Genomic DNA, 140,066 nt, shown 5'->3' on the forward strand with positions numbered 1-140,066 from the left:
GGGGGTGGTGTCTGGTGGGCGCGCCCTCCTGGCGTGTCCTCCCGGGGCCTCTGCTCCATGTTCGGAGTGTGAGAGCGGTCGCCCTGGCGTGTCCTCCTCACAGGGCTCCAGACCGCAAGCTCCACCCCGACCTCACCTGCCCCAGGTGCCTCCTTAAAGGCCCACCTCCACCGACATCGCGCTGCGTGCAGGGGGGACACGGTCTGTTCCGCAGCAGGGCCCCAGGCTCCTCTGGGCCGGGTGAGAAAGCAAGGTGTCTAGTTGAGCTGGTGGTGGGTGGGGGGGGGTGGGGGCAAGACCAGGCAGCTCTGTGCACATGGCGCTCACATCAGCCCAACAGACCTGCAGGCTGGGGCCCTCTCCCCAGGTGCCCTCTCCCCCCTTCACCCGGCCTTCCCCCCCTTCACCCGGCCTTCCCCCTCCCTCCCCACAGCTGAGCTCCCCTCCCTCCCCACACCTGAGCTCCCCTCCCCTCCCTCCTGAGGCCCCTGGTCAGGGAGAGAAGTGTCTGAAGCTCCCAGAGAAAGTAACCTTTGAGGTCCTGCTGCCTTAGCGGTTCTCAACCTTCCTGATGCCGTGACCCTTTAGTACAGTCCCTCATGCTGTGGGGACCCCCAATGTCATTGTTACAAATTGAACATCATTAAAGCATAGTGGCTAATCACAAAAACAATATGTAATTATATATGTGTTTTCCGATGGTCTGAGGCGACCCCTGTGAAAGGGCCGTTCGACCCCCAGGTTGAGAACCGCTGCCTTCGACCTTAGTTCTGCCGTCAGAGACGGGCAGCTGCCTGGGCATAGAGCTGCAGGCGGGAGGGCTCCCATCACAGCCATGGGCGTCGGGGGAGGGACGGGCATGATGGAGCCCGGCGGGGGCGCAGGGCGGGGCGCGTGGGGAGCGAGCCCAGAGCTGAGGAGGGTCCCTGCCGCCCCAGGAGGAGGGCAGCGCTGGGCACCGTCCTCTCTCTCCTCCCCGCTTTGTCTTTTTTAAAGATTTTGACTGTGACACAAAACACGGAAAACTCCCTGTCGCGGCCGTTTTTAACTGTGATTCCGGAGCATGAAGTAAACTGACTGCGGAGCGGGCAGGGCGGCCGGTGCCGTGGGGCCGGCATGTTCTGGGAGCCCCGGGTGGTCGGCCGCGCCCTGGCCCCGGCTGCTGCAGGGGACCCCGCTCTCGGGGAGGCCGTCTCGCTGGCTGTAAACAGGCCCCTGGACTCCTGGTTGGGCTCTGACCTCTCCCCCCGAGGCCTTTCTCCCTGTAAAGTCGGCTTTGAACTCGGACACGGTCCATCTGGTCGAAGCAGAAAGGACGCGTCCGCCGTGCACATGGGGAGGGAGCCGCCGGCCGGCAGCCGCGTCCGAAACGGAATCACCCGGCGCCGCCACTTAGCGGTGAGGCCGGGCACACAGGCTGCTCTGTGAACCGCGCCCCGACTCCAAGTGAAGCGCCCCTTTGTTCCCGGAACAGCCGGGGGCATCGCCTCTTGGGGGAACCCAGCCAGCAGCTCCCGGGAGGCTGTGAGTCACTGCGGGGACCACAAGGAGGGTCTGTGAGCGAACCTGGAGGCCGTCCTGCTCCGTGTGGGAGCCGCACGCGGGAGAATGGGGCCCTGTGAGCCCACGCGGGCGGCGCTTGCCCGCGGGCACCAGTCTCCCGGTGCCACTCGCAATTCACGGCTGCTCCTCAAGGCTCTGCAGGGGGTCAGCCCAGATCCGTGCACCCCACACCCCGGGCCAGGGGCTGGTTGCAGACTCAGTAACTTTCAGCTGCTGACGTGGTCGCACGTGAAATCGCCCCAGTGCGCCCGGGAGCTCACCCTCCTCGCCCTCCGTCCCTCTCCAGGGCGGTCCCTCCCGGGCGCCCGTGACAGGGCTCTGCGCCCTCCTTACTCCAGGGCCCAGTACCCAGCGGGTGGACGCAGAAGGGGCTGCCAGCCTGGCTCTCTTGTCTTGGGCACAGCTCTGTCTGCCCCAGGCCGGGCACCGAAGGGCAGGGGCCTGGGAGGGCAGCACCTCATGGCTCGGTGATGCCAGCAGAGGAGAGGCACCTTTCCCCGACCTCCCTCCGTGGCCCCGACCAGGTGGTGGCACTCGGTTGCTCCTCGTGCGGAGAGGCGGTGGGCTGGGCAGAGGGCCAGCTGGTGCCCTGAGTGGCCTGCAGAGAGGGGTTTTGTGGGTGAGAGTGTTAGGCCCCAGGCAAGAGCAGGAGCCCCCAGGACTGGTATCCCCCAGGCCCAAGGCGTCTGGAAGCTTCCTAGTGAAATGCACTCAGGACAGGGGTCCCACTGGCTTCCTGCCTGGGCCAAGCTCCTGTCCATGGTGAGTCAGCCACATGCCTGCTCTCCTGGCCCCCCTCCCTCTCCCCCTCCCTCCTCCCCTCCTCCCTCCTCCCCTCCTCCCTTCTCCCCCTGTCCCTGCCCCTCCTCCTCCCCTCCCCTTCTCCCCTCCCCCTCCTCCCCTGCCTTCCCTCTCCTCCTGCCCCTCCTGCCCTCCTCCCCCTGTCTCTCCCCCCTGTGCAGGCCAGAGGCTGCCCACGCCCTCCCGCGCTCACATCTGGCCGGGGGCCTGGCCGCTGCGCCTGGCAGACCACCAGACGTCTATGCACACGCTCAGACCCTGGTGGGGAGTCACATTCCAGGCTCCCCGGGAAGAAGAAATCTTCTCCGTAATAAAAATACAAATGGCTTTTTGGCTTGCGGAGCTTCATTAGATATTTATCAGACATGGGAAGGCTTGGCCTGCGCAGCCTGCTGTGCCCGCGCTCCTCGCCGCCAGTCCCGGCCGCAGGCCTCACCCTCTCTCCCGCGTGGGCCAGCGCTTCCCTAGAACACACGCGTGCCCACCCGGGGCTGCAGGCCTGGCGTGCGGGGCCAGCACGGGGGCAACACCCGTGCACAGGAGCCAAGGAGGCTCCCTGTGGCTGGAAGGTACACGGACGCCCTCACGCCCCGCGCTGCGGGCGGCAGAGGGTTCTCTCTGGCCCTTTTCTGAGCGTTTGCTCTGCAGGCTCACCCCACTGGCTGCTGCTCACATCTGGCCGAGCGACTCAGGTTCCGGAGCGGGCCGGGGCTGAGGGAGCTGCGTCCAGGAGCCCTCCCCGGACCCCGGGGACAGGGCCAGTGTTTGGGGGGATCCCGTCTCCCAGGTCCTCTGCCGTCTGACAGCCAAGTGCCCTGGAGCCTCCAGAGGACGAGCAGGCAGGCGCGGAGAGGGCAGGGGGGAGGGAAGCGCTAACCCCAGAGGAGGGAGGTGTGAGGGGAGCCCTGAGGGAGACAGGGACCAGGAACAGAGGGTCCCCTTCCCGTGACCCTGTGCTGGGCCAGGCCAGGCTGGGCGTCCCCGGGGCTGGCGCAGGCGGGCGCTCCCTTTTCTGTGGATCACGCTGGGCTCACCGGCTCCTGGTCTGCGCAGGCTGGCACGGGGGGTGGGGGTGGGGGGGGGGTAGATTCAGGGCCCGAGGGGGCCGTGGTGCAGACAGACGTTGGCACACAGGACACGGGCAGCAAGTTCCCTGCAGCGTGGATGCCAGGCGTGGGTGTGCAGCCCAGTCGGTGACCGGAGAGGATCAGGGAAACGGTGGGGGAGGGAGGCTGGTTCTGGACATGGTGACCTGGGTGTGGGGGTCCCAGTGCTGAGTTGGATCTAGAGCGTGGGGCCAGCGGCAGAGCTGACGAAGGGCTATTCCCAACGCCTGGGGCTCCTGACCTGACCCCGGGCCCACAGGGTCGGGAGGGGCCGGGGCAGAGGCCTGGTGGGGTCTCCCCGGCCCAGGTTTCCCGGAGCAACCCCGTCCCAGCCCCCGGCCGCTGCTCTCTCGTGGCCCCGGCACCTGCTGTCCTCGCGGTCCTAGTTCCTTGTCTGCTGCCACAGGCGCCGAGCGCTCCTGGCTTCAGCGGGCACTTCCTGGGCCGACGCCCTGCGTCTCTCTCTCTGCACGTTTTTGCACGGGTCTGTCCTCTGGTGAAAGTCTGCTCATGTCTTTCGTCCAGTTTTTAGTTGGATTTTTTAAGTGGAGTTTTTGGAGAGAGAGGAAGGGAGAGGGAGAGAGAGAGAGAAACATCAGTGATGAGAGAGAATCATGGATCGGCCGTCTCCTGCACGCCCCATCCTGGGGATCCAGCCCACAACCCGGGCATGTGCCCTGACTGGGAATTGAACCGTGACCTCCTGGTTCATAGGTCGACGCTCAGCCACTGGCCACGCTGGCCGGGCTAATTAGAGTTTTGAACGTGAGTGTTAAGATTTCTTTGTATATTCTAGTGGCCAGCCTTTCCTGCTGTCAGAGACGTAATTTGTGAGGATTCTGGGAGCTCTGGTTACCTTCATTTTACTCCACGATGACTTGCCACCAGTACAACATCCTATTCACTATTCATTTTTAAAAATGCTCTTACTGAATAAAGTCCTGGCGATGCACGGAGATGAATGAGTGTCTGTGTGGGCCTCACACCCGCGGCATGTGGCGAGCAGAACCACCCCCCATGGAGCGTTTACGTGGAAAAGGCTCAGCTGGAGGTGGGCCCGCTCTCGGACAGCCACTCCATGGGGTGGGGGTAGGTGTGGGGCCGACCTTGCCCGGCCTCGCACAGTGGCCAGAAGCCCACAGCCTGCAGGGGGGTTGGAATGATGATGCATTAAATCACCAGGGGCCCGGTGCACGGATTCGTGCCCATGGAAAGGAAATTATGTGAAGAAATACTTTAATATCACTCTTCGCCCTTTCTCTATAATAGAGGTGTCACCCAAATTCACGATCGACAATGACAGATTGAAATACACGTGTGATTGGTGCCAGCGAGAGCTTTGTATGTATCGCGCACGCGCGAGTCAACGTAGCCTTTTATAGACACAGAATAAACTTGCTTAATTAGACCTGCTTTCTGATGTAGATAAACTTTTTCCAGTCCAGTGAGGCACCTCAACTTCCCTTCCAGGTAATTGTCAGCAACACAGCAGTAAATACCAACACGAAGCAGATTATTATTGTAGGTCACGTGGGGAGAACCAAGGGTGAGATATTTAATGGCAGCAGCGTTTGACTATGTTCTGTGCAGCGTCGGCTGCGATTGGGTGGCTGTCGCTCTGGGGTGGTGGGGGGGCCTGTGTCCCACTTGGGGGAAGCCGAGTGTTGCTTTGTGGGTGCCAGGTCCGCGGTGCTGTTTCTGTGCACGTCATGGCAGCTCCTGTGTTGAGTGTCTGCCCCCTGGTGGTCAGTGTGCATCATATCGGCCAGTCGGACGGTTGGACACTTAGCATATTAGCCTTTTATATATATAGATGAGCATAGAAACACAGTCAAAGGTGTAATAAAACAAACCGACATCCAGATGAGGAGATGCAGGCCCGGCCCGGGCCCACCTCCCGCCCTGCTCCCCCCGAGAGAAGGTGTCCGACGTCTTGGGTTAGCCCTCCTTGTGCTCCTCGTGCCCAGAGACTGTGCAGCCTGCCTTCCTGGCCTTCGTTTTTATTTATTCTTTAAAAATGCACTTTGTTGATGGCCCTCATTGTTATACGCGTAAAAGGATGAATGTTAGTGCTTTATCATCACGCACCGACTCACTGCTCCTCGCGGCCAGTGCGGGGAGGGCTGCGGGCAGGCTGCTTTCCCGTAGACCGTGGACTAGTGACTGCCGCGCTAGCTCCCCGTCTGGCCAGGCCTCCCCGGGTGCCCCCCAGAGTTCCGGGCCCTCCTCGGGGCCACACGGAGGAAAAGCAAAGGATGCGGAGGACTCACAGAGCACGCTGTCCGTGCCCACGCCAGGGCCCTGCTCTCTCCCTGAAGGTGGGGTCTCCCTGCAACGAGGACCCGGTGTCTCTTGTTGCCGAGTCGGGTGCTGCTGCTGAGCTCCCCTGGGAGCCCCGCCCGCTCCGGTGCTGCCCACGTCTTGCCCCTCACCAGCTGTGACGGACGGTGGCTCCCACGGTCCCTGGGCCAGGCCGTGCTGCTGTGTTTGGGTCAAACACCTTCTCGATGTGGCTGGGAAGCCTCTTCTAGGTGAGATGGCCACGTAAGCCGTGGGCTCCGAGGAAAGCCGATGGCCCGCCACTGAGGGCTTCACCCATCAGCTCAGACGCTGAGAGAAAAACCACCGAGGTCCCCGAGGACCAGGGATGCTTCTCCCAATGGTCTTTGGACTCGACTTCAGCATCCGCTGCTCCCGGGCCGTCAGCCCGCCGGCCGCCCTGCGGCTCCAGATGGCTGACCCACAGGCTGTGAGCCAGTTAAATCTCCTCATTCTCGCTCTCTCTCTCATCCTTGCTCTCTCCCTCATTCTTGCTCTCTCCGTCTCTGGAGGACCTAGTACAGGGACCCTATCGCTGCCACGAAACACAGCATCTTTTCTGACGTCCGCGGCACCCCACTGGGTCTGACCTCACACGTCACCGTGTTCACCGATTTCCTTGCATAAAACCCTGGTCGTCCACGGCTTCTCTTGGGCCCACGTTCAGTTCACAGTCACCGAGCCGTTCCTGCTGTGACGCCTCTGCTGTCCGTCATCCTCAGCCCCTGGTCCTTCAGGAGTTCGTTCAAGCCCCGCCTCCTCTGCGGTCACGTCTAGCCTAGAGCCCTGCCCACTGCTGGTGACCCGTGACCACTCCCAGAGGAACCGCGCGGGGACCGGGCACGTGCCAGTGCCGGGACCCTGAGACGCGGCCATGGGGCCTCTCGGTGCCGGAGGAGGCTGTGGGGTGGGCTCAGGACTCACCGTCCGTCACGCGCGCACAGAGCAGCAGGGAGCGGGAGAGAGGGAGGTGCTCCGAGGGCGGGCGCCCGGTCCCGCGTGAGAAGCCCGCTCTGTCCGGCTCGGGAACCGGAATAGCAGGCATGTTAGTCAGAGATCCCCAGAGCCAGATTCGGGGGCAGCCGGCCAGGCCCCGAGGTTGACGAGCGCCTAGACAACCGCAAACAAACAGAGCGCGGTCCCCCACCTGGTGGGACGGGCCCTTTCCCTGACCGGACGCCCAAAGACAGCCCAAGCCTGCAGGGGACGCAGGTGGACCCACAGGAGAGATGGCCTTGGACTTGGGTGCAGACAGGACGTCGAGGGCCAGAAACCCAGGGCCCGGAGGGAAATTTAAATTCCACAGGAGCACCACACTGCCAGTGAGACGAGGTTTGTGACTTATCTCAGCCGTAAATCGCTGCGCCCGCAGCTGCCTTCCCTGGCCGCGCGGTGCCTCCAGCGCCTGGGCCCGAATCAGCAAACGGGCGGGCGCGGCACCGGGACCCCCGGACCTGCGTCCCTTGCCGGCCAGGCCTCTGGACACAGGGAGGTCGTGCCACAGCCTGGACTTTGGGGGGGCGCAGACTGCGCCCGTTCTCTCTCCCGGCCCTCAGGCGCTGAGCGTGTGTTAGCGACAGGAGCAGATGGTCCACAGAAAGCCCATCCTTCGAGGATGTGAGGAGCAGCTCAGCGGCTGCACGAGGGACGGACGCTCTGGGAAGAAGGGCCGGACTTCCTGCCGGAGGCTTCTCAAGCAGCGAGCCACGTGGACATGGGACCGATGGCCACATGGGACCGTGCGGCTCCCAGAACCGGCTGGACCGCGGGCCTCAGGAAGGAGCAAGGCTGGTGGGTGACGTGGCCCAAATCCCGCCACCACAAGGCGGTCCCCACAGATGGGAAAGCCGGTCGGCGGGGCCAGGTCCAGGCCAATGGTGTTTATGTCACTGCTTCCATGACCGCAGGGCCTGCGGGTCTGAGGGACGGGGCCGGGGACGGGGGTGATGTCCGTGCAGCCTGCAGCTTGGGACAAGGAGGGGTGGGAGGGGGCCACTGGGTGCCATCCTGGCAGGCATGTGGGCACGGGACACGGGTGCTGAGGGTAGAGAAAGGTTTCTTTATTGGGGTGCCTTCTCACACTGCTTTCGGTCGGCGTAACACAAATCTGTGGTCCCCGTGCCACTGAGGGCTCCTGGAACGCCATACTTCCGTTGCCTTTTAACCTTTCCCCCCTAAAGGCGGGAAGGGCCTCCTAGCCCATGGCATCAAGGTCATCTGAGGTCGGAAGAACTCGGCTGCTGCCTGCCCTGCGGGCTCTGGGCCCCTCCACGGGCACACCTGGGCCCAGGCCTTTCCGCGCCCTCACCTGCCGCCAGGGTCTTGGGTGCGATGGGCTTGCAGTACTGCGTTTAGCTCTGTGACTGGTACATGCCCCGTGAGGTGGATGCATGAGTGGGAAGGCGCACTGGCTGCTGGATGTTCTCAGACGGAGGCTGTCAGTGCTCCTGTGCCGTCTCCGGCTGCCGCATGTGCCTTGGCTCTGGCCCAGGACGCACCCTGGCAATGGCCGGCGTCTCCCGTCACCTCGCAGCTCCAGGCGCAATGTTCTCGCTGTGAAAGCAGCAATTCTGCACTTGGCTTTGCGAGCAGAACTCTGTTTGGAAACATTAAACCTGAGCTTGGAGAGCACAGTGGGAACGGAGCCTGACCCATGAGTCAAAAACAAGTGCTGTTTTTTACTTGTTTGTCAATGGGTCTCAAACAAGATGGGAAACGGGGCCAGTGCCGGTGTCTGCGCCCACTCACAGCTGCCGGCCGGCGGGAGGAGGGAGCCGCCCTGGGTGAGCCGCGTCAGGACTCCGCTCCACGCCTGCCGGGTGGCCTGGCAGGTCCGGGAGTGCCGGGGCCGCACCATGGTCACCTGTGAGGCAAGCTCCCCGCCAGGCTAATTAGATAAAACACCCAGCATGTCGCTCTTGACTGAAAAGGTCCAGAAAGAGCCCGAAGGGAGTTGCCATGACACTTGCGTAGGCGTCTGGAGGAGAAGGGGCCGGAGGCTCCAGGAACCACCAGGAATGGGCAGTCCTCTCGTTCAGAGGGAAAGCCCGGAGTAATTCCGCGAGCGGAGATGAGCGTGACCGCCAGACGAGAGGACAATTACCCCGAACTGACCCGAGGGCCATGGGAGGTTCCTCCTGCCAGGGGTCAGCAGAGGCCAGGAGACAGGAGAAACGGGGACGTGGCCGGGGGCGGGGGCCGTCCTGGCTGCGCAGCGGCCAGTGCTGCTGCCGGTCACTCGGGTGCCCCTCCGGGTGGTGACCGGGCTGCGCACTGAGTACCGAGGCAGCAGGGACCGGGCCGAAGGTCTCCGACTTTGCACAATGGGGGCGGGGAGGAGCCCACACAAAGCTTTCTGGCCGATCACAAGTTACCCAGAAATAAGAATTAAGATCCTGCCCACCCCGGAAAAACCTCCTTTCGCAGTGTCAGCCTTCTCACCTAAAGAATGGAGTCGGGGCCTGCCGGGGAGGGAGGCCTCCGAGGAAGGCAAGGATGGCCCGAGTCCCGGGGGACGTTTTCTCCTGCTCTTCCTTATGGCAACTCTCACGGGTGACACAACTGAAATCCCGGGTCCGCAGCCAGGATTTAGGATGGGCCCTTATCACGCTAATTAAAACACACCCTGCGTTTCCAGGGAACTTTCTCTGCTGTCGTCTGTCCTAGAGGGACTGGTAGGAAAACAGGAACCGGCTTTTCCCTGCCTTGATTTTGAACCAAGTAAAGGTACTTGTGTATCCTTCCCTGGCATCCACGCCAGTGTGAACTCTCCTGTCACACAGCCGGGCCGGCGTGGCTCAGGGGTTGAGCAGTGACCTAGGAACCAGGAGGTCAGGGTTTGATTCCAAGGCAGGACAGAGCCTGGTTGGGGGCTCCATCCCCAGTGGGGGGCGTGCAGGAGGCAGCTATTCAATGATTCTCTCTCATCATTGATGCTTCTCTCTTTCTCTCCCTTCCTTTCTCTGAAAATAGTAAAAATATTAAAAAAAGAATGTTAGACAGACATATTGATTTCTTTTTTTTTAATATATTCTATTGATTTTTTACAGAGAGGAAGGGAGAGGGATAGAGAGTTAGAAATTTCGATGAGAGAGAAACATCGCTCAGCTGCCTCCTGCACACCTCCCACAGGGGATGTGCCCGCAACCAAGGTACATGCCCGTCACCGGAATCGAACCTGGGATCCTTCAGTCCCCAGGCCGACGCTCTATCCACTGAGCCAAACCGGTTAGGACAGACATACCGATTTCTTAGTGTTTTTAGTAAATGTATCGATTTTCCCCATGAAAATGGGACTTGGGGATGTCCCCACACTCTGCTTCTAGCAACCAGGATGCCCCCCCCCCGCCCCCCCGCCCCCAGGGGCCCAGGAAGGAAGCTGGGATCCCAGCATCTGCAGTTGGTGTGTGAACATTGTTTGAGATTCTGAATAAAAGGCCCGAGGGCCTAGCGGTCGCCTCCTGGCCCCGGCCCAAGCCTCCAGAGGAAGGTGGGCCGTGGCCAGTGCTGCACGCTGGGCATCGGCCCCGCCCCGCTGCCTGTGGGATCCGTCTGCCCACCTGCCGCGGGTGCCGTGCGGCCTCACCTGTGAAGTGGGGATAATTAACGATTCCTCGTCCTCCGCGGGGAAGCCGATGGGAACCAAGGAGCCTGATTTCAACCCTGTGAGCTCCAGAGCCACGCGCAGACCTGCGGGCACGCTCCGGCCTGGGCCGAGGGGAGCAGAAGCCCAGGGCTCAGCAGCCGCGGCTGCGTCCGGAGCTGTGCTGGCTCTGGAGGGCCGTGCTCTGCGTTGAAGGATCTGAGAGTTTGCGGTATTTACTGCTTCATTTCTACCTTAATTTTTACGGAGCTTCCTGAGGGCACTGCTTGGCCACTTAATCACTCGCAGCTGCTCCGCTCACCACTCACCTGCTTCTCGGACCCTCGAGCCCTCCTGGGAGTTTTATTATCATTTCCTCCCGCGCCCTCGGGCCAGGAGGAATGAATGTGTTTAGACTTTAAAGCGCTTAATAGATTCTCTGGGCCCAGGAATTTGAGTAGCCCCTCCCCGGACAGGCCCGTCTTCCCCATCCGTGTCCATCACGTTGCTTGTGGAAGCGGGGCGCCTCCCCCTCCCAGGGGGGCCCCCGGCCGGGAACCCTCCGCCTTTGTCTCAGGGTGGGCCCCGGCTTTGCCGGCACGGCCCCTCCCCCACCCGGGCTACAGCTTCGGATTAAACATCCGATTAAAGCCCAGATTTGGATGTTCTAGGTTTTGTCCCCCACATCCCCCCCCCCGCCCCCCCAGTCAATCGGTGCATTGTTCTTGCAAATCCTCGCTCCTGGTTGTCGGTGGAGCCAGGACTGGGCTTCTTCCTGTGCAGTCGCAGCCGGGGCTAAACTATTCCAGCAATGCCGTCTGCAATGGATCCCATCCAGCGTCTGCGTGCGCACAGTTCTCCCGGATTCCACCGTCTCCACGCGGAGCCTGCGGCCTGCGCAGCCCCGTGGCCCCTGAAACACCCACCGCGTGACAGGGTGGCTCCACCCAGGCACTGCCCAGCCCCACCTGCGGGCCACCCACCGCGGCCTGCGGCTCAGGACCCGGCCGCCCGCGGGGATGAACCTGCGCGAAGGCCATTTCTGGACGCTGTGGTGTCGCTGGCTGCCCCTGCCTGAGAGCCAGCAAGTTTGCGTGGCGACCTCTGGGCTGCACCAGGTGCAGTGAGAGTCCAGAGGTGGCAGAGGCGGGGTGGGGGGAGTAGGGGGAGTGGGGTGGGGGTGGGGAGGGGAAGGGAGGGGAGGGTGGCTGGGCTGACCTGGGTTTCTGGTTAATGCAGGTGGGAGACCCAGGCCGCAGGGGTGGGCCTGCAGGGACCAGGTCCAGGGAAGGAAGGAGGGTGCAGTGCACCTTGTGGTTGGGCCAGGGAGCGCTCCCAGACGTGCACGCGTGGTGTGTGCATGTGTGTGTAATGCGTGTGCGCACACATGTGTGCATCCATGCGTGTGCGTGTGCACCGCGCCGGGAAGGAGGCGCGCACACAGCACCCGGGGGGTGGCCCCTGCGCCCCAGCGGCATCTGAGCAGAGCCGCGCGCTGCGGGCGCAGGAGGTGGGGCTCTGGGCTGGAGGGGCGGGCGGGGAGGGGAGGGAGGAGGGAGGAGGCAGGAGGCGCTGCAGTTATTTGACAGGAGCCAGGGCAGCCCTAAAGGACGCAGGACCTCTCGGTGCCGGGAGGGCAGCTGGTGAGCCGGGCCGCCCGGAGCGGAGGGGAGACCGCCCGCAGCCCAGCGCCAGGCTCGGGTCGCCGCCGCCGCGTGTCGCCGCTCCGGCCGCCCGCGCGCACCATGCTGCGGCCCCGGCTCTGCTGGCTGCCGCTGCTGCTCGCGGGGCTGCTGCCGCCGGCGCCCGCGCAGAAGTTCTCGGCGCTCACGGTGAGTCCCGGTCCCCGGAGCAGAGCAGGTGACCCCGGAGGCGGGGGGCCTCCTCCTGCCGGCGGGCTGGGCAGGTGGGACTTGGGCTGGCGGGTGCGCGAGGTGCGTTCAGGGAGGGACTGCCGCTGGCTGCCAAGGGCACCCTGGGGGCGGAAGGGGCGGGGGAGGGGGCGAGCTCCCCGCTTAGGGGTGTGCAGGGTCCCGCGCGCCCGGCACAAGGTCTGGGATCGCCAGCGCCGCCCCGCGGACTGTTCGAGGCGGACCCACCTGGGACCGGGTGCCCACTGGCCCCTGGAGCGCGCCTGTCCGCGGGCTCTGTGCATGGGCGCTGAGCTGGTTGGAGGGGCTGCGAGCCTTGGGCCCTCCTTGTTGCCCCCAAGGTTGGGGGGGCGCTTTCTGGAGACCCTCCTGTGTGGAGTTAGGAGAGCAGATGGCATGACAAATAGGGATCATTCGTCACTGGTGTAAAGGGACAGAAGGGGGAGGGAGGAGTCCCTGCGCCCCTGGGGCCACTTCGCCCCACGGTCCTCCCCCCCCCACCCCCAGGCTGTGCGAGCCGCGGGCGCGCGCCCCAGCGCTTGGGTCACTGCGGTTGACCACGGCGTGTTTTTCTTTCTTAGCTGCAACTTCTAGGCCAAGGCCCTGGTCGACCCGCGCGGTGCCAAGCGCGGAGCTGTGTCCAGGGGCTGCGCCAAGCCACGGCCGCTGGCCCTGCTGAGCCTGCAGCCCCCAGCTCCGCAGACCTCGCGGCTGGCAGGGGCTGCGAGCCCATAATTAATGCAATCTGCAGCCGCGAATACACGCCGCTTACATGTGTGCTGGAACAAGTGCTTGAGAAAACACGAAGGCAGGGAGCGCACCTCTGGTGGAGAGGGTGTACGTGGCCGGGATGTGCCCTCCGGCGTTCCCTGCATCAGAAATAGAGGCTGTGGTCCGCTCTGCTTTTCAGCAAAGGCGAGGCGCTCCTGCGAGCGTTCCGGGCAGCGGGAAGGCGTCAGCCGCTCCTGGTTCATACCTAAGATTCTTCTGGAGCCGCCTGGTCCCTGCCTGGTGTCTCCAGGGACTTGTCGACTGGAGGCTGTTCCGGAGGCTCGAAGGTTTTCACACACCCAGCCTTCCCTGCAGACGCGTATCTCCCCAGAGGGGCCCACCCACCACCAGGCACTGCCTGTGTTCATGGGTATACACATGTGTACATACGTGTACGCAAGATGCGCGCACACACATGAAAACAGACCCCCCCCCCATGGTGCATCCGAGGGTGAGACCAGCGCTCCACGAGACCCACGGTTCCGGCAGGGCCACAGCTGAGGGCGACCCGCCGTGGCCGCGGAGCTGGGTGTGCGCGAGGCAGCCTGTCGCGGGCCCGCCGTGCTGGGGGGCCCGGCCGGGTGGTCCCGGAGGAGCAGCAGGACCCGTGCGGTTAGTTATTGGAACAATTTAAATCTCCGCAGATTTTCTTTTCTTCTCTCCCTCCCCTCTCCCGACTTAACCGTTTCCTCGCAGCCTCTGGTGCCTCGCCTGCGTCCGCGGCTCTCAGGGCCTCTGGCTGCAGCCACGCCAGCCACACGTGGGCTCCCGTTGCCAAGCCGACCTGGCGGGGTCCCGGGGCCTCCCTCACGGCACGGCCCAGAGGACATGTGGCTTTAACACCACAACTGGCCAGGGAAAGCTGTGCTGCTCTTGCACCAGGAGAGGAGTTTAAAGCCGTAAACTATTTGGCAGACGTTCCCCGCGCCCCCCCACCCCCCACCCCCCCGCGCCCGCCCCAGGACACCAGGAAGCCAGCGATGGGCTGGCGGAACGGGAGGTGCTGGTGTCTCTGTAGATGGCTTCCTGGGGTGCGGGGATCTCTTTGTTCCCGGAGGAAGGCCCTCGCGCGGCCCTCACGTCTGGTCCTGCATAAATCAGAGGCCCGTCGGCTGCCCGAGGCTCCAGGAGGGGTGGCTGGGGTCCTCTCTCCGCTCCCCTTATCTGAAGGGGACGCAGCAGCTCTGTCTGCTCAGCGCGCGTGAGGAGTAGAGATAAGGGCCCTGGTGTGCGTGGTACATGGTCCTTCTCCAGTTGACACGCATCCGACGGCCCCCAGCCCTCTGAGGTGTCCTCCCCTCGCCCGCCGCCGGGTCGCGTGGGCCGGGAAGCAGCCGGGGCCTCCCCGCCGCACGTCCCCTGCGCCCGCGCTCTGCTCCCCTGGGTGGCCCGTCGGGTGTCCGCCGTGGGGCTGGACGGCCCTCGCGTGCTCTGCCCCCGTTCGCCCGCTTCTCGCCTGGACACAGGCGCCTGCACGCGTGGCGTTTGCAAGTTCCTGGGCCTGGCGTCTCAGGACACGCCTTCTCCCTGCTGCCCACTCGTGGGGGCAGGTGTGGCCAGAGGACCATTGGGCTTTGTGCTCAAGACCAAGAGGATCTGCTTTGCTGGAGAACGGCCTTTTCTCATTCATTCTCCCTTTTGTGTGCTTCCTGACGACGTTCCGGGGCCTGGCCCGCGTCCTGCCTCACCGACCTTGGCCTTGCCGCCCGCCAGCAGGTGGTGTGACGGAGTCCAGTCCGCCCTGACATGGGCCCCGCCGCCTCCCCGCCCTGAAGGGGCCCCCGGCCAGGCTTCTCCGCTTCCCAGGGGAGGGCTGACGCTTCTCTTTAAATTTCTGTGCACGGCCGAGACCGGGAACACTTCCCAGTGCAAAGCATTGGCTGGGCAGACAGGCACAGCTCTACACGGTCCCAGGTGCAGGCCTATGAGTTGCCTAATGCCCTGCCGCTGGGCTCACACCTGAGTGAGTGTGTCCTATCACTAGGCTCACACCTGAGTGAGTGAGTGTGTCCTGTCGCTGGGCTCATACCTGAGTGAGTGTGTGTGTGTCCTGCCGCTAGGCTCACACCTGAGTGAGTGAGTGTGTCCTGTCGCTGGGCTCACACCTGAGTGAGTGAGTGTGTCCTGTCACTAGGCTCACACCTGAGTGAGTGAGTGTGTCCTGTTGCTGGGCTCACACCTGAGTGAGTGTGTCCTATCACTAGGCTCACACCTGAGTGAGTGTGTCCTGTCGCTAGGCTCACACCTGAGTGAGTGTGTCCTGTCGCTGGGCTCACACCTGAGTGAGTGTGTGTGTGTGTGTGTCCTGCCGCTGGGCCCACACCTGAGTGAGTGTGTCCTGTCGCTGGGCCCACACCTGAGTGAGTGTGTCCTGTTGCTGGGCTCACACCTGAGTGAGTGTGTCCTATCACTAGGCTCACACCTGAGTGAGTGTGTCCTGTCGCTGGGCTCACACCTGAGTGTGCCCCGTGGGGCAGTGCCCAGAGGTGCTGGAGGGACCATGGCCGCGTGTGGAGCTGACCCTGCCTCTGTGCCCCACGTGAAGGCAGCGTTGGGGGAGCCCCCGGCTTTGCTCACAGCCCGTGAAGGCGGGCGCCCGGAGGGTTCCTGTGGGGACTGACGGGGCTCTGTCTGCTCATTGGCCCCCGCGCCCCCCAGACAGCGAGGCACGCGCTCTGGTGTGTCCACGTTCAAGGGAAGGGGAGCCGAGCCCCAGAGACCCCGCAGGAGCCCCGGCAGCAAGGTGGCCTGGTGCTTCCAGACCCCGGAAGCCGCTCTCCTTCCTGGGGGGGGGGGGGCCTGGCTCCACTCTCCTGTCACCTTTAGACTAGAACTGGGCACCCCTTTTCCATTCGGGACCCGTTGACCGGTCGCCTTCCCACGTGGTCACTCGGATGGGGAGGGCTCAGGACTGGCTGGTCTGGGGCGCGTGTGACAGGGGAGCAGCGCCCCCCCCCCCCCCCCCGTGTATTTGCCCTGAAAGAGCGGGAAGGAGGCGGGAAACAGCCCTGGCTCAGTTACAAGTTTCAGACACGTCCCTGTCGGCGTGTCCGTGAGAAGACCTCCCGTGGACGTGCCGAGGACCAGCCCGAACCACTCTCGCTCCGCCATCCTGGTGGGTGCTGCTCCCGCTCAGCGTGGATCCCTCAGGAGCGACTGCGGCTTCTCCTCTCCCCTGTGCACGCTGGGGGGGCGTGGACGCCCCGGGAAGGCGGCTTCGTTCCCAGCGCGAGACGGCCGGCCAGAGGGGCTACGGAGCAGGAACCTGCATCAATCAGGTTCCCCTTCCTGGCGGCTCGGGACCCCGACGTCTGGGCGGCCACTTTCCTTGTGACTTGAAGTCAAGACCGTCAATAAAACCTGAAGCCACTCCGGCCTGAACGAGGCTGCAGTCACGGCCGGATGGGCCCAAGGGTGCAGGGGCTGGGGCCATGGGGTCGGAGGGATCCTGTGCCCTTGCGAGCTTCCCTGGGGCTGCTGTGAAGATGGGGTGGGACTGTGTGGGCCAGGGCACATCTGTGTATTTTTGGATTGAAAGGTGCCCTGTCCACACATACAGGACAGACGTGGATGTGGTTTCCAGGAGACGCTTGGAAGTAGGAAGGAATCAAGAGCAGGTTTTCTGCGTTCATGCAGGGGTGGGGCCTTGCCCTGCCAAGGGCCAGTGGATATCGATACCATCATTCGAGGGCCACACGAAAGGGTCAGCTTAATGACCAGCCTGCTCTACCTGGTCACTCACCCCTAATGCCTGGGCAGGGCCAGGCCCCAGGCTTCCGCGGGCCTTCTGCAGCTCACGGGCCGGACGTCCCCCACCCCGGGAATGTAAGAAATTAGAACTGTCACCCGGATGCTTCCCCGAGCGACGGTGTGGGTTACAGGACAAGACTTCGTGGTGGACAGGCGTACGTCTTTGGAGGCTGAACAGCAACCCATTGCACATTTTACCTGAAGCCCCCGGAGGAAAGATGTCAGGAAAGGAAGTTTAGTTTTACCCGGAGAAGGATTATTCTGAAAGCGAAAATAGCAGACATTCTCGTGTGATTTTGTAGCCCCAGGTTGGAGCTCCAAGAGCCAAGGTTTGTAATAAACCACAAACGAATAAAAGCAAAACGTCAGCTCGCATTTATTCTGTCCGGATGAAAAAAGAGGAATTGTACGTGGAAACTCAGATGCTGGAAGCTCTGGCCAAATTTAGTTAGAACCCTCCACGCTGAGACCAGGATCACAGTCAGGTTCCGTGGCCTGGGACATCATGCAGCCGCCGCCCATAAAGCTGGGAGGAGGGGCGACTGAGGGAGCGGCCCTTCCTCCCTCCGGGGTGGGTCTCCCTTCGTTAGTTTGGTCTTTCCCGGCGTCTCTTTCTGTCCTCTCTCCCACTTCTCCCGAATCGCATTCCTTCCGCGCTCCCGTGGTCCCCATGTGCTGACGCAGGGGTTCGCGACCTTCTCGCCCTTTAAATACAGTTCCTCATGTTGTGGTGACCCCCAACCATAAAATTATTTTCGCTGCTACTTCATCACTGTCATGTTGCTACTGTGATGAATCGTCATGGAAATCTCTGATATGCTGGATGGTCTTAGGCGACCCCTGTGAAAGGGTCGTTCGACCGCCAAAGGGGTCGCGACCCACAGGTTGAGAACCGCTGTGCTGACGGGTTCTGCATTGGCACCGGCGGTGGCCGTTCCAGAAGAGGTCTTTCAGTTTCTGTTCCTCCTCTGCTGCTTCCCCCCCCCCCCCCCACCTCCCACCCCGAGCGCCTTCGCCCGCCCCTCCGCCAGCTGCGCCCTGGTGGCCTGCGTTGCGGTGGGTGGGCCACACCGTCATTCGATCCCAGCGTCAGGTTACCGACCCCGTCCATTAGCCAGCCGTGCCCAGGGCAGATTTTATTCTGGGGGGACGAGCAAGCCAACTCGGAACGTTTGAGGTTGCTGGCAAGGAGTCCGCCAATCGTCATGATGCTTCGGAGAGCGTGAAGGGCTGCGGGTGAACATGAGCCGCGGTGGGTGTGATCGCGGGCCGAGCGTGGTGGGCATCGTCGCGGGGCCCGCTCCTCTCTGGGTACCACAAGTTCGCTGAGTTTGGTGGCTTCTTAAAGAGCAAGCTCATCAGTTTGTTGGGGGGACAGAAGCAGTAGTCTGTAGGTTGACCTTGTCTGAGTTGGGTGTTTATTTATTTTTTAAATATATTTTTGTTGATTTCAGAGAGGAGGGGAGAGAGAGAGAGAGAGAGAGAGAGAGAGAGAGAGAGAGAGAGAGACATCAATGATGAGAGAAAATCATGGATCGGCTGCCTCCTGCACGCCCCCCACTAGGGATCAAGCCTACAACCCGGGCCTGTGCCCTGACCGGGAAAGGCACCGTGACCTCCTGGTTCACAGGTCGACGCTCAGCCCTGAGCCAGGCGGCCGGGCCGTACCCGCTTCTCTAGCTCGTCCTCAGCCGCGAGCGTGCACTCGCCTTTCTTCACCGCGCTCGTCCGGTTTTCTGGTCGCTAACCTCCGCGGGGGCAGGCTCACGCACCGAATCCGCCCTGTGCTTTTATAAATGGAGGAAAGCGCGCAGATCAGAAGGGATCCACGGAGCCTGGGGGCCGCCCTGGTCGAGGCACAGTCACCCTCCCGCACGGCAGAGGCCGAACCGAAAGAAAGCGGCTTCCTGAGGTGCCGCCGGCCCTGGATGAGAACCACACCAGGTGCATGAGTCACAGGCCGCCGTCCGTGCCACGAGGAAGTGAACAAACCAGCACGTGTAAGATCAATCTCAAAACAGTAGCTTTTTGCCGAAACCGGTTTGGCTCGGTGGATAGAGCGTCGGCCTGCGGACTGGGGGGTCCCGGGTTCGATTCCGGTCAGGGGCATGTACCTGGGTTGCGGGCACATCCCCGGTGGGGGATGTGCAGGAGGCGGCTGATCGATGTTTCTCTCTCATCGATGTTTCTAACTCTCTCTATCTCTCTCCCTTCCTCTCTGTGAAAAATCAATAAAATATATTTAAAAAAAACAAAAAAACAAACAAACAAACAAAAAACAGTGGCTTTTCCGGAAAAGCAGCTCTTCTCCTGCGTGCTGAGGGCTGGCAGGGCCCGGGCTGTCGGATGGAGGCGATCGGAGGGCCGCCCGCAGCCGGTGCTGGGCTCAGGGTTCCGGCCGCGCTCCCTGCCCCTGGCGCCCTTTCTCGGAAACCCCGTGAACTCCAGGGCAGCCAGGTCACACGCTGAGCTTCCCCATCACACGTTCCTCCCCAAGAGCAGCCCCTTCATGTTAGTCGATTGTGGGAGGGACTGCCCTGCCTTCACGGCGAGGACCCTGTCCAGCCCCATCTCCTCCTCTCAGGGCTCAGCCCTGGGCGCGGCCCCAGCTTCCCTCCAGACACGAGCGTCCTCCTCGTGTCTGGAGGGAAGAGGTGCTCCTCTTCAGGTGCCCACTAGACACCGAGGAACAGCTAGTCCTTGACTTGTGGGCAGCCGAGTAGGAGCCTCGGCCTGATGGGAGCCGCCTCGCCCGGGGGACTCTGGCCAAGAGCCTCCTTCCTCTCGGACACTCCCCACCAGTGCTGCTGGGTCAGGGCAGCCCTCAGTCCTGGCCTCGGGCACCGGCATGCGGCTGCCCCACGGCCCTGAGAGCTTCCTAAGCCGAGATCCGGGCGAGCCAGGCCAGATCCGGGCGAGCCAGGCCCCCGGGCAACTGCTGCCTGAGGTCTGAGCCCAGCAGGGACGTGGGGTGCTGTTTCCAACCCCTTCACCCCGGGTGGGGCACCCCTTGAGGTGCGAACATCCTCATCTTCTGCGACTGGGCGGCCATAACACCCCTGAGGCCAGCCAGCTCCTCTCCCAGGAGAGGACACTCGGGTGAATCCACTCACTGCCCGACTGACCCTCCTGCCCCCACCTCCCCAGTCAGCAGCTTGGAAACCATCAATAAAATGCTGCATTGGGTCCGGCCAGCCTGGCTCAGGGGCTGAGCGTCCACCTGTGAACTAGGAGGTCCTGGGTTCGATTCCTGGTCAGGGCACAGGCCCGGGTTGCGGGCTCCATCCCCGGTGTGGGGCATGCAGGAGGCAGCCGGTTCATGATTCTCTCTCATCACTGATGTTTTTCTCTCTCTCCCTCTCCCTCTCCCTTCCTCTGAAATCAATAAAATTATATTTAAAAAATAGACATAAATAAAATAAATGCTGCATTCAACTCCCAAGTACATGTTACTGTGAATCGTGGTTTAAAGGCTTTCCGCCAACCCAGTGATAGACACTTGGTGGTCCGGCCCCCTCCCGCCCTAGGGCGCAGGCCCTGCCGGGACACACACCTCCTCCCGAGGACAGGGCGGCTGTGGCTGGGACGGGCTCGCCCTCGGCTCCTCTCCCAAGCGGCGCGCCTGCGCCCTGTGCTCCCACGATGGTATCTCCCCTGCCCTCGCACCTGCCGGCGGCGGGTGGTGTCGTGGGCGGGTGTGGCTGGGGTTGCGGAGGCACCTGGGGGTAAGGAAGGTGAGCAAGGCTCCAACCTGAACCTACACGCCTGAGCCGTGCCGCTGCCCCGGGTCCCGACGTGCTCGTGCGATCAGCCTTCATTCTTATAAGATTGATCTCGTCGGGGTTGCCAGGGACAGAGCCTCCCATTCAGAGATAGAATCTGGGTGGGGCCGCGGGTCCCGCTCTGCTCTCCTGGCGGCTCTCCCACCTGGCTGTCCCTGAGCACAGGTGCGGAGGCCTAGCCAGGGGGGCGAGGGGGCGCCCCTTCCTGGGTGGGGACTGCGGGAGACCACCGGAGGGCGCCCGAGAGCGGCCGGTCCCTCCTTGGGGGACAGGGGCTCCAGGGAGGGGTTCAGGGTCAGGGCCCCAAGCCAGGCTCCCGCCGCCTCGGAGACAAAAAGGGCCCCGCCTGTGCCACTCAGCGTGGGTTCGGGCACCATACGGACCCGGCTTTAAAGACGTGACTCTGGCGCCGAGATGCTAAATCGGGGAAGGGAAACCGGGGACCCTCCGCTCCCAGTGCCTCGATGTGGAAGCCCGGGGTGCAAGGGCCATCAGGGCTGGGGCTCAGCCGGGGAGAGAGCTGGGACCTGTGGAGTGACCACGGCCAGCGGCTCTGCGGGAGGCGTGGCTTCCTGTGTGTCTGCGGAAGGCACCGTATTCCAGCCACTGCAGACGGAGGCTGCCAACACGGCACGTCACGAGGCGTTTCACGGACGGAACGCGGCAGCCCCGGCAGCGCTGGTGTCAGCACAGCCCCTCTTTCTGAGCCGTTCCCACATCCTCACCCCCCAGCACGGGAGGGGCCGGGGGGGGGGGTCACGGCCGGCTCCCGGGAAGTAGGTAAACAAAGTCACATCCTTCCCTCGGGCATCTGCACTGCTCACAGGGGCCAGGGGACACCAGGGGAGGGACATGGGATCTCTGGGTGCTGGGGCAGCTGGGGGGGTTCCACCAGAGAGCATCTGGGGAGGGAGGAGTCTCCTGAGGGTGCTGGCGGGTGTGGGGGTGAAGGGCTAAGGGCAGGTAGGCGGGCATCCAGGGGGTCCTCCCAGGTGTCAGAGCAGGGGACAGGCTCCTGGTGCAGCTGTGATGTGGGGGTACAGACAGGCTCCTGGTGCAGCTGTGATGTGGGGGTACAGACAGGCTCCTGGTACAGCTGTGATGTGGGGGTGCAGACAGGCTCCTGGTGCAGCTGTGATGTGGGGGTACAGACAGGCTCCTGGTGCAGCCGTGATGTGGGGGTGCAGACAGGCCCTGGTGCAGCTGTGATGTGGGGGTGCAGACAGGCTCCTGGTGCAGCTGTATGTGGGGGTACAGACAGGCTCTTGGTGCAGCTGTGATGTGGGGGTGCAGACAGGCTCCTGGTGCAGCTGTATGTGGGGGTACAGACAGGCTCCTGGTGCAGCCGTGATGTGGGAGTTCAGACAGGCCTGGTGCAGCCATGATGTGGGGGTGCAGACAGGCCTGGTGCAACCATGATGTGGGGGTGCAGACAGGCTCCTGGTGCAGCTGTATGTGGGGGTGCAGACAGGCCTGGTGCAGCCATGATGTGGGGGTGCAGACAGGCCCCAGTGCAGCCGTGATGGGGGCGTGCAGACAGGCCACTAGTGTAGGGACAGAGGGGCTGCTTTCCCTGGACCCGTGTGGGCTGCAGATGTTGGGCCTCGTCTGTGAGTGTCTTTGAAATCAGAGCATTAAATGCAAACCTGGCAACAGACTCACGTCCTCCGTGACGCCTGCTGTTTCTCTGAGAGTCAGGGCGGCGGAGCACAGGGGCGGCCAGACGGTCGCGCGGCAGCTGCGGTGGCGGCTGAGCCGGGGGTTTGCCCTCGTGGGCGGCTGGCCTGGCCCCCTCCTGGTCTCCGCCTGGGAGTGTCTGCGTCCCACCCCGAACACTCACTCCCTGCGACGGCTGCCGCCCGGCATCGCACGGAGCTACCGGGCAGAAGCAGGTGAAATTGTGCCAGTTTCCTGGTCCCAGGGGTCGGCCCTCGGACTTGGTGTCCCGGCCGGAGGGTGAGTGGCTAGTTGTGGGGTCAAAGGGTCCCTGGAGACAGCGTCTGCAAAACCCCCACCCCCCGGGACGACGCGGGAACAGGATGCGGCGGGCAGCTGGGAGGAGGCTCCTGTGGTGGCCGCACCGGAAGCGAGGTGGTGCTCGGGGACCCCAGCCAGTGCCTCGCGTCCCCCTCTGCGGGCTGAGCTGCGGGGTGCAGGGCCCTCCCAGCGGGGAGCACAGCCCGCGGGCGTGTCTGCTGGGACCCAGTCCAGCGCGGGGATGCGAATGCGGCCGCGTGGGCCACGCTGGGGGGTGTGGGGCCTGGGGCTGGATTCTGAGCGCTGAGTCACTGGACCCTTGGACAGCTGGTCCCACACGCGTCCCTCCTGCATGCGGTGGCCGGAGCCGCCCAGCTCGTCACCGGGTGAAGCTGGCTCGTGCTCCACGTGAGCCCAGGAGGCGCGGGGGCAGCACGGAGGGGCCCCGGCAGTGGCTGTGGCCGGTCCAGGGCCAGTCCTCCCCACCAGCAGCCTGTCTGCGCCCCCACATCACAGCTGTACCAGGAGCCTGTCTGCGCCCCCACATCACAGCTGCACCAGGAGCCTGTCTGCGCCCCCACATCACGGCTGCACCAGGAGCCTGTCTGCACCCCCACATCACAGCTGCACCAGGAGCCTGTCTGCGCCCCCACATCACGGCTGCACCAGGAGCCTGTCTGCACCCCCACATCACGGCTGCACCAGGAGCCTGTCTGCACCCCCACATCACAGCTGCACCAGGAGCCTGTCTGCGCCCCCACATCACGGCTGCACCAGGAGCCTGTCTGCGCCCCCACATCACAGCTGCACCAGGAGCCTGTCTGCGCCCCCACATCACGGCTGCACCAGACCTCTTGGCAGCGGCTGTGGCCGGCCCAGGGCCAGTGCTCCCTGATGCTGGACCTCCTTGGCAGTGGGCCCGTGTGGACAGGGCAGGTTGGGGTCCCTCCCACACCCATGCCCTTGGGCTGCGGCCTGGCTCCCTGCCAGCGCTGCTCCAGTTCACGGGGACTTTGGGAGGCAGGTCCCCTGGTCCCTGCACCAGGGAGCGCCCAGCTTTCAAAGGCTCCCAGCAGGGGGCGTGGGGGAGGGGGACATGGAGGGAGGGACCCGGATGTGGGGGAAGGCTCCTTGGGTTTCAGGAGGGAGCCTTAGGATTTGGGGCGCTGCTACTGTCCACGGGGCGGGGGCGGGGGGAGGGTGTCTTCCGTCCAGGCAGGTGAGCCGCGTGGGGAGGCAGCTGCTCTCGGTGGGTGGGCCAGGGAGGGAGAGGGTGGGGGCTCGCGCCCACGTGGGGGAGGCCCGGCCTGGGCTGTGTGTGAGGCGGGGAGCAGGCCTGACCGTCCTATTTCTGCTGGTGAGACGCACAGGGAAGGAAAAATAAAGCCAGGGCAGCAGGAACCCCGGCAGGGCCAGGGGCAGTGCGCACACGGGGGAAACACTGTTCCCCGGCCTCACGCCGGTCTGCTCATCCCTGCGGGCAGCGCGGAGCCCAGCAGGGCCCGGCCCGGGTCCTCCGTCCTCCCGAGACCGGCACCCATGTCACTCCCGCTGCCGTCCGGCCTGGCGGGCCCTGCCTCTGGCTCCCACAGGTGTCCAGGGCGATGTGTAAACACGAGCGAAAGCCCAGGGCAGCCTCGGGGTGCAGTCCCCCCTCTTCGCTCAGGAATCCCGGCTGCAGAGCACCCGGCGCCCCTGGCCCCTGCGCAGCCACCGTCCGGGGCGGGTCCCGGAGCCGAGGGCGGGCGGCTGACGGTGGTGACAGGTGGCGCTCGCGTGGCGCTCGCTGAGCCGTAATGACTTAATCCGTGTTCTGCCTCTGGGCCGCCTGGTAATTACAGTGACCTGAGCGTCACGGCTACACACGCGCGTGCCAGCTTCTAACCACACGCACGTGGCGGAGGTCCTCGGGGCCGGCGGAGGGGCGACGACAGGCCTCAGCCGCCGGCCCCAGCGGTGGGGGGGGGGGGGGGGGGGAGGGGAGCCTCCCCGCGGCTCCTGCACCCGCCGGGGCCGGACTGTCAGGGTGAGGGTCTGAGGCCGCCCAGGCCCCGTGCAAAGGGCCCTTAGCTGTTTGGGCAGCAGAGACCTGAGGGTCGGGTGTGCAGGGCAGCTCCTCTGGGCAGCAGCTTGGCTCTGTTTATTTTTTATTTTAAAAAATATATTTTTATTGATTTTTTTAGAGCGAGGAAGGGGGAGAGAGAGAGGTAGAAACATTTGTGATGAGAGAGAATCACTGATCGACCGGCTGCCTCCTGCACGCCCCCCACTGGGGATGGAACCCACAACTGGGCCTGTGCCCTGACCGACTCGAACCCTGACCTCCTGGTTCATAGGTCGCCGCTCAACCACTGAGCCACGCGGGCCGGGCTCAGCTCCGTTTAAAGTCAGCGCGGGTTTGCAAATGAGGAACTCAACCGCGACTCGAGCCTCAGGGACCCCGATGTCGAGCCAGAGGCCCCTGGATTCGCGGGCTGGGATTCCTCAGGGACAGGAAGGGCAGCCCGGGACAGCCTGGACCGGAACCACCGGCTGCATCTGGAGGGAATGTTCTGGAAACAGATACGATCTTCCAGTTAGTCACCCCTGGGAGGCGGCACTGTGAGCTCACCTCCGAGGAAGGAACACGGGACGCGCCGCCGCGGGCGTCCCAGGCGGGCGGAGGGCTGTGTTTCGTGGGGGAGGCCTGGTGTGCGGGGCCCGGGTCAGGGCGGGGATGTTGGCTGATGTTTCTCCCTCGTCTCGTCTCTGAATCACATCCGCCCAGGGGCTGGCGTTTCCGTCATCTTGACTCACCCACGCTCCTCTCGCTGAAAACTTGAATGGTTTAAATACATTTTGATTTATTGTCAATAAGGTGAAGTTCACTTTGATTGACTGATACTCCAGATTTCTCAGACTTACATGCACCCTCGCATGAAGGTTAACGTGTGAGGACGTGTGCCCCTGGGAGTCGAGGGGTTTGCAGGGCTGCAGGGCCTCTCAGTCCATGGGAAGCCCGAGCCGGGCAGCGGGCAGCGGGCAGCGGGCGCACAACCCACGTGGCCACCAGCCTCCTGCCACCCTCCTCTGCTCACTCCATGTTTAAAGGGCATTTAAAAAATATTCCTATATAATAAAGGGCAATATGCAAATCGACCGAACGGCGGAACAACCAATCGCTATGACGCGCACTGACCGCCAGGGGGCAGACGCTCAGTGCAGGAGCTGCCCCCTGGTGGTCAGTGCGCTCCCATAGGGAGAGCGTCGCTCAGCCACAAGCCCGGCTGATGGCTGGCAAGTACAGCGGGGCCCTCCGCAGCAGTGATAAGGCTGTCAGACTGCGGTTTAGGCCTGCTCCCCAGGCGGGCCTAAGCCATCAGTCGGACATCCCCCGAGGGCTCCCAGACTGCTAAAGGGTGCACTGGGGATCGAGCCCACAACCCGGGCATGTGCCCTGACTGGGCAGCAAATTGTGACCTCCTGGTTCACGAGTCAATGCTCAATCAGTGAGCCACACTGGCCGGGATTAAAGGGCATTTAATGCCCGGTTTCAACAAAACGATTTCCGCATCCAACCCTCTGTGATGTCTCACATTTATTATTTTGGCTGGAACATGTTAGTAGACACCAGCATCCCTTTTAAAATTAAAGATGCAAAATATGGTGAGTGTCGCTGTGGGCGTCCGTGGCTCAGACGCTGCTGATTGAGAACCATGGCGGTGGGAGCCCTGCGGGGAGTCGGCAGGAGACCCCGGGGCCCTGGCTGCTGACTCCGCCAGGCGGGGGGCCCTGGGGTCAGGCCTGGGTTGCTCAGGCTGTGTCCCTGGATTTCCCATCTCCTCCTCTGGTGACTGCTCGGGGCCGCCCCGTAGCGTCCCTTCCGCAGTGATGAGCTGTCATTGCCTCGCGGCCCAGATCCGCCGAGGCTGCGGTCCAGCGCCATTCCCGGCGAATTATTTCCGCCGTGGAGGGCGAGACGGGAAGGAGCAGGACCCTGTGGGATCATTAGCAAGTGATGGGCTCGGCAGGAATCCCTGTCATGAGTGTTCCACTCGTTTCCCGTGTCCCTCACACGCCCTCTGCACGCGGTGCAGGAAGCGGGAGCCACATGCGTCAGTCGTGATGCTCCCACTCCTCCGGCCACGCCTTTAGGTGTTTAGTACCGAGCTTGTGGGCCGTGACGCCCAGAGCCCCTGAGGGCTGTGCCGGCGACGTCACCCGCCCTCCCAGGAGCAGGCGTCTGGGGCAGTCGTGTGCTAAAGAGGAACGAGAGCATCGAACACCAGAGCGGGGAATCCAAGTCAAGCCACGTGTGACCAGATGCCCGAGGGCACCTCGCCAGCCCCAGGTGAAATAAACGGCTGCGTGTCCCCGGGAGGCGTGGGCGTGGCCAGGACGGCGTCCCACCCAGGCCGGACAGACGACACCAGACACGGCACATCCCTAAGCTGCATCTGCTCACGGAAAATACCTGATTTTAAATACATTCCGTTCCTCAAAAGTGGCCTTTCTCAGTGACCTGGGCCTGGTCGGTGCCGAATGTCTCGGGGGGAGGCAGCCAGCACCCATCGGAGCCACCACCGCGCTGGCCTCCCTCCGAACCCGGTCAGGACCCACAGATGGAGCCGGTTCTGCTCGGCCGATGTGGTTCAGTGACTGAGCGTTGACCGACCTACGAAGCAAGAAGTCACGGTTTGATTCCCCGTCAGGGCACAGGCCCAGGTTGCAGGCTCGATCCCCAGTGGGGGGCGTGAAGGAGGCAGCGATCCATGATTCTCTCTCCCTTTCTCTCTGAAATCAATAAAAACATATTTAAAAAAGGAAGGCTAAGCTGTCGGAGGTGGAGATGTGTTCCGAGGTGACCTCAGTGAAGGACCCTGACCTGAGCGCCGGTCGTTCTTGGTGTAAATCTCTTAGGTACAGCGGTTCTCAACCTCTGGCCCTTAATACAGCTCCTCATGCTGTGACCCAGCCATAAAACCATTTTCGTGGCTACTTCATCACTGCCATGTTGCTACTGTTGGGAATCGTCATGTAAATATCTGATATGCAGGATGTATTTTCATTGTTACACATTGAACATAATTAAAGCATAGTGATTAACCACAAAAACAATATGTAATTATATGTGTTTTCCGATGGTCTTAGGTGACCCCTGTGAAAGGGTCATTCGACCCCCCAAAGGGGTTGCGACCCCCAGGCTGAGAACCGCTGTCTTAGGAAGAGCCATTCCTCCTGCTTCACCATCTCCCCTCGGGCAGGACATCACGTGGCTCTGCACAGGGAGGAGGCCGATGTTTCCCAGATGGTGTGTAAGCTCCAAAGGGAGGGACGTTCCCGGAGCCTCAGGGCAGCTCCTCAGAAATGAGGCTCCGAATGTGAAGACCGCGCCATCACGGGGGACACGTCCCTGCAGCATCACCGCTTACACGCATGTCAGTGTGACGTATTAATACCAGATGTTTGGGGTAGTGGTGATACCGGTCGGTTAAAATGAGCTTAGACCCCAGGAAGGTGTGTGAGCCCTGAAGCCCTCCTTCCTGTGGGGTGGCAGGTGGGGTGGCTGGTGGGGTGGCAGGTGGGGTGGCTGGTGGGGTGGCAGGTGGGGTGGCAGGTGGGGTGGCAGGTGGGGAACCGATTTCGCTGCCTGTTCCCTGGCTCTTTCCTGGTGTCCCTGTCCCCGTGGTCGCCGTGTCCGTTGGCTCTCGCCGCTCGGGAGGTTTTGACGTGAACCCCTAGAGGAGTTGCTGCTCACAGCACGTACGTGCATCCTGTGCGTAGCCGTGATTTCTGCGTGTCAGAGTGTGGACTCGGTGAGTTTGGAATACCAGGTGGTGGGGTCGTTCTGACACCTGGAACCGTCCAAACGGAGTGCTGCCTGCGTTCCTATCCCCGACCCCGGCCTGGGCGGAGTCCTGGCGTGTGTGAGGTGGAGGCGCCGGATGTCATCACGGGTCCTTCCCCCGATGCTGAGTGAGTTTGTTCTTTACGAAACAGCGAGGTGCGGTGTGTGGAGCCGGGGGGCTGGGTCCGTGGGCGGGGGCGTCGTGGGACCCGCCTCGCACTCCGATGGGGGTTCAGGCTGCGGACGGGGTGCTAATCCACTGAGCAGAGGAGGAAAGGTGGGCCAGGTCCCCTCTTCCCGCGGCTGCTTCTCTGGACGCCAGGCCTCGCCGCCGTTTCTCAGCACCTCCTGCGGCTCTCCCGGGCCAGAGCCCACTGCCCTCTGGGTGACAAAGACCTGGACGTGGCCTCTGGTCCCCCATCGCTGTCAGGGACGGGGCACTGTGAGTCCCTGGGAGTGGCAGTGTCTTGTCTGCTTAGGACTCACCTGGGTTTCTGGGCCGGAGAGCCCCAGACTGGAGCAGCCCAGCCCGCTGGGTCCCAGAACCCAGCACCGAGTGGGCAGGGACCCCGGGGACAAACAGGACATTGGTTTGCCCCCCTCCCCCCAAGCTCTCTGGGAATTGAGGGAGAGTCGGCTCAGCCAGGATCTGGCACTGGCCCCAGGCTCCCCGAATCCTGGTGCCACTGGCCAGGTGTTTAGGGCCACACAGGACCATGCCCGCCACGCGGACTTGCCCAGGCTGGGACTGTTTCTCCGCGTGATGCTTGGACCGGGGGTGTCTTGGGTCAGGGACGGGCTGCGCCCCCTGCTCCCCAAGTCCGTTTTGGGCCGGGGCTCCCCGAGGGCTGCGGGTGCCCCTGGGGAGCCGACGGGGCCCGGTGCCTCTCAGGGATTCTCATCCCTGACGCTGACTGGTGGCCCTGGCGGCGTGTCCCACTGAGCCGTGGGCGTGGAGGCGGGTCCAGCGTCGGCCTCTCCTCTGGGAAGGTGACCGCTCCTGGCCTCGCTGCAGCATCTCCTCTCGTGGACACGGAGAGCGTGCCCGGCGCCCTGAGCTCGGCCGAGGAGCAGCGAGAACGGGCGCGGCAGGCACGCTGTCCGTGGTTCGCGGGGACACGGGAGTGTTTGGTGACGCTGTGGTTTGGAGAAGCCCCGTGGCGAGGGCGGGCGGGTCTGTGCCCCCACAGGGGCTGCGTGACTTACCGTGAGGGCCCCCCACGCCCCCACCTGCACGCGCCCCCTCCCCCTGTGCTGTCTCAGGTGCCCGCTCAGCTCTGCGGGCGGCTCTGCCCGGGGCCGCGGGCTCGGGCGTCTCCTCTCCTGTCCCCCGATCCCTCCGGCCCCTGTCCCACCGCTTCTCTCTGGACTGTGGACCCCGCCGCCCGCAGTCCCCTGGGGGTCCCCCCAGTCCTCTTACTCCCTCTGCAGCAGCCGAGTGCCCTTCCCCTGTAATTAAGGGATTTCTCTTTTCTGTGTAATTAAAGGTGTGAGTTCCCAGGCGTTAAGGGGAACGACGGTCTTTTCTCAGCGTTGTTTTCTCAGCGCTCTAGCCACGGACGGGCTCTCATGGTTCCTGTGCAACTGTTCCTTTAAAACTCGGGGTGTAGGAGCTAGTTTAAGAGGTTCCCCCAAATTCCAGCTCATAGATGGCAGAGCCGGGAGACTGGTGCGCCCCCACCCGCCCGGGCTCCACACAGGCACCCGAGAGCCGAGATGCAGCCGGGACGCAGCAGCGGAGCGTGGCTCTCCCCGAACTAGGAATGGAAGCACAAGCTCCCTGCCGGGCTGTGGTGTCTGCAGGGCGGGAGGGTCTAGAGCCGTGTGTGCTCCCGGCCCCAGGGCCCGGTGAAGCTCCAGCACAGGTGCCCCAGCCGGCCCGGCCTCTGCCTCCGCCTCCGCCTCCGCCTCCGCCTCTGCCTGAGACACCCGCGGGGAGACGCACAGACGGGGCTGCGGGCTCTGCCTGTCGCCTGGGAAGGCGCAGACACCGGGGAGGTGTCGGTGACAGGGGCCAGGCGCCAGCAGGGAGTGCACCTCGGAGATTGCGCCTGCGGCTCGGGGTGATGTGACCTCGCGGTTGGGGGGTGGGTGGGTGGGCGGTCGGGGGGGGGCGGTGGGTGGGGAGGTGCTGTGCAGAGAGGCTGCCCCGGGGCCGCAGGCCTTGCTGTCTCGTCTCCTCGCATAACACGCTGTCAGGGAGCGTGAAGCATCTGTGTCCTGCGTCGCCCAAGGTGACAGGGTGGCCTTTGCACTTCAGGTGAAGCCGGAGGAGCCAGCAGGAGTCAAAGCCGGAGTGGAGCTGGGCCGGGAACAGAGGCTCTGAGCCCTGATGCCCAGCCCTCGTCCATGCCACTCCCCAGGCTTCCTACCCTAAGTGCTCCCGTGGGGGTCCTGGAGCAGGAAGACCCACCGTGCTGGGGCGGAGGGGGGAGTGGGACCGGGTCCCAGGTGCTGGTTGGGTGCCAGCTGCATCGCAGACAAGCTGGTGACTTCCGGGAGCCTGGTCTCTCAGTGGTCGCGTGAGGCAGCTGGGCTTGGGGTCCTCCAGGAACCTCTGTCTCCTCCTCGGTGCCTGTGAGCTGCTCCCACCTGCCCTTGGGCTCCAACAGGTTCCATCTGAAGGGCCAGCTCTGCATGGCCCAGGCCGTGAGCCCGGGACCGTGGTTGCCTCTGTCACAGGGCGAGGGAGGCTGGCTTCCCTCCACAGGTGTCTCACTTTGGGAGACAATGTCGGTGTTGGGAGGACACGAGGGGGGAGCTGAGCGTCTCCCCTGGGCCCTCTGCGCTCGCCCTAGTCAGTGAGCGTGCACCCCGCAGTGGAGGGGAGAGCAGGGTTCTCGCTGCCTCCAGGATGTTCCATTGTACCTGGGTCCCTGCCCACCTGGGTCCCCTGCACCTGGGTTCCCTGAACGTTTGCTGTCCCTCCTGGCAGGGGCGGGGGGTGGCGGTGGGGGTGGGGGAGGGAGGACAAGGCCTGCAGTGGGAGCACGTACAAAGGTCTGGGAGTCGGGTGGGTGGGGAGCACCATCTGTTGGCCAGGAAGTGCCGTGTGGGAGCTGGCAGCCGGGCCCAGGCCTCTGTGGGGACACTTAGATCTGAGGAGTATGTGGGGGATAAGGAGGAGCCAGGCAAGGACAGGGAACCTTGGGTATCCTCAGGACTGGGGAGCATGGGGGGCTCTGGGCAGGGACTGTGGGGGACATAGGCCAGCCCAAGAGCCATCAGGCCTCCACAGTAACCGCTTCCCTGGGCCTGGGCGTTGATTCAGAAACTAGAGGCCTGGTGCACGAAATTTGTGCACTTGGGGAGGGGGGGTCCCTCAGCCCAGCCTGCACCCTCTCACAGTCCGGGAGCCCCCAGGGGATGTCCGACTGACAGCTTAGGCCCACTCTCTGCGGGGAGCGGGCCTAAGCCGTCAGTCAGACATCCTTAGAGCTTCTGGGGAGGCGGGAGAGGCTCCTGCCACCGCTGCTGCGCTCGCCAGCTGTGGGCCCCGCTTCTGGCACACTGACCACCAGGGGGCAGCTCCTGCATTGAGCATCTGCCCCCAGGTGGTCAGTGCCTGGCATAGCGACCGGCCGTTCTGCCATTCAGTTGATTTGCATATTAGCCTTTTATTATATAGGATAGGAACCTAGTTCAGGCGAGATGCACACAGGGGCCCAGGCCACGGGGGCCCACCTCCCAATTTCCTCACCGACTCCTCACCTCCCAGATGAGGGCAGGGCGGGTGAGTGGGGAGTGACTGGCAATGAATTCACAGACTCCGAGGCAAGTCCCCCCGCCCCCCACCCCGGGTTCAGACGGAAGGTAAAGGGCGCACTGGCCTCTGTGAGATGGGGTGGGTTCACTCGCCGCTCAGCCTCTGCGATTCAGAACCAAACGCGGGCGTAGAGAATGGTCGGTTCCTGAGACCTTAGAAAACAGGCAACGGCCAAGAATGCGCAGGTCTCCCTGGCGTGTCCGGCCGTGGCTCCCAGACATCAGTGGCCTCAGGTCGCCATCTGCTCTCTGCTGCTCTGCCGAAAGTATTTCTTTAAAAAATATGTGCATATTTATTGGTGTCAGAGAGGAAGGGAGGGAGAGGGAAAGAGACATCAGTGATGAGAGAGAATCATGGATTGGCTGCCTCCCGCATACCCACACTGGGGATCGAGCCCACAACCCGGGCCTGTGCCCTGACCGGGAATCGCACCCTGACCTCCGGTTCACAGGTCGACGTGCAGCCACGGTCCCCGCCGGCCGGGCTGCAAGCGTTTCTTCAGGTCGATCTGCTTCTCTTCTCCTCCTGCAGTTTTTGCGAGTTGATCAAGATAAAGACAAGGACTGCAGCCTGGACTGCGGGGGCTCCCCCCAGAAGCCGGTCTGTGCGTCCGACGGGAGGACCTTCCTGTCCCGTTGCGAGTTCCAGCGCGCCAAGTGCAAGGACCCACAGCTGGAGATTGCGTACCGGGGCAACTGCAAAGGTAAGCCGTCCGCGCACACACGCCTCGCAGCACCGGTTGGTCCCACGGGAGTTGGTCCCATGGGAGTCGGTCCCACGGGAGTCGGTCCCACGGGAGCCAGTACCACGTGACTGCCATGCTGTGAGCTTTAGTCCCACCGCCGCTGCATTGTCGGGAGGGACTCGAGATGTAAGTCTGTGAACACTTCAGATCAGTGGGAAGAAGAGCGATTTCCATGATTCGAGACAGAGCCCTTTGACGGGTTCGTGCTTGCTAACCACTGGCCTGCACTGGCCGGGGCGGGAAGTGGGTTTTAAGACCAGGAAGAGATTAGGTGCCGCGTGAGGCGACCCATCACCAGCGGGGGAAGGAGGGCGGCTGGGACCAGCTGCTGTCACTGGATGGGAGCCTCGGGGAACGGCCACTGAACGGGAGGCCAGTGAGGCCCGGAGCCAACGGGGAGGGCACAGCCGGCATTGAGAATCCAAAACCATCAGGGCCCGAGGCCACGGACACATGTGCACAGGTGACCCGAGGACTCGCGGGTGGAGGCGTCCAGGCACAAACGCCCACGTGGCCCACGAGCCGCTCACAGGCCCTGAGCCCCGCAGGCAGCACAGGGAGGCGGGTGGGCGGGGTTTCCTTGGAGCGATGACAGCGGTGGTTCCACGGCGTGGCGGACGCCCTGAGGCCACCGAGTCCCACGCTCTCAGATGGTCACAACGACGGTTTGAGGTTTCGTGTCGTGGAGCCAGGGAAAAAAGGGACGGGGCTTGTGTTGTGAGGATTTAATTTTCAAACCGTTAAAAACAAAGTGTCCAGAAAGAAAAACAAACAAAAACCCCACAAGGTGTCCAGGGTCCAGCCTCAGCCAGACCAGGAGCCGTGAGGGCCGGCTGCGTCCTCCCTCCGACCACAGCCCGGCGTGAGGGAGCTCGTCCGGGCGGCCCCCGGGGAGGCGGGGGGCCGTGACCTCTGCCCTGTTTGCAGAGAGCAGTGGGATGCAGTGGGATGCAGTGGGATGCAGTGGGATGCAGTGGGATGATGCCATGGGAGGCTGTGCTGAACGCTGTGGTTTCTGTAGGGAGGCCGTTGGTTTAGTCTCGCGCAGGAGCAGGTCAGCCGGGCGCCCGTTTAAAGTGAAGGACAGGCCTGGTGGGCGGGGCTCAGTGGGTGAGCGTCGACCTATGAGCCGGGAGGTCACAGTGTGAACCCTGGTCCGGGCACAGGCCCGGCTTGCGGCTCAACCCCTAGCGTGGGGCGTGCAGGAGGCAGCCGATCGGTGATTCTCTCTCAACATTGACGTTTCTATCTCCCTCTCCCTTACTCTCTGAAAGCAATAAAAATATATTAAGGAAATAAAGCTAAGGAGAGGAGGGGGCTCTGCTGTGGGCCCCGCCGTGGGCCGCCCTGTGACCCGGAGTGGATGGTGCACGGGCAAACTGGCCGAGCCTCTGGCCTCACGTCACGTGTCCTGACCACGCCAGAGCGAGTGACACGACACAGCAGCCCCGGGCGGCCTGAGCAGTTCTGAGGGAAACCGCCTCGTGTTTTGCATGTTTCAGCAGAATCGCCGGGAGGGCCGTCCAGGCTCCTGGCCGCAGGCCGTGGCCGGTGCTGAGTCAGCACATCTGGAAGGGGGACCGCGGCAGGGGCAGGGCCGCCAGCTCCACCCGCAGGCCTGGACCTGGGGGCGACCGACGGGCCGCAGTGCCTCATGGGCCTGGCTCCCCACCTGCATCATCGCCCGCAGCCGCCGGGATCCTGGGACTTCGCGCCCGGCACGCGGGGCTGCGGGTTCGAGAACTCCCGCCCGCGGCAGAAGTGCCGGTGTCTTTAAAAGGTGGTGCTGTCCACACCCCACGCTGGGAACGGCCGGCCCCGAGCGGTTTGGAAAATGGATGCTTTCTGCTTGTTCCACGAGAGTTCAAACGCTGGGCACAATTTGTAACTCCATCCGCCACACGGGGCCCTGGCCAGCGGGGCCCATATCACTTCTCTCTTTAGACAGTCAGACCGCAGGCTGCCCTAAAACAGGAGTTCGGGGCCCAGCAAAGCAGTGATTTCCGCGGCTAAAACACAGAGTGCAGTAAAACCACACGTGCGAGGCGGCCGCCGGCCCAGCGTGGACCAGGAAGGAGGCCCGAGCCCTGCCTGAGCCCTGCCCTCCTCAGCAGGAGGCCCCTAGGGACCAGCTTGTCGGGGGTGTGGGGGCGCAGCCGGGCTGCCCACCTCCGGCAGGGTCTGTGCGCAGCTCAGGGACGCCCGGAGCTACCAGAAGCCCCCCGGCCGGGCTGCTGCTGGGATGGCACCCCCTCGCGGCCGGCAGCTTGACTGCCAGGCAGTGAGACGGTCACCACTGGAGCCGCTGGGCAGTGGCGCGTTGGAGAAGCAGGCCCAGACAACTGGTTATTTAAGTCTGGAAACACTTAAGACAACTTGGGAGAACCATTATTTTCAAGTTTTAAAATTCAAATGGGCTCCAGGGTCGGGGGGCCCAGGGAAGGAAACCAGTGCTTGTGAGGGTGCCCGCGGGCGCGAGGCGCGAGGACCGGAGGCCGCGTGGAGACGTCTGGCCTCCCTGCGTTGGAGGCTCCTTGGCCACTGGCCGGGTCGGGAAAGGAGGGGCCCTGGTTAGCGGCCGTCTCGCCCCTTGGATCCTCTCCTGGGATCTGGCACCAGGATGGCCCTCCTTCCCGCCTCAGGAGCGTAGGGCAGACGCGCAGCCGTGGGGCGAGGGGGCCTCGTGGGGCCGCAGGCCTCCCTTACTGGGCACCCAGGACCCCCACGGTCCGTCCTGCTGACTCCTCCCCTGAGCCGTGGGCAGAGCAGGGTTAGGGGGCTCAGATGTTTTCTTCTCTTTCCATGTCATTTTGCATTAGTTTCCGGTGCCCGGCATCGCGGTTAGACAACCAGGTACTTTGCAGAGTCGCCGATGTTTCCAGGCTCCGCCAGGCACAGGCGTAGTTATGGCAACATCACGGTCTCTGTTCTGGGTGCTGTGCCCCTGACTAGGGTGTAACCAGCGACCTGTAGGCCTCCGTGGACGACACGGAACCACCAACGTCCGAGAGGAGACGTGGCTGGAGTCGCGGACATTTCTCAGCAGCGCTGTTTCTGTTGGCGCTTTTCGACTTCCTTTTCACTCGTTTGCTGAGTCCCAGGGTTTCTTCCTGAGGAGCGCGGGCCCGCGCGGTGCCTCGGATCGTGTCTGAGCAGTATTTGTAAAAAATATGTTTTCATTGATTTCAGAGAGGAAGGGAGAGGGAGAGTTAGAAGCATCAATGATGAGAGAGAATCACGGATCGGCTGCCTCCTGCACGCCCCACACCGGGATCCAGCCCACAGCCCGGGCCTGTGCCCTGACCTCCTGGTTCACAGGTCGACGCTCAACCACTGAGCCACCCGGCGTCGCGGCTTTGAGGCGGTGCCTGAGTGGCGGGGCAGGCTGGACCGAGGCGCTCACTGCTGGGCGGTGGGACGAGGCGGAGCTTGGCATCGCTCCGAGGTCCTAGGAAACGCAGACACAGAGCAGAGAGGCCCCCTGGTGCCCCCAATAGTGTTTCCAGGGGGTGGCTTGGACCCCGCTGTTGGCCAGCACGTCCCAGCTCCCGGGGTCCCTGTGCCCCCTCCCTCCCGCTGGGCCTGTGGACTGGACCCCGTGGGCTCCGGTGGACACGCTGGGACCTGAAGAGACGCCGACTGACCACAGCTGTGTTCCCTCGTGGCCGTGAAGCAGGTCCCGACTCACCGGGACGAGCCAGTAACCCTCTCCCAGCCTCTGCCCGGCTCCTTAGTTCGAGAGGACCTGACTCGGAGCAGCCAGCCTCTCGCTGGTGACCTGCGGTGGCCACTCGCCCGCCCAGCGGAGGTGGCTGCCCCGCGCCATCGTGCCCGCGTCTCCACGCGCCTGTCTCGGGCATTGCCTCTTCCTGGTGTGTAACCGCACTGCTATGCTCCTGCCTACAGACGTGTCCCGGTGTGTGGCCGAGCGGAAGTACACGCAGGAGCAGGCAAGGAAGGAGTTCCAGCAGGTGTTCATCCCGGAGTGCAGCGAGGACGGCACCTACAGCCAGGTACGCGCTCTACAGCAGGTACACGCTCTACAGCCGGTACACGCTCTACAGCAGGTACACGCTCTACAGCTGGTACACGCTCTACAGCCAGGTACACGCTCTACAGCCAGGTACACGCTCTACAGCTGGTACACACTCTACAGCCAGGTACACACTCTACAGCTGGTACACACTCTACAGCCAGGTATGCGCTCTACAGCCGGTACATGCTCTACAGCAGGTACACGCTCTACAGCCGGTACACGCTCTACAGCCAGGTACACGCTCTACAGCAGGTACACGCTCTACAGCCAGGTATGCGCTCTACAGCCGGTACATGCTCTACAGCAGGTACACGCTCTACAGCCGGTACACGCTCTACAGCCAGGTACACGCTCTATAGCCAGGTACACGCTCTACAGCCAGGTACACGCTCTACAGCAGGTACACGCTGTACAGCCAGGTACACGCTCTACAGCCAGGTATGCGCTCTACAGCCGGTACACGCTCTACAGCCGGTACACGCTCTACAGCAGGTACACGCTCTACAGCCAGGTATGCGCTCTACAGCCGGTACATGCTCTACAGCAGGTACACGCTCTACAGCCGGTACACGCTCTACAGCCAGGTACACGCTCTACAGCAGGTACACGCTCTACAGCCGGTACACGCTCTACAGCAGGTACACGCTCTACAGCCGGTACACGCTCTACAGCCAGGTACACGCTCTACAGCCAGGTACACGCTCTACAGCTGGTACACACTCTACAGCCAGGTACACGCTCTACAGCAGGTACACGCTCTACAGCCAGGTATGCGCTCTACAGCCGGTACATGCTCTACAGCAGGTACACGCTCTACAGCCGGTACACGCTCTACAGCCAGGTACACGCTCTATAGCCAGGTACACGCTCTACAGCCAGGTATGCGCTCTACAGCCGGTACACGCTCTACAGCTGGTACACGCTCTACAGCCGGTACACGCTCTACAGCAGGTACACGCTCTACAGCCAGGTACACGCTCTACAGCCAGGTACACGCTCTACAGCCGGTACACGCTCTACAGCCAGGTACGCGCTCTACAGCCGGTACACGCTCTACAGCAGGTACATGCTCTACAGCCGGTACATGCTCTTCAGCAGGTACACGCTCTACAGCCAGGTACACGCTCTACAGCAGGTACACGCTCTACAGCCGGTACACGCTCTACAGCCAGGTACACGCTCTACAGCCGGTACACGCTCTACAGCCGGTACACGCTCTACAGGAGGTACCTGGGGGAGCAAGGATGGCACCTGCAGCCAGCAATGTGCTCTAGCCATGGTGGGGCAGCGGGGGCCGAGTGGGGACCCTCTCCATGTGGACGCCTGTGACCGGGCTCACCTGCAGGAGTGGGTGGTGAGTGGGTCCCACTCCTTCCGGCCAGGTGCCCCGTGCCATTGCTCTAAGTCGCCATTCCGGTGTGAATGGGGCTGGGCCAGCCGTGGGCAAACTACGGCCCGCGGGCCGGATCCGCCCCGTTTGAAATGAATAAAACCATTGAAAAAAAAGACCGTACCCTTTTATGTAATGATGTTTACTTTGAATTTATATTAGTTCACACAAACACTCCATCCATGCTTTTGTTCCGGCCCTCCGGTCCAGTTTAAGAACCCATTGTGGCCCTCGGGTCAGAAAGTTTGCCCACCCCTGGGCTGGGCAGCTGGTGGCGAGGCTGGGGCACCGTCACCTGCCCGTTGCTCGAGGCTGCTCCGCGTTCCTGACTCGCCGTGGCCGTCGTCAGCCAGAGGCAGCGCCCGGAGCCCCGGTGCCCGCCCCGCAGTGTGGCCACGCCTATTGTCAGTGCTGCCGTCCTCCCTGAGGAGAGTGTCCGAGACAGAGGCAGCTCTCGCGGGGCGACAGGAGCCCAGGGGCTGCTGGGCATCGGTGCACAGAGAACTCTGGGCAGTTTTATAGCCAGCATCTGACCTTTGAGAGGAGAGAGAGAGGAGAGAGAGAGGAGAGAGAGAGAGAGAGAGAGAGAGAGAGAGAGAGAGAGAGAGAGGAGCTATGGGGAGGGACCCCTGGCTGGCTGGCCGGGAGGGAGACCGGGGCAGGATGGACGCCAGGGGGACCCGGGCGGGGGTGGGGTTGATGGAAAGAGCCTCCTCTCCCTGCCTCTGCCCTGGGCACACGGAGTGAGCAGGTCTCTCGACACCTCGGTGCCTCAGTCTCCCCATGTGTAAGGTGAGGGCTTGGGCCTCCCTCCAGGCGGCAGGGATCGGATGCCCGCGGAGGGGCCGGCGCACACTGGCCTGCGGTCAGCGCCTCTGGTGGCGTGTGTGCGCGGGATCCGGGTCGGGCCTCCCTCTCGCACTGGGGGTCAGGGGAGCGGCCTGTGTGGTGAGGCCCCGCCCTGATGCCGTGTTTGTCGCCTCCAGGTGCAGTGCCACAGCTACACGGGATACTGCTGGTGTGTCACGCCCAACGGGAGGCCCATCAGCGGCACCGCCGTGGCCCACAAGACGCCCCGGTGCCCGGGTAGGTCTGCGGTGCTGACGGGAGCCTTCTGACCCCATTGGCTGCTCTCTGAGCCTTCGCCTGTGTTTGCTTATAATCCCAGGAAACTCAGTGCCGGGGCCTTGTGGGGAGCCCCGGAAGGGGGGTGTCACTGGGCAACCCCAAGGTATTCTGAGCCCCCTCTTCTTAAGACAGCTCCCGACGGAAGGCCGGCCCGCACCGCGCAGTCTGGGCTGCGGAGTGTTTAGGAATAACTGCGAGGACTGCAGTCCACGGTGGGAAGGACCAAATAGTTTCTTTGGCAAAAAAACAGACAAACAAGGCGTCTCTGGTTTGTGTATATTTTTGCAAAGGAAATGCGGTCGCTGTCAGCTCCCTGTCTGTGGCTCTTGGTTATGTGTTACTCACCGCAGGGCTCGGCCTCTGAGCGTAGCAACGCTGCCGGGGAGCGACCTGTGCCGCCGTCTCTTTTCCGTTAATTTTGCCAAAAACCTTATCTGTGATGCGACCGCTTTCATGTGACAACGGCCTGCAGCCTCCCCTGTCGATGAATGTTTGAGGACACCAGTCAGATCATCTGTTAAGTTTCATGGTGGCCCCCACCGGTGTGGCTCAGTGGATAGAGCGTCAGCCTGCAGACCGAAGGGTCCCGGGTTCGATTCCGGTCACGGGCACAGACCTCGGTTGCAGGCTCCTCCCCGGCCTGGAGGCAACCAATGGATGTGTTTCTCTCATGTTGATGTTTCTCTCTGTCTCTCCCTCTCTCCCTAAAACCAATGGAAACATATCCCCGGGTGAGGATGAACAAAAGAGGGAAGTTTCATGGTCTGTGCCTCCAATCCAAGGTTAGGTTTCCTAAAACAGGCAAACACATCCCTATCCAGCCGTGGGCAAACTACAGCCCGCGGGCCGGATCCGGCCCGTTTGAAATAAAAACTAAAACAAAAAAAGACCGTACCCTGTTATGTAATGATGTTTCCTTTGAATTTATATTAGTTCACACAAACACTCCATCCATGCTTTTGCTCCGGCCCTCCGGTCCAGTTTACGAACCCATTGTGGCCCTCGAGTCAAAAAGTTTGCCCACCCCTGCGTATAGACCAACATCTTCCTGCTGTTTCTCGTGAATTGTGGGAACATTTGTACGTGGAGTTTCCTTTTAGACGGATTTTGGAGGGCGGGCGGTTACAGTTAGAAAGTCTGTCCGGTGCCGACATCCACAGGCGGAGGGGCCAGGGCCGGGCTGCCGGCTGCCGGGACGATGGCACCGTCATTAGCGGGAACTCGCAGCCTGACGCCCGGTGGCTGTGGCCACTCGCAAGCCCCAGGGGCGCACCACGTGGAGGGAAAACAGAGCTATTTTTAAAAACTGTTTTGTCACCCAAGACCTAAAATTGGCTGAAAAAATATTTTTAGTGAGCGAACCCTGCACCTAATAACTCTTTTACGGACTCGGGAAGTAAGTGAGACAGAAAAAATGACACGCTAAGCTGGCCCGTGTGTTCCCCGGCCTGGAGACACCGTCACACGCGGGCCGCACGCCATCCGCGGGCCGCACGCCATCCGCGGGCCGGCCTCCTCACTGCCCTCGCGGAGGGGCCGTGGCGTGTCGGCTTCTGCGGTTTCAGTGACAGCGTTTGAGAGGCTAGAGCAGTGACGGCGAACCTTCTGAGCTCGGCGTGCCAGCATTTTGAAAAACCCTAACTTAACTCTGGTGCCGTGTCACATATAGAAATATTTTGATATTTGCAACCATAGTAAAACAAAGACTTCTATTTTTGATATTTATTTTATATATTTAAATGCCATTTAACAAAGAAAAATCAACCAAAAAAATGAGTGTCAGAGGTTTGCCATCACTGGTCTAGAGTGTCCCAGAGACTCTCCCAGAGAACTGCGTGCGGGCTCGGCCGAGGTTCGCATTCCCCAGCCCCGGCTTTGCTCTGGAGCCGGCCCTCGCCCTGTCCACTCGCCTGTTTTTCTGGCGCCAGCAGCATCTTGCTGGATGGAAACGCCCCGTTTTTCACGGCCCGGGATGGTTTGGGTCCGGGTGACGGTGTTGGGAGAAAGAGTTCTGCCTCCTGGCTGCACAGTCTGGTCCGTCACCTGGGAAAGGCTATTCCGAGGAGCCAGGGACCGAGGGGCCTCAGGTTCAAGGTTGGGTGCGGACCGGGCGCTCCCCTGCCCCTGCCCTCCGTGTGTGTCCGTGTGCGTGCGTGTGCATGCGTGTGTGTGTGCATGGCCGCACTTCCATGGCACGGGTCCGTGGCTGTGACCCACTTATTGGCGTGGCAGGGTCAGCTCACACCTGCTGGTACGAACACACTCCGCGCCTCTCCCTCAGGATTGTGGGAAATTCCATACATCGGTGCCTTCACTCTGCGAGAACCTGCGCGTGGAGGGTAGGCGCGGCGTCAGGAGCCCCCGTGAGCCTGTGGCGTGGGGCGGTTGTGGAGGAAGCGCTGACGTTTCGGGGCGAGTGGGGAGGGTTAAGCACACACCTGCACAAGGAGTTTATGACAAACTCGTGTGCTTCACGGTTTCCCAGCCGTAGACACAGCCTCACACACAGCGCAGAGGGGCCGGCGATGGGACACCCTTTGGGACGGTGGGCGTGGCAGGTGCCATCAGTCACAGCTGTGCAGGCTTTCATCTGCTGACCCCAGGGCCGCAGTGTCCGGGCCCCTCTGCACCCCCTCCGTGCACCCCTCCCTCCACCCCTCCCTGCACCCTCCACACCCCTCCCTACACCCCACTCTGCAGCCCCTCCCTGCACCCCTCCCTGCACCCCTCCCTGCACCCTCTCCACACCCCTCCCTACGCCCCACTCTGCAGCCCCTCCCTGCACCCCTCCCTGCACCCTCTGCACCCCCTCCCTGCACTCCCTCCCTGCACCCTCTCTCTGCACCCCCTCCTTGCACCCCTCCCTGCACCCTCTGCACCCCCTCCCTGCACTCCCTCCCTGCACCCTCTCTCTGCACCCCCTCCGTGCACCCCTCCCTCCACCCCTCCCTGCACCCTCCACACCCCTCCCTACACCCCACTCTGCAGCCCCTCCCTGCACCCCTCCCTGCACCCCTCCCTGCACCCTCTCCACACCCCTCCCTACGCCCCACTCTGCAGCCCCTCCCTGCACCCCTCCCTGCACCCTCTGCACCCCCTCCCTGCACTCCCTCCCTGCACCCTCTCTCTGCACCCCCTCCTTGCACCCCTCCCTGCACCCTCTGCACCCCCTCCCTGCACTCCCTCCCTGCACCCTCTCTCTGCACCCCCTCCTTGCACCCCTCCTTGCACCCTCTGCACCCCCTCCCTGCACTCCCTCCCTGCACCCTCTCTCGGCACCCCCTCCGTGCAGTCCCTCCCTGCACCCCCTCCCTTCCCCGGTGAGTTAGCTGGTGCTTAGTATGCTCAGTGGCACCACCCCCCTCTGCCCAGGATGGGGGTGGGTCCCAGGTCATTCACACGGAAACGTCGCTGCTCAATGGCTGCCTTTTGTCCTGGAGTTTACACCGAGCAGGTCGTGGAGTCCGGGAAGGATGTGCTATAACAATTGAAAAATCAGAAAAAGAGATTTCAAATTTAGCCACAAGTCGTACCTGCCACTCAGGATGTGCACCTGTGTGTGTGTGAGCTCACAGGGACGCCGGAGGCAGGCCCGCGGGAGGGCACAGAGGCCCCTTCTTGGCGGCCTGGGGGGATGGAGGGAGCCCCGCCCCGTCCCTCTGCCTCCTCGCTTCTCCAGGAAGATCTTCCAGGGGGAGGGTCCGAGTGCACAGTCCAAACACCCCAGCTCCCACTCAGTGCTAAGAACAACCAGCCGTGAGGGGGGCTCAGTCCAGGGCGACCGCGTCGAGGCTGGACCGTGTGGTTCTTGTGAGGGTGAGACGCCCTCAGCGGAAACGTGGGGGGCACAGGCCTACGACCCGAGGCCTGGGAATTCCGTGGGCGCCTGGGCCACACGTGAGGGGGGAGGGGAGAGCAGGGGCTGGGCCCAGGGTGGGGCCGCGCCCGCAGCTCCCTCGTGACGGAGAGTGAGAGCGCTACCGGCGGGGCCTTACGGCGCAGGAAGGGAACACGCCAGGGGCCGGGTGGCCAGCGGCCGGTCAGCAGGGTGTCCGGGCACAGGAGGGCCGGCCCTCGGGGTGAGGCCGGGAACGTGTTCACCCAGACGCCGCGCGCAGAGGCCGCGGGAACGGGTCTGCTCGTCCCGTGGGCCTCGAGTTCCGTCCGGGCACCTGGGTCAGGACAGACAAGTCCCGGCCCAGATCCATGAGCACGTGGCGGTTCCGTCTGGGCCCGGGGGGAGGGGGCCTCCAGGACAAGGAGCTGTGAGCTCCCCGAGCGCGGCCTCCCTGCTTTAATAAGCTCTCGCCGACTACATCCTGACGGCCGTCGTGGGAAACGGGGAACCGTGAGCACAGACGTTCACACCGGCCAGTGGGCTGCTGCCTGTCTGCGGCCACTGTGACCGGTGACCGGGGGGCCAGCCGTGGGGAGCAGAGAATGTCGGGGTGTCATCGGTCCCTGCGCCCCATGTCGCCTGTGTGCTAGCGCTGAGTTGTGCACAGGCAGTGGCTGCCCTAAGAATGTGACTGGAGCCCGGCCTGCAGGGTTCGATTCCCAGCGGCTGAGCGTCGACCTATGAACCAGGAGGTCAGGGTTCGATTCCCGGTCAGGGCACAGGCCCAGGTTGTGGGCTCCATCGCCAGTGTGGGGCGTGCAGGAGGCAGCCGATCCATGATTCTCTCTCTCCATTGATGCTTTTATCTCTCTCTCCCTCTCCCTTCCTCTCTCTAAAATCAATAACAATATTTTTTGAAACTATGAGTGACGCTCTGACTTTAACGACTGAAGGCTCCGCACCCCAGCGGCAGGAATGGGGAGGCCGTGGCCTGGCCGGGCTCTCGCTGCTCATTCTCGTTCCCTTCCCGTTACCAACTCTGAGCTCGTCCATCTGTGATCCTCGCGTTTTCCTGCAGTGCCTCGCGCTCTAGCTCCCGCCTGGAATTCTGGAACTCCGTGTCTCCATGAATCTCCAAGTGGTTTCTGAAAACGTTAACGTTGTGGAGAGCAGCTGTTTTTTATTTTATTTTTCACGGACAAATATTCCTGGCACCGAGTTAAGGAGCCCGTGAAGCAGAGCAGCCAGAACAGTGGTCGGCAAACTCATCAGTCCACAGAGCCAGATACCAACAGGACAACGACTGAAATTTCTTTTGAGAGCCACATTTTTTAAACGTAAACTATATAGGTAGGCACATTGTTATTAACTTCATTAGGGTGCTCCTAAGGCTCAGGAAGAGCCACACTCAAGGGGCCAAAGAGCCGCATGTGGCTCGCGAGCCGCAGTTGGCCGACCACGGAACTAGAACAACTGAGCTCCCAGGTAGGAAACCAGCAACGCAGCGGCGGTCTCTGATGAGATCATGAAAATGCAAGTGGAGCCTTGTTTTGCTCAAGCTGGGCAGGTGGCCGATCAGAGGCGCTCCATTTCCGCTCAGAACAGCCTCTGCTTTAGGCTTACCCGCCTCCTCCGCGCGGGAGCCGTGGAAATGGGCATCGGAGTGAATATTGTCAAGGAAAGTCAAAGGGGGAGAGAAAGGAGCCCCCTTGCCACAGGGACGGGAACCCGGGGGAGCGGTCAGCCGATCCGGGACCCAGGCCGCCTCATTCTTGGTCCCACTTGCTGCTGGCGGGTCCCCACGGCCCAGCCACGGCCCCAGCGACCACACGGGAAGCCAGGCCTTGTGACCGGAGGAGACCACATCCACAGAACATTTATTCCCATCTGTTGCTGTAACTGTGCTGCTTTCTCATTACTTACTGTCACTCTCTTACTGCGCCTGGCTTATAAGTTGAACTGTGCCGTAGGCTTGTGTGTGTAGGAAAACGATGTGTACGTTTGTGCAGACGCACTGAGGTCTGGTGCTGAGGGAGGGGCTCTGGCATCCGGGACCGAGGCCACTGGCGTCACGTGGGAAAGCGTTCCGACGTGAGCAGCGCCGAGTTTGCAGCGAGAGAGTTTATCATGAGGCAGCGAGGCGGGGAGCGGCCCCTTCAGCGGGATTGGCTTCCCTTATTGAGGCTCATTTAAAGGGAGGTCCGGTGGGGGGGTACTCAGGGTCCCCCGGGAAAGGGGGAGGTTCTGCAGAGGAGCTTGCTGCACTGTGCTCACCTGGGCCTCCTGCTCCTGATCATAGCCGTGCGGCTGGTGTGTGTGTGGGGCTGGTGTGAGTGCGTGCATGTGTGTATGCACGCGTGTGAGTGTGTGTACGTGTATGTGGCTGGTCTGAGTGTGTGTGTATGTGAGTGTGTGTGGGGCCGGTGTGTGTGCATGTGTGTGAGTGAGTGTGTGTGCATGTGTAGCTGGTGTGCATGTGTGTATGCATGTGTGTGAGTGTATGTACGTGTATGTGGCTGGTCTGGGTGTGTGTGTATGTGAGTGTGTGTGGGGCCGGTGTGTGTACATGTGTGTGAGTGAGTGTGTGTGTATGTGTGGCTGGTGTGTGTGTGTGTGTGTGTGCGTGTGTGTGTGGCTATTGTGTGTCTTGTTTCAGATGCAAATGACTACTACCCTATATAATAAAAGGCTAATATGTAAGTTGTTCCCTTGACCGGGAGTTCGACCAGGGGGCGGGGCTGGCCGGCCAACCACCCATGTCCATGAATTTGTGCATCGGGCCTCTAGGGAACATATAATGAGGCTGAAATCAGTGGCCATGTTGGGTGGAGCTGGACTCACTGGTTTTAAGCATAAATCCGGGTGGGGTGGGTCTCATCATCTCCCCTCCGGCCCCTGCAGCTTCGTCCATCGCGCTGTCTCGCCACGTCCCCTGTCTCAGCACTTCCTGCGATTCCGACGCCCATGAGGGTCTGACTGCGCAGCCTCCTCGGATAAGGGGAGGACTGTATGGACTGAACTAAGGACTCGATTTTTTAAAAATATATTTTTTTATTGGTTTCAGAGAGGAAGGGAGAGGGAAAGAGAGAAAAATCCATGATGAGAGAGAATCATGGATCGGCTGCCTCCTGCATGCCCCCCACTGGGGATCGAGCCCACAACCCAGGCCTGTGCCCCGACCGGGAATCGAACCATCACCTCCTGGCTCATAGGTCGACGCTCAACCACTGAGCCACGTCGGCCGGGCAAGAAGTGATTTTTTAAAGGAAACTGTGCACCGTGTTACCCTCTAACACGGACTCTCACGGCCATTTCTGAGGCAGCGCAGAAATCCATTTGACACCCACGAGGAGATAAAATAGTAATTGGATTCAGCACAGGATGCGTGACGTTTCCAGGGAAAGTTCCAGCTTCTGGGCGTCTCCGCCGGCGCCGAATTCACTCTGCAAGTGAAGAAACCAGCCGACTCGTCCGTGAGGAGACCACAGGGCGTGGTGACCGCACTCAGCACGGCCCAGAGCCCGTGGGATCGAGCGAGGAGCCGTGAGTGACGAGCTCTGACAGGGAGGCAGGAGCCAGACCTGGTCACGCGGACGTGGCTCGGCTTGGAGGCGGGGGCGGGGTGGCGCTGGGCGCATCTGTGCGGAGTCCACCCGGGGCCCGCCTTCTCTCATTTTAATTTGGACTCGTTCTCGAACTACTCAGCAGCGTGGTGTTATATACAACACTCTGGTGTTATTGTTTTTCCTTTAGGAAAAACGCTTATTGCTTTTATTGCCACTTTTCAGGGAAAACGCCCTTCCAGGTGTCCAGTTCTCGCCTTTTCATTACGTCGCTCGGTCGCCGTGCTTCATGGGACGTTTAATTTGGTGGCTAATTTGTAATTGAATTTTTCATCCTTCAGAAGTGTACGACGTGTTCTTTTCCGTACCTCGCCGACAATGGCTTTTCCCTCCCGCTTTCTAATATTTAATAAAACCATAGAAGAAACCAAGAAGCCTTTCAGAAGCAGATGGTTCCAATTCACAGGGCCCGTCGGAGCGGCCTGCCTCCCGGGACGGCCTGTGCTCATGCGTTTCCCTCCCGGTCCGTCCCACCAGCAGCCCGTGCTCACGGCACTTTTTTATGTGCAGCCGCGTCGGCCAGCGGGCGAGGCTTACGACCGTGAGCGAGGCGATGCCGGTTCCCAAGGGCAGTCGCGCACAGGTGAATGCTCCTGCTCGGAGTTTGCAGAAGCCAACATCCAAGGGGGGGACTGGGAGCCCAGAGGACAAAGACAGGGAGGCGGACGCTGTGGGAGGTGCCGGGACCGCGCGCGTCCCCAAAGGAGACTCAGGAGCCAGTTCCTTCTGTGCTTTCGAGGAGGAGGACGGGCTCCGAGGGGGCGGAGGGCGACTGGCAGCGGTGCCCGAGCGCCCTCTGCGCGATGCTCCGCCCACCAGACCCGACCAGCTGCTCTGAGCTGCCCCTGGATGGGAACAGGCGAAAAGGGAGCCCAGCCACCGAGCCCGGGCACAGACCCGTCCCGCTCTAGCCCGAGCACTGGACGCTAATGGAGTGGAAAGGAGTCCACCTGCTGGGTTCTGTGCCCAGAAGTAAACGCTAGCAAAGCACGGCCTGCGTGGCTGGGGCTCGTCCTCCCAGAGCGGCCGCTGTGGTCGCCTGGCTGCTGTTCCCACCGCGTCCAGGCCCCGGAGAGGGTGCCCCTGCCTTGCTGCCTGCGGGTGGGGGTGGGCATAGAGCTGATGGGGTGTCACACAGCGCCATGGGGCGTGCTAGTCCACCCGCATGGCTTCCCGTCCCCGTTGGACTGGCTGCTGACCGAAGACTGGCACAGGGTCGGCTGGTTTTCCAGAACTCGGACTCCAGCCTCACCTACACCCGGGCCCTCAGCACCTGGCCCTCCCACCCACACTGCGCCCTGTCTCGGCCCCGAGCCTGCGCACAGCCAGGCGTGTGTGCGTCGGAAATCAGACGGTGCCCCTGGAACTAGCGGAGTCTCTGACCTTCAGGAACGGTGCCCAGGCTCCCATCCGACTCGCACGCAGCGTCCGCCCCCCGCGCCCACCCCCCGCGCCCACCCTCCGCGCCCACCACGCCAGGGAGGCCGCGACGCCACAGTGAGGCAGGTCCAGCCCTGAGGCTGAGCCCAGAAAGGCCTGGCGGGGGCTTGCGGAGGACACACTGGCGCCCGGAGGGCCAAGTCCCCTCTGTGCTCCTGGCACGCAGTGCGAGGCTCACCCCTGCCATGGGCTCTGCCCAGTCGCCTGGTGTATGGGAGGGACGTGGAGTGGTGACCGGCACACAGTAGGAGCACGTGTGCACAGCTGTGACCTCAGGCATCTCCGTAGTTTCTGTGTAACGTCCACCCCCAAAGCAGACAGGACTGTCCCGCGTGAAAGCCTCGTGTTGCTGGTCTACAGACACCGGAGCCGACAAATGAACAAATGAATGAGTGAATGAGTGAATGAATGAATGAATGAGTGAGTGAGTGAATTAATGAATAAGTGAGTGAGTGAATGAGTGAGTGAGTGAATGAGTGAATGAATAAAGTCGTCCCAGAGAGAGGCTGAGGCCCTCTGGCCCGCCGTGTCCCTCGTGGCTGCATGTGGCTGACCGGCTGCTCTGCCGGAGACAGTGTTGCTCTCTGTGGCGAGCGGCCTGCCACCCCCTGACATGTAAAATCCACGTGTGTGAAGAGAGGCTACACATGTACATGTGACCCACACCGAGTGTCCTGAGCATTTAGGGGCACGTGTGTCGTGTGCCTCGTGGGCGTGCTCTCTGCTCCACGCCTCCCGCAGCCCCGGCACGTGCTGCCTGCGACCCGTGTGCAGACGGGAGCTGAGCCTGCGGGCGAGGCTGCTCCGTCCACAGTCCGCCTTCCTCCGGGGTGCCACACCTCCCGGGACTCCGTCCCTCATCACCTGCTCACCCTCCTGATCAGGGGCGAGTCAGTATCGGCCAGAAGGACATCCGTGCACAGAGGAAGGGCCAGGAGGCGTGGAGGGACGATGACCACAGTCAGGGCTCGCTGGGCCGTGTGCCCCGAGAGGCCCCGTCCGGTGCCAGCAGTGCTCAGGGCGGCAGCTCCGGACGCTGGTCCCCAACAGGCAAGGGGACGGCCGACTGTCAAAATGGCGTTAAGACGGGAGGACGCTCCGTCAGGAAGGGAGTTGGGCCCTTAAATCCGGTGCGTCCTCGGGTCCCAGCACAGCCCACGTTTGCGTGGCGCCCACACCTGGCACGTCTCTCCCTTTCTGCACCGACACCCGAACCTGCTGCTCCAAACGCTTCTGCAAAAACCTCAGGAAGCAGCCGCGAAGCCAGAGGCGAGCTTCTGGCTCAGGACCCGCTGGTTCCAGTTCCCATCTCCGCTTTGCCGCGGGGACAGCGTGTGGCACCGCGTCCGTGTCCTTGGGCTGGGGCGGGAGGGGTGCAGGAGGCCGGCAGGCAGCTTGGGGAGCCTGCTTGCCTAGCGGCCGGTGGAGCAGCTCCTCGGGACCCTTGGGCCTGGTGGGAGGTGACGCCTGCCTGCGAGGACAGGATGGGTGATTGTGTGGATTTATCCCAGGAAATGCCAGTTGGGTTTAGGGCTGTGGTTGGCAAACCGCGGCTCACGAGCCACATGTGGCTCTTTGGCCCCTTGAGTGTGGCTCTTCCACAAAATACCACATGCGGGCGCGCACGTACAGTGTGATAGAAACTTCGTGGCCCATGCGCAGAAGTCGGTATTTTGTGGAAGAGCCACACTCAAGGGGCCAAAGAGCCGCATGTGGCTCACGAGCCGCGGTTTGCCGAGCCGCGGTTTGCCGACCGCTGGTTTAGGGGCTGGCGCACGCGCTGAAGTGTCGGCTGATGCCAAGAGGAGAGAACTTTTAAAAGTTGTCCTCGGGCCTGGGCCTCAGATCACATGGTGGACCAGCGGTTGGACTTTTCTGTCCTTAGATTATAAAATATTATCTTAATTCGACCGGGAAGCTCGGGGGGGGGGGGGGACGGGGGGGACAAAGAATTATTATTTAGGGAGTTTGCATTTAGCTCAGGATAGCAAAGCCTGCATAGTCATATTCAGAAATATCAGCAAACCATTATAATTTCCAGCCAAAAGTAGAAAACGTTATTTTTGACTCACGGCCGACACAGGATAAAAATAAACGGCGACTAGAAACCCCAGCGCGAGCTCTGGGTGGTGCAGACGGCACAGAAGGAGGAGCCGGCGGCGTGGGTCTGAGGGCTCCGTGGGGGCCACACAGGGGGGCCCGTCGCGGGCGCGGGGCGGGGACCTGGAGACCACGTACGTGGCACCGGTGGTAACAGTAACCCCGGGAAGGAGCCGGCGTGGCAGGCCCCTCGCGCCCGCCGTGCAGACCGAGCAGGAATCTGAGCTCAGAGGCACCCGCACCAGAAGGAGGGGTGTCCGTCTCCTGCTGCGGTTTGGGGGGGAGGGGAGGCGTGTCTCAGGGCCGTGGGCTGTGTTCCTTTCAGGAAACCCGCCGCCTCGAGTTTGGGTGGGGATGGGGACCCCCTGGACGGGAGCCCCAGGTTCTGCGTCTTCTCTGTCCTTCGAGGCCCTGATGTCTCCTGTGAGGTGCAGCCGTGTGTCCCAGACACAGCGTAAGCCTCCTCCTCCTCAGGGTCCATGGCCCGTAGGAGTCGGTCTGTGTTTAATGCCAAACTCACGATTGGGAAAACAAGTAATGGCCCGGCCGGCTGGCTCCGCGGTTGGGCATCGGCCTCTGAACCAGGAGGTCCCGGTTCGATTCCCGGTCAGGGCCCAGGCCCGGCTTGCGGCTCCATCCCCAGTGAGGGGCGCGCAGGAGGCGGCCGACGCGTGATTCTCTCTCGTCGTCGATGTTTCTCCCTCTCCCCCTCTCCCTTCCCCTCTGAAGTCAATACAAATATATTTAAAAATAAAATAAACAAGGAATTTCAAGTTCTAGTTCGTGGGGTGCTGTTGCTGGCAAGGAGGACCTGGCATGTGACCGTGGGCACTCTCACCGAACCCGGGACGGAATATTCCGGACCGAATCGGCAGATGCGCCCAAGTCCTTTGAGCAGATCAAAGCGAATCCGGGGAGGGTGCCTGTCCTGAGGGTGAGGAGGGGCGTTGGTGCCTGTCGAGTCTCAGCCTTTCGGGGGAAGAGCAGCCCCCGTGGGGATGCCCGGGTCCCCGTGTCCTGTAAACACTGCACCGGTCGCCGTCGGCCGCCGTGCAGTTCCGGTTCCCGAGCCACGGGAGGCGGCTCCTCGGCTGGTTTGTTTTTCTGTAAATGGGAATCCAGCGGAGACCGAGGTCTAATGTATCTGTAGTTGCATCACTTCTCATTTAAAAACTTTAAAGTGTTAGCTCCCGTTCCTGCCCCAACGCGGTGGTGCAGGGCGAGGGGCGCGCTGACGCTCCCAGAGAAGGAGGTGCCCTGTGGGGCACCAGAGGTTCTCAGGGGCGCGGTGGGCAGGCAGCGGCGGGGGTAGGGCTCCTCTCACACTTCCTGGTGTCGGGGATGGGGGGCGGTGCGGGGGGCTCAGGGCCCAGAGAGCGCATGCGATGTAACCGGAAAGCCACAAGCACTGTGACCGCATCAGCGTGGGAGAACATACGTTTGTAACAATTACTGATGATGGTTTTGGAGCCCAAATAATCTCATTCCTTGTTTCCCCTCGTAGGTTCCATAAACGAAAAGTTACCTCAGCGGGAAGGCACGGGGAAAACAGGTAACTGCTTTAAATTTAAAGTGAATTCCCATGACGATATCTATTGTATCGGATCCAGCCTGTGCCTTAAACTAGCTTCTCAAGTTAACATGCAAATTTGAGCTCCTAACGACCACGAGAGCCAAGGCAGTCTGTTCAATATCCATCCACAGACGTGGAGGCTGGGCGTGTGATCTGTCCCCTGTGCCCACCCGTGCCCCCGGTGCCCACCTGTGCCCCCGTGCCCACCTCGGGGCTTTCAGCCTGGCTGGTGCCGGGACCCCCGTCGATGGGGGAGGCACCCCTCCCGCGGCCGTGCTGGGGAGAGGAGTCATGTTCGGTGTCTGGGCTGTGGCACACGCGATCCCAGTGCCTCCCTGGCAGGACGGGGGTCTGTTATGAAGGGAGATGTGCAGGTTGGCACAGGAGCAAGTGCCAACCTTGCGAGGGGCCCCTCTTCCTCTCGGGGACACCCCTCGCTGTGCTGTGCTAGCTCACACCCACGGCCAGTCACTGGCCCAGGCGGGGACCCGCCCAGGCCTCAGCCACACCCGCGACCCTGATTGTCCATCGATTGTCCTCCTCCAAAGCCCTTGGATGAGCGAAGGCTGTTCTCAGTGGGTCCTTTTAAGGGTTTCATTTAAAACCGCGATTACTGTACAGCAAAGCCACGTGGTGCGCGCAGGGACACGCGGGGCTGGCCCTCGGAGCACACACGTGCATGTGAGGTCCCTGGGCCTAGGGGCGCACTGCCCCCGGCTGTGTCTCAGAACCCAAACCTTACACCCGACCAGGAAGCCCAGAGTCTTTTCAACGAGTTAAATCAAGATGATTCATTTGGAATATGAGTCGTCAGTGAGATGACCCAGTTCATTCGTATTCCTGGTCCCTTTCCTCCATTCTCTGCTCTGCCACTCTTGGCCCCGCCCCATCCCCTCCCCCACACCGAAGGGGCCCCCCAGTGTCGTTCTGCTGCCTAGTTGGGGGGATAGCAGTTCAACCAGGAGACCTTCATCCCCGCCCGACCCCTCGGGAAACGGGCACAGCCAGGGTGTCCACCTGCCCAGCCCCTGCCAGACCCCGCCCACAGCCCTGCCAGGCCCCGCCCACAGCCCCTGCCAGGCCCCGCCCACAGCCCTGCCAGGCCCCTCCCACAGCCCCTGCCAGGCCTGCCCACAGCCCCTGCCAGGCCTGCCCACAGCCCTGCCAGGCCCCTCCCACAGCCCCTGCCAGGCCCCGCCCACAGCCCCTGCCAGGCCCCGCCCACAGCCCCTGCCAGGCCCCGCCCACAGCCCTGCCAGGCCCTGCCCACAGCCCCTGCCAGGCCTCCTCAGGACCTGTGGCCACCTGACCTCCTGACCTTTCAGGCTGAGTTTTCCTGGCACTGGGTTCCTGGCTCATCCGCCGCCCCGTCACCCCACGGGCGGCTCAGGGTGCAGAACCCCATCCGGCCTCGCGGGCCTGTGGCGGAGCCTTGCACACGCGTGTCGAGCGAGCCGCTCCCCAGCACGCGTGTCTCCCACTCGCCCCCTCGCGTGGCCCCTGCATGTCCTGGGTGGGGGTTCGCGTTCACCCGTGGGCGGTGTGCAGACCGTAGCCTCACCCGCACGCACACTCACTCGGCTTACTCTCATGCTTGTAGTCTCCTTGCAAATGTTTTCCGTTCTGAATTCAGATGATGCCTCAGCCCCCGCGCTGGACACCCAGCCTCAAGGCGACGAAGAAGGTGAGGGGGGAGGGGGGAGGGGGGAGGGGGGAGGGGGGCGGGCCTGGGGGGGTCCGATTGGGGGGAGGGCGCTGCTGCGGTGTCCACGCTGAGCGGCGTTGGGGCCACCCCCACGCCGTGAGCACCCACTGACCCCGTGGACCTGAGGGCTCCCCGCGCTGTCCCACAGCAGAGCACGAGGTGTCGTCCTAACGAAAACCTGTGCGCCGAAGTTCTGAAAGGTGGATGATATAGAACAGGTGTTTCCGAAGAGCGATGGCGTGTGGCGGGGCCCCTGTTCACGTGTCACACCTCCCGCGTCGTGTTCACGCCCCGGGGGGCCCGGACACGCTCCCTGACGTCCCAGGAGGCGTCTCGGGGACACTGCACCTGTCATCATGTGGAGCTGTGCTTCCCACTCTCGGCCGCTCCTGCGCTGTCTAGGGTGTTTGCCGTGCGCCCCAGATCTTCAGGTCAAAGGGTCAGGGTGTGAAGACAAAGGGTGTCCCAAAATTCATGCAAGAAGTAATTTTGGTAGAAAACACAGGTTTATAATTTAAAATTGTAAATTTTTTATTGATTCATAAAGTATACAGTATAGGGTTATGTATGGAATAGCACATCGGGTAAATGGCCTCCACGGCTTTGCTGGCACATACGCACTCTTTTGTTGAAATTTTCCATGACCGTTTTGCATAAGTGTGGCTGAATTTCGTTGATGCATTTGTTTCTCAACAATCACTCGTGGATTTTCTGAACCCCAAATGTGACAATTTTGTCGAGTAACCAAGCCATCAAGATGAAAATGAGCCTCATCGCTGAAGATGATTTTGTTCAAAAAATCAGCATCCCCTGGTTGTTCCATAATCCACTCAACGAACTCTATTTGCTGTGCGTGGCCAGCAGGCTTCAGTTCTTGAGTCAATCGAACTTTGTAAGCATGAAGATGCAAATCTTTCATGAGAATACACTGATATCCTATTCCATACATAACCCTATACTGTATCCTTTATGAATCAATAAAAAATTTACAGTTTTTAATTATGAACCTGTGTTTTCTATCAAAATTGCTTCTTGCGTGAATTTTGGGACACCCTTTCTAAGGGAACAGCATAAATGAATCTGAGAGTGAAGGTGGAGTTACACTGTGCTTTGCAAACAATAGCTTAAATAAGTAATAATAACAACCAACGTGGGCATAGCCTGTGGGCTCCCCGTGTGCCCTGCAGCACGGCCCCCTGGACCCCCAGAACCCCATGTCACAGGCGAGAACACACGGGACCTGTCCGAGGTCATGAGGCCGGTGCCTGGCAAAGCGGGGCTGGACCTGGCCCGTCTGCTTCCGGGAGGTTCTCGGGCCGTGACGTGACTGACCAGCCTTTAAATACTCCTTTATCCTTGTTAACCAAGTGCCCACAACACGGGCTCCCAAAACGCTTGGCGCAGAAATCACGCCTCACTTTGTGTTGGACCTTTCCGCTGAGTGCGCCCCGCACGCCGTGCGCACGTCCGTCTGGGCCTCCCAGGACGGTTCGGGTAAAGCCCACGTCGGCCACGGGAGGCCTGTCTGGATCCTTCCGACGTTTGTTTATACTTTTGGATGAAGAGAGAAGAAAATATTCTGAAAATATAAATGCACACGATTGTTTCTTGCTGCCGTGTGCACAGAGTTATCTCGTGACTCTTTTTAAAAACGTGCAACATGTACTCATTATATTGATGTTTTTGGCTCTTAGGCTACCTGCCGAGGTCTTTGAGGGACTGTATTTTCAAGATGAACTAGAAATGACGGCCCCTTCGTTTGCTTTGTTAGATATCGCCTCGCGTTACCCGACGCTGTGGACGGAGCAGGTCAAAAGCCGACAGAACAAAACCAACAAGCACTCAGGTACCAGGGCCAGGGCCCCGGGCACTGTCTCCTCGGGGTGGAGTGTGGACGGCATGTGTGTCCTTGGTTACGGCGTGAGCACCGGACCCCTGAGTTCAGATTTCGGTGTTTTTATTACGTGTTCTACAGTCTCTGCAAGGTTTCTCCGTAGGTGCCCAGCAAACAGCAGCTTCAGATAAAGATGGAATGTTTGCTAAGTGTGTGTTTTTGACCTAGTGCCAGGGATGTCAAAACACGTGACTAATTTGATTCATAATCCTCGAAACTGCGTGATGGCTTTGCTACAAATCGACAGACTTTACCTTTTTAAAAAAATACATATTTTATTATTGATTTCAGAGAGAGAGGGAGAGGGAGAGAGAGAGAGAGATAGAAACATCAGTGATGAGAGAGAATCATGGATCGGCTGCCTCCTGCAACGCCCCCCACTGGGGATGGAGCCCACAACCCAGGCCTGTGCCCTGACTGGGAATCGAACCCTGACCTCCTGATTCATAAGTCGATGCTCAACCGCTGAGCCACGCCGGTCGGGCCAGACTTCACCTTTGAACCTGACATTGGACATTGCAGACAGGTGCGGGCTGCTGCGTGTCTGGTCCGTGACCCGCTGTCCGTGAGAACCAGCCGTGTCTGCGTGTCCCCGGGCTGCCCGAGCCTGCACGCGCTCCCTCGCCTTGCCGACGAGCCTCCCCCGATGCTCCCTGAGAGAACGCCGCGTCCAGGGCTCAGTGTCCGCAGCCTGAACTCCCGTGGTCGATTTCGAGGGGACTATCGCAGGCCTGCACACGCAGCCTTCGCGTCCGGACCTCGTCACCTGGGGCCCAAAGCGTGTTTTAATGCCCTTGTACGTAAGACGTTCACAAGTCTATCGACGTTTGGGACACTGAGTAGTTCGATCGCCATGCGGACCCGGACACACTGTGGTTGCTCAGTGACTGTGAGAAGGGCAGGTCGCCTCCGTGCTGGGGGCTCCTCCACAGGCCCGGGGCGTGAGGGGGGGAGGGCGTGTGGGGGCAGGAGACAGCGTGGCGTTGGCCGGGTGGAGAGGGAGCGTGGCGAGCTCTGCACAGACGGCGCCCGCCTGCCCATCTTCTGAGTCAGGTAATACCTGAGGGGACCCTGCTGCCCATTAGCTTGGCCCCCACTCCCCAGGTGAGTCCTACACCCCGACACACGGACGCTGATGTATTCCCAGGCGTGCGATGCTGTCATGGAGGGAGGTGGGCAGCGTGGGGTCCTCACCAGGCGTCCTCTGTCCTGCTCTGGGTAAACTGAGGCACTGGCTTTTCTGTGTGGAGGACAACATGTTGGTGCTCCCCCTGCTGCCTCCGTCACGTCAGTTCTGATCTCGGGGGGTGGGGGGTGGGGGGGGTGTCTGACGGTCTGGGGGTCGGTCTGAGGATTGCTGTGTGACGTCCCCCCTGGAGTCCTGGTGGCTGACAGCTATGCACAGGGCAGCCTCCCCTGCCAGCTCCCGGTCGCCCAGGCTGCCGTGCCCGGGCCAGCCGAGAGGGCGCTGACAGGGGCGGTGCCCAGCCCTGGGGGCCGGCGTGTGTGGCCATAGGCGCTGCCCGCCCCCCCTGCCCCACTCCTGTCCCTCCCCCCCACCCCCCCGCCCCCGGCTTATCCAGGGCTTCGGGGGAGGCACAGCTCACAGACACGCTGAGTCTGGGCCACTGGCCATTGGTCTCGTTATTTATTTCAAATCGGAGGTTGGTGATCCTAGCGCGTCTGCTTTCTGTCTCGGCCCGTGGCTCTCCCACATCCTGCACGGGGCCGTGGGGCCGGTCTTCTGAGACCCACGGGCGTGGGGCTGGGGCCACGGACGCTGGGCTCACAAGGGCCCCGCCCCAGGCAGAGCCGCCTCCAGCTCGCCAGCCTTTTCATTTACGGGCTCTGCGGACTCTGCATGAGCGGAGACCAGGCCCGAGTGCTCACCCCTGTGATGCACCTCCCTTCCCTGGGATGAAAGGATTCCTGCCCCCACCCCCCAACCCAGAGAGCAGCCCGCCGCCCGCCTCCTCCTGCTCGCGATGTTCCCGGCGAGGAGGGCTGTGGTTTTATTGCACATTAAGCTCAGTGCCAAGAGATAGTCATCTTCTGATTCTGCTCTAAGTCCTGGCAAATCGCATTCCCTGGGGAAGAGTCAGGCCCCTTCTGTGTTCTTTGTTGGTTTCTCAGTTTTAAAAGATTCTTCCCCCCATTCTCTCATTTCATCGTTTAAACGCAAGCTTGCAAAAACATCAAGTACCAACGAGACCTTAAGTGATGAAGTTTTTGGTCATTTGAAGAGATTAAAATACGGAAAAAAGAACGCAAATAGCTCCTTTTTTATTGTTTAAAGTATTACAAATAGTAATAATGTCTCCTTTTTTCCTAACTGTGAAAGGGGGTTGTCCTCAGATCAGATGGAATCCTTAGATTTCAGTGTCCAAACTGTGGTTCTATAACTGGGCTGCCACCTACTTCCCTCTATTTTTTTAAATGTTTTTATTGATCTCAGAGAGGAAGGGAGAGATAGAAACATCAATGATGAGAGAGAATCAGATCCACTGCCTCCTGCAAACCCCCCCGCCCACCCCCCCACAGACATACACACACACTGGGGATCCAGCCCACGACCCGGGCATGTGCCCTGACCGGGAACCCAACCTGGGCCTGCAGTCTGCAGGCTGATGCTCTACCCACTGACCCACACCAGCCAGACCTCTTCCTGGTCTTTCATGACAGGTTGGCCCGTTTCTTTCCGTCGCCGAGTCCTTTTCCATGGTCTGATGGACTTCCGTCCATTTGTCTGTCCCCTGAGGGGCCTCCTGGTTGCTTCCAAGTCCGGCGGTTGTGGCTAGCACTGCTGTAAACGTCCGTGTGCAGGTTTCACTTGGACCTCGGCTTTCACCGTTTCGGGGACACCACGGGGGCCACTGCAGGACCTGAGCCTGTGCAGCTTCGTCAGGACGGCCACACTGCCGTCCAAGTGGCCGCCCCATCTGCTCGCCCGCCAGCCGGGGGATGACTCCGTCCGCGGGCCCAGGGAAGTGGGCAGAGGGCGCGGGGCCGGGGAAGTGGGCAGGGGGCGCGGGGCCAGGGAAGTGGGCAGGGGGCGTGGGGCCAGGGAAGTGGGCAGGGGGCGCGGGGCCAGGGAAGTGGGCAGGGGGCGCGGGGCCGGGGAAGTGGGCAGGGGGCGTGGGGCCGGGGAAGTGGGCAGGGGGCGCGGGGCCGGAGAAGTGGGCAGGGGCGCGGGGCCGGGGAAGTGGGCAGGGGGCGTGGGGCCGGGGAAGTGGGCAGGGGCGTGGGGCCGGGGAAGTGGGCAGGGGGTGCGGGGCCGGGGAAGTGGGCAGGGGCGCGGGGCCGGGGAAGTGGGCAGGGGCGCGGGGCCGGGGACATGGGCAGGGGGTACGGGGCCGGGGAAGTGGGCAGGGGGCGCGGGGCCGGGGAAGTGGGCAGGGGGCGCGGGGCCGGGGAAGTGGGCAGGGGGCGCGGGGCCGGGGACATGGGCAGGGGGTGCGGGTCCGGGGAAGTGGGCAGGGGGCGCGGGGCCGGGGAAGTGGGCAGGGGGTGCGGGGCCGGGGAAGTGGGCAGGGGCACGGGGCCCGGACACTCAGGAAGGAGCGAGGTTTCAGGGCGGCTCCTGCCCAGCTCCGCTGGGGAGGTGGGGGGCTCTCGCTCAGGGTCGCTCCTGAGCCCTGCGTTTCAGGGGGTGATCTGCGTGTGGGGCCACGTGACAGGAGGCAGGGGGACCCTCCTCACCCAGCCCAGATCTGCCCTGACCTCCGTGCGGTCACACAGCCCCCGTCCCTGGCTCCGGCGGCGGGGGTGGGGGGCGGCGGCTCCTGCTCCCCGTCACACGGCCCCAGCTCCTCAGGGTGTCTGGGCGCACAGGACGGGCCGTCGCACAGACTGGACCCGGCGCTGCCTTATTAGGCGACACGCTTGGTGCCAGACTCGCCGTGTCCTGAGCCCTGGGAGCTGCACAAGTTAAATATTTAGAATCTGTCTATTTGCCCATTTCTGCCAGACACGTCTGCAGCTTCCTCCCGACAGGAGGAGGGGCTTGGCCGCTCAGGTCGGCAGGAGGTGACCGGCCTGGGCAGCGGGCTGAGCGGGCTGTGGCCACGCTGGCCTCCTGGGGGCCCGCTGACCACAGGGCCGACCGCAGGGCTCGGTCTGAGATCCCTGTTTAAACCCAGTTATTCTGTGATTTAACTTTTACAGCAGATTGTACCGTGGGCATTAGACATGTGTTTTTGATGTGGGACGGGGTCCCCTCAGCAGGACGGGGTCCCCCCAGCAGCCACCAAGGCCCGCAGGATGCAGGCCACCACCTTCTCCCCGAGGAGGAGGACGAGGACTGTGTCCCGGGTTTGGGTGTCTTTGCAACGGAAGGCAGGCCAAGCAGGGGGTCTGGCCTGACCGAGGAAGCAAACCAGCTGCAAACATGGGGGTCACCAGCTCGGGGAGCAGCAGGCTTGGGGGGGGGGGCTGGTCGCTGGGATGGCCCCAGCTGGGGCTCTATCAGACACACATGGCTGGCCAGTGGGCGGCTCCCCTGGAACCCTGGAGGCCTCCCTGCCTCTGTGATTAGGGCGCCACTGCTCTCGGGGTCACTCGGTCACGGTCAGGGCTCCCCCCTCTGTGATTAGGGCGCCGCTGCTCTCGGGGTCACTCGGTCACAGTCAGGGCTCCCCCCTCTGTGATTAGGGCGCTGCTGCTCTCGGGGTCACTCAGTCATGGTCAGGGCTCCCCCCTCTGTGATTAGGGCGCCGCTGCTCTCGGGGTCACTCGGTCACAGTCAGGGCTCCCCCCTCTGTGATTAGGGCGCCGCTGCTCTCGGGGTCACTCGGTCACAGTCAGGGCTCCCCCCTCTGTGATTAGGGCGCTGCTGCTCTCGGGGTCACTCAGTCATGGTCAGGGCTCCCCCCTCTGTGATTAGGGCGCTGCTGCTCTCGGGGTCACTCGGTCATGGTCAGGGCTCCCCCCTCTGTGATTAGGGCGCCGCTGCTCTCGGGGTCACTCGGTCACAGTCAGGGCTCCCGCCGCTGGCTCGGAGGGGCGGCTGTCATTCCCTGATGGTGACGCCCTCGCAACAGCCGAGCAAACCCAGCGTCCGTCCGCCTGTTGGCAGCACACGGCCGCCGACCAGCCGTCAGCAGGTCAGCGCGCGGCGGTGCGCGGCCTCGACCTCGGGCCTGGGTCCCGACACGGCCCCCGCGGCTCTGAGTCCAGCCCAGGCCGGGGCTCCCAGACTTGGCTCCTCAGGGACCAGCGTCTCGGAGCCGAGGGAGGGAGGGAGGCCGAGGTCAGTGTGGAGCAGCCTGGCTGCCCGGGAGGGTGGACACGCATCAGCTCTGGGTGACACCGGCCGTGCGATTCTGGAAAGGACCTCACCTCCCACCCCGCGCCCTCAGGCGGCCAGCGTGGGCCACGCCCCGCACGGGTCAGGGGTGAGGGTCGCGTGGAGCCGGGCGGCTCCGGAGCGAGGGCCGGCAGTGGGGTGAGCTCAGCCACCTGCGGGCGGGAGTCCGAGCTCCCGGGAGTGGTCGGCCCCGTGCCCGGCTGGACAGGACCCTCGGAGGCTGTGGCGACGCTGCGAGTGAGAGCACGTGTGCTGAGATGCTGGAAGGTGCGCAGAAACGGGGCCTTGTTTTCTGTAAAATCTGTCCCGTCGGAGGCCAGCCTGGCCCCTGAGCCCTTCCTGCTGCCGCTTTAGTTGGTCCGTCCGTCCGTCCGGCTCCGAACACCTCCTTGCAGACCCTGCACCGCCTTCCCTTCACGTTCGCAGCAAGTGGCACATGCGTCTCAGCAACCACAGGCGGCCGCACGGGGTCCCCAGGGGAGCAGGTGCGGGCGCTCAGCATGACTAGGCTTCGGGGGGTCGTGAGCCGTGCCAGGAGGGCCCGGGAGGGGGCTTGCTGGGTGCGAGCTGCCCAGATGTGGTGGTGAAGGGACTGGGGTCGCCGGGGCGGGTGGGGGGGCTCGTGGCGCCCAGGCCCTGGTTGGGGACCGTGACTGCGGAGGGGGGAGCGGAAGGGGTTTTGGAGGCGCCGTGGAGAACTGGGCTCCGTGTGGAGGCTGAAAACGGAATCACTTTTCCCATTAGACGTCATGGAAGCGGAATTAACCGCCCCAGACCCCGAAGGACCCGTGTTACCCTTCCTCATGCACAGCGCTTGTCTATTGCACCGTCTCATCCATGAATAAAAACTCTATAAAGACAAAGGAACATGGCGTTTCACAAGAGGGACGGAGACGCCCAGCAGAACATGAGGGTGGGATGGTATCAGCAGCAACAAACGCAAGAAGCAGGGACGCACCCCCCGCGATCTCCGGGGACGTCGACACGAGTTAGCGGGGGGGCTGGCTCACTCGCGCTCTGCTCTCCCTGTTGCCGGGGGAATGGGCTGATCGCCAGGCTCAGCGGGAAGGGGCTGTTGGGTGAAGGGAACCGTTCGGATGGGAGACGGCCGAGCCGTGAGCGCGACTGGATCGCTGGGCCCCGAGAAGCCGGAGTTCCCACGGGAGCGGGTTTACGGGACCCAGCGGCAGAGGTCACCGCCCCTCGGCCAGATGTTTACAGGAACAACACAGCTCCTCCCATGCGCAGCACCACCTCGCGAGCTCACCCCCGGCAGAGTCTGAGAGCCGGGGAGCCAGTCGGCGGTGGGCCTTCCTACGTGGAGCCTTCACGTGCGACCGGCCGTCCTCAGGGACGGGCCACGGCTGTCCCAGGGGATGTCTGTGGCCGCAGCGTGTCCTTGGATACGCGGGGCAGCGCCTGTGCCCAGAGGGTCACCCCACAAGTCCTGCCACTGGCAAAGCTTCGCGAAAGGGCCAGGTGAGCGGGGAGGTCAGCGATGCGTTTCCCAGGCAGCCGCGGGGAGCGTGTCGCCGCCATTGCTGCGGGCACAGCTGCCTCTGCAAACACTCAGCTCAGGCCCTGGGCTCCCTCACAGGGTCCAACATCCTTGGTGGCCGTTCGGAGAGAAACGCGGCCATCGTCGCTGGCGGGCCACGCCGGTCCCAGTCACCGTGGGAGCGAGAGCCTCTCCTTTACGACACCGAGTGACACAGGGCCAGGCTGCGTGTGTGTCTGCTTTTTAAAATTTTGTTTTTATTGAGTTTTGAGCGAGAGAGGAAGGGAGAAGGATAGAGAGATAGAAACATCGATGAGAGAATCACTGATCAGCTGCCTCCTGCATGTTCCCCGCTGGGGTCAAGCCCACAACCGGCAGGTGCCCTGACCGGGAATCGAACCAGCAGCCTTTTGGTTCATGGGCTGATGCTCAACCTCTGAGCCATGCGGCCGGGCTGCTCATGGATCTGTTTGCTGAACAAGATCGTGAGCTGCTGAGGGACCTGGGGGAGGCAGTTGGTGTGAGCTCAGCGCACACCGGGGCGGTGGTGTTCCCAGGAGTGAGCGGGGAGCCGCGTGCAGGAACCCGGCACCGCCAGCCCTTCCTCCCGTGTCTGTCCAGAGCACGCGTCAGCTGAGTATCAGTGTCATGAAGACCAAGTGCCCAGGCCTGTGTCAGACTCTGCTAGAGCCAGAACTCTGTTACTTAAAGTTCTTAACTTCCAGACAAAAAAGGAAATCCGCTTCTGGGTAGCGAGAGCCACAGGGGCTGTGGGGGAGCCACAGGCCTCAGACCGTGGCTCCCAGGGTCCCGGAGTGCCCCCGGTCCGGACACTCTCGGAGGTCAGCGCCTGCGCGCCCCGGGGCGAGAGCGTGCACGTGGCCGTGCCCGCGGGCCCTCTGCAGCCTGAGCTGGGCTCCCCCGCGGCCTGAGCGCCCCTGGAGGAGCGGACGCCTGCCCACCGGGTCCTCCCGCACCTGTCGTTCAGGCAGCGCTGTGAGGACCTGCTGTGAGACGCTGCTGCCCGACATGTCGGCCTGGAGGACGGGATCTCGCTCCCCGGCGCGGGTGCCCCTCCGGGGGCTGCGCTCAGCCGGGGAGCCGCCGCCGGGCTGTCAGAGAACCCGAGGGGTCCCATGGATTCCTGTTTCTTACAGGACGTCCACAGTAAACACGCTTGGACAGGCGCTAGCAGCCACGGTGACGGGCAGAGCTGGCCCCGCGCACACACGTGCCGGGAGCGGAGGGTGACCCATGGCAGGTGTGGCTAGGCAACGCCCACCTGTCCTGAGAGCCAGGCTTTCACTGTGCCCTCCGGCCCGTGGTCCGTCTGTGCGATCCCACACGCAGCCCCACTCGGCAGTGCGCCCTGTGCCCGCTGCCTCCCAGTGCCGGCCGGGGCTGAGCCTTGAGTCCAAAGGCAAACGCAGACCGAAGAGCGAAACCTTTCCCACCGACTTCAACCGTATTTTTAAAGACTTTTACTTCATTTGTCTTTGATTTTTCAGATTTTGAGCTTAGAGTTTCTTTTTTTTATTTGTGTGTTTTCAGCAGTAAACAACTATGCCCTCAGCTCATGTGCAGAGGAACCTGCAGTGTGTGTATAAGTGTGTGCATGTGTGTAGGTGTATGAATGTGTGTGTGCATGTGTGTAGTTGTATGAATGTGTGTGCATGTGTGTAGGTGTATGACTGTGTGTGTGTGTGAGAGTGTGTGCACATGTGCACAGTGCAGGGCCTTTTATACAAGCTGTGCTCCCCAGCAGGTAACATGTTACCTTCTGTGTATTAAGCATGTTACACGATGTGACCGTGTAGAGGGGCGTCTGTGTGAGGGCCCTGCACCAGGAGGGTCTCTGTGGACTTGAGTTTCCTGACTCAGAGTTTTCACACGTGCCCCAGCTGTCCACATCTGTGTGCGGGCCTGTGTGGGGCGTGTGCAGAGCTGTGTGTGGGGCGTGTATAGGCCTGTGTGGGGCGTGTGTGGGGCGTGTGCACACGTGCATGCGGGGCCGTGCGCTGTGTGTGTGGGGCGTGTGCGGGCTGTGTGCCTGTCCTGGGGCACTCACCCCGCCGCCCCTCGCCCTAGCGTCCTCGTGCGACCAGGAGCAGCAGTCGGCGCTGGAGGAGGCCCGGCAGCCGCGCAACGACAACGTGGTGATCCCCGAGTGCGCGCACGGCGGCCTCTACAAGCCGGTGCAGTGCCACCCGAGCACGGGCTACTGCTGGTGCGTGCTGGTGGACACGGGGCGCCCCATCCCCGGCACCTCCACCAGGTGAGCCCTGGGGCGGGGCGGGGGGCAGGGGACCCCCACAGTTCCCCCGCACCTGCCCTGCCCACTGCTCTGTGCTTCGCATCCATGGAAACAGTGGCCTTGGCCACGGGGTCGAGGAAACTGTCCCCTGAAGGTGACCAGGAGCTGACGGAGAGCCCACAGCCGGTGGGCAGCGTGGCCTTGTGCGGGGGAGTGTGGAAAGCCCTCTGCCGTCTGGAGTGGCGGGGGCACCCGAGTGTGGGGGAGTGTGGGGGAGAGTGAGGGAGGGTAGGGGAGAGTGGGGGAGGGTAGTGTAGGGGAGGGTCCCGGTGTCGGCCAAGGAGCCAGCATTTCACACGCTGAGGGCGCCGCCCCCCGAGGGCTTTCTGTGCCATGAAACACGTGCCTCCGCGGTTCCCACTCGGAAGGACGGCTCAGGGCCGGGTGAGCGGCGGCCTTTCCCAGGCCCAGACACAGGCCCTGTGAGCTGGGGTGTCAGCCAGCACTTCCTGCCGCCCGAAGGTCACGGCCCAGGGGACACGGCCTGGGGGACATGGCCTAGGGGACACAGCCTGGGGGACACAGCCTGGGGGACATGGTCTGGGGGAGTGGCCTGGGGCCACGGCCTGGGGGAGTGGCCTGGGGGACACAGCCTGGGAGACATGGTCTGAGGGAGTGGCCTGGGGGCCACGGCCTGGGGTCCACGACCTAGGGGACAGCCTGGGGGGCACAGTCTGGGGGACACGGCCTGGGGGACACGGCCTGGGGGAGTAGCCTGGGGGCCATGGCCTGGGGGACACGGTCTGGGGGACACGGCCTGGGGCCCACGGTCTCGCTCACGGAAGCTCATTGTGGGTAAAGCTTTCTGTGCCTTGAGCTCCAGTTCCCCACGTTTGTGCACACGAAGCTGACGAACGTGTCGGACGGTGCCAGGTGTTGCCCCTCAGCCACGGCGCCCTAGGGGCTGGCGAGCACGCCCACCTTCCCGCGCGACATCCCGACTGTCCCCACGTGGCCTGGGCACCATGAGGGGGACACACAGGGCCCTCCCGCAGCCAGGGCTGGGGGACCGCTGACGAGATGCCATCTGCCTGGTCCGTTGTCCGTCCGTCTGTGAAACTATCTCCCGGGCGCTCAGCTTTGGGACTCAGAGGAGCTGCGACTCGTTCAGGCCAGGCCGTGGTCGCCAGTGCGTCCCCACCCACCCCCCAGCCACGGGGACGATGGAGACCCCCCTCGCCGCCTCCCCACCACACACACACACACACACACACACTGGCTCACGGCGCCCAGCACAGCAGCGTCCACCGGAGCTCGGCCAGCCAGGGCCCCGGCCAGATCAGCGCAGGGGCCTTTTCGAGGGTTTGCTGTGAGATGTTTTGTTCCTGTCACATGCTGTCCCCTAAGGATCCTGGGAAGCAGCGTTTCTGCAGTTAACAGCGGCCTGTGCCTGTGTTTAAGTCGGGCGTTGGTTCCCGGCCCGGCTGCCCTCGCAGAGGGAGTGTGGCTGGCAGGTGTGGTCCAGGCACCAGCCAAGAGACAGCCTCCCGCCCCGGCCCGCCAGCCCGGTCTCTAGGGAGGGAGGGCAGTGTCCGCAGCGGCAGCGCCTCAGCCGTCCCTGCTCGGCCTGCAGGCGGCCCCCCCGCCCCCCCGATTTCCAGGGGACACATCAGGTCAGGGAGCCCCTGCCGCCTGCCGTTCTGCAGCGCCCGGTCACCTGTCCACTCGCTGTCACGACGCTGATGGTCAGCGCCATCCCACACCCTCCCAGGGGCCTCCTCTCTGGGGCTGGACCTCCTGCTGGGAAGGTCTGGGGGGGTGGGGGGGGTGGCCCGGGGGCTGCCTTCCGGGCGCAGTCAGACACCAAGCTGCCTCCAGGCTGACCAGCTGACACGGAGGTTCAGGTTGATTCAGCATCCAGTCCAAGGACATGATTTTTTAAATACATATTTTTATTGATTTCAGAGAGAAAGGGAGATGGAGAGAGAGAAACACCAATGATGAGAGAGAACCGTGGATCGCTGCCTCCTGCACCGTCCTCCCTGGGGGATCGAGCCTGCAACCCAGGCTTGTGCCCTGAGTGGGAATCGAACCCTGACCCCCTGGTTCACAGGTCGATGAGCCACGCCGGCCGCGCAGGACGTGATTTAATAAGCCGATTGCTCTCTGCTCTGCCGGCTTCCGCTTCCCAGCTGCTCCGTGGCTTGTGCGTCACCGGCAGCCATGACGACCCTGTGAGCCCTCCCACAGCAAGCAGAGCCTCCTCAGCCCCTCCCCCAACCCAGACTCCCTCACTCTAACTGGCCGGCAAGGGTCCTGCTCTGGGACCAGCGCGAAAGGGAAGAACCCCCGTCAGAGCCCTGACCCCACTGACCTCCCTTCCCCCCTCATAGGTACGAGCAGCCGAAATGCGACAACACGGCCAGGGCGCACCCCACCAAAGCGCGGGACCTCTACAAGGGCCGCCAGCTGCAGGGTAAGTGGGCGCAGGGCCGGGGGGCGGGGGGCAGGGAAGGACCGAAACTCAGAGCTTCTTGGAGGCTGGGAAGAGAAAGAATGTCAGGGCGGGGTCTCCATCATCCCCATGGAGGGGCCTGCGGGAAGCAGGGTGAGCGGAGACGCTGCAAGAGCCCGATGCAGGACCCGGCACCGCGGGGCAGCCGCGTTCGACTTGCAATGAGCCGCGGCGAGACCCACACCCGAGCTTCGGGGCGCTTTTCCCTGAGAGAGAGCGGGACTTCAATGCCGTTTTCTGAGATTCCTTTAAAAAATCTCTGCTGTTGAGCTGTCCCCCTCCTCCCCCCGTGGCCCCCCTCCGCCGGTGCCCGCCCCGCCCAGGCCTTCACCACCCTGTTGTCCGTGTCCGTAGGTCACGCACACACACGCAAGGTCTGTGGCTAATCTCCTCCCGCCCCCCTGCCCCCTGAGAGTCGTTCGTCTGTCTCGTGTGTCCAGGCCTCTGGTTCTATTTCAGTCATCAGTTTATTTTGCTTTCGATTCTTTGTTCATTTATTTTGATTTTTAGATTCAATTGTGGATAGATATGTATTTATTGCCATTTTATTGTCCATTTTTTAAAAATCTTTTCTCTCCTTCTCCTTCTCCTTCTTCATCTTCATCTTCAAAAAGACCCTTCAACATTTCGCGTGATTCTGGTTTGGTGGCGATGAACTCCTTGAGCTTTTCTGGTCTGTGAAGCTCTTTATCTCGCCTTCAGTTCTAAATGAGCTTTGCTGGGCAGAGAAGGGCGAGGCGAGAAATATTCAGGGTGACAAAGAGCGAGGACCGGCAGCCAGGGCGACCTTCCCTTTGAAAGGACGCGGCTGCTCCGGGCCGAGGGCTCGGTCTCCGTGAAACGGGTCGGTCTTTGCATCGGGCGCCCGGGATCGCGGAGGCCTGTGGGAGCGTCACTGAGGCTGGGAGCGTGACCTCAGAACAGTTAAAGGCACGTGCGCGAAGGGGTGCGTGGGCTCTCTCTCTTAAAAAGCCCCGCGTGCCTGGGCTACGCCAGCAGGGTTCTTTAACACCGAGCCTCCGCCCGCAAGCCCACCGCCTCCAGGAGCTGGCGGGAGGTTGGACGTGGCCACGCAGGTGAGGCCGGCGCCTGGCAACCCTCAGGTGTCAGCGGCTCGGCCGTCCGGGGCCCGGGAGCGGGACACAGGCTCTGATGTCACCACCGCACGGAGGACTTGAGGGCATTGGCAGAGCTTGTTGCTGTTTTGTTTTATTTTCATCTCCTTTTCCCTCTAAACCTCTCCAGGCTGCGTGTGCTCCAGAGCGGAGCAGCCTCCACAGCCTCCTGGGCGGAGAGCGAGCCTGCGATCTGGGCTCACACGCAGCCGGATGGAGGCCTGTCTAGAAACATGTGTGGGTCTTGCATGGGTTGTGCTGTGACCGATACAGAGGGTTTTAGATTCTGCACGTAAATGTGTTTCCTGCTTATCCACGAGGGCAGGAGGCCGAGCGCAGCCACGGGCACAGCCACGGGCACAGCCACAGGCCTCCACTCACTCACAGGCTCCGTCCAAGGCCGTGATGCAGGCGCTTTGCACACGGAGGGGGCCGGGGACCAGGGTCAGGCGGCAAACGCGGGACCGTGGCCGTCCCAGGCCCGGCTTTCCCAGCCCCCCTGTCTCAGTCGGATCTTCCCGCTCCGTGTCTGTAGCGTCTTCCTCTTGGGGCGGATCAGGCGTCTGTGGGACGTGACGTCTGCCACTCGCTGCTCCTCCGTGTGGGTGGTCAGCGCGGGGCTTCGTGACCAGGCTTCCTCGGGGGAGGGGGGCAGCATGAAGGTGCAAACACCACCGCGCAGACGCCTCGCTGAGCGCCTTCTGTGCACCTGGCGGGCGTCTCCCCCTCCGTCGGAGGCTCCCCGTGTCCGCGACCAGCAGCCGGGGGGCTCTCTGCTGCCATCGCCGGGGAACTCCCTCCTCCGCCAGGTGTTGGATGTGGTGGAGGACAGTTTTCTCTGCAGGAAACAGCGGCTCCGGCGCCCGGGGAGCCCGCAGCGAGCGCTTGCTGGCCTCACTCGCGTCTCAGGGCCTGCGGTCTGTCCCTACGGGGCCGAGAGTCTTCATGTTTCGGATCAAACAAGACCGCACTGTCCTGCATCGACCTGCCCACTCATGAGTGTCCCCCGCACGTCACCGGCATCGGTGCGGCCGCAGTGCCGGTGGCCGCAGCAGGCGGTGGGGAGCTGTCCCCACGGAACCCAGCACTGACACGACGCCGATCCTGACTAAAGGCCGGGGTGGGGCTCATCTGCGGGAGCAGCTGGTCGTAGGAGGGGGTCCTGCCAGTGTCGCTTGTCTGGGTGTCAGATGTGCCTTTGGAGAGAGAACGTCTAGGGAGAGCGCTGGGAAGAGGTCTTGTCCCAGCTGTGGGAACCCCACCCTTCCCCTGCCCTGGAACCCCACCCACCGCTGCCCCTAGGAGGAGACGGGGCGCTGTCACCCCAACGCCGCCTCCCGCCTCCCAGGCCTCAGACACTAACCAGAGGCCGGGCACAGGCTCAGATGGCTCAGCCTGCCCGCCGCCGCGGAGGTTTGGGAGTGGGAGCGCCTTCGTCCTGTGACTCTTTGGAGACAGGATCCTTATTAGGGAAAAGCAAGTGGCCTTCGAACGACTCCGTGGAGGCTGCTCTTGGGGCAGAGCAGGCTGTTCCCAGACCAGCAGGCCCGCGGCGTGGGCAGCTCCTTCCAGCCGCGGCCGGTCCTTCCTCCTGGAGGCACCGCGCTCGTTTCCGGCTGGGACAGTGGGTGGGATGCGGGTCTGGCTGAAGCAGACACCCTCAGAGCACCCCAGGGTTTCACATCCTATTTTAGCACTTCCGGGGGGCGTGGCGCGGTCCCCCCTCCCCACGGGTAGCTGAGGCCGCTGCCAGCAGGCGGTGCCAGCCGACCCCGTGCCTGTGCCGCGGGCCGCCCGGCCCTGCAGATGCCCGTTCCCTTTCCTCCACTGGACTCGGCCTTCGAGGCTGTCACAGGCAGAAGGAGGAGCCGATGTCTCACCCATGAAACATGTCAGCTTCGGTGATTTCCCGTCAGATCCAATACGTTTCATAGACGCGAGGCTGCGGAATGGTGGCTGAGCCGGGAGGGGAGTCTTAGGTTCAGGCAGGTAGCCCCCTAGTCCTGTGGATGCAGAGAGTGGGTGCCATGCTGTGCCCAGGGCTTCCAGCCACACCTGGAGGGCTTCCTGGTGCCTGCCTCCCTGGTGCCTGCCTCCCTGGTACCCGCCTCCCTGGCACCGGACTCCCTGGTACTGTTCAGGGAGGACAGGTGTGCAGGTGAGGTGAGGTGTGCAGGTGAGGACAGGTGTGCAGGTGAGGACAGGTGTGCAGGTGAGGTGAGGTGTGCAGGTGAGGACAGGTGTGCAGGTGAGGACAGGTGTGCAGGTGAGGACAGGTGTGCTGGTGAGGACAGGTGTGCTGGTGAGGACAGGTGTGCAGGTGAGGACAGGTGTGCTGGTGAGGACAGGTGTGCAGGTGAGGACAGGTGTGCAGGTGAGGTGAGGTGTGCAGGTGAGGACAGGTGTGCAGGTGAGGTGAGGTGTGCAGGTGAGGACAGGTGTGCAGGTGAGGTCAGGTGTGCAGGTGAGGACAGGTGTGCAGGTGAGGACAGGTGTGCAGGTGAGGACAGGTGCCCCATGTGTGAGAGCGGATGTGAAATGCCTGTTTGCTGTTGCTTGTGTCAGTCTGCGCCGGGCCCTGCGGGGAGGGGCCGATTCTCGAGAGCAAAGCTTGGGGAGAAAGAGCGACATTGTTTCACGCCTGAGGCCTGCGTGGATGAGTAAATATGCAGTCAGGTTTGTAGAATGACTAGCCCTTCAGAAGAAAATTGCCTTTTATGGGAAAAATGGCGAATAAATAGACCATTACAACCAGTGTTACCGAGGAAAGGATGCTGCGGATAAAACGCAAACCCACACGGACGCTCTGGCTAAAGACCTCCTGACGGAACCGGGGCACCCTGGGGGGGTCCCAGCTGGCGGGTGTGGAACCGGGGCACCTGGGGGGTCCCAGCTGGTGGGTGTGGAACCGGGGCTCCCTGGGGGGGGGTCCCAGCTGGCGGGGGTGGAACCGGGTCTCCCTGGGGGGGGGTCCCAGCTGGGGGGTTGAACCGGGGCTCCCTGAGGGGGTCCCAGCTGGCGGGTGTGGAACCGGGGCTCCCTGGGGGGGGTCCCAGCTGGCGGGTGTGGAACCAGGGCTCCCTGAGGGGGTCCCAGCTGGGGGGTGTAGAACCGGGGCTCCCTGGGGAGGTCCCAGCTCGCGGGGGTGGAACTGGGGCTCCCTGGCGGGGGGGTCCCAGCTGGCGGGTGTAGAACCAGGGCACCCTGAGGGGGTCCCAGCTGGCGGGTGTGGAACCGGGGCTCCCTGGCGGGGGGTCCCAGCGGCGGGTGTGGAACCGGGGCTCCCTGGGGGGGGGTCCCAGCTGGCGGGGGTGCGGCAGGGGCTCCTCTTGGGCGGGAAAAGCCCTGCAGCTCCCAGGAGCCGCATGAGACAGTCCTTCCTGTAGGACGTCCTGCTTCTTAGAAGCGAAGTCGCCGGGAGGCTGAGCGGGTGCAGGAGGCACAGGAGAGGTAGGAACCGGCTCAGTGACGGCCCCGCACGGGGCAGAGGCTAGTGAGGCTTCTGTTAGAGTCTTTAGTTCCGTTCATTATTGCCTGATTTTTAAGAAAATGAGAAGTTGGGGAAAGCTTGGGGGGAAATGGTGGAAATCGCTCGTTCACAGTAAAATAAGAACAAAGGGCGACGAGCTACAGAGGAGGAAAGGCAGCGGGTGCCGATTGGAATCGCCCTTACAGAGGCGCCGGCACGCCGCTCACTGCACGGACCGCGGAGAGCACGCGTGTCGGCCGCTGCTGGCCGGCGGGGCCGAATGACGGGCTTCCCCAGAGGCCAGGGCTGCCCTGGATGGGGCGGCGAGGCCCATTCCCGCCGGCTCCGTCCTGGTGGAGCTGGTTGACCGGCGGCAGGAGCGGGGGGGCCACCGCATCCTTTTCAGTGGACGCCCTGACGCTCCTCCGTGAGCGGCTCCTTCCTCGTGCACGCGGGCTCTCGGCGGGCTCTCGGGGGGCTCTCGCGGCCCCCGCTGGGCTGCGCCCCTCCCGAGGCCGTGGGCGGGTCCGTCTCGCTGTGTCTGTCCGCCGTGTTGACACCAGCCTGTGCGCGGAATCGGTGCACCCGGGCTTGTTCCTAACCCCAGCCGTCCTGGGGGGTCGCCAGGGGGCGTCCGCTCTTCTGAGGGGCTGAGTGAGCGGCCTCGGGCAGGTCCCTCCCTGCACAGCGGCCCAGCCCCCCTCGAGGGTGGTCACCCCTACCTCTCATCCCTGTCATCAGACGGCACTGTTCTCCGTGGGTGCCTGGTGGGTCCCCGGAAACTTGAGGGGGGCCCTAAGCTCACGAGATCGTTTTTTTTAAATTTTATTTTTGATAATCTTCACCTGAGGATATTTTTCCATTGATTTTTAGAGAGAGTGGGGGAGAAGCATCGATGTGAGAGAAACACACCGATTGGCTGCCTCCTCACGTGCCTGGGCTGGGGGAGAGCGGGGGAGCCTGAAACCGAGGTCCGTGCCCTTGACCGGAATCGAACCCGGGGCCCTTGGGTCTGGAGGCTGACGCTCTATCCACTGAGCCACCCGGCCAGGGCGGGATGGCTTTTCTTAGAGAGAGACTTGCTCTCTCCTCGTCACCACCTGAGGCCGCGTTAGTTTCTCGCCCTTATTGTGGGTTGCTGTTCTGTGATGTTGGTGTGTCGGGTCCTTGAGACCCGGATCTCTGACTCCCGTTGGTGAGATTGGGGTCACCGGTCACCCTGGTGCGACCCCACCTCTGTGTCTCGAATTCATTGCCAGTGGGGCCCCCTCTCTGGGGAGGATCTTGGCGCCTTCTCCATGCGGGTTTCCTAGTGAGGGGAGGTCTGACCAGCCGTGGGCGGAGGGGTGCGAGCGGGGGTCCCCGGGGCAGTCTGGGGGCTCCCGGCGCCCCGTGTCTCGTGGGAACTGCAGTGGCTTGGAGGCGAGAGAAGCCTGCCCGTCTCAGAGGCGAGGAGCGTAGTGGACGGTGATTGACACGAAAGAACCGGGTCGCTGCTGCAGAGCGTGACTGCCGAGCCCGCGGACGCTGGCGGCTGGCCCTGCGCGATGGCGGGTTTGCAGGTTTGCGGTGTTCAGCCCTGGGTGGCTGCTCCCGTCCCCGCACAGGGCAAGACGGAGGCCGCGCACCGCAGACGGCCGGGCGGACGTGGGGAACGGCCAGGAGTTGGGAAGAAGGGCGTCTCCATTTGAATGGAAAGTGTCCCTTAAAGTACAAGTTACTTTTGGAAAAGTAAAAGCAGCAGGTTGGCACCCGGGCACCGGGGGAGAGCCCGCCTCTCTGGGCTGTGTGTGGGGCGCGTGGGGGGCTGGGGCTGGCCGTGAGGCGTGGGGGCTGCGCGGTGGGGGTGTTCATGCCGAGCCCTGTTTCGGGGTTTCCCCGAGGCAGCAGCAGCCTGAGCGCGTTTCCGTTTGAATTGAAAGAAAATGGGAAAAGAAGAAACTGAATGAGTACATTTCCTGAGACCAGCACTTTCTGTACAAAAAGCTTCTGTTTTTCTTAAACCTTCTGCTTCGCAGGAAGTGCGGAGCGCACTCATTGTATACCAAGCACAACACCTCCTGCTGGAGGCATCACCGCGGCAGGTTCGGGCCCTGGTGCAGGCGGGCGAGGCAGGCATCGGGCCAGCATGAGCCTCCTCACTGGGAGGGACAGGGGCCGGGGCCGGGGCCGGGCAGCGTGCCTCCTGTGGGGGCAACCAGGACTGGAGCCCAGGTGTTTGCAGGAAATCAGAGACGATGCCAGTGGTTCCGGGGGTCCCGCGGAGAAGGGGGTCGAGCGAGGTCTCCAGGCTGAGCCGGGAGCTTTATTTTGCGCGGGTTTGAAAACAAACTGCTGTGGTGACTGCTCTGCTTTAGCGAGGGCAGCGGTGTCCTCTCTCTACAAGTGGCACTTTCATCGGCTGCGAGATCCCCATCGACAGGCCAGGCGCCCACCCGCCCTGGGCCCCTGGGCCGGGGCTGTCCCCTGCGGCCCCTTCTCTGAGCTGAGACTTCTGGGCTGTGCTCTGTGCTCTGCTGAAGAACAGCTCATGCCTACAACTGGCCCCTGGGCGGCCTGGCTGGGGGCACACCTGCCCTGGAACACACCTGCCCCGGGACACACCTGCCCCGGGACACACCTGCTCTGGGACACACCTGCCCAGGGACACACCTGCCCCGGGACACACCTGCTCTGGGACACACCTGCCCAGGGACACACCTGCCCCGGGACACACCTGCGCCGTGACACACCTGCCCCGGGACACACCTGCCCTGGGACACACCTGCCCTGGAACACACCTGCCCTGGGACACACCTGCCCAGGGACACACCTGCCCCGGGACACACCTGCCCTGGAACACACCTGCCCTGGAACACACCTGCCCTGGGACACACCTGCCCAGGGACACACCTGCCCCGGGACACACCTGCCCTCAGCCTGGAGAAGTTATCCTGGGGTCAGCCGGCCACTGGTGCTTCCTGCCACAGGGACTGGACTTGGAGCTTGGCCTGTCTTGTTCCCCCGGGTCAGAGTGCTGCTCGGGACAGAAACTGCCCTGACAAAGGCCCGTCCTCGCTGAGAGGGGAGCTGGGGCGGCCGCAGGAGGTCCCCAAGGCCCAGTCGTGGAGATACACCTCCGCCTCTCGTCTCCTACCTCCCGCCGGGGGAGAGTTAACGAGAGCTGTTTTCCTGCAAAGTCACACTGCCCGGGGCTGTGGGCTCTCCCTGACATGACCTCCGTCCTCCGGGCACCGGAGCTGCTCTCTCCTCGGCCCCCCTCCCTCGTGCCCGTCTGTTTCCCGAGGGGCATTTAGTGACGTGGAAGCCGGTGGGACACGGTCCGGCATCCGCAGCCCCGGGTGCCTGAGCGTCCGTGTGGGCCCCTCCTGAGTGAGCCCATGAGCCCAGCTCGCCCTCCGCCGATTAACGCGAGGCCTCTCTCCTCACAGGAAAGGCCCGGTGCTCTGAGTTCTGTGAATGAAAAAACGTGCATCCTCCTTGTTTCAGGTTGTCCTGGTGCCAAAAAGAATGAGTTTCTAACGAGCGTTCTGGACGCACTGTCCACCGACATGGTCCACGCCGTCTCCGACCCGTCCTCCCCCGGCAGGTACGTCGCCCGGGACACGGAGCCGGGTGCTGGGAGGGAGCCCGTAACCGGAGGAAACTGACCCGCTAGCCAAGTCCATCCCCGGCTCTGAGAGCCGGCCGCTCACCTGGGAGCCGCAGGGCGGGCACGAGAGGGGGCCTCCCGCCCCCCGAGCGGGAAGGGGCTTCGAGGGGTTGGAGGTGACTCCTTTAGTGTCTTTGTCATGCGATTAAGCCACTGAGGAGGTTGTCCTGTTGGGGAGCGGCCAGACCCGCGGGATTTTCCGTGATCCCCTCGGGCGGTGGGCGGGAGGGGAGGAGGGAGGGGGAGGGGCAGGTCTAGTTTAGCGGCTTTATGCTTTGGAGTTGCCTCTCACAGCAGTGGACTGGATGTCAAACACTGTGTGTGAAAACGTGCACTTTAAAGGTCTCAAAATATTATGGATTTATTGTGGGAACCACATACATCATGTACCATGTACCGTCTGAGCTGTTCTCAAGCGCACGATTCCGTGGTTCGCGCCCTGACACGGTGTGAACCCTGACTGTGGAGCTGTATGCGCTCTGTCCTCCAGGACTCGGCCAACGCCGGGTGCGTAGTTGGCACGCACACATTCAGTGTCATTTGCAATTTCGAAACCAACTTGAAAAATTTTTGCCAAATCCCTTTCTCTAAATTATTATTATTATTTTTTAGAGAGAGAGGAAGGGAGAGGGAGAGAGAGAGAGAAAAGAGAGAGAGAGAGGAACATAGATCAGAGAGAAACATCCATGGGCTGCCTCCTGCACGCCTCCTACTCGTGATCGAGCCTGCAACCTGGGCATGTGCTGTGACCAGGAATCGAACTGGCGACCTTTGGGTGCACGGGATGATGCCCACCCAAATGAGCCACACGGTCCAGGGCTCCCTAAATTATTTTTAAATCCAAGTCCCATCGAGTGGCACTTCCAGGCGGGCTTGGCAGCAGGGCCTGGATGGCACAGGGAGGGGGGCGAGGGCGGAGGGAGGCGCGGCGGGCGCCCCGACCTCCCTCCCTCCCGTGTGCTCCTCCAGGCTCTCCGAGCCCGACCCCAGCCACACGCTGGAGGAGCGAGTGGTCCACTGGTATTTCAAGCTGCTGGACAAGAACTCCAGCGGGGACGTCGGCAAGAAGGAGCTGAAGCCCTTCAAGAGGTTCCTTCGGAAGAAGTCCAAGCCCAAGAAGTGTGTGAAGAAGTTTGTGGAGTACTGTGACGGGAACAATGACAAGGCCCTCTCCCTGCTCGAGCTGACGGGCTGCCTGGGCGTGACCAAGGAGGAGCGCAAGGCCGGCGGCAGGAAGCGGCACAGTAAGCCCACCCGCCTGGCCGGGGCGCCCCTGGTTGTCCTGAGGGCCAGGCAGAGCAGGGACACACCCTCGGGAACGGCAGGGCCCAGGGGAGGAGGGGTCTGAGGGCAAGTTCTTCATCCTCCCTCTGTGGCAGCCAACGGTCCCAAGGTGTGGGCCGCCATGTGTGGGGCAGATCTCAGAACCATTCGCCAGAACGGGGGAGCCCTGCAGGGGTGCAGGCATGTCCTCTCGCTTCAGGGGTGCATCCTGACACCCCGAGGGGCTGGCAGGGTGGGAGTGCCAACCCTGATTGGGAAGAGGGGTGCAAGCAGAGGACAGCAGGGTCACTCCGAGAAACGTCAGTTCCTGCGGGGTCCCCAGGGCCCGGGGCTGAGCTGCTGTGTCCGAGTTTTACTCTCTTGTTGGGAACGGAGAGGACCCGCCGGGACCCTCTGCGCCCAAACAAGCTGAAGTGGGTATTTTGTCGAAAAGGAGCATCGAGCCCTGGGATGCATCGTTTGTTGCATCTGGAACCCGTGTATGTTCCCTGCAGCATTTTTCTGTCTTTTTCCTACTTTATTTTTTTTTCAGTTTGACGATCAGGTATTTTCCCACCCTGTGCTACTTGAATCTGAGAAAAGTCAGAAAAAACTAAATGTTCCGGGGAGGACTACTTGGGATTTCCTAAATATCCAAACTGTTACCGATCTCTTTCGTTCCCTTTACTACGTAAGAATGCAGTTTTTTTATTCTAAAAATGTGAGGCATCAAATGAAGAACATCAACAACATGTGAACTATTTCTTCTCAGACATCAGCAGCCCTAGATCCATACTCATCACCAAACACTTCTATGCTGGCTCGTCACTGCAAAAGGGCTCCACACATACACTTTCTAATCACATGTATTTTTTGTTCGTTTATTTAATTCTCACCCAAGGATATATTTTCCCCAGGGATTTTCAGAGAGAGGGGAAAGAAGGAAGCAGAGGGGGAGGAGAGAAACATTGATGTGAGAGAGACACATTGATTGGTTGCCTCCCGCACGATGGGATCAAACCTACAACCCAGGTCCGGGCCTTGACTGGGTAGCGAACCTGGACTCTTCGGGGTGTGGGCAGACGCTCCAGCCCCTGAGCCAGGCCGGCGAGGGCTCTCTCATCAGAGCCCTCTCATCACACGCGTTTTAAGCAACGACACAAGATTTTGCATTTCAATGACTGCAACAGAGATAACTTATTGGAAAGTTTGATTTAATCTTTCACTATGACAAAAAATGCAAAAGTGAAAAAAATTATAAACTATTAGGAAATGAGACCGCCAAGAAAGAACATATTTCTGAGGAATTCAGGGGAAAAGTCACAAAAGATTACGTCATGCCCTTGTGATTCCCCAAAGTGACCATTACAGAGAAACGCAGCAGTTAGGAATTATCCAGTTTAGACCAAATTGTCTTTTTCCACCAAATTGCCATGCTCGCTGCATCGCTTCCAGGCAAGCTGCCTCGCGGGGTGTCCCCGCCAGGTCACCTGGAAGCGATCAGGGTCATTCGATCCCGATGACATCAGCTCTCCCGACTGGGCTGTTCCAGGCTGGGGTGCAGGGGGCGGGGGGCGGAGGGTTGAAGGATGGGGGGCGGGGGGCGGGGGACTGGGAACAGCCTTCTCTCTCAGGGGCAGTGCCTTGCTTCAGGCCGACTGTGATCATGTACATTCTGTTTCATTGAAAGACCTCACGGACAGCTTTATTTCCCTGCTCTTTGTACGTTTTATTTTATTTTAATATTTAAAAAAATAATATTTTTATTGATTTCGGAGAGAGGGAGATGAGAGAGAATTATTGATCACCTGCCTCCTGCACGCCCCCGACAGGAATAGAATCTAGGACCCTTTAGTCCGCAAGCCGACGCTCTATCCACTGAGCCAAACCGGCTAGGGCTGTACATTTTAAATGGTGATTTTCACTGCTCTGCCTTGAATGAGATATTGCACCAGGTGTCTTTTTTTTTTTTTTTTAAATCATGAACCATTAAACTTTACCTAAGACTCTTTTTTAATATATTGTTACTTATTTCGGAGAGGAAGGGAGAGGAAGAAAGGGGTAGAAACACCAATGATGAGAGACAATCATGAATCAGCTGCCTCCTGCACGCCCCACACTGGGGAGCCAGCCTGCAACCGGGCCTGTGCCCTGACCAGGAATCAAACTGTGACCCAACCCCTGAGCCACACCGGCCTGGCTGCACCAGGTGTCTTGAATGAAATTTACGTTTTTCATCTATACGGCAAGGTGTTCTTTTTCTTCTCAACACTTAAGAAGATTAACTTTGACTCTTGTTACTTACCTTTAACGTAGAGCTACCTCCAGTTACCAGGGACACTGGTACTTGTCATAAAAGAAACCAAGAAATAGGCGGCAACTGTTGAACAGCCAAACTGGCTTAGACCGGATCCCAAGGATCACTAACGTTCTTTAAATTGGAACCAGTGGCCCCACGTGTTTTAGTAAAGCAGTCATTCCAGAGGAGGCCACGTGGTGACAATTACCCTCGTACTTGAATCGTTCAAACCTACAATTGAAAAAAATAGTCCATTTACCGACTAAGTGTGTAGTCAACATTTTTGCAATTGACTCCGTACCTTTGTGTTTCGACTTTGCATGTGGCGGTGTTTCTTCGAGTCAGCGGGAGGTTTGCAAATGGAACGACTTTGCTCCTTTCTCGGTGCTTTTTTTTATTATCTCGCAGCCAGAAGGCAACCATCAATCAAGGCCTTCGGGGTGAAAACGCTGCCCTCTGTCTACTGAGTGGCTGAGTGCTCCCTGCTCTAAAAATTGTCAAAACGACAGGAAATAGGCAAAACCCAGGCAGGGGAGGGAAGGCCTGGGAAACGGGAGGAAGGCCCGGCCTTGGTGGACTGGGCGTGGGGAAGGTTCCGCGAAATGAACGGCCCTGAGGTTGGGGGCCGCTCGCATCCTGTGAGGAGACGTTCACAGCAGGGTCCTGTGGGCTCAGCGTTGCCATGGAAACACGTTCGCTGTTGCTGGCGTCATCCTAAGGCGACATGGTCCCTCCCTGAAGCAGGCCTTGAACCGTTCCCCGAAGGGAGGGTGTGCAGCCGTTAATACTGTCTTTGTGTTTCCTCCCCCAACAGCCCCCAAAGGTACTGCGGAGAGCACTTCTAATAGACAGGTGAGTGTGTCTCGACTCTAACCTTCATAACCTGCTGGTTCACTTATAGGCAATAAACATTAGGGTTCTGCAGATTTGGGAAGTAAAGCACCTTCCAAGAAAAAAACCCCAACACGCACAATCCAGACGAGGCACATGTCTGTCTGCCGTGATCAGATTCTGTCAGAAATCAGCAAGCTAGCCCTCGCTGGTGTGGCTCAGTGGATAGAGCGTTGGCCTGAAGGCTGTAGGGTCCTGGATTTGATTCCGGTCAGGGCACAGGCCCGGGTTGCAGGCTCCATCCCCAGTGTGGGATGTGCAGGAGGCAGTTGATCCATGATTCTCTCTCATCATTGATGTTTCTCTCTCTCCCTCTTCGTTCCTCTGAAATCAATAAAAATATATTAAAACAGAACAACAACAAAAAGAAATCAGCAGGCTAAGTCAATGGGAAGATTTTGCCTTAATTTTCCTTTTTACTATTTGAAATTTCAATTACTTCATTATTATTATTTGTAAGTCGAGTCCTCTTGTTTTGTGGACATAAATGCTTGCTTTGAAACAATTCTCCGAGGTTCGGTCTGTATTTCTGACATGTTAGGAAGGAGATGAGGGACAGGGCACGCCCTGGGGGGCCAGGGGCACCTCCCTTTCCATCGAGGGGCCCTGCGGGGTGTCAGCTTTCTGCTCGGTGTTGTGAACACTCTGTGTCTGTGAGTCTGTCTCCGCGCTCAGTTGGAGGCCATCGCGGTGTCCCTGCCACAACACCCCGGGCCCAGGACACCGTCCAGACAAACAGGAGCGGCCCGTGTCCCCCGAAGCCGGGCCCAGCCTCCGTTCCCAGGACCACACGCCGGAGCGTCCTGTCTCCCCCGTTTGGTGCGGCCGCATTCCCTCGGTGAGCCCCGCACCGGCTGTGGGATCTGAGCGGAGGCCTCCAGCGCACCCCTTGGGTGTAACGTAAAACCGGGTCATCAGACAGATGTGTGATACGGTTTTCGTTGTTTAGCAAATGTTTATGGCTTTAACTTTTAAAAAAATCCCACCGCAAATCACTTGCACGTGGGAGCAGGGCCGGCTGAAAGCCATTATGCTGGCGCACGCCCAGCTGTGCGGGGGGTTATGTCGTCAGAGAGGGCGGGGTGGGCCCACGCAAGCCCCCCTCGACCTGAGGAGCCTCGTTCGGAACAGGAGCCTCGCCCCCAGGCTTTTCCCGGAGAAAGAGACTGGAGCAGGTAACTCTCCAGCTTGTGTGCTGCCCAAGAGGCTGCAGGGCTCCGTGCCATCGTCCAGGGCTGTTCGCCTGAAAGCTCGAGGCGGCGTGGCTGGCATCGGCCCAGTGACCCAAGCCCATCGATATTTCCCCAAAGAACACAGTAGCTCCCAGCGCCTCCGTCCTTCCTCATCTGAATAACGGAGACGAGAGGATTGCACGGGGAGAGAGGAGGACGAGCGAGCTAGTACTGATCAGAAAGTGAGCGGTCTCTCTTGGTCCCGTCTCCAGTTTCCATGGGGATTCAGAAGTGGGCGGCACCCTCAGGCGGTGCGTGGGGTGATGCTGGAGCCACTGCCTGCAGCACCTGGGCCCGGCCCAGGGACTGGGAAGCACCTAGAGAAAGGGCTCCTCCTCTCACGGCGGGACATTCCCTCCCCATCCCACTGGCATCTCCATCCCGAGTGTCGCCCACCTGAAACCCCCTCAATACCCAAGGCCATTCTGAAGGAAGAGGCAGACGCATGGAGCGCCTGTGTGGTAGGAGTTGGTCCACATGGAAGAATGGCCAGGAGCACTGCTCCCAGCTCTTCCTTTCTCTCTGGATTGCTTTCAATCGGCAGTCAGGATGCGGAGCTTGAGTAGCTTAAACTTTTAACATATATTTTTATTGATTTTTAGAGAGAGAGGAAGGGAGAGGGAGAGAGAGAGAGAAACGTTGATGAGAGAGAATCATGGATCGGCTGCCTCCTGCACGCCCCACACTGGGGATGGAGCCACAACCCAGGCATGTGCCCTGACGGGTAATCGAACCCTGACCTCCTGGTTCACAGATCGATGCTCAACCACTGAGCCACGCTGGCCGGGCAGAACTTGAGTAATTTAAACAAACTTTGCTCAATGTATTTCTTCTGAGAGGTGGTGACTAAAAGGAGCGAAAAGAAAAGTTAAGAAACCAAGGATGTCTGCATCGAATTGGAAGCACAATTAGATTTTTGAAATGATTTGTATATTGATCCAAGGGAACTTCTGCAGGGTGCTTGATATGTGGAGCCCACTTACAACATTAGGAGCAAAGGCTCATTTTCTCACCCAGCATGTTCCCCCAACATTTCTGATCCTTGAGGGGAGGACGGTGGTAGAAGGTGAGTTGTCTTTTATGTATTAACTAGAGGCCCAGTGCATGAAATTTGTGCACCAGAGGGCAGGGGTCCCTTAGCCTGGCTGGCACCCTCTCACAGTCCGGGATTCCTCAGGGGATGTCTGCCTGCCAGCTTAGGCCCGATCCCTGAGGCCTAAGCCAACAGTCAGACATCCCTCTTGTAGTCCGGGACCCCTCGCTCCTTACCACCCGCCTGCTCGCTGCTCCTTAGCACTTCCGTGGAGACGGGGGAGGCTCCCACCACTGCTGCTGTGCTTGCCAGCTGTGAGCCCGGCTTCTGGCTGAGTGGCGCTCCCCCGTGGGAGCATACTGCCCCCAGGGGACAGCTCCTGTGTTGAGCATCTGCCCCCCCTGGTGGTCAGTGCTCATCATAGCAACCGGTCATTCTGCTGTTTGGTCAACTTGCATATTAGGGTTTTATTACATAGGGTCATCGCAGCCAAAATCACCCTGTTTAAAAGAGCGCTTTCCCCTGGTTGTCAGCAGACAGGATTATTTCCTTCCCAGAAGGCAGGCCTTCGTCACGGACGGGGATGAGAAGGTCTCACACTATCTTTCTCGTCTCCTTTCCAGCCCAGGAACCGAGGATAAGAGACGGCGGCCGAGGCGCCTGAGACGTGTGGGAGGCTCCCTCACCAAACGCAATTAAAAAACAGAAACAAAACCCATAGTATTTGCACTTTGTACTTTAAATGTAAATCCACTTTGTAGAAAGGAGATATTTAAACGGACTGCTTTAATCTGTGAAAAGGGAGGGCTGGCTTCGGCAGGTTAATCACATACAATGTATGTGTCCCTGTGACCGTGGACATCTCCGCTGTTGGGGGTGGGCTTCCACTTGCTCTCTGGGTCCCATGGGTGTCCGCGTGGAGGACGGCGGCTAGGGCACAGCGGCTGCAGCCGTGGCTCCTCCCTGGCGCAGGATGGGGCCCCACAGGCACTCAGCTTCCTCCGGCCGCTGCTCTGAGACGCACCGTGTTGGCAGCCTCGGGCCGCTGTGGGAGCTCACACTTTGGTCTGTAAGGTTTGCCGTCAGCCGCCGGCCTGGCATGCAGGTGGCGCGTGCCGGGCTGCGTCTCTCTGGGACCTGGTCCCTTTGCTCTGCTTTCTCGAGGTCTCGCTCCCGTCACGTTGGCAAGCACACAGGGGCGATGATGGGGCCTGGGGGACAGTCCCCGACACCTTCGTGCGCCTGCTCTGCCACCTCAAGGCTGGCCGCAGGCAGTGAAATCAACGCCGGGGGACTCCCTCCCCCCTGCGCTGGCTCCAGGCAGCGGGCAGGGTTCAAGGTCAGAGAGGAGTTGGCATCAGGCCACAACTGCCATCGGCCCACCTCTTCCCTTCCACCTGGCCTTGCCCTCCCGGGGCCCTGGAAGGTGAACTGTGCCCTGAGCAGCTCCCGACAGTCTCCTGAAAGGAGGCGCTGGGACAGCTGGGCGCTGGGTGGCGTGCCCTCGGCAGGCAGGGGCTGGGCCTGGGCTCTGTCTCCTCCTCATTCTTTCCTGAAGGCCCTGAGGGCACCAGAACTTATCACTGGGCCAGTCCTCTGGGGGGCACTGGGGAGGGACGGGCCAGGACCGGATGCTCGCACCGAGAGCCACAGAACCGGCCCCTGTACAGCCAGGGGCCACTGTCCGGCCGGACCCCGCACTGGGCGGCCCCGGCTCTGCGGCCCCTGGGAGGTCGGCGGGGGCCGCGTGTGAGCAGCCGCGAGGCTGGCTTGGCTCCGACGTGTGGTCGGGAAATCGCCTCCGTGCGCCTCACTCCCCAGCACGTTTGGGACACCGGCCCCTGCGAATAGGCGTGAAGACGGCGGCTTCTCCTTGCTCAATGTGCAGAGCGAAAGCTGAACCTGGAGCCGCTGAACCCTCGACGTTGCTAAGGACACAATTACGCTCCTGAACTGATCGGATAACCTTCTCTATTTCTGAACTTTGGACTTGATCGTTTTTCTTAGATTGAAATAAAAGACGCTATCAAGACCGTCCCTCTTCTTTTCCTTCCGGCTGAATGCACAGGGTTGCACTTGCTTGACTTTGGGGGTGCCCCCTGGGGGAGGCACGGAGGAGGCTGGGCCCGATGCTTTGGAGTCTGGCTCCGCCCCCCGGGGTGTGTGACGAAGGGCGGTTGCTGAACCTTTTCCCGCTTCGGTTCCCTGTGGACGGTGGGACGCACCTGGGCGAAGGCTCTCGGGGTCCGTGTGTGACGCGCCCTGACTGTGTGGAACAGCCCTGCGCTTGCTCGGTGGGTCCCAGCCCGCGAGGCTCTCCCCTGCTGCCTGCTGCTGCAGGGACCGTCGAGGAAGCGGAAGAGGCTCTGATTTTGACGGAAGCGGGTGCTGTTCCCTGCGTCACACGCTCCAGGCCTAGGCCTGCCCCTTCTCTTCTCCGGCCCGGGCCCTGTCCTGGCCAGACCCCAGTATGTCCCACTGGCCGTGGCTGTGGCTCTTGCCTTCTTCCCGTCCCAGTGGTGCTGAGACGTGACTGGCGCCCTGCACGGCCTGAGTGTACGGTGCACAGCGTGGCGCCTGCCTCATGTTGTGAAACGACTCCTGGAAGTTGAGGTCCGTCCGTCCTCACAGGGACAGACAGCAGTTGCTTCCTGGTGCAGAGAACGTTCGGGTTTCCTTTCTGTGGTGCCACGTGCGGTGTCAGCAACGGCCACCACGCTGTGCCTCATGCTGATGCTTCTGGTGCCAGGCTCTGCAGGCCCTCACCCTGTGCTGCTCCCGGAAGAGGGGTCCCCGTGAAACCATCTCAGCATGTCGTGTGCAGTAAGGATGATCCCCGAAGCGTGTTAGGAGAAAGGCAGCTGTCAGGACACCTCGGGGAGGTGGGGCTGGGACTGGTCGGAGCGGGTGGAGGGGATAACGTGTCCGTGTCCGTGAGGCTGCGAGCCTGCGGGAGGGGCGGGCGGCGGGGTCTGGGGCGGGTGGGGAGCCAGTGCGCCGGGCTGCGCAGATGGTTCTCATTGCCCAGCATTAAGATTCAAATCTAAAGCAGAACGCTGGTTCCCCCAGGTACCGGCGCAGCTGGCTTCAGTGACAGAGGCCTCCCTCCCGGGTCCTCCCTCTCCCTCCTCCTCCTGCTTAAAAGGCAGCCTGCATCCTTGTCAGAAATCCCCACATCAGACATTATTTACAAGTGCCCGACCAGCTCATAAATCATGCCAGGTTCCCACACCGGCCTTTGTGAAGTCATCCAGGTGACAGGAGTCAGCATGTTTGTAATCATGTGTAGGAAGGGCTGACATAGTCATAGACTGCCAAGTGGGCACGCAGATTGTGCAGCGCAAAGCTGCTCCAGAGAGGAAGTAAGGATGTGTGCGGCGCTACATGCGGCTGAGATGGCAGTGGTAGTGATGACGGAAATGGTGATGATGATGATGAAGGGGATGGTGATGGTGACGGGGATGGTGATGATCATGGTGGTGATGATGTGATGATGGTGGTGATGATGATGATGGTGATGGTGATGATGGTGGTGATGGTGGTGATGGTGATGATGGTGGTGATGGTGGTGATGGTGATGATGGTGGTGGTGGTGGTGATGGCGATGATGGTGATGGTGGTGGTGATGGTGATGATGGTGGTGATGTGGTAATGGCGATGATGGCGATGATGGTGATGATGGTGATGGTGGTGGTGATGGTGATGATGGTGATGATGTTGTGGTAATGGCGATGATGGTGATGATGGTGATGGTGGTGATGGTGATGATGGTGATGAAGGTGATGGTGATGATGGTGATGGTGGTGGTGATGGTGGTGATGGTGATGATGATGGTGATATCTATATTTTTTTCTCTAACAACACACACTCTACATAGATCAAAATTTATAAAACATTTTGATTGATTAGATATTTAGCTATTTTTGGTATTTCTTCATTCTAAAAAGTGGGATTAGCTATCTTTTACTATAGTGCTGTGAACAAGCCTCCCCACACTCCATGGCTTAAAATCATGCTTATTCCTGTCCGTGCCTGTGTGCTGATGTGGTTGGTCGGTATGGTCTGGGCTTGGCTGGGCACAGGTCTGCTTCTGTCCCCGTTCTCTAAGGTGAATGGGTCGTCTGGGCGTGGTCTCTGCACTGGCTGTGCCTGAAGCACGGGTGACATGCCCAACAGCACAGGCACATCTCGAGCCTCAGCGTGTGACCGGTGTGGTCAGAGCTCGCCACCTGGTTCAGAGCCAGTTGTGGGCAGGAAGTGCGTGCCCACAGGAGGCCCTGGCGGCTGTGGGTTCAGAGTGCTGCTCACTGACTCCTCACTCAGATGCAGCTCAGCACATGCATGTGCCCCGAGTGTCTTGGTCACAGAGCCATGTGCAGAGTGTGGCTGAAGGCAGACAAGGGGATGCGTGTGCCGGAGCCGTCTCAGACATAGAGAAAGCAGGGCACGCTCCCTGCATATGCACATATATTCCACCAGGTACCTGAAGCAGCGCCTGTGGCTTAAACACATCTCTTACCCAAAGCCCGTGATAAAGCCTGGGCGGGGCATGGACACTGTGTTTGGTGGTGGCTGGAGATCCCGTGACTCGAGGAGCAGCTAAGTGATAATGGGGTTCAGCATAAGAACATATTATATAGATGGTATATGTACATATATACACACACATATATGTGTATATATATGTGTGTGTGTGTGTTTGATTGATTTCAGAGAGGAAGGGAGAAGGAGAGAGAGATGAAAATATCAATGATGAGACAGAATCACGGGTCGGCTGCCTCCTGCACACCCCACGCTGGGGATCGAGCCCACAACTCGGGCATGTGCCCTGCCTGGGAATTGAACCCTGACCTCCTGGTTCATAGGTCGATGCTCAACCAACCACGTAGCCCCGCCGGCTGGACTAGATTATATTTTTAATAAACAACAGTTATGTCATTAAGTTAAGTCATGTTGGCTACCGTTCCAACAGCTCAGATCCCCAGAGAATGGTCTGTATTTCACAGTTCCCGTCAAGTTAAGACCTTTCTGTGGTTACTTTACATATTTTCCTCTCACAGGTCTTTCCCTTCCGTTGTGTCTTAGTTAACAGAAGCCCTTTCCTTTTGACGTGTCCGTTTTTCACACTCTCACTGTGGCACAGGTACGCCACTTCATGCCTTTGAAGCGGACACGCTCTGTTCCGTGTCCTTCGGTCTTCATGCCCGAACGAGACGCAGGGGAACGTGTCTTTCCGCTCGGCACCGAGCACACGTGTTTTGCAGAGCAGCGCTTGTGGAGCGTGGGGTGTGGCGGCCGCGCCCCGTCTTGTGATGAAACGCACGTTGACGATGAAAGGGAAGTTCATGTAAATAAACTTGGAAGGGAAGGCGCTTGAACAAACCCAGCTGGTTACCCCGAGGGCGCTGGCAGTCCCCGTGCACTCACAAGCCCTGGCCCAGGGCCACCGGGCTCTGACTCGATTCGAGACGGGATGCACTTTCAGTGACGGCGTGTTCGGTCGGGGGTGGTCTCCCCTGCGGCAGGCTCAGCTGCTGAGAGCAGCCACGTTGCTCCCGGGGCCACGCGTGGACTCCGTGGTCGGACACGGGAAGACCCCAGGCTGCTGTGTTTGTATATCGGTTTCAGGGCCAACCCACGTGTCCGTGGCGCTGCACCCGCGGGTGAGAGGGTTAAGCGCCGATTTTACAGCCGCTCAGCGGGGCCCCAGAAAGCGAGAGCTCCGCTCCGACCCGGCCCTGCAGACGTTGACTCGGTGTGTCTGAGAGGCCCTCTCAAAGCCCCATTGATGCCGGGCCCTGGGGAGCTGAAAGAGAGCCGTGCAAGTGCTTTGTAAACACGGCCGCGCGCCAGCTGCGCAGTCTCCTGTGTCACCGGGACAGCCCCGGGCTGCTCCGGGACCGCCAGGCCTCGCCCGCCAGGTGTGCCCGGCCCTGCCGCTCGTTCCTGCAGAAGAACTTTAACTGTCACTTGGAAATGAAACTGTATCTGCAACGTCAGACGTCGGTACTGCATTGAAGTCGCTAATTCTCCGAGAAGGCGGCCGGGCTGGGAGACTGTCTTGATGGAAACTTCTGGTTGACCTTGCGATGCACCGATGCACCGTCTCCTGCGAGCTCCTCCCGTCCCACGGCTGCTGTCGGAACGTTCCGGCAGGCATGTCCCGCGTGGCGTTGCCTCGTGACTCCGCTGGGGAAGGGCACCCAGGTGTCTCCGGGAGGTACTGGCTGTGTGGCTGGGAACGCTAATTTCCTGCTCCGAAGCCCAGGTACCCCTGAGAAGTCTAGTTTAAGGGCAACTGCAGAGGAAGGCTTTCACATGGCTCCTGCTCCTGAGCTGGCTTCTCGTCCTTGCATTTGGGCGGAGAACACGCCCTGCTTGGCATTTCAGCGCCTTTGTCCAGCCCAAGCTCCCACTTCCAGGAAAACAGCGTTTCTGCTTCAAACACAGTGCGAGGGGCATCTGACACAGCCCACCTCTGGAGCTGCGGCAGGGAGGGGCCGAGCACGTCTGGCCTCGTTGCTGCTCATGCAAACTGTCCCAGGCTTTTTTTTTTTTAATGTTTTTATTGATTTTTAGAGGTGGGGGGGATAGAAACATCAATGAGAAACATCATCTATTGGCTGCCCCCTGCACGCCCCCTACTGGGGATCGAGTCTGCAACCCAGGCATGTGCCCTGACCGGGAATGGAACCGTGACCTCCTGGTTCCTGGGTGCCATCCCGGTCTTAACACAAAAGTTGGGACACCTCCCCCTTCCTCCAGCCTCCTGCTTCTTACCCACCCCCCACACCCCCCGGGAAACATGAGCCCAAGGACTTAATCCCCAGCCGTTTGCAGACAATAACATTTGGGCGTGTATAAAAGTCATTTCAAACCTCATGAGTTCAGACTTGAAATATGGAGGGTTTTGAGCTAACTGTTTTTCCAAACATAAGGTCCTGACTTTGAGAAAACAGTTAACAGTTCAAAAAACGTTTGGACATCAGATAAGAATTACAAAGCGACGTTCAGATGCGTTTCAGTAAGAACAGAGGAATTAGAAGCATATGAGCCACGGTTTCCTTTAAGACCCGCTTGCACTTAAAGATTAAGGGGCCGAGAGATTCTGATGAACCAAATGTGTTCAAGGACTTACTAAATCCAAAACATTTAAATCACAGTGAAGACATTTAGGGAGAAAAATGGCTGCGACGTGTACTCAGTCCACCCTGGCCGGGCGGGCCGCGGTGTCGGGAGCTCTCAGCGTGATTCATGGTCAGCGATGCTGAACTCGGGCCACGCGAGCCATGAGGGTTTCATTTGCGGACACACGTGCCACCTTCGCACCGCTTTCTGCGTCCCCGAGAGAAGCCTTATGGGGTCCGCAGCGGGAGCAGTGACGGGCGCTGGGAGGCGAAGATTGAAACGCGCCTGGCCGGCTCTCCATCATTTCCCGACACACGAGTCGGCGGGTTCAGATTTAATAAATATTTATGAGCTACGTTCCCTTCTGTCCAAGGCACAGTTTTTCCCCTCGGTCGATGGCAGCCCCACATACAACAGCTCCAGAGCTTACAAACCTGTCTCATACGGGAGGACAGTCAGGGAAGGAGACCATGCATCATAAAGAGATACAATAAAAGCTAAGGTGACGTTGGTGACCAGAGCCCACGCAGGCGGGCCCGCGCCAGGGAGAGTGGGGGATGAACACATGGGCTTCCCGGTGGCTGAGGCAAAGGGACAGACATGATGAAGTCGGGGGACAGACATGATGAAGTTGGGGTGCCTGGAGGGACCTGCCGGGAGCCGAGGCCTGGGGATCGCAGGGGCTCCGTGAGTGCATCCCCAGCAGAGGGACGAGGTGACATGCTCAGCCCCTCCTGTCCTCTCGGGATGCCTGTGAGAAGTCAACCAGTCCATCCACGGACGGGGTCTGTCCCCCCTAGTGAGACGGACACTCAGCTCCTTCGTGGCCCATCTCCCGAAGGCCACGGTGTCCTGGCCTCTCGTGGGTCTGGAGCCCACAGGGACAATGTCTAGCTCTCTGCGTCACTTCTCCTTTCACCAACGATGAACTCAGAAGTGTGCCCGGTGTTCAGTGTCCGGACACTGGATGCTGTCGTGTAGCATCCGTTTCTGCAAACGCGTGCACAGCTTCGGGAGGCGGAGGCGGTGGGCGCCCCTCGCCTGCGGACCCGCCTTTGTTGACAGAATGTGAAGTCACATTAACTGCTTTTGTCCCCTGGTCATAGAGACGGTCTTTTCCGACTTTTCATAAATCAAGGAAAACAGAGGGAGATGCCCACCATCTTCTCCAGGAGATGGTACCCGTCGTATTACCTGTCCTCATGGATTAAAGACACAGCCTGCTGCGGGGCGGGGCAGGCAGGCTGTCCTCACGGAGGGTGAGGGAGCGCGCCCCTCGCCGGCCACCATCGTGACATGGTGCTGCTTCCTTTCTCATTGCTAAAAAGGTTACTGACAAGGAGTGATTCGATGGACACCTGTTCATACTGGTTACGCGTCTCCCAAGAGGCATCTTCTTTCTGACTTTGCTTTCCTTCATTTCTCAAGACTGCTGTACTCTCGCAGATTTATAGAGCGGGCTTGTAAGACACGTCGAAAGTACCGAAAAAAGGGAGCCATTGATGGGTTGAGGGTTGACAATACAGTGTTAGCTAAGCACCTGGCAGATTTCACAATGTTTGTCTTCATGCCAAATGTCTGAATGTCAGGAAGAGGCACAAATTCCCAAGCTCCCTCTTCCTGGGGGTGCGTCTGTGCCCAGGTGGCTGGTGTATGGAATGGGAATCGGGTGGCGTGTGCCCTCGGGTGACACTGCGTCTGCACATCTTGTAGGAACTGACCCGTCCGTGACAGGACCTTCTCAATGGCCCCACTGTCCTGGGATGGGCCTGTGGCAGGTGTAACCGTGAGCCAGGCCTAACCGATGGCCACCTGGGCTGACAGGAATCTGCCTTCTCTCCAGATAGTGTTTCTCGGAGCCCTGGAATGTGCCCGCCTGGCTCGGGGGCCACAGGCGGCCGAGTTCTTATCTCAGAGCCGCTGGCTCCGCTCCGCATTCCATCCCTCCCTTAGTTTTTTCCCTCCCACGTCTCTCCTGCAACCCCCCCCCCCATATATCCATGAAAAGGGTAAAGAAATAGGGTTTAAACATAGAATTAAAATGAACTTCATGACAGGGGCTTTAAAAGCGACTGTAGGGACTCCATTGGTTAATATGACATTTCATAAAAAACTGCATATTTTTTGGTCCAATTCTTTATCGTTCTCAAGATGTTTTCATTTCATGGGCCGGCAAAAAAAAAATTTCTTAAAATATGTTTCTTCTCTGTGTTTTCATTTAAGCTCCGTAGTCACCCCCAGGCCGTATGCAGGGAGCAGTCTGCGGCGGCCGGCCCGTGAGGCTGCCTTGCGGGAGGCTCCGGGGGGACAGCCCCTGCGATCAGGAGCCGGTTCCCGTGCCCACCAGGGGCTGGCAGCTCAGGATCCGCACTCCAGAACCACAGCCACATCCGCCCTCGGCCTTTTGTTTCGGAGGAGCCGCCACACTCCTCAGCCTGTGAGGGATAAAGTGACGTCTGATGCCCACCAGGTGGCCCTTCTCTGCCAGGGAACATGGGGTCAGACCCAGGAGATGACTCCATGGGCTGGTGACCGGGGCTGTGGGGCCGGCAGGGAGGAGAGTTTAATCCTTGGTGCGTCCCCCGCGCTCACTCACAGGTAACCAGGCAGGCTCCCCTCCTCGTCTGAGCCCCCCCCCCCCCCCCGCCCCCACTGACACGAGGAACCAGAGGGGGTGAATGCCGCTTACCCCGGGCATCCCGACATCCACGGGGCGGACTAACGGATACTGAGAAACAAGCAAATCTCATAGACGTCTCTGTTTCTGTCTATTCAGAGACAGGAGACTTGACTTTGGGTGGTGAACACGCAACACAATACACGGACGACACATCATAGAACGGGACACTTGAAACCTGTGTAATGTTCTTAGCCAATGTCACCCCCAATAAATTCAGTTAAAAATCAGAACGCTAGCAGAGCATTCCCAAATGCCGTCATCTCAGGAAAACGGCAAAGGACAAAAAAGACTCAGCCGAGAGCCAGTGCAGGCTCAGTGTTGGTCACCTCCCCACTTTTTTTTTTAACTTTAAAAATATCTTTATTGAGTTTTAGAGCGAGAGGCATAGAGGGAGAGATGGAGAAATATCCGTGTAAGCGGCACATGGATCGGCTGCCGTCTGCACACGCCCTGCTGGAGACCCAGCCTTTGGTGCACAGGACGGTGCCCGAGGTCAGGCACCACCTCCCGCTTGTAACACCGGACAGTGGTCCCGACGGCCGCCTTAGGTCACCCTCTGCGGCCACCGGTGTGGATGCACGGGGCAGGCACCGGTTAGGCAGCTACTGGGATACTTGGCTTTATTAACACGTCACGACTCCCCCAGAATTTGGGTGCCGAGTTCCCCGGGAGGCCTCGTGGGACGGAGGTGGCGCGAGCGGTTCTGAGCAGAGGGGGCCGTCCGGCCAAGCCGTGCTGAATGAAAGCGTCGTTTTGCTCGCCGGGAGCCCAGAGCTCCTGAGGACACGGCCTCGCACTGAGCCCCTCGGTTTCCAGGGCGGGGCCTCTCAGCCTTGGCCCATGAGAACCGCAGGCTGGACCGCCCGACCGCGCGGTCCCTGGCCCTCACCCGGCTGCCCGCTCCGGCCGGACGCAGCAGGCGCGGGGGAGAGGCCGCTGGCCCACCCTGGGCAAGCGGGACACTGGGCTGCTTCATGGCTACTTTGGAAAGTTTCTGAAAGTATTTTTAAAATTCATACGAAGTACGAAATGAAAATTCCATCATTTGCAGTGTTTCGCGGTAACCAGTTCTAACCTCTGAGGAGGTAAAACAAACAATTCATAAAACGGCGACCGGACGAGGTTGCCATCGAACTTGGTCCCTCGCTACTTGGTTCTGCGTGGAGAGACCTGCGATGTCGGGGGCCCTGGGGGACTGACGTGTACGTGCTGCACCGAGGGCTGCTGTGGCCAGGGGTCAGGGAGGGGACAGGAGCCAGGAGGTCAGGGGGCAGGAGGTCAGGGACAGGAGGTCAGGGGACAGGAGGTCAGGGGGCAGGAGGTCAGGGGGCAGGAAAGGGCCATCCTCCATGTGCAGAAATGCAACCCGAGGCCCAAGTGGCGGAGGGGGGGACGAGGGCAGGAAGGAAAGAGGAACACATTTCCTTGTTTTTTTGTGGATTGTGGAGGCTAAAGTACAGCCGGTAATAATTCTTATTTTTAAACAAATATGTATTTTTATTTCGGAGAGGGAGCTAGAACGTCAACAAGGAGAGAATTGACTGGCTGCCTCCTGCACGCCCTGAACCGCTACCTCCGGGTTCACAGGTCGAAAGGCAACCTCTGGGGCGTCCGCTTCGGTTTTCCGATGATGATTCTGGGAAAGCCGGTCCTCTGGACAGAACGGCAACACTCCGGCTGCTCCCGGGCACGCGGTGCCTTCAAGGTCTCCCGGTGCCCAAGCTCTCGCGGGACCTCAAGCTCTCGCGGGACCTCAAGCTCTCGCGGGACCTCAAGCCCTCGCGAGACAATCAGGCGCGCAGTGAGTGGCAGAGGAATCCCGCAAACTCCTGACCCGCACGGTCCTCGGTCCTGAGCGCGCAGCGGGGTTGGAGGCCACCTCGCGGCAGGACCAGGGCCTCGGGGCGCTCGCCCCCGCACCCCCGCCTGCCGCGTGGCCGGGTCACCCCGCCCTTCGCGGAGCTGCTGGGCCCTTTCCTCCGGGAGAGTCATCTTCTACAGCCCTGCCCCTGCACCCGCGACCTTCCGCCGGAACCGGAAGTGGCAGCCGCAGGCCAAGGTGAGTCTTGGAGCGGTTTGTGGGCCTTGGGGCGGCGGGGGCGGGCATCGCGGGCGGGACCGGGCGGCGCTGTGAACTGGGTCGTGGTGGCAGCCGCTCCCTGGCCGCCGGGTGACGAGCTGGGTCATGAGGGCCTTTACTAGCGCCGGTGACCTGCTCGTTTGCTGCCGCTGCACGTGCGCGCGGGGTGTCCTCCGCGATGGAGGGACCGTGTCCTTCGGTGAGGAAACCCGGCCGCTGACCGGAGGGGGTGAGAGTCTGGGCGCGGGCGCTGTCGGTGCTGCCACCGGGGGCTCACGTGTTCTCTGGAGGAGTCGGGGTTCTCCCCCACCGAGGCTTCCAGAACCTTCGGGCTCCCGCAGAGCCGCAGCGCCGCGCAGGGCAGGCGGGGGCGACGGGGGCTCCGTCGCGGGAACCACGGGCTCGGGGAGTCCAGGCTCTGCAGCGGCCTAGCCGGACCGGACCGGCACCTCCCGCAGCGGGAGTCCCGGAGGCGGCGCAGCCTTCACCCTCCCTCCCCTCGAGGCCCCGCGTTTGGAAACCAGAGGAGGCGGTTGGCTCTGCCTGCGGGCGGACGGGCCCCATGGAGGCCCCAGGAGACAAGGTCGCGGGAGAGAGGCAGGTGCGGGAGGCGCTCAGACGCCGCCCTTCTTCGTGCGAAGGCACATTGTGTCCCCCAAGCGAGTCCTCCGCGGGGGGCTGGAGGCGGGCGGGTTTCCCAGGCCCCACCGCCCGGGCCGGGCCGAGCAGCTGGAAGGCGCTGTGTCCCGGCTTCTCTCCCCGGTCGCGTCGGGAGGGCCGGTTCCGTCCTGTTCACAGCGATGGCGCGGCGTGATGGTTTTACAAAACCAAGGGAGTGACTTAAGGAGAAGCCTGCTGTGCCCTGCGCTGTTCTGGAACTTTCTGTTTGGCCGCCGACCCTGCGGCCCAGCGACAAGCCGCTGGAAGGCCTGGGTGTCGCGGGGACCCGCCCCTCTGTGCTGAGTGTCCTGCTAGGGACGCTGCAGTGACGGGGCCCAAGAACACACACAAGCAGGTTTCCAGGGAAAACGGTTCGCGTGTTAGAACGGGCCCGCCTCGGAGGCTGCTGGGAAGGTTCAGTGGTCAGCGAGGGAAGTTAAAACTTCAGCAAGATGCAATCGTTTACACCCAGAGCGCGCCTGGCACAGCCAGCACGTGTTCATCGCTGTGGTGACTCTGGTGGTGGTTCCTGAAGAACTGACTCATGGAAGTTGGACTGCAGCTCGGCACGCTCGCTCTCTGACTTTTCGTGTTTTGATGTCTACGGTGTTAACACGCTCCGGGTGACACTTTTAGCGAGAACACGGCCCCACCCGTCGTCTGCGCTCAGTCACCGAGAGCCCCTCTGGGCTCCCGTTGGGGCCTTTCTGTTTCCTGCCGCAGGTGGCTCGGAAGTTACACCTACGACCTGATGTTTCCGTTACGGGAAGAAGCCAGGTGGTCAGTGCAGGGCAGGCAGGAGGCTCTGAAAACGGCAGGAGGGGCACCTATTTTTGGACCAGCGCTTTTGCAGTCCTGCTGTGACCTTACCACGTGTCTTGTTCTTTGCTCTTTCTTTTTGACATTTATTAGGACAGGGGACATGTGCCTGACATTTTTGAAAGCCTTAGGCTTTTTATTTGTGCTGTAAATGCATATAATGGCTATTTCAAGAAAACAAAATGCAGTCAGTTCAGAATGAGAAAGTAAATGAAGGCTCCCCAGAGCACAGGTGAAATCTTGTGATCATGTGCAGTTTGGGAAGAAAGGGTAGAATGACAAGGAGAGTTGGTGTGAGGAGCAGGCAGATGGATCGCTGTCATCACAGACGGCGCGGCTGCAGTTCTGGCAGGGACATGCAGGTGTCAGGATGCTTGTGTCCCACACATTTCTCTGTTAAACCCTACCCTCCAGTGATGGTGAGGAGGTGAGGTATTGGGAGGTGATTAGGGCAGGAGGGTGGAGCCCAGAGAGCTGTCCCTTCTGCCAGGTGAGCACACAGTGAAGAGACGGCCGCTAGAAGCAGGAAGTGGGGTCTCAGCACACCTGAGTCTGTTGGACCAGCAGCCTCTGGGCTGGGAGAGCCCCCGGGCTGTGGCTTCCGGTGCAATAGCCTCACCTAAAACCAAAGGCTCAGCGAGGGGCTGGGCAGGTGAGTGGTCAACTATTGGGACCACGTTTTCCTGGAAAACAGCCAAGTAGAGACATTTGAGGAGGAGACATGTGACCCAGGGGACAGATGCAGGATTGGGGACCGTCTGGGGCTGAGCAGTGGCTGTGCATGCCTGTGCGTGGCCTGCGACCTGTGACCATTTTCCCATCTGTGAACACGGACCCATCATCTCGCCATGTTATTGGAAGGATAGCAGGTGCTCACGAGGTCTGGTCTGTTGCACATTCTCAATAAACAGTAGGCACTATTCCAGAAAAACGGCCAGTGTTGGATGCCTCACAGATGCTCGAGGTGACAGCTGAGAAATACGGTGAGAGTATTTCTTAATTGGAGGCCGACCACTGATAACCCTTAAAGAGAAGAGCGTTACCAGGTGGTGATGGGGCGGCCGAGGCTGCCCTCCAGCCCTGCTCCAGGTGTGGACGCTGAGAAAGAGGCCTCTCAGCGAGGGCTCCTCCCAGCGAGGGCTCCTCCCAGCGAGGGCTCCTGGTGGCTTAACTGGGCTGATATTAAACACAAAACCAAGCCACGGTCCGCAGAGAAGCTCCTGGGTCAGGCCCTCCCTGCATCAGCAGAGAATCTTATCCTCATCACGCACTAGGTGAGCATCTGCTAACTAACGGAAGTCGCCAGCATGCGTCTGAACCCGCCCTCCTCGCTGGCAGTCCCAGTGAAGGCTGAGCCGAGCTTTCTCGGAGTCAGCGGGCTCACACACGGTTGTCCGCCCTGTTCTTAGCAGCCTTGCGCTGGGCTCTGAGGCCATGTGCACAGATACCCGCTGGCTGACGTTGGCAGATTTCCACCCAAGTACGTTTCCTCGCGGGGATGGGCACAGGTTTTCCTAAGGAAAGGCGACAGTCCCCGAGGATGTGGGGCACAGGGCCGGGTGTTGTGTCTTGCTGGCTCCGTGGCAGCGGGTCAGGCCAGCGCCCGTCCCCTTCCGAGGGAGCCGGGCTAGCAGAGTGTCCTCTGGTCAGGGGTCCAGGGGATGGCTGTGCAGAGGCCACCCCAGCCACTCCCCGGGGGCTGGGGATGCTGCTTGCTGGCTTCTCAGGACGTTTATGAAACCGTCGTTTTCTGTAGTCTCCGTGCACAGCAGCAGCCCCGCAGCGGCCCCTCTCCAGAAGGCCCCGCACAGCAGGGTCCTCGTGGTCCCGTGGTGCCGCTGGGTGACCCCACGCTTCACATGGTGTGGTCTCCGAACCCTTCATTTGTTCTCCACTTCAGCATTTGTCTCAATTTGCATGGTTTTGACTGAAATCATATGGCAATATTGAAGCCTCGGACAAAATCAGCAAATTTCATCTGACATTATTGCATATAGGTTCATGAGGTTTTGTGGTTTCTTCATCAAACGTGTAGCTAAACATTACAAAATGAAACCATAAAAACCTCGTCTAGGAAAAATCCACGTTTCTCCCGAGGCGCCGAATGGGCTTGTGCGCCACAGCGTTGGGGCTGGAAGAGGTTAGTCTGAAACTTGGTAAACTCGCTTGGATGAGACATGAAATCCAGCAATTAAATTGGTTTTAATAATGTTCAATTTTGAAGTAAAAATAAACTAAAAAGAGGGCTAGTCCGAGAAAAGCATTGTCCTGAGTGTTCTGGCCACTGTGGAGATCAGACGCTGAATTGACGCTTTGACCAGTGTCCAGAGGTCCACTCGGCGTTGGAGAAATGTCACCCTTTCCTCCCAGGGCGGGCGGTGGGGACACATGTCGGCCCGGCCCGCCTTCTCAGCTCGGCCACTGTGGCTGCTGTCCCTGCAGAAGGCGTCCTATCACTCACATCCCCGCAGCCTCGCTCTGCTCGTGGAACATTTAAAACAGAAACATCCGTGGTTTGAGGCGGCCGAGTCCTGTTTCCTCTGACTCCCCTGCGCTCTGCCCCGGCTCCCCTGCCCAGAGTTGCACCCTGTCCCTGCGGAGCCTCAGAGCCTCACCGTGTGCTGAGTGGCCCGATTTTTGTGGCTGTCAGAAATAACCTGTATTTATTCTGAAATAATGCTTCCCGCCGTTGGTTCTATATAAATATAATTTCTATTTACTGTAGAGGATTAAGAAAATACAGGAGAGTATACGGAAAAAATTTAACTTACATTTCTGCCACCCAGAGAGAACTATTGCTCATGCTTCCTCGCAGGCTTTTATGCATAAATTTATATAATTGCGATTATTCTGTATATATATATTTTCAGGCTCCTACTTTTTTACTCAGTATCACATTGGGCGTAATTTGGTTCGACCTTCGGGGACCCCACAGTAGAGCGGCCCTGTTTGCTTGCCGAGTTTGGGAATAATTCCTCTTTGCTAATGCTGTAAATACTGCGACAGTTAGCTACGCCTTTGCTTGAATTGATGATTATGTTTTGAGCCCTGGAAGTTTTGTGGGGTCAAAGGTCACACATGTTAGGCTTTGCATAAAAGTTTGGGCTTATGATGACACCCTGAACAGAATGCTGCTGGATTAACATTTTAGCTACTTTGCATAATTCTTCAGATTTTTTGGGTAAAATGATACAGAGAAGTATACTCCCTCCTGTGGTACTTTCCTCTGTTGAACGTTGGGTTGTGGGACAGAGGGAGCGGGACAGAGGGAGCTGTGGGACGACAGGTGGCTCCCAGGACTGTCCTGGGAGGAGGACTGTCTGTGTGGGACGACAGGTGGCTCCCAGGACTGTCCCGGGAGGAGGACTGTCTGTGTGGGTTACAGGTGTCTCCCAGGAAGTGATGTCGTACCCTCACCCCCAGAAATCGGAGATGTGGCCTGTTTGGAAATAGGCTCTTTGCCAAAGCGTCAAGTGCAGGTGGGGCGACACTGGGGGTGTGGCCCCGGCCCAATACAGCTGGTGTCCATGTGAATGGGGCACGGGACATGCCACCCACCATGTGGGCAAGCTGGAAACAGAATGGTCCCGCCATGGACACGATGAGCCACAAAGCAGAGGCCCCAAGGATGCACCCTCAGGAGCGGGCGCTCCCACAGAGGACGGGAGCAGGTGTGTTGGGGCCACAGGAGGTCGCAGTTGGAAGGACGACAGCCTCCTGCTGGACCTGCCCCAACGTGTCCCAACCACTGAGCCGACCGAAAGGAGAGGAAGCTCCCCTGGGACGTGTGCCCTGGTGGGGTCCTAACATCGAAAGCAGGAGTGTCCCAGGTCATACCTGCCTCCGGCCTGAGAACCAGCAGTCGCCACCGTGGACTGAGCAAAGAGCGTGTCTCAAACGTAGTTGTTCTGTTACAAATTCTTTTCTTAACCAAACCAGGGCAGAGTTCTGGTATCTTCTCCTGAAGAGTCTCCTGCTTTGAGAGGCTGAGCAGCAGAGATACACCTCCCCCCACCCCCCACCCCCCTTTGTGAGCGGTGGGGTGGCCAGCTGCTGACATGGCTCAGGAAGAGCAAGCACCCCTCCAAGGACACAGCTGAGGGACCAGCCCCGCCCCCCCCCCCCCCCCCCCCGCAGGTGCCAACGTTGCGTTTGGATAACTTGGGGCCCCAGCTCCGAGGCCACTTTCTGATATTGTATTGTCATCATTGTCATGACTGGGCAGAGGTAGGTCACCGCCTCTGTTCTGCCCATCCAGAGCCCTGTAGAAAGAATCTCCTTCCTAAGAGTTACACACAAGGGTCACCTTCCAGAGTTGTCGGCAGCCTTCCCTCCAGAGGCAGCAGGCCAGCGCCCATCTGACAGCATCACCTGTGGCAAAAGCAAGGGAAGTGTCCCCTTCGCCAGTCAGCGGGGACGTCGGGACCAGGCTGGTGGGCTCCCCACCCAGGTGTGTTTGGGAACTGACACGATAGGACCCCCTGCTCCCGCAGACGGGGTCTCCCTAGAGCTTAGACATAACTCTCACCTTTACCTGTGAGGACAGCATCTCCAGCTCCTTTCGTGGGTCATCAGTGGAGTTCAGATGGGCTCGGGCTCCAGGCGGGTTATCGGCCACAGTGTGCTGCCCGGGGCAGATGGGGACAAAGCGCCCGCTGGCATCCAGGCACCACCTGGAGCCCCATGTGAGGAGGACTGGCTGCCCTGCCTGCGGGGCCTGTGTGTGCACAGGTGGGGGACCCACATAGGTGTGGGTTCCTACAGGAGCCTGTGCCCACCCCAGGTCACTAGCGTCCCCCACGGCAGGGACCATGGTGGCCACAGGGCAATCCCTGCCCAGCAGAGAGGCTGCTTGCCAGTCGGGGCCCTGGGAAGGGACCCCAGCCCCCATCTGACTCGGCCAGCTCATCATCAGAGCGGCTCCTTGCTCACACAGGACAGCATTCCCACTGCCTGATTAAAGGCATTTTCTTTTGTGAATTAAACCACACTGCACAAACCCCAAATTGTCCTGGGACCAGCCACACAGGCAGCCGCTTTCTGAATGCTGGGGCCCCCGGCTGGGCCCAGACCACCCGGGACTTTAGCAGCTTTGGTGCCCGTGGGGCCGCCGGTTCCTGTGTGTGGGGTGGGAGCCGGTCAGCGAGTCATAAGAACAGTTACAAGAAAAGCTCGCTTCCCCGCTGTTTCCCATAATTGCCCTTTCTCAACCCAATATGATTTCAGCGGAAAAAAGCAAACATTCATTGGCTCACCCTTTTCTCCCTCTTTCTCAATATTCCTTCTTTTGTTTATAGTCAGTCCAGGCTGACTGTGGGTGCTGACTGGGAAGCGGAGGTCCTGCACCTGGGGTCCCAGCGTGAGGCCGGGTGGGCGCGGGGTGGCCAGGCAGAGAGACTGTCAGAAATGAAGCGTGGCTGCCACCAAGCGTGGACTCCAGATTTCTGTCTCCTCTGTGGACACCACACTGCACCCTCTCCCTTGAAACAAACTGCCCGTCGAGGAGCATTGCTCGGACTATGAAAAACACCATGCAAAGCCAAGTTTCTTTGCAGATGGTGTTTGTAGAACTGTACACTTCAAACCTGTGTAATTGTATTAACCAGTGTCACCCCAACAAATCCAATAAAAATGAAAATAAGCAGCAGAAGGAGACCCAGTGCTGGCCTTGCAGCCTACACCACGCTCCGCCCTTCTCCCTGCGGCCCTGGCCTACGTGGCTCAAGGTGACCTTGTGAAGGTCGTGAGGACTTGCTCCCCTGTTCCAGGGAAACGGAAGCCTGGGAGGAGAATAGCCATCAGGTGTTGGGAGAGGAGACCAGCCCCAGGAGAGGGAATATTAGGTAACTGCAGGCTGTGCTGAGAAACTGCCTTCTCATTGCACCCGGGGATACGGTGCTGGGCACCCAAAGTGGCTGCAGGGTGTGGAGCCACCGCTGGTCACGCTGCTAGCCGGGCTGAGATACCCCCAGAGTGAAAGCTGTGGGATGTTGGAAACAACCTCGGGAACGGCTCAGTACTAAAGACAGTTTACAGTGATCTGCAAAATGATTGAAGAAAAGTCATACCAACAATCTCTGTCCCCTAAGGAAGTAAAGGCCTCCCAGCAGAGATGATGAGAGGGAAATGATGAGAGGTCAGAGGTGACGGGAGCAGGCAGAACGGCCTCTCTGGAGGAGCCGAAACACTTTTTTTCAGAAGACATGCAGACACTCCTAGCAAGAAGCCCAGAAGAGGCTGCTCTGGGGAGACAGGACCCACGTGTCCTCAGGGATCCCAGTAGTTCCCTTGGAAGGTGAGGGTGCGCCTGGCAATCTCCTCCTGGCACCATGTCCGGGGAGGCTTGCAGGGGGGCAGAGAAAGGAACGCCGCCCCCCCCCCGCCCCCCCAGCTCTGGCAGGAGGAGCTCTCCGTTGCTGTCAACCTCCAAGAAGTGCTCTCACCACATCCCCTCGAGGACCATCCCCACTGGTCCTGCAGGTTCTCCAGAGCCGCTCCGGGCCATCGGCTGGGACCACGCAGCACTTCCTGTGACATGGGTCTCGGGGCGCCTGAGCCAGTGCCTGGGTCCATCCAGCGACCACTGCTGGGCCTCCGCTCTGTCTTTGCTGTGGGCATGGCGCTCACGGCGATCCCCGAGGGGCTTAGATTAATGGGAGTGTGAACTCACATCCGTGTTTACAGATTCCTGAGGTGAGGAGGGAGAGGCCTTGTGGTTACTGTCTGATAGACTGAAAGCAGGTCGGGAGCATCTGCCTGCCCATCGCTGTCCGACAGGAAATCGGGTCTCCAGCCACCCCTGCCGACAGGACGTTCCCACTCCCTCCAGCAAAACACCCCAGCGCTGAGATCTGCATCGTGCAACTGAACACAGATACTGAGGAACGAGAAACATGTGCCCGGACTTCACTCCTGTCCCTTGGGGGGAACAGGCCCCAGTAACCAGGCTCAAGTGTGCAGGCGGGTCTGAGGGCACTGAAACCTCAGCACCATCTACCCTCCGGGCCAGGCAGCGTGAAGGGCTGAACCTGTGACGAGAGCTTCCACGTGCGAGAGACTCCGCTGCTCAGTAACCTTTCCTGGTGGTTTGCGAAAACGATCCTTTAGCTCAGGGGTCCTCAGACTACGGCCCGCGGGCCACATGCAAATACAAATATTGTGTTTGTTCCCGTTTTGTTTTTTTACTTCACAATAAGATCTGTGCAGTGTGCATAGGAATTTGTTCATAGTTTTTTTTTTAAACTATAGTCCAGCCCTCCAACGGTCTGAGGGACAGTGAACTGGCCCCCTGTTTAAAAAGTTTGAGGACCCCTGCTTTAGCTGAACATGCCCAATCCTCAGAAATGGAGGTGCTAGAAGAGCCGTTTCCAGCCATCTGGACTGCTCTCTGGGAGAACATATCTCACTCCATCGGGTGAGGAGAAACCCACATGCTTTTTACGCAACTGAAAGTAATGAATGGATGTACAGCAAACTACGCGTGACTTCTGAATTTACTCCCCCACGTGTCCCAAACAGCCCTGGGGTTCAAACCTGCCACCCAAGCATGTGCCCTTGATGGGGAACCGGACCCTTCCGTGCTCAGGCTGAGGCTCGAACCCAGTGATGGCGAACCTATGACACGCGTGTCAGAGGTGACACACGAACTCATTTTTTTGGTTGATTTTTCTTTGTTAAGTGGCATTTAAATATATAAAATAAATATCAAAAATATAAGCCCTTGTTTTACTATGGTTGCAGATATCAAAAAATTTCTATATGTTACACGGCACCAGAGTTAAGTTAGGGTTTTTCAAAATGCTGACATGCCGAGCTCAAAAGGTTCGCCATCACTGCTCTAACCATTGAGCACATCGGCCAGGGCTAAACCAGTGACGATTCTTGTCACGCTGTGCACGGGCGTGAGAGACCCCCATATGGAGAAAAACAACTCAGCCAGCATGTTCCTCAGGGTCATCTGTGGATCTCACAGTCTAATAACGAGCAAGTTTCTAGTTAGCAGTGGTTCTCAACCTGTGGGTCGCGAACAATGAAAATACACCCTGCATATCAGATATTTACATTACGATTCATAACAGTAGCAACATTACAGTTATGAAGTAGCAACGAAAATAATTCTATGGTTGGGGGTCACCACAGTATGAGGAACTGTATTAAAAGGGTCGCGGCCTTAGGAAGGTTGAGAACCACTGGTAGAGGAAGAGAGAAACTGTGAGGTTTGAGGCGCACTCCTCGTTCCGGGATGACGTGGGCCAGCAGGGCGGAGGAGGAAAGGGTACAGCTCAGGCAGGTAAGCGCCGGGTCCAGACAGTTACAGTTCAGAGCATTCCCGACGAACTGTTTGTTTATTATCCCAATAAAGTCACATTTGTCGTAACCGCAAATATTTTCCAGTTCAACCTACATTCCATAGAAGACCAAAGGCAAAAGGGATGTGGCTGAATGAAAATGAGTAAGTTTTGGAAAAACATAAAAATTTAAATTCATTTTTCCATTTTTAAACCGAAGAGCTGTGTGAGTGTATCCTTTAAAAACGCAAAGGCCTCGGGATAGGTGAAATTCAGTCCTTGACGAGTTTCAAAGACGCAAGTCAAGGCCTCGGTGATGAGAGCAAGCCAGCTGCCAGAGCCTCAAGAGCCCAGGCCGTGAAAGGGGTGCTTCATGCAGCACATGCTCCCCAGAATGGCCCGAAGTCAGCACTCCCCACCCTGTTCTGACATGAAGCCAGGCTTGCATAACCATTCTAGAAACTGGCTTCACTGCAGATTGCCAACTTTCCTCGGTGACAAGATTACTTTTTTTTCCTGGGTTTAAAAAGTAGCAACACAGGCCCTGGACAGTTTGGCTCATCGGGTAGAGGTTGGCCTATAGACTGAAGGGTCTCAGGTTCAACTCCTGGTCAAGGACATATACCTGGGATGCAGACTTAATACCTGCTCTGGGTCGGGGCCCATGCAGGAGGCAATTAATCATGTGTCTCTCTCACATTGATATTTTCTCTCTCTCTCCCCTACCCTTCTCCCTTCAACTCTCTCTCAAAAAAAAAAAAAAAAAAAAATTAAATGGGAAAACTATCCTTGAGTGAAATTCAAAAAAAATAGCAACACGGTTCATGCAAAGTCTGGTGGAGCCCGTGACCCTGCGCTGGGCTGAGCACACGCTTGGGGATGACCCAGCAGGGCCACCGCACAGCCACAGAGCCAGGCAGCCTCTCCTGCTGCTGGGAAGAAAGACTGTCCAGTGTTTTCTTAGTTTCGAGAAACAGGGGAATGTCAAGAGTAAGAAGCCAGTAATGTTCTGTTTCAAGGACTTTTCAAAATTGTTTTTAAGAAACAGATCTAGGTCATTGGAAAAAAACATTGTAATGAATCACTAATCTTGTCAGAAATCAGGAAGTGGATTTAATGTTTGATCTTTTGATCGGCAGAGTCAGTGGTGGTTTGGCATTTTGGCGAAGGTGGTTCTAGCAAGGAGGGAGTTGTTCTCTTTTCCAGCTAAAAATATTTTTCTGGAAAATACAACCGTGGCTCTAAGCCAGGAAAGTGTTATTCTCTTTCTCTAGAGAGTTCTGGGAATTATTTCGTGAACCAGGATGGTAAGGAGGGTGCACTCTTAAAGCCTTGACCACAGTGCAGAGTAGGTACGATGGTCTCCCTTTCTTCTTACTCACAGACTCCAGAGGGAATAATAATATTTGCACCCTGATAACTAAAATGACAGATTGTCCATTGAGATAGATCTTCATTTGAAATAGGTGATAGCATGAGAGTCCAAGAGATATAGATAGTAAGGTCCCTTCAAGTTGTGATTTCTTGGCTTCAGAATTGTCTGATCGATTGAAAGACCAACATATGGTTGCTAATTGCATGTTTTTACTTACTTGCCAAGTAAACGTTACAAATTGAATCTACAGTCATTATTTTATTTGAGAAAAAAGAAGGAAGACTACATTCTAAATATTCTTTCTGAAATGATAATGTAACTCAGTGCCAAAACCAGTAGTGATGAGCACTTCCTACTCTGGGGTAGGATGTTTGGCAAAGATTTGTCTTCCTTCTTGTCTTTGGTATTTGTTTGTTAATTTGTTTCAGTAGGTCCAGTGACAGGCATTTCTGGCCCCTTTCAGGGTGGAACTGGGAGGCTATAAGCCACAGACAGGAAAGTAAACCCTGAGATTATAAATTTAAAAAATATTAAAAGTCTAATATTGACATCGTTGGAGCGCTGGAATGGGAGGAGAAAGAATATGATGCTTGAAGAAAATTACTTGAAGGAATAATGACTAAAAGCTTCCCAAATAGGGTTAAAGACAAAAATTCACAGATTCAGAAATTTGGTGAACCACAAACAGGATAAACTCAAAAGAAAACCATGCTTAGGTGCATATTAACTTGGAATACTGAAAACTAAGCATAAAGACAAATGTTTGAAGAGGTGAGGAAAATAAAGCTTTTTCAGTAGGCACAAATGAGTGACACTGTTCTCATTTTTTTAAAAAATTTATCTGTTTCTTAAGACATTTAAATCAACAAAAAAAGCAGAGGAAAGGGCATTTTGGCTCTGCTAAAGGATGTGCAAAACATGAAGTAAAATAAAAATTAGTGGGCAGATTATCTAAATATTTGGAACCTTGAACAAATATTTGGTTTCACTTCGAGGCAAATAAACAACTTGTTGCTTTTTTTTTTTTTAATCCCCTGTGGCTCCTCTGTGGCAGTGGCCATCAAATGAAAACACTGTAAGGTGAGGGATGAAAGGCAGGCGGTGGGGGAGAGGGGGGAGGCTGAAGACAGTGCTCGCTACCTCTGCAAACCAACTGCTTCGTTCTCTCTCTCTTTTTTTAAAAGATATATTTTTATTGATTTTTTACAGAGAGGAAGGGAGAGGGATAGAGAGAAACATCAATGAGAGAGAGACATCAATCAGCTGCCTCCTGCACACCTCCTGCTGGGGATGTGCCGGCAACCAAGGTACATGCCCTTGACTGGAATCGAACATGGGACCCTTGAGTCCGCAGGCTGACGCTCTATCCACTGAGCCACACCGGTCAGGGCAACTGCTTCATTCTCTAACTTATTCCATAACCACGGTGTTTCCCTGTGAGAGATGCCGTGGCCTCCTGGGAGGGATTGTGGCTCACGCTTTTTCCAACCTGGAAAGTTTGTGACCTGGGATCTGAGGGGTCCCCAAGCCAATCTCTTTCTGTTACACAGGTGGTTCTAGACCAGGGGTGGGGAACTTTTTTTCTGGCAAGGTCCATTGGGGTATTTATAACATCAATCACAGGACATACAAAATCATCAACTTAAAAATTAGCTGCTACATTTGGTCAAACATTTAATTAGCTCACCCCTCTGGCTTGGCAGGGCCAGATTTTGCAGATCTTATATGGACCTTGGCTGGACATACCCCACCCCTTCCAGGCAGAGACCTTTGTCTCCTCACGTCACAAACAGTGCTTGTGGTTTCCCACATGACTTAGAAGTGTGGCCCAAATGTACCTGAAATCCACAAACCCTCCAGTGGGCAAAATAGAACTATTAACTATATGAAGTGAGGTTCCCCCTCTCACTGAAGACGTTTTATTAGCATATATTCATGTTGTTGTGAAACTCCAGCTGCCAATCTCCTAAAAAGTTACTAGAAAAGAGGCAAACATTATAGAGATGAAGTGAGCATAGAAACTTAAAGAGAAATTAGATCAAAGCCTTTGATTATTGACATGCAGGTGAAATAGAGTTTGTGTGTTCTCCCCAGTGGAGTCCACTGAGAATCTGCATGACTCAGTGTCCCTGCCTGCCCCCGGCCCTCGGCGAGGCGGGGTGGGCAGAGAGGTAGCTGGATTCCGAGATGCTTCCTCATGGCCGGTGGGGCCCGAGGCCGTGCTTACAGGGACCCATGGGCATTTTGCAGGCTGGTGACTGGAGGCCAGACTGAGTGAATTTCCCTCCGCAGCTGGGGGCTGCCGGGCGGCAGCGGACCAGACATTTCCTCCCACTGCAGACTCAGAGGCTCTGCCAGCCCCTGGGAACCCAGACCCCCCGCCCGGGAGGAAACGGGAGCAGCTCTGAGTCAGTTCAAGTCCAAGTTGGAAACTACTCGGGGTCCAATGACTCGGCAGTTTCACTTGGAAGCAAGTGGGTTGGATTTTCTGCCACAGCTTTTGTGACTGAACTGAAAATTAAACTCAGGTTTAAAAGAAAATAAAGTTATTACCAAAACAACCTGGGGTTGTGGCCCCTGGAATCCTGTTCTGTGGCCTCCCGCACCCACATTCAGAGGGACGGGTCCTCAAGGCCTCTCCTGAATGGGAGCTCGGAAACCCCAGTGACCCGCCGAAACCCAGTGGCCATTCTGTTTATGACTTTTTTGAAACTATGCCATATTTTTATTAATTTCAGAGAGGAATGAAGAGGGATAGAGAGATAGAAACATCAATGATGAGAGAATCATTGATTGGCTGCCTCCTGCACGCCCTCTACTGGGGATTGAGCCCACAACCCGTACATGTGACCTGTTGGGATTCGAATCCTGACCCCCTGGTGCCTGGGACGAAGCCCAACCACTGAGCACATGGGCCAGGGCTAAGCTTTTTCTTGTGGGAAGAGGGTTGTTACCCAGTTACTTTCCTACTCCGTGTCTAACAAAACCCCCAGTTTGTTTGGGGAACAGTGTGTCCTGGTAAAATATTCCTTGTAGCTTATGGTGGGCATGTAGTCCCGCTTGTTACATGCGACCTGATGCCTCTCAGAATGCTCTGTAAGCAGGAAGACTCGGCTGGCCAGTGTCATGCATAGGCTGGAGCGGAAGCAGCCATCTTGTGTGCAGGAGGCAAGTGTTCCGTCCTAGTTAGTGTAGGTAATGACAGCTGCACTAGTGAAACTTCGGCACAAAAAGAGGGTGGTAATGATGTATGAACGTTCAATGAAAGTGTTCCCAATCCGCTGGTAGCTTTTCTTAACGTGGTGATTGCTTACTCCAGCCCTCGGGCTGCCGAGTGCCTGCACCTGGCCAGCAGAGAGTGGGGAAGACTCACCTGCTTCTTAAGGTGTTGCTCTACCAAATAAAGCTTAAACTCCAAAATGCAGAATTCACGATTTTCCGAGATGAAGGTACTTCCCATCTGGACACATTTATTTCTCTTTCTGCTTTACTGCCAGAAGGGATTCTCCTGGGTCTGCCTTCTTCCACACAATGTGTTTTAGATATTCAGACACGATCCTACGTGAGTCGGCTCATCCTTCCGGCTGCTGACTCATGCTCCAGTGTGTAATCCCCCACAGCTGGCTTACCCATGCCGCTGAGGTTTCAGTTGTTTCTAGTTTGGGGTTAGAATGAAAAACATTTTGTGTAAGTCCTTTTATGGATGGATATTTTTATTTCACTTGGGTAAAAACATAAGTGTGATATTTCTGCCAGTTTTCCAAAGCAGTTCAACCATTTTATACTTCCACCAGCAACACATAAAAATTCCAGTTGCTCCACAATCTTGCCAGCTTTTGGTATTAACAGCCTTTTCAACTTTAGCCATTTTGAAGTTAGTGAAATAATACCTCGTGGTTTTATTTGGTGTTTCTCTGATGATTAAGATGGTGAACACTTTTCAGATGTTTATTGGCAATTTCTGTATCTTTGTGAAATGTTCAAGATTTTTGTTCATTTTAAACAGGGTGGTTTGTCTCATTTATTTTTGGAAGCTCATTATATTTGTCAGATAGATGCCTTGCAAATATTTTCTACCGGTTTGTGGCTTGCTTTTTTATTATGTCATTTAATTCACAGAAGTTTTTCATTTTGATGAGGTCCAATCTCTCAAATTTCCTGTTATAGTTAGTACTTTCTGTGTCTACTCTAAGAAACCTTTGCCAGTTTAGACAATAAAAAAGATATTTCTCTGTTTTCTTCAGGAAACGTTATATTTTAGCTTTTATGACATATCTTGAATTTATGTTGGTAGGGTGCTTAGGAAAGGGTTGTGGTTAAACTTTCCCTGTATTTATCAAGGTGGTCAAATACAGGTGGTTGAAAAGGTCCCTTTCTCCTTTGAGCTACTTTAGTCACTGTCTCAAATATAGCAGCTTTGTAGTGAGTCAGGAAATCACATAGCATGATTCTTCCAACTTTGTTCTTTTTGAAGTTTGCTTTGCCTGTTTTGTGTCTTTTGAGTTTCAAAATAAATTTGAAAATCGACTCATCGATTTCTGTAAAAAGCTGAATAGGAATTAACTGGGATTGTGTTAAATCTATGAACAATTGCAGACAATTGAGATCTTAACAATACTGAGTCTTCAAATCTATGAACATGGTATACCTGTCTATTTATTTAGTTCTCTTCTAATTTCTTCTAGCAGTATTTTAAAATTCCCAATATAAAGGATTTGCATGTACTTTATATACTTGATACTCAGTTATTTATGTTTAATGATATTGTACATGGAATTAATTTTATTTCATATTATATAGTTTCACCAAGTTAATACATAAAAACAATTGTATCTAGCCACCTAGAAGTTGTTTTATTCTAGTAGCTTGTTGATTTCTTTGTATTTTCTACATGAACGGTATTGTCTTCTTTAAATAAACAAATTTTTTCTTCTTTGTTTTGAATAGTTTTGCTTTAATTTCTTCACTGCCCTATTTTAATAGAAAGGGCTTTCAGAACAATGTTGAATAAACACAATGAGAAAGGAGATCTTTATCTTCCTGATCTTAGAACACTTACTATTTCACCATTGTTTGTGATGGTGCATGTAATGAACCCATCATAGAAGATAATAGTGAGAGCTGTAGGCTTTCTGTTTATTCTCTATGTCACATTGAGGGTGTGTTCTTGTATTTCAAGTTTGTATTTTCTGAGATTCTTTTTTTTTTATATATGAATGTTGAAATTTGTTAAGTGGCCTAGCCAGCATGGCTCAGTGGTTGAGCGTCGACCTATGAACCAGGAGGTCATGGTTCAATTCCCGGTCAGGTCATATGCCCGGGTTGCAGGCTCAATCCCCCGTGTGGGGTGTGCAGGAGGCAGCCAGTCAATGATTTTCTCTCATTATTGATGTTTCTTTCCTCTCTGAAATCAATAAAAATATATTTTTAAAAAAGAAAAATTCATTAAGAGTTTTTCTTGGCACATGATAATATATATTTTGCTTCGCTAATCAGTTATTATAGTACACTATGCTGATTAAATGATAATCTGTACTAATAAAAGGGTAATATGCTAATTAGACCAGACATCCATCTGGACATCCTTCCGGAGAAAGCCACGGTGGCGGGGGACGAGGCAGAGGTGGTTAGGAGCGACCAGGCTGGCAGGGGAGGGCAGTTAGGGGCAACCTGGTCAGCAGGGGAGGGCATTAGGGGCAACCCGGCCAGCAGGGGAGAGCAGTTAGGGGCGATCAGGCCAGCAGGGGAGAGCAGTTAGGGGCGATCAGGCCAGCAGGCAGAGGTGGTTAGGGGCAATCAGGCAGGCAGGCAGGCAGGTGAGCTATTAGGAACTAGCAGTCCCGGATTGTGAGAGGGTGCAGGCCAGGCATCTAGAGTTATATAAAGCATAACAATCATTACTTATAAATAATAAATTGATTTTACTTAACTTATAATCATGAATTTCTGGTGCTGAACGGGGGTGCTAGAACTGTTAAAGGTCTTGATTGTGCTGGTGGTGAAACAGCCACAAACATTTACCAAAACACAGAATGATATACCAAAGGATTCATATTACTGCATATAAATTACTTGATGATGATGATGATGATGATGATGATGTTAGCTTATTTCATAGATGCCTTTTATCTCATGAATGGATTGAATTTTCTCAATTGCTTCCTCTGAATCTATTGAGATGATCATATATTTGATCAAAAGACTCCACACACAAAAGAGTATATTCTGAACCCATAGGAAGCTCAAGAACAGACCTAACTAATGTATGACACGGAAATCATAATACTTGTTGCCACTGGAGATGGAATTGACTGGAACTGGGCACAAGGAAACTTGTGGTCTAACAGAAATGTTCATACACGGATGTTGGTGATGATCACACAGGTGTGCTCACCTGCACACATTTCACTGGAATGAATGCTACTTGGTCATGATGTGTTAGACATTACACATTTTTTATTTATTTTTGTTTGTTAATCCTCATCCAAGAATATTTTCCCATTGATTTTTAGAGAGAGTGGAAGGGAAGGGGAGAGACACAGAGAGAGAGAAACATCGATGTGAGAGAGACACATCGATTGGTTGCCTCCTGCTCGAGGCCCAGGTCAGGACTTGGGGATAGAGCCTGCAACCGAGTTATGTGCCCTTGACCGGAATCGAACCCAGGACCATTCTGTCCAATGGCCGACACTCTATCTACACATTTTAATTGTGTGATATTAAAAGTTCCTCATTTATATTTCTGAATAAAATTGATTAGCAATTTTTTTTTTGTAATAACTTCATCTAGTTTTGATATCAGGTAATGCTAACCTCATAAAAAAAAAAAGTTGAGAAGTGTTCTCACCCACTCCGTTTCCTGAAATAGTTTTTGTTTTAAGATTAGTAGTATTACTAGGCGAATCTCAGCCAAGGTTGAGTAACAGGGTACTTATATTTTTGCCTAAAAATATCCATAAAATTCCAACAAAAATATATAAAACATGATTTTCAAAACACTGGGCCTCAGACAGAGACAGGTAGTGATGAAGGAGAAGGGGGAGCACTGAGCTGCCTCAGCTCCCAGCCGGTGTTTTTAAGCTGTGTCCCAGGGAGGGAGACCTAGGCAACCTGCATTGATCCCATCTCCTGAGTCGAGAGAGGAGAGAGTTTGGTGAAGCCGAGGCGACTGAAGTTCCCGGAGACAGTGCCGGAGAGGAGGTCAGCACACTCAGGGGCCCCTAGGTCAGAGGGTCTCTACAGAGAGCCAGTTAGTGCCGAGCAAGGGGCTGGGATGACCCATTTCCACGGATCGAGGGTGGCTGGCACTCACACACGACAAGAAATTCCGCCTTTTCCCACCAGCCACACTGGAAAAACTCGTAATTCACGGGGCATTGGTTAGAGCAGTCACAGAAGTCTTGCTTCAATAGTGGCAAATAATTATTCTTAGAATAAACACTGCTCCAGACTCACTTAATGAATCATAGAAGCGAGACTCGAAAGGATCAAGTTGCCTGCAAGTAAATTAACCTCAACCCGAGCAAAGCCCAAGAATATAAGAATTCAAAAATAGTCAGCTCCCAATAAGGTCAAATACACAATTCCGGGTTTTCAATCAAAGACTACTAAGCCTATTAAGAATCAGAAAGACATGATTCATGATGAATAAAATTGTCAAACAACTACGACTAACCCAGAACGGACACAGATGGTAGAATTATCAGAGAAGGGCATTGAAGCAGTTATTGCAATGGAATCCAAATGTTCAAGAATTTAATAAGAGACATGAAAGATGAAAAAGACAAAAGTCAAACTTTAGGAATTGGTAAATACAGTGTCTGAAGTAAAACTACAATAGATCAGATCAATGACAAACTTTACATTGAAACTATACAAAATTATATGAGTGACCTTGAAAACTTGGAAATAGAAACTACCCAAAGGAAACCTAGAGAGAAAAAAATGGGAAGAGATGGGAACTGTGGGGCAGTTTTAAGCACCAACATAAATGTGATGGGAATCATCAAAAGATGAGATGGTGGGGGACAAGAAAAAGTATTTAAGAAAATACTATCTGAAAAAAATTCAAATCTAATGGGAACTATATACACCCACAGATCCCAAAGATTGACAAACCCCCAAACATGAATAAAATGACACCAAGGCATAGCACAGTCACACTGTGAAAGGACAGAGCCTCCACTGCGGCCAGGGGTCTGGGGCAGGTGATGGGGACAGACTGGGGGCCGCCAGGGCCTCTGGTGAAGGTGTGTCTGGCCAGTCCTCATGGAAGGAGGCCCTTTGCATCTTAAAGAACCTGGTCCTGATCTCATATCCCTGATTTAACTGGACAGATAATTTACACATGTGACGTGTTTGGCAAACGTTACAAAAGTTATAACAAGTGATGCTTTAATTAAACCTGGAGTTCAGACTGAATGACAGTGTCCCTTTTGAAAGTCCCCCTGTTCCCGGGGTGCCCACAGGCTGGACCCCTGCTCTGGTTCCCTTTATAGAGCTGCCGAGTATGGCGCCTGACTCGGATACCCGTCAGCTGAGAGACGTTTTCAAGACCAAGGTCTTGCTCCCCAAGAAGCGGAGAAGCCCTTCGGAGAGATAATTAGCAGGGAAGAGAGAAAGCCTATCTTTCTTGCCTCCACAGGTTTGAGTCTGTAGGGCTTGTGAGGAGTTAAATCCCCCCAGGATACGGCTGCCTGAGAAAGGCCTGGCTCTCGGGGGAAAGGGGATGTGGTTTTCGTTGACCTGACTGCCTTTTCCTAAGACACTGAGGAGTTAAACCCGGGGGGCAGCCTTTGGCAGGAGCCTTCCCTGCCCGGGCCCCTGGGGACAGAGCCAGCCACATCGGGAACCCGAACCTGAGCCACAGCACGAGGCCAGCAGCCAAAGCCTCCTTCATCTGGAAGCATCCTTCTGTCGGTGCCAGGTGTCACGCAGGGTTTCTGGGTATAACACGGGGAAGCAGGACCCATCTCTGCCCGGATGCGCACAGCGGGGCCTAGAACCGCTGTGTCCCTGTGCTGGCTACTTTGCCAGACGGCCAAGCGCGGGGTGGCTGGCCTCCTGGGCGCTCTGCAGGGTCCCGGGGTCTATTTGGGCAGTTTTCCAGAAGGCGTTGAAAACTGTGTGTGAAAACACGGGGGAGGCGACCGCCAGGCCCCTCACCCCCGTGCAGAGACAGTTGACTTTGTGCTGAATTTGCTCACATGTTGGCCTTAGAAAAATGTAAGTGTTTTTGTCGTAACGTTTTAAAGAATTGAATGTGTTGGGGTGACATCGGTTCTCTATGCATCATTTGTCCACTGCACTGTGTGTCCCCACCCCAGGTCCAGTCCTCGTCCATCACCATTGATCCCCTTTTACGCTCTTCCACCTCCCCCCTCCCGCTTTCCCTTCTGGTAATCACCATGCTGTTGCCTGTGTCGATGAGGTGTGTGTTTTTCGATGTCACTTTTGGAAAATTTTACACCTAAATCCTGGTAGACAAAAACTCAGGTTAGTGCTGAGCCAGAGATGGACAGACTGGAGCGTTTCCGTGACTCGGTGCAGCTGCTTTCGTCTGCGTATGTTTTTACAATTTCATCTCTTAATATCCACCAAGATATTTCTCATGTTTTTTTGATTTCTGAAAACTTTGATATTTTGTGTGTTTACACTTTAAAACATTCTTTAATACAGTTTGCGATTTAGTTTGAATAAACGACCCAATGTGAGGGCGCGCTTGATTAAACAAAATGCTTCTCACACATGGTTTCCTCACCCTTTCTTAAAACTGGACACACAGATTTCCAATATCCAGAGAAAAGATTTTTTCCTTTTGGATTTGCATCTACTCAACGCCATGTGGTTTCCAACAGGAGGATCCGGCGTGGGATCCTTTGTTACTGCTGTGTCGGGGAGAGTGGCTGAGAAAAGGCTGAAAGGCCTTCTCTGATGCTTAGCAGTCCTAATAAATAATGTGGATGCTAGACGCATGTCTGGGACACGTGGGTTGCATTTGTCGTCCGGCCCACGAGGTTGGCTCTGGGCACGCCGGGCAGGGCCTGCGCTCAGTGCTGGAGGGAGGTGCTGAAAGGTTAGTGAGAGGCGCTTGGGCCCAGGTCCCCTCGCCGAGGTCCTGAGGCCTGGTTGGAGGGACTCGTCCAACACTCTTGCAGGGGAATGAGCTGCTCCAGAAAGGAAGGTTAGCTGGTGTGAGACGTGTGAGAGCAGCCGGGCCTCCACGGAGAGGAGCAGGGCACCTGGCACCAGGCGAGGCGGGGAAGGGCTTCCTGTCCTTCGTGGGCTCAGCCTGGGCTGGCCCTTTCCTGCCAGCTGCCTGATAAGGTAGCAAATGGATGGTATTTCAGGTATCCATGAGTTACTGGAATAAATACAGAATTATTAACTGCACAGTTCACTTGCCCATTGATTTGTGCCAGTGGAACGCCTGCTTGAGCTACCCTTGGGTGGTTTCTGAGAAGTAGCTTACTGGTTGCTCGGCAATGCCTTCTACAGATAGATTAAAGGTACTGACCAGGTGATGCTCCAGCATCCTCTGCCCTGGTCCCCTCGTCAAGGTGAATGACACCAGCCCAGCCAGTGTGGCTCAGTGGTTGAGCATTGGCCTATAAACCAGAAGCTCACGGTTCGATTCCTGGTCAGGGCACATGCCCGAGTTGCAGGCTCAATCCCCAGTAGGGGGGTGCAGGAGGCAGCCAATTAATGATTCTCAGTAATCATTGATATATCTCTCTCCCCCTCTCCCTTCCTCTCTGAAATCAATAAAAATATCTATTATTTTTTAAAAAGGTGAAGGACCCCATTCAGACTGATTGGGAGCCTGGCAAAGTTACAGATTCTATCAAGTTTGACTCTGGTAACCAGTGCGTGTGGCTTGATGATAGAGTATAGCTGGGCCCATAAGTACCTTCTGAGGTTGCAAGTGGCATAGGCAACCCAAGACCCCCCGGAACAGCCACACCTGCCTTCCGAAGGCCAGGCGGTCCGGGGTAACTGAGAGCTCTGAGAAGCTGGGAGGTCAGCAGATACAAGCCCCACGAGACGAATAGCAACTGCTCTTCCCACACAATGTTTCTGTGGAGCTGAGAGCAAAGGCAGTGGCAGTGCGGCCCCCAGGGTCCCGCTCAGATGGAGAGGCCAGACCTGCAGGGACGGAATGCCCAGGGACCTTCCTCTGTGCTCTCACTTCCTCCTCTCACGTTTCTGTCTGCGGACGCGGTGCCAACCTGTGCAGGCGGTGCTGGTCCTGCCTGGGCCTGCGAGCCCGGACACAGTGCCCTCACCAGGCCTTCCAGCCCCACCTGGGTGAGCTGTTTCCCAGGGCCCACCCTGCTGCCCAGGTCAGACCCAACACCCTAACTGGAGAACCCTGGGCACCATGTCTATGCCAACTTCCCCTGTGCCCACGTTTCCAACCCTCAACTCACATGCGTGCTCTTTCAGGGCCCACAGACAAGAGGTGAGAATGATTATTCTATGGGCGGGAGGGTTTCAGCTCGGGCCAAGCCTGTGGAAATGCTGTGGTGGAAGCAGAGGCCTCACAGTTACGCCTCTGCTCACATCCGGGTCTCAGAATCCACGCTTGCTCACTCACACACGAGAGGGGTGAGGTGCGCAATGCCAGCCTCTGCCCAGCCTCAGCCCTGCTTCGTCTCCTTCCGTCCGTGGGCGTTCCTTTGTCTCAGCCTCACTCAGAAGAGCACAGGGCTTTTCTCTGGACCAAACCCAGAAATATTTTCTGGATTTATGGTACAATAAGAAAGCCATCATGGTATGCATTAACTTAGATTTAGTATCCACCATTTCATAGTTTATTGGAAATCTTCACTATCTTTAAAATGTAGGTCCCACTAAATCACTTTAGACCAGAAAATGTTTCTTCGGAACTTAATGCTGAGATGACGTGGTCTCAATTATTACAACCTGCGTCCATTCCGTATGTCCTGCTTTCCTGTTTCACCTGAACCTGGTGCACACATTTTACATGTCGCTTTAATAACAACCACGTGTCACAGCTGCGCGCGGCTGTCACAGCTGAGTGCGTCTGGGAGCAAGCAACTCTTCTCGGGGCGTGCGCTTTGTGTCGCGATTGTAGTGGTGGGTCCATGAATCTCCGCATGTGTTGAAGGTTAGAGCCCCACACTGAAGGGAAAAAATGTGGTGTTTGAACAGATGTCTATTAACTAATATTAATGAGTCTGCAAATAAAACTAGATCTTTTATATGATTGTGTAAACTCTAAAAATGCAGAGTTAATAAACAGTTATGAAACGATGAAGAGTTTATGGAGTGCTAAATAAATATCGACTCTATTTAATGTGTCTTGGGTTACAGTGTCAGAGCAGGTGTTTTTAGGAGTAATGAAGTGATGTGTCAAAACACAGTCTCTAAAACAAACAGAAAAAGACCCGGGATTGCAGGGGGAAAGGTTCTCCTGATGTCTGGCCTCAGAGTCAAGACGTTCCCGACCATGGCTCCTGTTCCAGACCCGTGTCCCCAAAACTGCCACCAGCAAGGTGCTGCCGTTAGGGTGCCAGAGCTCACCTGTCTGCTTCCTCCCGGGCCTGGATGCTCACCTACCACCGGCCTCCTGGGCTCTTCAGGCCGTGGGTGTCATGGAGTTGCAGCTCTGCAGTGACCCTGCCCGGTCTTCTGCCCTGGGGATGGATTGAACCTGGTGCCTCCCTCCCATGAACAGAATATGGGGAACGAGATGGAATGCCACTTCGTGGTGAGGTGACTTCCCCCTGAGACTTGTCTTGCTTTCGTAGCTCTTCTCACCTGCCCCCTCGATCAAACCAGCAGCTTTGCTGGGACATATCCCAGGGACAGGCTCAAGCACGAGATGGATGGCAGCTCTGGCCAGTGGTCCTGCAAGAAGCAAGAGCGAATCCTGAGAACAGACCCTGCCCAAGTCATAGCCTCGGGCCAAGAACAGACCCAGCTTGGTTTGATTGGAGCCTAGGAGCCGGCGCCTGGGTCCCTGGCCCATAGGAGCTGTGAGGACGCAGCTGTTGTTTTTCTGATGCAGAAATTTAGATGCATCTTAACCCTCAGGTGTCAGTGTAGGTGAGACCCCGAGGCCCCATGAAGACTCACCGATGGCTTCCCTCCTTCCCACAGGCCTGTATTCATTCACTCATTTATTTATTTTTAATTTTTTTATTGATTTCAGAGAGGAAGGGAGAGGAAGAGAGAGAGAGAAACATCAACAATGAAAGAGAACCATGGATTGGCTGCCTCCTGCACACCCCCTACTGGAGATCGAGCCTGCAACCTGGGCATGTGCCCTTGGAATCGAATCAGGGACCCTTCAGTCTGCAGGCCATTGCTCTATCCGCTGAGCCAAACCAGCTAGGGCTGTATTCATTTTTAATTACACATCTCCGTGTGCTATCATTTTATTGATGCATTTGTTTACTTGTCTGTTGTTTGTATTTAATCTTCACTGTCAATATCAGTGACTAGCAGACCTCTGCATTCAATAAATACTAATCCTGTGAGTGAATGCCTGGAAGACCCACAGACTTACAGTCTCTTACAAACGTAACTGTTTTGAGAAGGTAGATCCTTAACCAAGATGATCACCCAGAGAAACATATATTAATACTGGGTCTGGAAATTTGGCAGAATTTTTGGTACCAAACTAGCAACAGCCAAGTCTTTGCTTTTGATTCAATAAGATCTTTTCCCCACTTTCGTTTCCCTCAACATTTACATTTCTTCTTCTTAAAAATAAAATATTGTATCAAGAAAAGTTTCTCCTTGCTGGTGACTACAGACTGCTGACCCCCAAAGGCCATCGAGAAGTTTCTGCCTTTTGTGACTTAGATTTCCGCCGGGAAGGCTCCTGTGTCTCCGGGCGTCACCCAGCAAGGCCCATCCTGCTCAGCCCTGCCAAGTCAGAACAAAGGGAGAGAAACGAAAGGTGATCCAGAAAGTAAAATGAAGGAATTAACGTTTCTCTGTGGATTAGTTATAATCTTAGTTTATGAGCCTTTCCCAGAAAATTGAATGTGGTGAAAGAGCGAGAAAAATACCACCACACATAGAGTTCCAGGGTCTTAAATTACCCGGGGAAGGGGCTTCACCGGAGCCAAGAGAGCGGGCAGTGAGCTGCAGCTGAATTGAAGGATTGAGGCCGCAGGGCAGCGGCCAAGCCCAAGTCTGTGCAAACAAGCAGCCCGCCAGCCGCCAGGGTCGGGACAGTGGACAGCGGGCCTGTGTTCCCTGCTGGCAGCCACCTGCTGCAGAGCCGGCCGTGGGGCTCTGACCCCAGGTACCCTGCGCTGCAGCGGTCACTGCCATCCGAGGATGGTGTCCCATCTGAATTGCTCTCTCTCCCAGGGACGTGTTTGTGGCAGAGCCAGGGAGGCCCAGATGGAGAGCTGAGCACCCGGGACTGTCAGTCCTGCACTCATCGGCACAAACAGCCTCCTGTGAGAGGCTCGAGAGTGCCAGCCTGGGTCCCAGTGCCCTTCTCCTCCATTTTCTTGAAGAAGTTGGGAGATTTGGAAGCAGTGGCTGGGCTCCCGTGGAGCTGCCCGAGGCAGAATATATGCTGCCCCAAAAGAATCTATTAAGGGTAATTAATTTATCTGAGGGGGGCTCTGGAAGAGCCACAGGAGGCATTTCTAAACACCTAGCGTAGGCACCATAGTTTTTTTTTTTTTAAAAAGGCAATTTAACAAGGACTGTTTCTGCAGAAGTCGTTTTCTATCTAAACGCACTCATGGCGGGGCCTCGAGAAATGATTAAGTGTTTTTCTGGAAAACAAGGCAGGTATTCTGCGGTGACTGCTCCAGCGAGAACACTGCCCTCTCTGTGCGTCTGTCCTGATGCTCGCAGAGATTTTAAAAGAAAATATTTGGGCTGCGGCTTAGGAATCAAACAGCCCTAAGTATGTAAATAACAGGCGGGCTGGTAGTCTTTCTAAAAAACATATACTAACCGTAAACACGTGGCCACGTTCTGGCAGCCAGAAGGCGCTGTGAGGGGCGCCCGGATCCCACTTCTGTGCCGATGGCTGCAGGACCACATGGGCTGCTCGCAGGGGCGCCTGCCTCGGCCACCTCCGTGGGGTCCCTGGAAGCCCTTTTGCTGTTTGAGAGTCCTCTCAAGTTTATTGGGTTAGGACACTTCATTACTCCAGAGGGGGGTGTGTTCCTGCTCCGAGAGCGGTGCCCACAGTGGCCCTTCTTGCCGGGAGCAGCAGCACTTGTCCCCAGGGGGCACTTGTGGGGGCAGAGACGCCTCCATGCGGGATGCACCCAGGCCACTGCCCTGCTCCCAGTGCTGAGCTTCGCACCAACCGCAGGGCTCCACGCGCTTTCTCCCGCACTCGTTTGTGTGTGTGTGTGTGTGTGTGTGTGTGTGTATGTGTTTTTTGTTTTTTTGTGTGTGTGGTTTTTTGTTTTATTTTTGCAGATTCATTTACACACCCATCCATCCTAGCTCTTACCTTCTGGGTTTGGGGAAGGCAGGCCCTAGGATTTGTAAATCTGAAATCTCTTCTATTTAATAAGCACATTGTGATTTGGAGGTACCTACACAGACTTAAAATAAAGATTGTGTCACTAGTAGGAATAGGTGTCTTGCTGTGGCCCTCCCAGGTGTGGTCCAGGGAGGGAACTGTTTATTGCATGTCTCTGAGCTCAGGCACCCAGAAACCTGTGCTGGGCTGTGTCCCCAAGGTCACACTCTCAGGCAGCATCCGGAACCCCATATTTAAATCCAAAATGCCAGGCGTGGCTCAGTGGTTGAGCATTGACCTGTGAACCAGGAGGTCACGGCTCGATTCCAGGTCAGGGTACATGCCCGGGTTTCGGGCTCCATCCCCAGGCGGGTGCAGGAGGCAACCAATTCATGTGTCTGTCTCACGTCCATTTTCTTTCTCTTTCTCTCCCCCTACCTTCCACTCTCTCAAAAAATCAATGGAAAAAATATCCTTGGTGAGGATTAACAAACAATAACAACCAAAGCTGGTCCACAAACACAGGCACTCCATTAGTATCTGCTAAACCTGTGGAGCTGGGAGGCCTGTGGTCTGCCTGCCACTGGCAGTGACTTCATCCATTTTGTTTCCAGAAATGTCTGCTTTAGTCATGTGACTAATGAAAATAACCGCCTACACTGTGAAGAGTACATCCGGTTTATCATGAAAACAGATACACAAAATAACTAAACAAGAAATGACAGTCTTAGTGACGATTATAGGAATAGATCGAAATCTGGCTCCAAGTCTCTCCAAATTCCAAAACTGTGATAATAGTTATGATAATAACTTTGAGATGTATATGGTTCAGAGCATAAATAAATAGAAAAAGGAATAGCTAGCTCTCCATGTACAAAGATGCTTTTCCTACATAACAGTGCAATTATATTTCACTCGGAAGAACCAGGGAAGGATTACAAGAAATCATGCTGAGGAAACAATGGCTGTTTATACAAAGATAAAGTTAAATATTTACTCAAGACCATTCTTCAAAATAAATTCCAAACCAAGATTGAAAGGAAAACCTTTGAAGAACTGAACTCACACATGTGTGGGTAATAATAATCTTAAGTCAAGATGGAGAAGAGCTTGCAGAGTATAAACCTAAGAAATAGTAAAATACTGATCGATTTAATTTTATAAACAAAAAGACATATTTTAACATACTTAGGACAAAGTAGGTTGCAAACAATAACTCCAAATGCTGTTCACTAATACTTAAGTAACATATAGCAACCCATAAAAATAGCAAAATTGCATTAAAAGTTGACAAATAACATGAATAAAATATTCATAGAAAAGAACATGAATAAAAAACTCAAATGGCTAATAATGTAAATTTATATCAGATGTGCGGGGAAATGTAATTTAATACTGTTTTTACCTATAAAATCATAAAATAATTGGAAAGTTTTATTTATCTGTCTACTAGAGGCCCAGTGCACAAAATTCATGCACGGGTAGGGTCCCTAGGCCTGGCTGGCCTTCAGGGCCAATCTGTGGGGTGACTGGCAGGGCAATTGGGGGCCTCTGCTGGCACCAGCCTTGGCTGGCCTGGGACCTGCGGGCTGGGGGCAGCTCCTGCGTTGAGCATCTGCCCCCTGGTGGTCAGTGCACGTCGTAGCGACTGGTCCTTCCACTGGCCATTCAGTCGATTTACATATTAGGCTTTTACTATATAGGATGTGGTTAGGACACAGACACACAAACAAGGACAACCATGAGAGGCCCCGGGGAGAAGGTAGCTGTGGAGAGAGTCCCCCGAAATAGCCCTGCTGAGACCCTGATCTCAGACATGCAGCCTCCAGGGCATGGGCAAGCCCATCTCTGCTGTGTGGCCGCCTGGTTGGTGGTGGTGGCCGTGGTGGCCGAAGTAGAGGAAGAGGAGTGGTCCCTGTGAGGAAGGAGCAGAGCTGACCTGTGGCCTCTGTCACATGAACCACGGGGCACAGACAGTGAATGTGTGAGCCACGTGTACTGTCTGCAAAGCAGCGTTCTTTAGGAGGGTGGCATTCTAAATGCAACTATACGTTAGCGCCAGTGGGTATTGCTAAAGAGTTCCATAAACTTTCACCAGTCTCGGTTGAAGAAGCCAGTGAGATGAGTTGGATAAATTACAAATACTGAAGTGACATTTGTGGAGTATTTGGTTTCGAACTTGAGAAAAAGTGGAAAATGCCGAGAAATATGTGAGAGAAAATGCCCGAGGGCAAAGCTGTGATGGAGATTCCTGTCTGAGAAGTTAGCGGACCCACAGAGGGGAGACCCATGGACAGGTAACGGAGCAGTCACCTGCCATAGATCTCCCAGCACCGGATGCCAGGGAGGGGGAGGGAGGGGTGGGAAGAGATTAACCAAAGAACATAGATGTACAGTGCATGGCCATGGGTGCAGACAGTAGTGTGGGGAAGGCCTGGGCTGGGGCAAAGCGGGGGGTAGGGGGCATCTGTAATACTGTCAACAACAAATAAAATAATTTTTTCCTTACAGATGTTATTGACATGCACTGTGAAATAGTCTCAAAGGATTCTAGTACACATTTTTTCTTTCTCATACAACAGAATATTGAACTTAATGAATAAAGTGCAACCATTTATGATTTCTTTAAGTGGTGACCTTGAGTCATTATTGAGCGAGTTGGGGTGGAGCCTCAGTGGCAGCCTCAGCTTTACATGAAACTGCGCGACTGGTGCCGCAAGACCCCACACTGAGAACTCAGGGGACTTAATGAAAAGCAGGGCAGTTAAAATAAAGACAGGAAACCCCACTGTTGCTTAGGGAGGAAAAAGTCTTCAAATGTTGTTGCTTGAATAATGAAAGTCTTAAGGCAGTGGATACTTTACAGCCCTGACACCATCCTATTTATTCTTTTGTGAGTGACATGTTTATGGTTTCTTATGAAATAAAAACCATCTAAAATTAGATGGCCTACCCAAGTTTGGAGCCAACCAAGAAGTCATAGCCTTCTTTTGAAATCACTAGTTCTATATAGGTTTGGAAAATTGTAGAAAATATTTGTGTTTCTATTATTTTTTAAATATGTTTTTATTGATTTCAGAGAGGAAGGGAGAGAGAGAGAGAGAGAAAAACATCAATGGTGAGAGAAAAATATTGATCAGTTGCCTCCTGCATGCCAGCTACTGGGAATGGAACCTGCAACCCGGGCATGTGCCCTGACCCAGAATCAAACCCGCAACCTCTTGGTGCATGGGACGATGCCCAACCAACCGAGCCACCCCGGCCGGGCTCTGTGTCTCTATTACTGAGTTTTGGTGAACACCTTCGGGTCAGACATGGCTCACCATAGTGTTTGTGTGGAGCACTAGCCTCTGGAGCTGTCCCCTCTGGGTGGAAGTAGCCCATCTTTGTGTGCCTTTCATGCAGTATCGGGACCCACGGGCAGACCTGCAGGATCGTCTTGGATTGAGACTGAAATGCAGATGGTCCCTTTGGTCGGTTTCATATCCTCCTCCTTCTGCTGCCTCTTCAGCCTCAGACCTTTTAGGGACCGAGTGTCATCCGCTTATACTCAATCACACCTCATCTTGGGCCTCCAGCGAAGCTTGTGTGTGTTGAACTTCTGTACGTTCTCTCCCAACTACACCGTGAGCACTTCAAGGACAAAGTGAATCTTATCCTTCCAGAAATAGTTTCATGCTGGCTATCACTTTGCCTTTCAAGCAGGAGGACATCGACATTTATTTGACTAAGCGAAGCCTGTGCAAAGTTCTAAGTAATACCATCTTCTTAAAAATAACAAGGTTAATTCACAGTCTCTGAAGGTGGGGAAAGGAGAATAAACTTACTCTGTGAAAGCTCAGCTGACTGTTTTACCAAGAATTACTGCTGACTTAGACTGTTTGGGGGTTTTGGGTGAAGGTGGTGTCTTCTCCCTCTAAGACGTCAGTATTACTTGTTTTATCGCATTTCAATATGTAACTGACTTTGTATAATGAAGATGTGTGTTTACATTCCTATGCTAAAACTTAATTATGAGTCTGTTCTTACCTAAACAGTGACTTTCTATGCTTCATCTTCTGATTCAGCTAAATGTTCAGGGTTTCTTTCTCATTGTTTAGGCTTTTCTTTATGTCAGGGTTTAATAGTTATTCATGTGCAACACACAAAGCATGGGCCAGACCAGCAGTAAATTAACAACAAGGAATCAGAAAGTGCAATCCGGGAAAATTAGTTTACGGGCACAAAGGTAGACATTTCCAGATGAAACATGTTTTAGGTCTCTTTTTATTGAATGTTAAAATGGAAAACATAATTTGATTTATTCTCCTTTTTACATGCACAGAATATTAGATTCTTAAGTAACGTATTTGTAACAAACATGTTACTTAATAGTCTCAGAATTTAGGAATGTGGCAAATACAAGTGTATTTTGAGTTTGGGTTTTCTCTAGTCATTTTCTTATGCTGAGTCAGTTGCTGTAGGAAAATGCTGGCTCATGTGTAAGCATCCTGCATTTGTCAGTTCCCGGCTGTAGAACAGTGACAGTAGAGTGTGAGGACTTCGATCACAAACTAATCCAACCTCTGCAGGCTGTGTAATGGCACAATCACAATGGGAATGGCTGCATTTTCAAAGACCCATGAAGTGCTTGGTATTTGGCATACATTATTTTTCATATGAACCCAAGAATACCTATTTTATAAAAGAAGATATTAAGATGCAGAAACGTTGATTTCTCAGGCAGGAGTTGATGGCATAGCTTGCACACCAGGTTACTCTAATTCTTCCGCATCTTCCCCAAACCCTCTCCATACCCCATTGCTTTCTTTTGAATTTACAGTTTTGATTCTTGGTTTCTTGCCCCAAAGTGTTTTCCCACTGTACCACTGTCTCAGGCAACCACAGAGTGAGCTGGAAATATATCGCCTTATTGTTTCTATTGTCTATTCTGAAATAATATTAATTCTCTTTCCCATTTTTAAAACAATTTTTAGGCTGCTAATTCCTAACTTTCCACTATTTTCCTCTGTCTGATACAGTAGAAATATGAAAATCTCATATTCAAAAATAGACAAGGAACACAATTCAAGAATACGAAGGCAAATCAACCAATGTAGAAAGGGAACAGATGTAAACAGTCACTGCAGGAAAGCCTTGGTTTTCTCTTTCTACTAACAGACTGAGACCTGCCCCGTCCAATCACAACTACACAAATTGTATCCTCATTTGCATCTATAGTGATCAATCAGAACTGCATAATTTGGATGCCTCATTTACATAAAATTTACATAATTGGGAACTTGGGTGGAAAATTTCCTATAAAAGGTGGCCTTCTCTTTGTCTCCATGGAACAGTACCTGTATCTGTGTCTCCTGGGCTGCAGCCCTTTTTGCTCAAATAAATGCTTTTTATTGTTTATTAAAGCCTAAAATTAATTTTGGCTTACACTATAAGTTACCATATCACAGATCTTTTTTTTTTCATTTTTATTGAGATTATTACAGATGTCCCTCTTTTTCCCCCCCTCCCCCCTGATTGTCTCCCTCCACCCAGTTCCCACCCCGCCCCAGGCTTTCACCATTCTATTGTCTGTCCATAGGTAATGCATACATGCATATAAGATCTTTATTTAATCTCTTGCCACTCCCCTCACCCCCCTTCCCTCTGAGAATCATCAGTCTGTTCCATTTCCATGCCTCTGATTCTAGTTTATTCACCAGTTTATTCTGTTCATTAGATTTCTTATTCATTTATTTTGATTTTTAGATTCACTTGTTGATAGATATGTATTTGTTGCCATTTTGTTGTTCATATTTTTTTCTCTTTTTCTTCTTCCTCTTCTTAATGAATACCCTTCAACATATAATATTCGTTTGATGGTAATGAACTCCTTCAGCTTTTTCTTGTCTGTGAAGCTCTTTATCTGACCTTCAATTTTAAATGATAGCTTTGCTGGGTAAAGTAATCTTGTTTGTAGGTCCTTGCTATTCATCACTTTGAATATTTCTTACTTCTGGCCTGCAAAGTTACTGTTGAGAAAAAAGCTGACAGTCGTATGGGTACTCCCTTGTAGGTAACTAACTGCTTTCCTCTTGCTGCTTTTAAGATTCTCTCTTTGTCTTTAGCCCTTGGCATTTTAATTATGATGTGTCTTGGTGTGGTCCTCTTTGGGTTCCTCTTATTTGGGACTCACTGTGCTTCCTGGACTTGTAAGTCTATTTCTTTCGTCATGTAGGGGAAGTTTTCTTTTATTTTCTCTTCAAATAGGTTTTCAATATCTTGCTCTCTCTCTTCTTCTTGCACCCCCATAATACACTTGCAGTTGTCCCAAAGGCTCCTTACACTATCTTCATATTTTTGGATTCTTTTTTCTTTTTGCTCTTCTGGTTGGGTGTTTTTTTGCTTCCTCATATTTCACATCATTGATTTGATTCTCAGAATATTCTATTCCACTGTTAAATCCCTGTATATTCTTTATTTCAGTCAGTGTATGCTTAATTTATGACTGGTCCTTTTCCATTTTTTTTTGGAGGTTTCTAGAAGATTCTTGAGTAACCTTATAACCATGGTTTTGAACCCTATATCCAGTAGTTTGCTTTCTTTCATTTGTGACATGTTTCTTTGTCTCTGCATTTTGGCTGCTTCCCTGTGTTGGTTTCTATGTATTGGGTAGAGCTGTTATGTCTCCTTGAGTTGGTAGAGTGGCCTATAGGGCCCAGTGGCTAAGCCTCCCTAGTCACCTGAGCTGGGAGCTCTAGGTGCACCCCTTTGTGGGCTGTGAGCACAGTCTTGTTGTAGTTGAGATTTGATTGCTATTGGTGTTACTGGGAGGAATTGACCTCCAGGCCAATTGGCTGTGAGGACCAGCTGCAACTACAGTGGGAGAGCTGCTGTGCAGGAGACACCCCTATGGAGCAGGACTTGCTTCACTGGGGCTTTGGTGATCACTGAGTCTGCCTCTTGAGTGTGTTGCTTATGGATGTTTAGAGTTGTAATCTGGTATGGTCTGAAGCTGCCCACTGGGTACACTAGTTTTTGGGTCTCCAGGGAGGTGCAAAGTCAGCCACTGCCTGGGGCCACCCAACAGGAGCTACAGAAAGATCTGTAGATTCCTCCTCTTTGTATCAGGTTTGAAAGTGCCCAGATGAGGTCCAGCTATGAAAAAAGGCAGGCTGATGCTGGTGCCGTGTCTTGGGCCTTTTATTGATAGGTTTGTGGCTTCCTGACCCAGCTGCAGCTTGTTTGAGAGCTTTTAGCCTGAGCAAGTACAGGCTCTTCATATACAAAAGCCACTGCATGCATCTTGGGTGGGGTTGTAAATTGGATGAGGTGGGGTCTTAGGGAATCACCAGGGCAGAGCAAACAGAAATGGCTGCCAGTCATCCCTGTGACTAGGAAGGTCCCAGCATAGGAACAATGATCCCTGCAAGCACCTCCATCTGGGAGAAAGCTGCTCCTGAGTTCTTGCCCCAATGCCAGATAACCCAGTTCCTCCTAGTATGTGTCTGTGTCCCCAGAGACTCTCCCTGGCACTGGAGCTCAGAGGAAGTGGGACCTTGTAAGTTCAGTTCCTGTACTGGCCTCTTAAGAGGAGCAGAGCAGCTGGGTCTCCAGCAGCTTCTGTGTCACTGAGCCCCAATCCATACTGGCTTTTACAGCCCGTAGTTCTCGCTGCCCTTAGGGACCTCTTTTCTCAGCTCTGGGACTCTGGGCTGGGAGTCTGTGTGGACCCCTTGCTCCTCTGGGTGGCCTCTGCAGAGACGATCCCTCTCCCGATTCAAAAGCGGCCCACATGGGTGCGGACCAGCCCGTTCTGCGCCTCCAACCTCCTGCCAGTCTCAGTGTGCTTTCCTCTTTACTTCTCTGGTTGTGGGACTTCCATTCAGCCAGCTTTCCAGTGGTTCTGCATGATGGTTGTTCTGTATTTTAGTTGTAATTTTGATGTGGTTGTGGGAGGCGGTGAGTATAGGTGTTTACCTACACGGCCATCTTTAAGTCTCCTCAAAGTCCATATCACAGATCTTGGGCAGCATTAGCTGCCTCACGGGGTATGGTTCACTGTGATGCAGTCCCACTCAACATGAAAGATTGGGCTTTGCCTTCCAACCCACCACCTGCCTGAATGTGATATCCTCCCCTCTCCGTGGGCAGAGGGCACTAGTACTGTAAGATGTTTAAAACATTTGATAATCAGATGAAGCTCTGCAAAATATTTTTGTAATATCCACAGGAAATAATACTTGGAATAAATTGTTCAAGACATTGTTACTGACATGGCTGAAGCTTTAACTAAATTAAACATACTAGTAATTTGTTAGACTTAATTGTATATTCATGAAATTTGCATTTTTTTTCTATGCACATGTTCTCTAACTTGATGGTTTCCTTACAAACTCTATTTTAAAAATATTTTAGCCGAAACCAGTTTGGCTCAGTGGATAGAGCATCGGCCTGCAGACTGAAAGGTCCCAGGTTCGATTCCGGTCAAGGGCATGTACCTGGGTTGCGGGCACATCCCCAGTAGGAGATGTGCAGGAGGCAGCTGATCGATGTTTCTCTCTCATTGATGTTTCTAACTATCTCTCTCCCTTCCTCTCTGTAAAAAATCAATAAAATATATTTAAAAAAAATATTTTAAAGTTTATTAAGCTCTTTGACAAATACTATGTTTTGATATAATCATCCCATTGCCAAATTTCAGATGACTGCTTCTCTCTTATTCCATTTATTTGTTTCTTTGTCTAGTTTACTGGCATTGTCTCCCTTCATTAGTCTTTTTATAATGTCTTCTGTAATGAAATAACAGGAGCATGGACCAATTGTCATTTATCATGACATTTTACCATGTGGAAAACTGGCTTTCAATTTTATTTGCTACTTTCAAAAGCTGAACACTGCATTTTTTTTATGAAATAAAAAAGAACATTTTGACAGGTATTATACAAAAATCTATAATCTTTCTATCTAATGGCTATTTCTCATCTGGCAATTAGATCAAATCTATTGATTTTACACAGAAAAAGGCTATGCTTGTGCTCACTCTCTCCCTCCCCCCCCCTCTCTCTCTCTCTCTCTCTCTCTCTCTCTCTCTCGTAGATAACCTGCCTGTGGGTAACAGTCCCCATTGGTCCAGGGAGGGAACAGTGACCTCGCTGGTCACTGAAGAGCTAACTCCATGCATCATACATGGCTGCTAGGCGCAAGCGTTGCAGTCCTTTTGCACCAATGTCTCTGGGATAGCTTACAGGTATTAAGGTATTCCTGTTACATTTCAAAAATGGCCACATAAGCCCTGGCCTGTTTGGCTCAGTGGATAGAGATTGCCCTGCGGACTAAGGGGTCCCAGGTTTGATTCTGGTCAGGGGCATGTACCTTGGTTGCAGGCACATCCCCAGTAGGAGGTGTGCAGGAGGCAGCTGATCAATGTTTCTCTCTCATCTATGTTTCTAGCTCTCTATCCCTCTCCCTTCCTCTCTGTAAAAAAATCAATATATTTTTTGTTTTGTTTTTAAATGACCACATAAAGGGTTCGAATGAAATTCTTTGTACACGTTAAACATGTTTTGTTAAAAGTGTTAGTAAATGCAATATACTCTCGTCATGCTTTTTAGATTTAATCTTTTCATGGATACTTAAGATCAAACACCTGCTCTTGCTGTCACAGGTCGTGTCTTTAAGGCTCCTATTTCTGTCTGCTGTCCCAGTCACTGGAGGGTGAGACAGCCCCTAGGACCTCAGCTCTACTGTTCTGTTCTTTGCAATGTCTGTGAGTTGGGAGACTCTGGAACTCGGGGAGCTACATGTCTCATCTCCGTGTCACGATGGGATGGAGAGCTCAGATGAAGATTGTCTGGGTCCTTCTGGAATGATTGGTCATCTCCAGGGAAAACAGAGCGAAAGTGAGCCCATCCCTTGCACCATGAACAGTAACTAAGACAACAAGAGTGAATACAAAATGTACTATTAGAAGAGGGGATGGTTTGTTACAGGGACAGAGACCCCTGAGAAAAGGCTGATGTACTCAACTCCAGTGAAATTAGTAACTTCTGCTAAGAGGCATCCAAGAGAGCAAAATAAACAAGGCGCAACATGGGATAGAATAGTTGCTGCAGTGTAAGTGATATAGATTGGAATTCATAATATGTAAATCAATCTACAAAAAGGACAGAACTGGCCAGGTAGCTCACTTGGTTAGAGCATCACTCCAGTACGCCAAGCTTGTGGGGTTCGATCTCTAGTCAGGGCGCATACAAGAATCAGTCAATGAATGCATAAGTAAGTGGAATAACAGATGTTCCCTCCTCTCCCTTCCTCTCTCTAAAATAAATAAATAAAAATATTTGTTTAAAACGGGACAAGCCACTACAAAATGTGCATAAAAATTCAATACGAGTTTAAAGAAGATGAAACTGATTGTCCAGTATACTTATCAATTATACAACCTTTAATCATGGAAATGAAAATGAAAACCACAATGTGACACCATTTCATGTCCATCTAATTGGCAAAGCGTACAGTGTGATACTGAGTTAGAGAGGACGGGGAGCATGAGAAGCACCTGTACACCGTGGGTGGCACAGTGAATCCGCACAACTGCCCTGGAACGCAACATGGCTTTATCGTGACCCTGAAGATATGCCCAGTGCAGATTGACTCAGTAACTGCACTGGAAGGTGTGGGCCAGAGAAACTAGTGCGCAGGTGTGAGCACACACACAACCTCGAGGAAGCACTGTGTGAAAACAACCTAAAACAATGAGAACGTGCATCAAAAGCAGAATGCACAAATAGATCGCTGCATGTTAGCACAACACACTACTACAAAGCAGTAAAAGTGAATGGATCTTGGTGACACAGACAGCATGCCAACCTGGTGTCGTGAAGGTTGATTGCATCCCAGTGATGCTGCGACCCCGGGGTGAGACATCTAGAGCACGGTATATAAGTAACATGACATATAATGAGAACGTGGTAGAAATGCAGAGAGAGAGCAAGTGCGAGAAACACAGGCCAGTGGGCTCACCGGTGGGGAGGGAGTAGGGAGGTGAAGAGAAGAGATAGTCACCCTCAACGCACTGTCCCCCCAAGGGTGGGGTGCACCCTGCTGTTGATGGTATATTTTCTTTACGTTCTACATGTATTATATCTACTTATCTGGTGTCTATGCAAGTCAGGTCAATTAGAATGAGAATGTAGAGCTAATAGAAGAAAATATTAATGTCAACATTAATTTAGGAGGGGGTGAAACAGGCAGCAACGTTCAGACAGTATAGTGTCAAATGAAAGAGCACAAACACGTTTAAAAGTAACTTTTCAGCTCCGACTGGATGGGAAAGCCTCCGTCCTATTGGTTGAAATGGGATCCAGGAAACCTTCACAAGGGCTGGCTCAGGAGCAGGCAGGCAGCTCTGTGCAGGCTCCTCCTGGTGGGGGTTTGCATGAGCCCCTGTGCAGAATGGCTGCTAGACTGTTTTTTAATTTGAGTCCAGTTAGCCACCAGGAGACCTTCTTAGTGGGTGTCTTCTTTCTCAGCGTCTGCCTCCACCTTTACCACCATCATTACCTCCACTACTTCCTCCTTAGGAAGCACCTACTGCGTGCAGGCTCTCCTGAGAGCTTTAACTCTGCTCCCCACTCACCCTCCCTCTAGTGTCGGCTCTAGGCTCCGTTCTCCTCCCATTACGGAGGGCTGGAGGGCTTAGCTAACTGGCCCTGCGGGGCAGCTAGGCAGCTGTGTCCCTGAAACCACCACCTGGGAGCCACCTCCCTGCACAGCCAACGCATGAGAACCAGGAGGTGCTGCAGGCCATGACACCCTGCTCGTTAGGGGTCAGGGAGCAAGAACAGGGGTCAAGTTCATGGGAGACAGGAAATGGGCATTAGAATGTAAAGTTAGGTAGCCATGGGGGGAGTAGGGATGCCATTCCTGCCAGGGCCAGTGTCATGGACACTTGGGTGAGGAAGGAGAAAGCGCACCATGGGTCCTAGTCCTACAGAGGGCGTCAGGGAGAGGCAGGCAGGCCCTGCTGGTGAGGGGACACCTCGCCCAGCGGGTCCCCCACAGGCTGCTCGCCAGCTCATCAAGGAGAAGAAAGGGGCGAGCAGCCTGGTCGGGGGATTCCCATTAGGTTAGGACCTAACCGTTAGGTGCTCTTGTGGGCGTTTCCTGACTTTGAAGGTGAGCAGCCAAGTGAGTTGAGGACAGGCCTGGGGCTTCTTTCCTGAACATAAACACGTTCTCCCGCTGCCTGAGGAACAGGCGTGATGACATTCGTCTGCACTGCTGAGACCCTGGGAGGCCCTAAGGTGGTTTACGTAATTGAAAATGACTGTCCACATCAGGGGATGCTTTCCTCCCAGCCTGTGGGGTCAGCCAGCAAAGCACTGGTGTTGGTGTTGTCGTGCGTAAGGCCACAAGCTGTGGTGGAGTGGCAGCCGTTTTTACTCCCTGCTTACGCCGTTTGTCAGTGTTTGGGGACCTTAGCAAAAGGCTGCAGTGACACACTTCCTGGCCCTTGCAGAGCTCGAGGACAGCAGGGTTGTGGATGGCTAGGTGTGCAGCGGGGGGACCAGGTGTGTGGCGGGGCCTGTGCCCTCTCTGCCTGCCCCCAGCCTCCACCCACCCACGGCGCACGGGGAGCAGACTAATTGCGTTTCTCTGGGACGCGATCCCTCTGACAAAGTGTCTTGGCAGCGACTGTGAAACGGGACGATGGCCGTGTCCCAGGGCTGTGTGATGCCAAACACTTGGAGGGCTGAGTCCTTCGCTTCCCGAGGCTCCTTTCCCTAACGTTATTGCTGAGCAGTTGAACGTTGGCCTTTCAGAAGACCATTTAGTACAGTCACTTAGGACGTTGAATAAACACGGCATCTAAGAAGAAATTACTAAAATATGAAGCATGACATACTTAATGGGGAAGTGGCAATGTGATACGATCGCTAAGGTTTCATAAAACTTTACATAAAATTAACACACAACTTTAACACACCCACGTCAACGTCTTAAAATGGCAAGAAATAAACACACACACTCTCCGCCCGTCTTAAAGCTGCGGTAAAGGCTGAGTTCTTATCTCAGTTTATCAGATGCCTTGTATGGGCCGGGACATCTCAGCGATGACGTGTTTTAATGACACGAACATTTTGGCCAATGTTTTCAATCTCAAGAGGCCAGTGGTGAAGGGCCTGCGGAGTCTGTGACTTCGGGGACCAGGCCAGCGCTGGCTCGATGACGGGCAGTTTGCGTGGCTTATATTTTCAGTCTGTTTGTGTCTTTAAATCTGAGTGTGACAACAGGCAACGTGCTATTGGGTCCGTCTGTGTGTATAAACCAGTTGCGACTCAAGCCCAGGGAGCTGTGGGGAGGCCTGGCCCACTTGGTCCCCTAACCCCTGGCCAGGTCCTTGCCTTAGAGGTGCTCCAGGCCCCCCACATCTGCAGAGTCTCTGCTCAAACCTTAGCCTGTGTCACTTTAAATCTGTTCTTGAATGGGCCTTGTTGGTGGGAAGGCTGATGGAGCAGAAAGAGACAGGACAACCACGTCGTGTCCCCTGCGCCCAGATAAGGGCTCTCTCGTTCATGCATCTGCACCTGGGTTTTCCTTTGAACACCTTTTCCACGTCTAATTTACATGACAAAAAATTCGCCTCTTCTAAGCGCACAATTCAAAGATTTTCATAAATGCATACAATTGTACGAGCATTCCCACCTGAGGTCTCATTCCCGCCTGAAGGTCTCTGGTACCCACATACAGCCAGTCCTCATTCCCACCTGAGGCCCAGGTGAGCACAAATCTGTCTCTTAGGGGCCCTTTCTGTAAGCAGGGCACAGCCTCATTCCCTAGCGGTAGCGTGTGGTTTATTTGTTTTTATCACGAGTATCTGTTTGTTGCACGGGTATCCCACCTCTTTCTCCATCCCAAGCTGCTGGCTGTCGAGTCCTGTGTTTGGGTGATCATGGAGGAAGTCACCATGAGCACGTGCAAGAACTCGTGTGGACGTACGTGTGTATTCTCTTGGGTATGTGGCTTGGAGTGGACCCGTGGGGTCAAGTGGTAACTTTACACGTCATGTTTTAAGAAGCTGCCAGACTGTTTTCCAAACCGGCCAGACATCACACCCTCCAGCTGCCGGGGTCCGAGGCTGCCCCTCCGCCGCCATCGGTCACTGCAGGAGGGGTCTCAGTGGTTTGGGGCAGCGTTTCCCGGAGACTGAGGGTGCTGGTCCTCTTCTCAGGCCTGGGTCTCGCTGACCTCCTGCGGTGAAATGTCTGGTTACATCGTGGCCATGTTTGTACTGATGGTCTTCTGATTGGTCTGTAAGTGTTCTTTATGTAGTCTCAAGTCATAAGTCACTTTGACAGTGTTAAACTAACAGTAACTCCAGAGTTTCGTGCCCGACTCTATCTGCAAAGCACACTCTGCCTTTGAACAATGTTTAAAAACAAGTGTTCCAAGCAGGAAGCTCCGAATCAGCCAGCCACACTCCTCAGATTCCCTCAGGCCTGTTTGGTTAAAGGCACATTTGAGAAACCAGGTGTCTGACATAAAATACACATGAGATGCTCTATTGAAAACCAGGGGATTTTATACCTTTGTCCCACAGAGATGACACCCGCTGGCTGGGAGCACCGCGGCCCCTCTGAGGCGGGTGTCCGGCCCATGTTCCCTGTTCCTCAGACCTCCCTGCCGCTGAGCCCTTCCTCCCGTGCATGGACGCCGCGGTGGAGGCTGTCCTCCGCTCTCATCTCCGGCTGCGCCTCCGAGTTTCACAGGCTGTGCAGACCCGAGGCACCTACAGGCTCTTGTGTAACCTCGTGTGCTTTATGGGCAGCGTTCAGGGGCCCGTGAGGTCAGTAGGGGCCAGGGAGCCCAGGACGGCGACGAGGCACACTGTCAAAGGCAGTGGTACTTGTGCTCAAACACGAGACGGGCCCTGGTGCCTGGAAAAGAAATCAAAGGCAAGGAGACTGTTTCCCCAAGCATGAAAACAGACCCTTGGTGCGAGCGACAGGCGCTGCCAACACCTGCCCTTCAGCCGCTGCCCGCAGGCAGGGCTCCGGCCGCAAGGTGTTTGTAAGACGTTGTGCGGAGGATGCTGCCGCACCGCTGCCCAGATGTTCAGTGCCGGTGAGCAGCACAGGCGCTTTCTAAGATTTACACGGGACCTTTCTCCAGGGTCCCTGTCGTTACCTTCTTGCTCCAGAGCAGCCAGGCCTCACATGCAGATGAGTCCCGGATGCCTGGCAGCACTGGACTTGCACACTGGGTGCCCTTCGCAGTGCTGACGTCGTCTGCTGGAGTGAAGGCGGCACCGTCACCCGTCAGCCAGCCTCTTCCTTTGCTCCCAGCCTCTCGCCGCTTCCTTGAATGCAGTGTAGTACACGTGTCACTTCAGAAACAGCCTTTGAGAACCAGTGACTGCTCTCTGCAGCGTGAAGTGAGTCTTCACGTTAACTAAGCCTTTATCTGAGGCCCCCAGAATGCGTTAAATGAATGTTTTCATTGCCATAAGTTCTGATGCCTTTTAGCAAGAAGCCATGGCGCTCCCTACTGTCCAGGGTCAGCAAACACGCTTGTTCCAAGTGACAGACCTGCCCTGGCCAAGCTGGTGCCCAGGGCCCTTCCTTCCAGGGGAGACAGAGTGTGTTCTGCCCGCGGTGTCCCTGAAATCGAGCGAGTTTGACCGGGCCTGGACTGGGCACGCCTTCTTCCTCTGGACTGTAGAGTCCGCGTGGCCCCCGGCACAGGGTGGGAACACTCACTTAGGGACCCAGCCTCACTGAGAAAGTTGAGAGGAGTGTGGGCGACGCCGTGTTCACGTGAAGCCTCCACCATCACGGATCGCAGACGGGGCCTGGGAGAGCAGCCTGTGGGGGCCGGCGTGCAGGGCAGTGTGGGGGCCATCACGGGCCCGTGTCCCAGCAGCTGGAGGCCTGCCTGAGTGCCCTCAGGAGGCGCGAATCCCCGTCAGCGTCAAGGGAAACTTGTGAGGAGACATCGACAGGAGGAGGTCATGTGTCGGAAGGTGAGGGACATTGAGGCTGAGGAGGCCGGACGACCGAGGTCGTGACCCCATGCTGGCAGGTCAGACCCAGAGTGGCCTCCACGATGAATCGGTGGCTCCCTGTGCCCCGAAGTAGGACCACAGCCGGAGCCTCTGGCCAGAAGGGAGTCCAGGATGTGGGAGACATTCACGCTTCAGGTCCGATGGGAAATCCTGGAGGGAACGGAGCGGGAGAGGTGTGGACACGGGGAGGGCGCTGACCGCTCGCAGTGGGGCAAGCTGGGAGCCAGGCCAGGCGGTGATCCTCCATCCCAGGTCTCGGTGGAATCACCCAGTTCTCCTAAACTCCCTGACTCAGGGAGTCTCCCGGGGCCCAGCGAGCCTTCCTTTACAGAAAATGTCTCGCGTCTGTTGAGAGTTGGACAACTTTGGGAGCATTAAACTATGACATTCTGAAGCATTCGTCTTAGACATTGTGCCTAGAATGGGGAAAGCAGTGACTTCAAAGTGGACAAGGGACATGTGCTCAGAAAGTGCTGGGTTTGGAGCTGATGCCACAGAGAAGTGACTGTAAAAGAGAAACTTCACTGTGATCTCCTGAGGGACCCGTGTTTGACGCAGAGCGTAGGACAGGCCTGAGGGGACCCTGCAGGAAAGGAATTCGCTGCTGCTCTGGGCAGGCACAGCCACGTGACAGAGGGGATGCTCATTTTCTAAACAATCTAATAAGGTGGACGAGCTAGATCTCCACACACACACACACACACACACACACACACACACACGGTGCTGCCTCGCTTTTGGACACCCTTAGGGTAAAGGTTTTGGTTTGTTCTGTCTGATTCAAAACCACACAGTCCTCAGCGCAGCTCAGACCGCACACGCGAGACCTCCTAGATGCCCCCTGGGGCACCCTGACCTGTCACTTCTGAGAGAGCAGAGAGATGGCGAGTCATCGAGGAAGGAAAGATAAATCTCCTTCGCAAATGAACAGGGATTTTCCCTGAAAGTTCCTGGAGGGACACTTGAATTTAGGGCCTGGTGGGTCACGCTCACCTGTTTTTCCTGCGTGCGCTGCTCACCAGATCCATGTGCCTGGACTAAGGCTGCTCTGCATTCAGACATGGCTCGTAAAAGCTCCTGAGTAAAAGCCTGCTTTGATGTCCAGTCCTGGCACATAAAATGCCAAACAGCTTTTGCGGAGGTGAGCGGTTACCGATGTCAGCGGCAGGGACGGGCAGAACCTCATTGGAAACTCATTGGGAATTCGGCCAGGTATCTGGTTTACATTTGAGGAGTGAACGCACGAGACGTGCTTTATTGGGCTGTTGTGCGTGAAATTGCCTCCTTACGTGGCTGATAAAGCATGGCGCTATTGTCTCAGAAGCGTGGAGGGTCCCCGTGGCCTGTGGGCCCTGCTCTCGGCATCTGGTCACACACAGGCCGAAAGCCTTACCCGCCCGTGGGCCAGGCTGAAGGCAGCCAAGGTCAACGCCTGGGCCAGCAGCTTCCTCATGGCGCTGAGTGCACCCGCCTCGCCAGCATGGAGGGTGCAGCCTGGCTGTCTGCAGGGAGGACAGTTGGTGGGTTCCCACCCCTCACCCCTCAGTTCCCTGGACACGAGGCCCAGTGTGTTGTGAACAAGGGCAAATGGCCTCATCCAAGGACATAATGGGGCTGTGACTCTCTGCATTCTAAGGGTTTTGTGTTTTTTTTTAAAGCTACAGAATACAAAACAAACTATTCAGGAAGCAGCATTTAAATAAGGTTCCTACTTGGTATCATTTATGGAATTCCATGGGCATGGCCTGGTCCTCATGTTCCCCCTCCCCTCTGAGTGTGTGCACACACATGAGACCTTCAGCATTGAATGTGGTAGCATCATCCCACAGAGCTGCACAGCATCTGAGTCACACGCCGGATCCGTCCAACCTCCGAGCTTCCGTGTCCCTGCCACACGGGCACAGTGACAGTGCTCACCTCACCAGCCTCACCAGCCTCACCAGCCTCACAGGGAACCGTGAGGACGGCTCGCAGGGTGCAGGCACGTCCCCTCAGATAGAGACCGAAGGAAATGTAGCTATCATCACCACTGATAAGACCCAACGGTGTCCTGGCGCATTGTGTGTTGGAAAATGGCAGAAAACACATCGGACTCCAGCGAGTTCACTGCAGATAGCAGGCAACGTGTTGGTGTTACTCACTCGTCTGCGCCTGTGTGTGAAGACACTCTTCTGCCCTCTGTGCTAATGTGCCCGGCGGCCACCCCCTCCCCTGTGAAGTGGAGTGAAACCAGGTTCCTCGCTCGCAGAGATTTTCCCAGGGAACAGGCAGAGAGCTCCGTGGCCGTCCGCAAAGTCATGCCTCTTTCTAGTCTCATATGGGCGTTTAAATGCTTCTTTCTCCCTGAGAGTGGCTCAGGCGAGACGCAGCCCCGCCCCTGGGTCCCCGGCTCCACTCATTCCCAGGCGAGACTGCGCCTCTGGCTGCACGTGTGGCTCAGATCGCACAGGGAGGCTGTGGCCGGCATGTGGGCGCAAGGGCAGCTGCAAACCTGCGGAGATGACAGCAGCCGCCGCTGAGCGGCGAAAGTGCCACTTGAACTGTAAGCACTTGGGGCGCCGTGTGGATGTTCTAGGATGTTTTTTTAGAACTTAAAGCTGCTGTTCTCAAGACGATGTCAACATGTCTCTTTAACACTCAGAGTCAATGACTGTTCATGCCTGAAACTTGGTGAAGGCGAATCATGTGCAAGTTCATGTGTCTCATGAAGTAGGGCACTAAACATCCAGGCTTTCTGAAGGACAGACCTTCCATGTCGGTGGAAAGAATGGTGCTGTCCGTGATACAGTGTAGGCAGATCCCCCAGTGTTGCTGTTCCGTCCAGTTCAGTCACGTCTCCTTCAGAATCCCCAGATCATTGTTCTTACCACTTAAAAAATGTTTTTATTGATTTCAGAGAGGAAGGGAGAGTGAGAAAGAGATGGAAACATCGATGATGAGAGAGAATCATTGATCCGCTGCCTCCTGCACACCCCACATTAGGGATTGAGCCCACAGACTTTCCAGTGCTGACTGGGAATCGAACTGTGATCTCCAGGTTTATCGGCCAACCCTCACCCACTGAGCGACACCGGCTGGGCCTTCCCACTTTTTATGTGAAGGGTATTTGGCAGATAGCTTAGCTTTTGCAGGCTACCAGACTCCACTGTGGCCACTCAGCCCTGTCATGGTAGCTCACAGGAAGCCAGAGACATCACACACATAAATGAGCATGAATGTTTTCCAATAAAACTTTAAACCACAGCAACAACAAAAACAGGTAGCCAGCCCTGCTTTGCCTATGCCTTTCCTAGTTAAAAGCCACTTTACTGACCAGGCTTTAGCTTTAAATCCTATCTATTCTCCACATCTACAGAACTGAGTTTGATCATGTGTTTTCCTAAAACAAATTAGTGAATGT

The 140,066-nt window shown here is 57.2% G+C and overlaps 1 protein-coding gene across 1 annotated transcript; it reads left to right on the top strand.

Moving 5' to 3' along the window:
* Nucleotides 1-11,911: 11,911 nt before the first annotated feature.
* Nucleotides 11,912-84,146, top strand: SMOC2 (SPARC related modular calcium binding 2). Its single transcript, XM_081094462.1, has 13 exons — nucleotides 11,912-12,203; nucleotides 32,647-32,818; nucleotides 36,767-36,873; nucleotides 39,273-39,372; nucleotides 51,920-51,967; nucleotides 53,622-53,672; nucleotides 55,465-55,539; nucleotides 64,479-64,665; nucleotides 67,038-67,120; nucleotides 75,233-75,332; nucleotides 76,365-76,639; nucleotides 79,772-79,809; nucleotides 82,737-84,146. Exons 1-13 carry the CDS (start codon nucleotides 12,117-12,119, stop codon nucleotides 82,752-82,754), a joined length of 1,341 nt encoding a protein of 446 aa, XP_080950588.1. The 5' UTR covers nucleotides 11,912-12,116; the 3' UTR covers nucleotides 82,755-84,146.
* The last annotated feature ends 55,920 nt before the right edge of the window (nucleotides 84,147-140,066 follow it).

Source organism: Myotis nattereri (assembly GCF_964212035.1).
Source record: "Myotis nattereri genome assembly, chromosome: 6".
Lineage (NCBI taxonomy): Eukaryota > Metazoa > Chordata > Mammalia > Chiroptera > Vespertilionidae > Myotis > Myotis nattereri.

Coding starts and splice junctions, on each gene's coding strand:
- SMOC2 (XM_081094462.1), top strand. CDS start 12,117: ATGCTGCGGCCCCGGCTCTGCTGGCTGCCGCTGCTGCTCGCGGGGCTG. Junction 55,540..64,478: donor CAAAACCAACAAGCACTCAG/GTACCAGGGCCA, acceptor CCCTCGCCCTAG/CGTCCTCGTGCGACCAGGAG. Junction 64,666..67,037: donor ATCCCCGGCACCTCCACCAG/GTGAGCCCTGGG, acceptor CCCCCCTCATAG/GTACGAGCAGCCGAAATGCG.